The following is a 121,896-nucleotide window of genomic DNA, read 5'->3' as shown; positions in this document are numbered from 1 at the left end:
AAAACGACTCCTTTTCAGAGAATAAAACCGGGCATATACAGGGTGTTCTGATTTGTTTCTGACAAACTGGAACGGGTGATAGATCACATCATTTTAAGCAAAAAAGTTCCTATGAACATGGGTCCGGAAATGCTTCGTTTCCGAGATACAGGGTGTTGAAGTTGAAAAAATAATTCGCGTTTTCTTAAATATCTTTCGACTGATTCCAAATAATTGCATGAAAGTTGGTACATAGGGTTTTTTGAGGTGAGAAATTCAAATTTGTGGTCGATTTGGTTGTATTTTCTAGAGGGCGCCACTGGCAATCATTTCGTCTCCTTTAAACCGTAGCAACTTTTCTGTGCTACCCTGTACGTCATTCTGGGCTCGATTCCCCTGACTTTTCTAGTTAAAAAAGGTATAACTCATTTAAGTTGCTAGGGGCAACCGTTTCAGAGAAAAACGCATTTAAAGCCAAATCCATATTTTTGTAATCTCTAAAACATGTAGAAACAAATTTGTAATAATTTTAAATTAAATATTTTTTAGAAGTAACAATTTAGAACAAAACAAAATAACATAATAATTTTTAAAGAAGGTGTTCGAAATGTCCACCGTTCTGTTGAATGCACAAATGACATCTTCGAATGATTGATTGTTTTACATTCAACAATTGTTGCGGCAATAGATTTAAAATGGCTATACACAATGACAGATTTGAAGTGTGTTAGGTTCAGATGTCATTAATTATAATTATAGTTAACTAAGTTAATAGCTCATCAACAAATACAGGAAAATGGTATTGGTTACCAAACGCCCGAACGAAGCATACAAAGAAGAAATCATCTGCAGAGAAATAGGATTTTACAGACCTTCGAAGAAAATAAAAACTCAGTATTCGTAAAGCATCCCAACAACGCAATATTTCAGGAAACAGAATATTCAGAACACTTAAAAACAACAATTACATAGCATACCACTTCTACTTATTAGTGGGCAATAGAAAATCCGCATGCATTTCGCCTTAGGCATTTTCAAAATGAATTTGAATTTAATATTTGAATAGGAATAATTTCATGAAAGGATTTCGAAGCAGTCAAAACATATTAAAGAAAACGCGAATTATTTTTTCAACTTTAACACCCTGTATCTCGGAAACGAAGCATTTCCGGACCCATGTTCATAGGAACTTTTTTACTTAAAATGATGTGATCTATCACCCATTTCAGTTTGTCGGAAACAAATCAGAACACCCTGTATATAGCAAGAGATTTGAAGGAGCAATTTTGGAACTCAGCCTTCCATCGTTTTTCTATGACCACGCAATACATTTCGTCTAAACCTAAATCACAGACTCTGTTAAATCTATCTCAAGAAAATCCGTCAACTCTGAAGTTAGCTCGCTAAGCTCAACCAGGGAAGAATTGGAGATGTCGTCCATGCATCGACAGCCTGATCCGAAGTCTAGTAGGCCATCGTCACTCGATTTTCAGGTGGCCGTGCTCATAGTGTTGGGCGTTGTGACCACCCATCTCTGTGCCTTGTACTTGGCTAGGTAGGGGCGGGGTAGGTTCTTGCCGTTGGTGAGTGGCATCTTGGACGACTTGGAGCTGTTGCATATTGACCACCTGGAGAAGGACCGGAGTGTGGTTGTCTGGATACCAGAGGAATTGCTTCCGGTACGACCTGAAAAGAGATGAATATTTGGTAAGGTTGCTTTTTTTGTTAACCCTTCAGGGAAAATATGATAGCCAGTATGGGGCCAATGTAGATGCACCAGAGTCTTATGAATATCCTAATAAACGTTGTCAACTACACAGGTAGGGAATCCAATCCCGCACCAAAATATCAATCCCGCAAATCAGCGGGATAAGAATTATCAATCCCGCCGATCCGCAAGAATTCGGGATTGTTAACAATATATAACGGGTGTTTTTTTTTCGAGGTACATAACTTTAAGTAGGCATTACTGTTCAAAATGGCGACCGATTTAATAGCTGTCAAGTGATTTATTCTCAGTTTGGTTTGGAAATTTATCATGAATAGACTCACGCCTGAACAACGCTTGCAAATAGTGCAATTTTATTTCGAAAATAATGGTTCTGTGCGGAATACCTATCGCGCACTATGTCCATTTTATTTTATTTAGCGATGAAGCGCACTTCTGGTTGAATGGCTACGTCAACAAACAGAACTGCCGTATTTGGAGTGAAGCTAATTCTCAAGTGTATGTCCAAAAGCCGTTACATCCCGAAAAACTGACTGTTTGGTGCGCTTTATGGGCTGGTGGAATCATTGGTCCGTAGTTCTTCAAAAACGATGATGGCCAGAACGTTACAGTCAATGGTGATCGGTATAGAGCCATGATTACTAACTTTTTCATTCCTGAATTGAACAACCATGATGTCCAGGAGCTGTGGTTCCAACAAGACGGCGCAACATGTCACACTGCTCGTGCCACAATCGATTTATTGAAAGATACGTTTGGTGACCGCCTAATTTCACGTTTTGGACCTGTGAATTGGCCTCCAAGATCTTGTGATTTAACACCGCTAGACTACTTTCTGTGGGGCTATGTAAAGTCATTGGTCTATGCGGATAAGCCACAAACCCTTGACCATTTGGAAGACAACATTCGCCGTATTATTGCCGATATACGGCCACAAATGTTGGAAAAAGTAATCGAAAATTGGACGTCCAGATTGGACTACATCCGAGCCAGCCGTGGCGGTCAAATGCCAGAAATTATATTTAACACGTAATGCCACAAGATTATCTTGCGGATAAATAAAATTTATGTCAATCGAATAATCCATCGTTGTTTTTGCAATTTAAAGTTCTATAGCTCTAAAACAGACTTCAAACATGTTCTTAAAAAGGTCTTATGCTATTAAAAACATACTACCTATTGTATGAGTGTTTATTTCAGGACAACAGCTGTTAAGTTTTACCGCGGGTAAACTAGTGTTGCATCTTCGTCCGCAACTTATGAGTGGTTTATTGCTTTCTGGGACGTTTTAAAAGACGTTTGCGCTTTTATTGCGTAATACACAATTTTAATATTGGATTTCGCAGATCCCCCAATTTTGATCTCGCAGAATTTCAAAGGGATCCCGCATTTGCGGAATTGGATTCCCTACGTCAAAAACAAAGTAGGAAGTAGACGATGATAGTGTTGTTTTTCGACTTTGTGAAGTACCTATTGATTTGATCACTCTCTCAATGAGGGTAATAAAGTATTCTGTTTACATTAGACCGCCATGTTATTATACAGGCGGTTCAAAAAGGCGGATTGTAGATTTTCATTCCAGGAAATGTTGGCAAATTCAGCGGAGCGGAACAACCTCATGTTGTTTTTACGAATCAAGGATGAATTATGAAAAGACGGCTAGCAAACTGGGCCGAATTGCGGACCCTCAAATAGAGGCGCCTGGAACGATCGATTCACTGTTTCGCCCCTAACGCCGGCCCTGTCAACGCTTATTCCCATTAATCATTGTTGAAATATGGGTAGTCAACAACAAAAACCATTGAAAGCGAACAAGAATTGTAAGCGGACAAAGTACTTGATTTCATTTTATCGAACGAAACAAACTTCGTGGAAACTCCTAATCAAATATTCTTGTTGAGCGTTTTCCGCTATGAATTAATTTTCTTTTTATACTAGAAGCAAACTTCCATCCGAAAGAATGTTTAGCTTGACTACTTAGTCAAGCTAAAGACAGCGTACTTACGCTGTCTCGAATTTCCATTTTCTTATTGATACCTCTGTAAACAGCTCTGACTGAAAATTAATGCCGGACTCTCACAGTTGGTTTCAAATTTATGCAGGAATGAATTGCTAACTTTGGAGCTGATATGAAATGATAATAAAAAGTATTTCGTTTTGCTTTTAACGGAGATATCTCAATGAATATAGAATGAATGGACGCAATATTCAATGAAAACAAACTTTATATTTGCATCGAATTTTGTAAAGAAATATCTCTTTTTAGCTGCGCAGATTGATTTGGAGAATCTGTTTCAACTGTCGAAAATATTTTTGCAGATAAACGTTTATTATTTTTTCTATCGCTGATGTTGAAATGACCGAAATTCTCCCAAATTCGAGGCTTTATTGTGAAAAACTGGTTTTACATTTATGATTCAAAGTATTGTTCATCGCTGGCCACCACTTTCTCCCATTTTTCTGGCAGCGTACAAATCCTGCGTTGAAAAAACTGATTGCATTTTGAAGCGATCCACGAATCGATCTCATTTTTTTCTTCTCCATAAGACCGGAAGTGCTGGTCACCCAGGCCGTGTGCCATTGATCGAAACAAGTGATAGTCCAAGGAAGCAACGTCTGGAAAATACGGCGGGTGGGATAGGACTTCCCATTTCAAAGTTTCGAAGTATGTCTTGGCCACTTTCGCAACATGGGGTCGAGCATTGTCTTGTCGTAAAATCACTTTATCTTGTCTCTCGTTGTATTTGTCATTCAATGCATGGCCCAAACGCATTATTTGCGTTCGTTAACAATCGCCTGTGATTGTTTCAGTCGGTTTTAACAACTCATAATGCACAACGCCGAGCTGGTCCCACCAAATACTGAGCATGACCTTGGAACCGTGAATATTTGGTTTGGGCATACGTGGAAGTATGACCGGTATATCCCCATGATTTTATGCACTTGGGATCAACGTAATGAACCCATTTTTCGTCTCCAGTCACAATGCGATGCAGAAACCCCTTCCATCTTTGCCTTGCAAGCAGATGTTCACAAGCAAACAAACTCCCTTCGACATCTCTCAGCTTCAACTCGTACGGTAACCGAATGCTTTGTTTCTGAATCATTCCATTTTTTTTTAATTCTTGGTGAACTTTTGGGAGCTTACATATAAACAGTCTCCTTTTTGCAGGTAAAATTATAGGACATTTATATATTTTTTTGATTGTTTCGTTATTTTGTTTTGTATATTATCTGCAAATAAAGTTTATTATTATTATTATTATTATATTCTGCTCTCTTTATTTCTGATAATATGCCCGAGATATTCGAGTCAATGAGACCTCCAGAGAGCTTTTCTATTCTCCCACTCCCATTGTTGAGCCACTGCCTTATATTGGTATTTCCAAGACGACAGAAGGGACACAATAGCCCATTAGGTCGCAGTGAAAGGCAACCTCCTAAATCTTAATCAAATGCAATGAAAATAAAATTCTATTTTTAAATACTCATCAAAGGTGCCGCATTCATATTCTGAATATGCTAGTTCTCCTGATGTGATTTCCCTGTCAGTATTCCATTTTTATTACTAGCAATTACAATTTACCATAGTTTGTCCACATTCTGCGCGTAACTACCAACTGTTGTTCGGTTTTAGGGCGGCTCCATTGATTTTCAGATTTCCGTCTTCTATTCAAAAGAAATATACGAGTGGTAATGACGAGAAAATATGTGAAATTTGCAAGGTTGTCTTTTTCTACATTTTTGTAGAAGAGTTGAAGAAATATTTTTTTTTATAATTTACCGAAAATTTTCCGCCTCTAGGCCATGGCTTACGTTGGCCTAATCGGTAATAGGACACTGCCAATAGAAATGAACTATATTATGTGTTAAGTTGGCCAATTTACGTTATTTCAACAGAGTAAAATCTTAATAATCACATATATCGTTCTTAATTTAATTCAAAACTTTCCTGATGCTGATATCCTTAAGGGGGGACTACATTAATCAATTCTTCCCATGCAGAAGTGCACCAATGGAATAACTAACAGCAACATCTATATTTCGCCCTCAAATGAACACGTCTGTAGAGAGGTAAATTCTTGATTTTACCTCTCAAATTCGAAGCTGCTTAGAAGCTTTAGCGTAAGCAAGTTGTTCAACTGTCTCTGGGAATATGGCACTGTTGATAAACGGAATATTTTGTTAGTGTGTAGGGGTGCCTTAATTGTGCACGCACGAGCTGATGCCGTTTAACATTATTCATGATTATAATCTGAACGCAAATATGAGATATGGATACGTGAGATTGATGATTCCAGCGCAGAATGATGTTATTTGTAGCTACGCTATGTCGCTTCGCTACGTTGGTATTCTAATTAATATGTGTCGGCATTCAGAAAGGTCATTGGATGTGTTTTACTCTCGATACTTGTTGATTTGTCTCGGAAATTTCACGCAAAGTAACCAATGGAATGGAAACATTTCTGATCGTTGCGACAGCAAACTATGGACTGGAAATGCTTCACTAATAATAATGGAGATATTCCTATAATTTGAATTAGGAAACTTCGTATATAAATTTCTATAATAAATTTGTTTTTGCTGCTTTCGATAGGGGGCGCTAAGTCAGAAGTTCATTGTTTTATTCATTTTACTCCGAAATTTCACATGTAATGAGAGGATTTTCTTAACAGAAACAGAAGTTCCATCAAATTTTCATGAAAAAACCTAAAGGTCGCAAAGCGATAGTTTCAGGCGTTCTGGAGTTATGGCCGAAAGAAGATATTCTTCAACTGATGCACTGAAAAACCAAATTGTGTCTTTAGGTTCTGACAGAAATAGAAATCCTATCAAATTTGTATGAAAAATCCATAAGGTCGCAAAGCAATAGCTTCAGGCGTTCTGGAGTTATGGCCGAAAGAAGGTAGACACAATTTAGTTTTTCAGTGCATCAGTTGAAGAATATCTTTTTTCGGCCATAACTTCAGAACGCCTGAAACTATCGCTTTGCGACCTTCAGGTTTTTTCATGCAAATTTGATGGAATTTCTGTTTCTGTTAAGAGAATCCTATCATTACATTTGAAATTTCGGAGTAAAATGAACAAAACAATGAACTTCTGACTTAGCGCCCCCTTTCGAAAGCAGCAAAAACAAATTTATCATGAGTATATTTTGTCCTCGATCAACAAGATATTATATTTCAGACGAGATCTGATTTGCTCAAAAATGTTAAGCCAAACTGATGTTATAGGCATTTCAATCAGTCAGATTTCTCCCTTTCACCTACCCTTATTTGATGTCGTAAAATCGAAAGTGACAATTCAAAAAGATAGAGAATTTTCCAAGGAACCCAGTGATAATTTTTTTTCTTCCACTTCATATGAAACAATTTCGAGTAAAATTCATTTTTCTACTCGAAGATAGCTATTGCGTCCCCTAGCTGTAGAGGTATGATCTTTAAAATAATTTCCAGTGTGTTTTTTTGTACACTTTATTAGTGAAAATTTTTACCGCAAGTCTCTACGATGAGTGGATCCTGAGATGTAGCCGCTTACCTCGCTTATTTGCCCACGTTGTACATGCTTATATTCTCCAATAAACGATTGTTAATTGTGTTAATTGTGAGCTCTCTCTTCATCTAAATTTCGAAGAGCACGCCAAAACAAACGTTGTTCTCCACACAATTATAGTCACTAGTGTAAATGTTCTAAACCATTTAAAATCTTCACCATTGGTATTGATCTCAGCAAAAGAGAAGAGAATATTAGGTTCGTGATCTCTGGTGTCATCAAATAGCGATTTATTCTATTCGAGAGCTCGTTAGTGTGGCTGCAATCAGAGAATACATACCTCCCCCATTGGCGGCGCTATAATTCGTCCTGGACGTCAGACAGTGTTTTAGAAGTAATCTGGGAAGTTCTCTGTTGAAAGCCAAGTAGATCCAGGGGTTGAAACAGCTATTCAGACTGTATAGCAGGGTCAGGATGACGAATGACACCCCTGCAACAAAGTTGGTGTGATAAAAGAAGGAGTTTACTTCAGTGTTGTATTAATGTTAAAGAGTTGAATATTTATGCAGTGCTTTTTCGATGGAGATGTCGACTTGGGGTGCTTTATGGCTTTGGCAGGAAAGATGGGGTTCTTGTTCTGTTTTAATTTCGTTTATTCGGAAAGCTTTGAATATGAAATGAAAAGAGAATCGTACAGACCTTCGGAATTGAGTAATTATGTTAAAAAAAAAACGCTCTTACTCGGTGTTAGGAGCGCCTATTGGAGAGTATTATAACGGGTGTTTTTTTTCGAGGTATATAACTTTAAGTTGGCATTACTGTTCAAGATGGCGACCGATTTAACTGCTGTCAGGTTATTTATTCTCAGTTTGGTTTGGCAATTCATAATGAATAAACTTACGCCTGACCAATGCTTGCAAATAGTGCAATTTCATTTCGAAAATAATGGTTCTGTGCGGAATACGTATCGCGCACTACGTCCATTTTATTTTGTTTATCGATGAAGCGCACTTCTGGTTGAATGGCTATGTCAACAAACAAAACTGCCGCATTTGGAGTGAAGCTAATCCCCAAGTGTATGTCGAAACACCGTAACATCCAGAAAAACTGACTGTTTGGTGCGCTTTATGGGCTGGTGGAATCATTGGTCCGTACTTCTTCAAGAACGATGATGGCCAGAACGTTACAGTCAATGGTGATCGGTATAGTGCCATGATTACTAACTTTTTCATTCCTGAATTGAACAACCATGATGTCCAGGAGCTGTGGTTCCAACAAGACGGCGCAACATGTCACACAGCTCGTGCCACAATCGATTTATTGAAAGACACGTTTGGTGACCGCCTAATTTCACGTTTTGAATCTGTGAATTGGCCTCCAAGATCTTGTGATTTAACACCGCTAGGCTACTTTCTGTGGGGCTATATAAAGTCATTGGTCTATGCGGATAAGCCACAAACCCTTGAGCATTTGGAAGACAACATTCACCGTGTTATTGCCGATATACGGCCACAAATGTTGGAAAAAGTCATCGAAAATTGGACGTCCAGATTGGACTACATCCGAGCCAGCCGTGGCGGTCATATGCCAGAAATCATATTTAAAATGTAATGCCAAAAGATTATCTTGCGGATAAATAAAATTCATATCAATCGAATAATCCATCGTTGTTTTATTGCAATTTAAAGTTCTAGACCTCTTTTGTTTATTCAGATAAAATTTAAATATTCAGACGAAACGTAAGCCCAGTCCAATTTGGTCAACTGATTTCGATCTCATTTCCTCGACTCTTTATTTTATTGGAAATAGTAACTTGAAAACCCACCTCTCTGCACAAAAAAAAAACAATCTGCAGAGTGCCAGTATATCTCTGAACCAGTTGAATTTCCTGGTCGCATTTTTCCGTTTCCTAAGTTCCTAGATGACTCTCGCACATTTATTGACCATGATTTCTGCGTACATGCAAAATTTTTTTACATAATTTAATTTTTTTTCTTGGGATCAGGCATATTTTAGTTGGGTTTTTAATTGAATTTCTCAATTTAGCTCTCTCAGTTAATTGATTCTGCATTTATAATTCTTCAGATCATTGGGTAGTTTATTTCTCTTCACGATAACACAATTTAATTTTTTATTCTTCTATGGATAGTTGATTTATGGACAAATAATAAATAGTATTCGATATTGAGATTTCAACAACACTCGATTTCAATTGTAGGTATAAATGTAAATGAAAACCGGCATTCATACTAAACAAGGTACCTGTGCTAAGTTATTTGAATATCTAATTTTTGAGAATAACAGTCCTGATTATTACACTCTACCTACAGAATTTTTTTTGAATAATTTAAAATTCTTCTCCATAAAAATTTCTTATTTAGACTACAGTTAATTTTGGCTATTTATTCGTTTGAATTAGTCAGTTCAAATGAATAAAAACTATTTGGCATCCCTTCTTATATTGTGCAATTATAAGACCTAATACCTTTCGACTGAAGTAAAGTTGCAAGCACACTTTTGACCTAATGTTTTTGATAAATGGGTCATTTCCGTACCTATGTCATGACCTTTATCGGGGTGTTTATTTCGTATGTAAAGGATGTCCCAACTTCGATGCGCACTGAAAGCATCTCGAGAACTTTAAATGACCCCAGTTTTTTCGCATGCGAATAAATAAATTTATATGATACAATAGATAATAGAAAACAATTACCATTTAACAGATAAAGAGGAGAGTTGGTGTTTCTTAAATAGGAGACCTATATTTTTTAGCGCCGTTTTTTACCCCAGATTTTTCGAAAAGCATCGGTTTTTCAAAAATATTACTCGTTTTAGGAATATTGAGTTTGTTACTTGATTTTTTGATGGGACAAACATGTCCTACATAACAATGTAGGATCCAGTTATTGTTCCCTGTAAATAATTGAAATGGTCAACCGGATGCTTGGAGACCTATTAGTTTCTTCAAGTGTCGAGGGCGTGACACTTTCAATGAATTTACAGGAAACGAATTGTTATTGTACATATAATGTAAAAAGAATGTGTTATTCTTCGAGGTGTCGAAGATATGTCAAGAGTTGTAAATCTTGAAGAGATATACTGGGGGGGTGTGAAAGTTCGAAGACAATACGGTCGTACCAGATGTGTCACATCTGTGCATCAGGTTCTAGTCCTTCGAGAATATTCGATTTCCAGGAATCCGCGAAGATCTTTGTGGGCGGTACGGCAAAGCTCTTATTGGACTAGGGGATGGTACTTTCCCTAAGGGTGTGGTCAAGCCAAAAGAAGGGAGGTCGATATTCGAGACAGGGTAGTTCCAATTGGCAGAGAGATAGTTCAAGTTAAAACGAAGACGAGTAAAGTTCGGTCTAAGTCGAAGTAAGAGTAAGTTCTGTCAGTTGAAACTTAAGACGTAGGACGAAAATATGGTTCGCGGACTAGATTGAGAAGAGTCGCGAACAAATCAAAGACGAGACGACCGAAAACTTGAAGTACGACAAAGACGTGATAATCGAAGACGTTTGGAGTAATTAAAACTAGAGTTAAAGACGAAATTCAGTACCGTAGTGAGAAAACTTGTAATTAGGACGTTATTAGGATCTTCTTAATACTGAGTTTGTACTGTATAATTGTGGCTTTGTAAATAGATGTAAATAAATAAATGAATAATAATAAGAAATAATTCAAAAGAGTTTAATTATTATAAATCCAAACAAAGTCACGGAGAAAAAGACGAAAGGCCAGGTAATCGAATCATACCTCTAGACGATCGATTAACCAAGCCAACATGTTATATATAATTATTTTTCATATTCATGAAGGTACATAAACTAATTGTTCATAGAAGAATAAAAAATTAAATTATGTTGCCAATGTATCGGGGGGACAAATAAACTACCCAATGATGTAAAGAATTATAAATGCAGAAATATAATGCTAAATTGAGAAATTAAATGAAAACCCAACTGAAATAAGCCTGATCTCAAGAAAAACAAATTAAATAATCATTTTGAACATAAATATAACAATATAGGTGTATATGCAAAAATTTTTTTGCATGTACGCAGAAATCATGGTTGATAATAATAGCCACAAAGGGAACGGAAAAACGCTCCCCGGTCCAGGCCACTATCAAAGCAGGCCCTGACATCCGAAACATCCCACGCATTGACGCTGTCGTCGCTCAGGCAGTAAAATCGAAAATAAAGACGATACGGACGTCTTGCCGGGATTTCCCGAATTTTAATCGAATTTTCCATGTGGAAAACTGACGGGTTTACGCGTCGTATCTCAAACTGCAAATGGACAGGGGTGGGGATGGTATACGTAAGCGATGATGCGTTAATGTTTTATGTGGGGGGCCAATAGGGAAGCATTCAATATTCATTGCGGTACGTTTTATATCCGATTGGGGGCGTTTGTGGAACAGGTTGGGGTTGCTTGAGATTGATATCCTTCGGGATTTGAGGGGGATGAAGATTGAAAAAATAGGAAAACACTAACGTGACTTCCGGAGCTTTTGAGCGCTCCTCCATTCATGCATCTTCAAGTAGCTTGACATTTTAACTAAAGGGTGTTTTTTTTAGAGCTATAGAACTTCAAATTGCAATGACTCGAGGTCTGGTGAAGTCCATACATATCAAGAACTGCCTATTCAGGAAATTGAAAGCTCAACCCGATAATACTGAGTTAAAATTACAGTATAAAGGCTATAGAAATAAACTGACAAACTTGATAAAAAAAACTAAATATGAGTACTATCAAAATCAAATTAAAGAAAATTCATCAGACACAAAGAAATTATGGAAAATAGTGCAAGAAGTCACCAAGACAAAGAAAAGAAGCCGTGAAATAACTGTGGTGACCAGTGAGGATGGTGGGGTCCTGACCGATAAGAAGCAGATAGCTGATGAGTTTAACTCGGTGTACTCGCGGATGGGAAAGAAGATGGCCGACAATATAAAGAGGGACCCAAATTATGCACCGCAAAGACCAAGTACATGTGGATCGTTTGTTTTGCTACCAACCGATGAGAACGAGGTATGTGATCTAATCAGAGCACTGAAATCTGGAAAAACCGCAGGTGTGGACGAGATTCAGGTGGACACCCTAAAGGTCCTGTCACCATTTATTCAGAAACCCTTGACTTGTATTATAAATTTGTGCTTGGAGAAAGGTGTATGGCCGAGAGCCTTCAAGGAGGCTATAGTTGTGCCTATATACAAGGGGGGTAATGATAGAGAGGTGACAAACTATAGACCAATCACTATAATAACACATCTTGCAAAAATAATGGAAAAGGTTCTCCAAAAAAGATTAGCAGCTTTTGTGAACAAATACAATATTTTGTCCGACAAACAGTTTGGTTTCAGGGAGGGGGTGTCCACGGAGGATGCTCTGATGGCTCTGACTTCGATGGTTTCCAAGGCTTTGGATGAGGGCAGGCCCAGTCTGTGTATGTTTGTTGATCTGTCCAAAGCGTTCGATACCGTTAGCCATGAATTACTGCTGCGGACGTTGAAGGATGTCGGTGTGAGAGGCGGTCCCTTGGAATTGTTCAGGAGCTACCTAGCTGGTAGAACCCAGTCTGTGAGGGTCGGCGGCGAGATGAGCGATGGGAGGTCAGTCGAGTTCGGGATCCCCCAGGGCACAGTCCTGGGCCCAATACTATTCAATATCTACGTCAATGGAATGTTTGCAGTGCGTTGTGGAGGGGAGATTCTGGGATTTGCTGATGATACTGCAGTTTTTTATGAGGCAAATACTTGGGAAGAGCTCAAGACCGTTGTGGAATCGGGTATGCCACTGTTGAAGAATTGGCTTGAGCATCACCTATTAACCGTTAACCTGAGGAAGACATCCTACCTGCCATTCAGTTGTAATAAATCTAGGACTCCTACATTCGACTCCATTGAGGTTCATACGATGGGGGAGCAGCATACTATACTACCAGAGAAAAAAGTTAAATATTTGGGTGTTATGATGGATTCTAACCTGAAATGGAGTGAACATATAAAATTTGTTTGTAAAAAATTGAGGACGATTCTTTATGTGTTCAAATATCTGAAGAGCATACTTTCATTCCGTCAGGCGAAGGTCCTATATCATACCCTGGTCGAGAGCCATTTGAGATATGCTGTTTCTGTTTGGGGTGGCGCATTGAAGACACACATTCGTCCACTTGAGGTTTTGCAGAGAAGATTTCTGAGGATTATGCTTTCCCGGGATTTGCTGTACCCGTCTGATGGCTTGTACTTGGAGGCGAGTGTTTTCGATGTCCGCCAACTTTACTATTTCAATGTCACCATAAAGTACCACTGTGGCGAAAAATTCTCATTCTTGCCCTCTCACTCTTATGGAACTCGGAGAAGACTATTCGCCCTGCCGAGAGTGCAGAAGAGTGTTGGACAGCGCTCATTCATGTACATTGCCCCGAGGCTGTACAATTCTATCCCTCGGGAGATTCAGCTTGTCACTGGGTTGCCACGGTTCCGGAAGCAGTTGAGGTCTTTTATTATGGGTCTGAATCGTGAAGCGGTTGCTGATCTGGTTCAAATGCGGAGCTGAGGTGTGACCAGGTGTGTGCGTGTGTGTAATCGAAAAAATCGGTTATTCTCGACGATGCTGCGGTTTTGGTGGACTGTGAACTGCTTTTGATGGTTGTGGGTCTTGTTGTTCCGGATTGTCATTGTTGTTATTAATTTTGGACTGATTACTTGCCATGCTTAATACATGTATCTATATTTTATATACTATATTTTATTTCCTTTTTCATTATCTCGAAACAAGTGTTTCTACACTTATCGAGACACTAATGTTTGTTCTTTGATATTGTTTGTGTATTGTTCATACTGTGGATTTCTGAATAAACATGATTATTATTATTATTATAATTAAACAATGATGGATTATTCGATTGCCATGAATTTTATTTATCCGCAAGATAATCTTGTGGCATTACATTTTAAATATGATTTCTGGCATATGACCGCCACGGCTGGCTCGGATGTAGTCCTATTTTCGATGACTGCATCGTATTGTGACTGGAGACGAAAGAAGGATTCATTACAATTATCCCAAGCACAGAAAATCAATGCACACCAAACAGTCAGTTTTTCTGGATGTAACGGTGTTTAGACATACACTTGAGGATTAGCTTCACTCCAAATGCGGCAGTTTTGTTTGTTGACGTAGCCATTCAACCAGAAGTGCGCTTCATCGATAAACAAAATAAAATGGACTTAGTGCGCGATACGTATTCCGCACAGAACCATTATTTTCGAAATAAAATTGCACTATTTGCAAGCGTTGTTCAGGCATGAGTCTATTCATGATGAATTGCCAAACCAAACTGAGAATAAATCACTTGACAGCTGTTAAATCGGTCGCCATCTTGAACAGTAATGCCAACTTAAAGTTATATACCTCGAAAAACACCCGTTACTTGCCTTACACATTGATATGGATCTCCTCAATATAAATTTGGAATAAATAAAAATGGCTGACTGGTAATGAATGATGAAAAGAAAAAGAAATACTATTTCCAAGTGTGTAAATATCTTACCTATCTGGTTAATGTTTCGGCAAAATGCCATCCACATAACCATTGTCAAACAGAAAATTTCTACACTATTACGTAGGAATCAAAATCGAAAGTTACCCAAGGAGAATGCACTCCATCGGAGGAGAGTAGCGATATACCGGTTTCACCCTTGTTAGGGATTATCAGTACCGCATAACTCAACCCAAGATGACGAACAAACGTGTCTACTTTTTCGAGGTACCCGTGGAGGAAGTAGTTAGGTTTTTGTCCGCTGGGTGACGCATCACAGTAATCATACTGCTTTGCGTTCAATAAGGTGCCTGCTATTTCTTCGTGTGAAATATCACACAACAGAAAATCCCATCAAATTTGTATGAAAAAACCAAAAGGTCGCAAAGCGATAGCTTCAGGCGTTCTGGAGTCATGGCCGAAAAAATATAATATATTCTTCAACTGATGCACTAACAACCAAATTGTGTCTTCTTTCGGCCATAACTCCAGATCGTCTGAGGCTATCGCTTTACGACCTTCTGGGTTTTTCATACAAATTTGATGGAATTTCTGTTTCTGTCAGAACCTAAAGACACAATATGGTTTTCAGTGCATCAGTTGAAGAATATCTTCTTTCGGCCATAACTCCAGAACGCCTGAAACTATCGGTTTGCGACCTACAGGTTTTTTATGTGAATTGGATGGTACTTCTGTTTCTGTTAAGAAAATCCTATCATTACATTTGAAATTTTGGAGTAAAATGAACAAAACAATGAACTTCTGACTTAGCACCCCCTATCGAAAGCAGCAAAAACAAATTTACCATGAGTATATTTTGTCCTCAATCAATAAGATATTATCCTCAGACGAGATCTAATTTGCTCAAAAATGTTGAGCCAAACTGAAGTTACAGGCATTTCAATCAGTCAGATTTCTCCCTTTCCCCTACCCTTATTTGATGTCGTAAAATCGAAAGTGACAATTCACAAAGATAGAGAATTTTCCAAGGTTTACAGTGATGATATTTTTTCTTCAATTCTATATGAAACATTTTCGGGTAAAATTAATTTTTCTACTCGACGATAGCTATCACGCGCCTAGCGGTAGAGGTATGAACTTCAAAATAATTTTCAGTGTGTTTTCTTGTACACTTTAGTGATAAAATTTTTTACCGCAAGTCTCTACGATGAGTGGATCCTGAGATTTAGCCGCTCACCTCGCTTATTTGCCCACCCTGTATGTACATCCCAAATCTCAAACGCCAGCGCACATTGCCAGCCACGTGAAAGAAGTAGGTAACAGTCGAAAGTGGAGTTTTTCGGATTAATTTCGTTGTTACTGGGATCCATCCAAAAACCGAATCGCTTGCATATTCAGCCTCACTGAATAATGAAGCATCTAGCTAGGATGAAATTCTATTGTTGCTTCCAGCTGTGGAAAAAAGCTTCGCAATCGTCTGAAACGATGATTGGATGAGCAGGAAGGGCAGAATTGAATGTTGGATACCGTTTCTCGTGGAAAGTGAGAACCAGAACAGGAAATTAGGTGTATTCGAGATGAATTTCTACCCACGTCGGTCGATTTGTTTGAAAAATGAATGAAGCTCACAAACTTATAAATCCAGTGAATATTTAATTAGGTGAATTGAGAATTTATTTATTTAATTTGAACAAAATTCTGCAACGCTGCAGTCCATGTTACGCTACTGGAATTTTCGAAGACGCGGTGATTTGCCAGTTGATCGTGTACCATCGGTCAGAGCGGATGCGCGGATCTAGAGAGAATCTTCTGAAAGATTTTCAATAGTTGTCAAGACTTCAGCAAGGATACGTACCTAAGATTTAGATTTTAGTCATTATAAATTTAATTTGAGATTTTGAGTCTAATTTATCGGCGAGAATTGTGTCGATATTCTCGGTAAGTGTAAACATAAATATTTGTATTCAACAAGTAATAATCTCACCAGAAAGAATTAATTTAATTTGAAACAGTAGTTTTTTTTTAGAGTCATTCATCTTGTCGAAAAGTATTTCATGTTTGGTAGGATTCTTTTTGTCTCAAACAATTTCAACAAAACTCCTTCTCGGGTTTATTTTATGATATTTATGATTTCTTTATAATTTCTTGTTAAGAAATCCGGGAAGGAGTTGTAAATTCAGTTAAAATATTCTTATATCGTTGTTTATTTTCTCAAAGACCCTCCCGTGGAATTGGAACAACAGAAACCTTTCTTCGGATTGAAAAATATCAAGAAGTACTTCCTTGAGATACAGAATTTGGAATAGTACGTATGTTAAACCACTTTAGTTCCTGAATCTGAAAGAATACCTGGCATTATCACATCAACTTCGTTGAATGGGGATTGGAGTACTATAGCTTCCTGATAAGATCTGGTGTTCAGAAGGCTGAGAATAATTTACAGAAGAGGTTCCATCCTAATAGCAGAGTAACTCATTTAAAACCGATTTGTGTTAAGTTTTTATTTCATTATTTGTTTAGAGTGACAAGGATTGATCTTTGTATATTTTAATTTTATTAAATTTTTTGAAACCTGGGTAGGAGTTTTGTTACCAAATAAGCCAAACCACCCCTAGAAATTAGTCTTTAGAGTCTCATGGGCAATTGTAACATCCAGTATATAATCAAGGAAATGAAAAAGTTAGTAATCATGGCTCCATACCGATCACCATTGACTGTAACGTTCTGGCCATCATCGTTTTTGAAGAAGTACGGACCAATGATTCCACCAGCCCATAAAGCGCACCAAACAGTCAGTTTTTCTGAATGTAACGGTGTTTCGACATGCACTTGAGGATTAGCTTCACTCCAAATGCGGCAGTTTTGTTTGTAGACGTAGCAATTCAACCAGAAGTGCGCTTCATCGCTAAACAAAATAAATTGGACGTAGTGCGCGATACGTATTCCGCACAGAACCATTATTTTCGAAATAAAATTGCACTATTTGCAAGCGTTGTTCAGGCGTGAGTCTATTCATGATGAATTGCCAAACCAAACTGAGAATAAATCACTTAACAGCTGTTAAATCGGTCGCCATCTCTTGAACAGTAATGCCAACTTAAAGTTATATACCTCGAAAAAAACATCCTTTATAATAGAATGAACAGATTTGCTACAGAATTAGAGAAAAAAATGATATTAAACAGTCATGGAGTCCAATATGTCCTCACACAAAATTACATATTGTGTCATGTTAAACGAAAACAACCTTTCCTTCGTGATACTATCCTATCTATCGAAAGAATCTCGTCTATCTGTCAATAAATTTATTTTTAACTACGTCGTGTCCTTGAACTTCCCCAAACAGCCACCGCCGAAATTCCTGACCATAAATATGGCGCCATCTGCTTCCTCCATATGCTATTCGTTCAGGAGGTATAAAACTATAAACTTTGCTCCCTCAGCATAATAAAAGACGGGGTAGATCAGGATTCCTTCAACCCTTCAAATGACCCCGCAACAGTATCGTTAATTTGAGAGGGATGTATTATTCATGGCTTTCCAGATCAAGCCCCTTGGGGAGCGGAAGTGAATGAACCAAATTCGATCGAATTCCTAAAGAAGAAATTGAATAATTGTCACTGTTCCCTCTCAGGTGGATGGTAGTCCCTTCCTTAATTCAAGGAATTCACACAAATTGCTGAAATTTATCAGGAATCCACCTCTTCCAACATAATGAGATCTGGAATGCTAATCTCTGAAGCAGAATAACTCCCGTTTCTGGATAAATTACAGGCAATGTTATATTAAGATTATTATTATATAGCTCGGAGAAAGCTGGTAGGTATAATACGTTATTGAATGAGTTCTGGAACTGGCGCACAGATGGCACTACCAGTTCTATAATACTTTCTTCTTCCTCGTTATATATTGAAGGTTAAATGGCATTTGTTGTTATTTGGGGAATTGATAAGAACTTATGTGAACCGATAGATGTCTAAAATACGGGTGTGTACAGTGTTTAGATTTTTTTTGAGATAATTTTGGCGACTTAGCTTAGGGTGGGTCCCTTTTTCATCTTCTTCCTTGAGATGGCGCTATACAAAGAATTAACCTACAGTGACTTAATAAAACACTATGGCGACAATTCGTTTAAATTGAGCCTAAAAATGGCGAACCATATGGCTTAACCATAAAACTCAAGAATACAATTGACTGAACTGAACTGACACTTTGTAGAAATTGACATTATTGGGCCTGATAGTATTTGATTGTATATAGAAAAAATTTATTCAACTGAAGAATACTACACTGACTTGGGGCCTTATATTTTGAATAAATCCCAAAAATCAGGTAAACAGAGAATGTAAATAAAAAGCCGCCATTTTTAGGCTCAGACAATCAAAAACGAGACAACGCGTGTCGTCACTGTGGTTCGTTAAGTCACTGTAAATGAACCATTGCACAGCATAATTTCAAAATTTTCATTTATTCTGTCAGAAGTAGTTTATTGTTGATTTAACCTCGAAAGATAAAACCATCAACAGTGAAGGTGACTATGTTGACGAATAAAACCGTACATTTGAAAAAAATTTTTTTACTGATTAGGCCCGGGATTTATGGAGTTAAATGTAAGATTATTGCAGCATGTTGAGCTTAATTTATCATTATTTGCCTTAATTTCTCTCCAGATAATGACAATATTTTCGTGTTAAACGAGAATCCGGAAATTCCTTCGATCCACGGAATTTCGACTCATATTCCGACATTTGAGCATCCTATTTATTTTTACGATCGTCTACTGCTGACCCTATATAACCTCATTTATTATGATCCGATACTTTCACGTCTTTCAGTTAACATGCTAAACTTCAAATTAAAGGATTCTGACCATCAGGCGCAATTTGGATTAACATAGTAACTTGAATTTCAACCTCTAATTTATTGACCTACCTTCTTTGAAGGGGTTATCAGGATCCCAAGAAGCCCAAAGCAGGGCTACTATGAAGGGTGAACTGCAAACTATGTACATTACTATAACCGCTATGGTTTGCTTTATGGTGTTGATTTTGGCCCTTGAAATGAGAGGCAATCTCCTATTCTTCCCGTTGTTTTGGTAGGTCTGTGAATTTCTGGGCCTCAAGTTGGATTCAGAACTGAGCCAGATGGTCCTGCAGATTGCTGTGTAGGTGAAAATGAGGATGATGAGGGGTACGATGAATATCGAGATGCTGTACCTAGAAAAAAAAAATTAAATCAGATTTACAGATCAATTTAACGATTGAATAGTGTGCATATGGACTATGGGTTTTGCCTTGCTGTGGTTTCATCAATTTCACATATTCATGTAGGATCCAGTTATTGTTCCCTGTAAATAATTGAGATGGTCCACAGGATGCTTGGAGACCTATTAGTTTCTTCAAGTGTCGAGGGGAATTTACAGGGAACGAATTGCTTTTGTATATAACTTAGAAAGGAAGTGTTAATTCTTCGAAATGTCGGGTCGATTACTCGATTCTAAATCTTAGGAGATTTACTGGGGTTAGGAAAGATCGGAAACAAGACGGTTGTACCAGATGTGTCACATCTGTGTATCAGGTTCTAGTCCTTCGAGAATATTCGATTCCCAGGAATCCTCGAAGAGGATTGTGGGCGGTATGGCAAAACTCTTATTGAACCAGGGGAGGTACTTGGTACTTACCCCAATATCGGGGTGATGCTAAGGGTGTGGCCAAGTCGGAAGAAAGGAAGTCGATATTCAGAGGAGGTCAGTAAGTTGCGGTCGGTAGACAGTTGAAGTCAAGTTTGAGACGAGTAGAGTTCGGTCGGTCAACTTAAGACGTACGACGTAAAGACGGTTCGCGGACTAGATTGAGACGACTCGCGAACGAGTTAAAGACGAGACGGCCGAAACTAGAATTAAAGACGAAGACGAAACATATCGAAGACGTTCTGTAATTAACACTCAAGTAAGATGAAATTCAGTACCGTACAAACTGTGTTTGTACTGTAAGTGTGGCTTTGTGAATATATGTAAATGATTAAAAAGAGTTAAATTATTGCAAACCCGAACAAAGTCACGGGGAAAAAGACGAAAGACCAGGTAATCGAATCATACATCTAGACGATCGATTAACCAAGCCTACATTCATGTGTTTACATCTGTGACTATACTGTTTTGTTCAAATAAGTTTCCATAAATTTACGATTACAAATTGTAATTATTTTCCCAATTATTTATTTTAAATTCTGCAATTTATTTTAGGATCTCTAAAGCCCCGGGAAGTGCCCCTCTATTTTACAGACCGAGATACTTGCTCTTTACGTATGCGCTCAGGAGTGTCTCAAACCTCGAGCGAGCGCATGTCTATAACACCACGGACAGCAAGACCACGCTGAGATCCCTGGAATCGTACTGTTGACTCTACTATGGGTACCAGGGCACTGTGGTGTTGAAGGAAAAGCCGATGAACTTGCAACGTCAAGGTTAACACCTGTTAGACCTGAGCCTTTCTGTGAGCTAGGAAAAGACCAATATTAGGTTGCGGTCTAGCAATGGGAGTTAAATAACTAGATAACCCACTGGATTAACACTCCTGGACTTATTCAGGCCAAGAAATTCGTGACGATTTCACCTACCTACGTCAAAAAGCTCTTGAAGCTGTCACGAGCCGAGCTTCGGGTGATGGTGGGACTTCTGACGGGGCACTGTCGGTGCAAACATCTTTTGTACCGTATGGAAAAGTCAGCGGATGTGATTTGCAGGCTCTGTGGATCAGAAGCAGAAATAGCCGAACACATGGTATGCAAGTGTCCAGAGATGGCTGGCCTAAGAACCATTCATATGGGGAAGCCGGTCCTGGATACCCGAGAGGTAACGGCCAAGACCCCTTAAGGAGGTTGTCAGTTTTATTACAGTCATTGACGTCCTTCTTAAGTTTCCATGAATGAGTAGAGTAGAGAACAAAAGATCTACATGGTCGCAGTTCCCGGAAGGCTTACCGAGCCCGGTTCAAATAATAATAATAATAATTCTGCATGTGCTTCGAAAGACATAAAATGAACATAAATATTGAAGACCCTGGGAATTTTGTATTTTTTTCACAGAAACCTTCTTGTTTCTAATGTTATTCTTGTTGGTTTGCTTTTATTACTTCTGTAGGTGCTGAAATCGAGAATGTAGTTTTTTTAACATTCGATATGATATTGCTTTTTTGTAACTAACCCATCGTCAGATGTACAAGAAATGTGTCGATTGAAATAAGTATCATATTTCCTCCTATATAGTTTCACCTTCATCCTAGCAAGCCGTACGATAAAAAACTTCCCGTTGAAAATGGAATGAGCACACACTGGAATTTTATTACATCGAAGTTATATTACCTGGAAGAATTTTATATCGCTACTAGGATCGAATAGTTTCAGAAGGTTCACGAGATGTTCCTAGAAACTGGCAAACAGCAGCTGCATCCTCAAGATAACTGGATGTTGAGCTGGATAACTGAGACTGAGGGTTCTTCGACCCTTCCTGATGGAATATAAATTATGTGCCAAATTGATGAGCTTGGAGTCGTATTCTGAAAGGCTGGGGGGCCAGATTTAATGAGGATTGAATGGACTAAATTACATGTTTATAGTTTGTTGGTGTTCTGAAAAAGGTAATCACTCCAAATGAGATTGAATGGTGTATAATTTCACAAATTTTAATTATCGAATTGATTTCCTTTTTAATTCAATGGATTTTCTTACAAATGAAAACAAAGATATACATTGAACTCTCGTTAACTCGAAACACCACGGGACCAAGATTTTTCGTCGAGTTACGTATAGTTCGACATAGGCGTAGTTCGAGTTATTCAGGTCATTCTTGGTTAAATTCGACTTACAGAGGTAGTGAAATATGTATAGAGGTAAACCAATGAAAATTTAAGTTATAGAGGTAATGAATAGTGATATTTTCTCCCTATAGTAGGAGTAGATCGTATACATATTTGATGAATTCACTGAAAAATGAATTTATATTATCAAAAATACTTATTGTCTAGCGGCAATTGGTTTGAATGTTACACCCTGTAGTTTGTTACATTTTTAGATTGATAAAAATGAGCTGTTTCTAAACATGTTTGGTAACGGGTGTTTTTTTCGAAGTATATAACTTTAAGTTGGCATTACTGTTCAAGATGGCGACCGATTTAACAGCTGTCAAGTGATTTATTCTCAGTTTGGTTTGGCAATTCATCATGAATAGACTCACGCTTGAACAACGCTTGCAAATAGTGCAATTTTATTTCGAAAATAATGCTTCTGTGCGGAATACGTATCGCGCACTACGTCCGTTTTAGTTTGTTTAGAGATGAAGCGCACTTCTGGTTGGATGGCTACGTCAACAAACAAAACTGCCGCATTTGGTGTGAAGCTAATCCTCAAGTGTATGTCGAAACACTGTTACATCCAGAAAAACTGACTGTTTGGTGCGCTTTATGGGCTGGTGGAATCATTGGTCCGCACTTCTTCAAAAACGATGATGGCCAGAACGTTACAGTCAATGGTGATCGGTATAGAGCCATGATTACTAACTTTTTCATTCCTGAATTGAACAACCATGATGTCCAAAGGCTGTGGTTCTAACCAGACGACGCAACATGTCACACAGCTCGTGCCACAATCGATTTATTGAAAGACACGTTTGGTGACCGCCAAATTTCACGTTTTGGACCTGTGAATTGGCCTCCAAGATCTTGTGATTTAACACTTTCACAAACTCTTGACCATTTGGAAGACAACATTCGCCGTGTTATTGCCGATATACGGCCACAAATGTTGGAAAAAGTCATCGAAAATTGGACGTCCAGATTGGACTACATCCGAGCCAGCCGTGGCGGTCATATGCCAGAAATCATATTTAAAATGTAATGCCATGTCAAAATTCATGTCAATCGAATAATCCATCGTTATTCTATTGCTATTCAAAATTCTATAGCTCTAAAAAAACACCCTTTACTTGGGGTATAGCAGACAGAATATGAAAGAAGTTATTTCTCATCGGTTTAAAAAAAAAACATAGTCGTCTAGTTTTTTGAGAAATGTCATTATTTGTTCATTGCCGCTAGACAATAAGTATTTTTGATAACATTGCTAATTTAACTTATAAAGAATGTTACGCGTTACTCTATGAGCACACAAAAAACTACTGTATTTTTGTCCACCCTGTACCAATTGGAATCGACATGTGTTACATTTTTGGAATCAGCTCAGCTAGAGTAATCGAAAAATTCTGACAAAATGGGGGTGTTCCATTTAAAAAAAATGACGGTGACGTCTTACTCGAAAGTAATTCACCCTGTATATTAGATTATCATTTTAGAATACGGTAAATTAAAATAAAAAATCGATGTGTTTCAGGATTATTCCTTAAAATGGTCTGTTTAACTGAAAATGAATTGTTGTTTACGGACACAGTGTATAACGGTATTATCGGGGAACGGGCGCTCAAAAATAATTCAAACTGAAAGGTATTCAATCCACCTCGACCTCTTTTTTGTTCAGAAATATAAATAATTGAAACAATTTTGCAGAAAATTCATTTGCAGTTTCTCAGATTCCACTCGAGCTCACATCTAATTTATAATTCTGATTTATCAGGACAGAGGGATAAACTAACCCAGGATTCAACTCGACACGGCACCATAATTAATTGTGTAGTCTTAACGGCTGGAGTCCCATTAATCATCCTGATATTCAAGCAATTCTCAAGCACCTTATTGCCACATTGTCCTTTTCCTCTTATCATCGATTCAGGCAGGTGGTTCTTATAGATAGCCTGTTGATGTTTGAACGTTTTTCATTGCTGTAGATCAACCAGCGATCATTTGCTTCGTATTCACAGTTTTTTCCTGAAATTCGAGGCTTTATTTTCAAAAACTGATTATACATTCATGTTTCCATCCGCTGGCCACTACTTTCTCCCATATTTTTGGTAGTGTATGAATCATCTTCTGAAGCGATCCATGTATCGATCCAAATTTTCACTTTTCTCATAAGACCGGTAAGCCAGGCCGTATGCCATTGATTGAAATAAGTGATAGTCCGAGGGAACAACGTCTGGAGAAAACGGCGGGTGCGGTTGAACTTTCCATTTCAACGTTTCCGAATATGTCTCGACCCCTTTCGCAACATTGGGTCGAGCGTTGTAATGCTGTAAAATCACTTTATCTTGTCTCTCGTTGTATTGCGGTCATTTGTCTTTCAATGCTCGGCTCAAACACATTCATTGCGTTCGATAACAATTGTCTGGGATTGTTCCGTCGGTTTTAACAACTCATAATACACTACGCCGAGCTGGTCCCACCAACTACTGAGCATGACCTTGGAACCGTAAATATTCGGTTTGGCCGTCGACGTGGAAGCATAGCTGGGATATCCCCATGATTTTCTGCGCTTGGGATTATCAAAATGAACCTTCTTTTCGTCTCCAGTCACAATGCGATGCAAAAATCCCTTTCGTCTTTGCTTTGCAAGCAGCTGCTCATAAGCAAACAAACGCCGTTCAATATATCTTGGCTTCAACTCGTAGAGCACCCAATTTCCTTGTTTTTGAATCATTCCCATGACTTTCAGGCGTTTTGAAATGGCTCGTTGCTTCTCCACCAATGATCTTAATTCTTGTTGCGTTTGACACGAGTCTTCATCAAGTAATGTCTTCAATTCTGAATCTTCGAAAATTTTTCCTCTTCCACCGCCATGCTGGTCTTCGACGTCAAAATCACCGTCTTTGAAGCGTTGAAACCACTAGCGGTGCGTTCATTCAATAATATCGGCCTCACCATAGGTATTTAAGAGCATCCGATAAGCCTCAGTCGAGATTTCTTCATATTAAAGCAGAAAATTAAAACCTCTCGCAAAGAGAATTTGGCTCGTAAGCTGGCATCTTTAATCGAGAATAACATTATGATGTAGACACAAATCGACTGATATTTTGATGGCGTTATGTTCACAAATACCTTAGCTCATTGTATGATCTATTTTTTTAGACGATCACTTACCGTTACAGACATCTTTTGCAAAACGGCGGAAGCAAAGTTGTATACCTATATATTTATCTCAGCAATGGCATGAAGTCACGTATGGCGAATCGCAGACGCCAACTCTATCCTACTTCTACTTTTTTGACCTTGAATATTATATAGGGATATAAGCCTTTTTTTTAATAGGCGTGCGTTGCAGATGCTTGAAAATATTTTCGAGGAATGAATAATTTGAAAGCCTTCAACATTACAATTTTTACTACTTGAGTTTCAATCCGATCACCGATTGAAAAAAGTGCCATTTCAAACAATTCTCTTCTTTATTCGAATATTCATATCAAAATTCTCTTACATTCTGAGTTCAAGAACCCCAAGAACCCGGAAAATAGGGACACCCCTAATAACGATATTAGGAGACCGGCCCCTCCACCAATTTGCAACACTCAATATGTTTAGGGTTGCAAATTGGCGGAAGTGCCGGTTATCACCAGGTTCGGTTTTCAATATTCAGGATTCAGTTAACGACCGTGATTTCCATAGAGACTAACTTCCAAATTCCTTTACATGTGATATCCCTTCAGAGATTGGAAAATTCATTTACTCGAGTTGACATCGGATCTGCTAGAATTCCGTTCGAATGCTGCATCGGATAGTGCTATTTTTCAACTGTCGAGTGTTAAGGTCCTGCAATGTTTTTTAATCAGAAGTTTTCAAGAGAGCTGGTTGGAAAAGGTAAGTCCGATAAATAATATAGGAGGTAATACATCACACGCCTACTGGGACGAAACACTAGGGATGATATAAGCTTGTATTAGGTGGAATTTATATGAAATCGAGTGGGTAGTGTTGTGAATAATTCTGGTATTTAGGTATGACATTTTTTGAGCTTCAATTTTGATAGTGATTGATGAATAACCATGAAACAGTAGTAACTTTGAAGAGCTGATGCTCCGTCGTAACATCCCCAATATTTTTGATAACGGAAATGAATATATTATTATACAGGGTGGCCATTTGAAAACGAAACAGACGAGATTACAGACGAAATAAAGTTTTTCGATAAAAATGCTCGGACAGGTCGATTTCTGTTTCGAGGGGGACAACTTAAGATGTAAGTTACGGACGCATAGCGCTTCAACCCTTGCTGATACAACCCCCACCCCCAATTTTTGAATAGGGAAGATGGGGTGAGTGATACCTCAATTTAAAGGTATTTTTATACTGATTTCAGCACAGTAATTGTTTTTTCATTTTAAGCATTAGTTCTCGAAATATTCATGCGTTAGTTAGTTAGGAAGGAAGCCACAGTCATGGTTGTTTTGAAGCTCAAAATGTCGATTTTTCACAAAACACTACAAGTGCCATGAAAACACTACTTCATTTTCAAATACTTAGTTAAGAATATTTCGAGAACTAATGCATAAAATGAAAAAACAATTACTGTGCTGAAATCAGTATAAAAATACCTTTCAAATGAGGTATCACTCACCCCATCTTCCCTATTCAAAATTTGGGGGTGAGGGTTGTAGTAGCAAGGGTTGAAGCGCTATGCGTCCGTAACCTACATCTTAAGTTGTCCCCCTCGAAACAGAAATCGACCTGCCCGAGCATTTCTATCGAAAAACTTTATTTCGTCTGTAATCTCGTCTGTTTCGTTTTCAAATGGCCACCCTGTATATTATAGACCACTGATTCGGGGACACCGAATATGAAATGAAGCTTTTCTATTTGTACTTACCATGTAACATAAGCTCTTTCTCCCCAACTGTAGCTAAATGTTGCCCAACAGTCATACTCTCCTTCTGATAGTTCTTGGTACGAAAATATGAATACCTAGAAAAAAAATCATTACTGAACTCGTATTTCGTATAAATTATTGGGTGGTTCATATAAAACTTAGTATATTATTCAAAAATTTCTAGAGATGATTAAATGAAATGAAACCAAATAATTTCCATAGGATTAAATTCTAGAATAGGAATTCCAGTAGGAATACGATAATCTTCTGAATTATGAAATTTTCAGAAAAATCGGTTATTCTATGATTCAATTGTTTTTGTTTTTCCACTCCGTTTATGTGTTAGTTGCTCAGGTGGCATTTGTTAATTTTTCTGTTCAATGTTGAGATGATTTCTGGTTCATTCATTTCTCAGGCATTGAAATGAAAAGGAGGATTAAGTCCATTAACGAACTTAACCCAAAACGTCTTATTACAATTTCAAATCATTAAATCTTTTTTTTCTAAGTTTTATTTTTTGCTGACCTTCACCACAGAATACTACATTGAAACTACTCTGGACTATGCACTAGATGACGTTAGGTAGATAAGATATTTGACTTAAATCAGGGCATTCTAACTATGGTAATTGAAGCCTTGTTTTTCATGCAAAAATAATGGATTTCTTTCTACTACACCTTATATATGAACCGTAAATAAACATCGTATGAATTTGTACAACAATGCAAATGTAACAGAAGTCCATTGCAATTGAATGTGTGTTCCTTTCCATATAACGAGTGTTTTTTCTCGAGGTATATAACTTTAAATTAGCATTTCTGTTCAAGATGGCGATCCATTCAACAGCTGTCAAGTGATTTATTTTCAGTTTGGTTTGGCAATTTATAATGAATAGATTCACACCTGAACAATGCTTGCAAATAGTGCAATTCCATTTCGAAAATAATGGTTCTGTGCGGAATACGTATCGCGCACTACGTCCATTTTATTTTGTTTAGCGATGAAGCGCACTTCTGGTTGAATGGCTACGTCAACAAACAAAACTGCCACATTTGGAGTGAAGCTAATCCTCAAGTGTAAGTCGAAACACCGTTACATCCAGAAAAACTGACTGTTTGGTGCGCTTTATGGGCTGGTGGAATCATTGGTCCGTACTTCTTCAAAAACGATGATGGCCAGAACGTTACAGTCAATGGTGATCGGTATAGAGCCATGATTACTAACTTTTTCATTCCTGAATTGAACAACCATGATGTCCAGGAGCTGTGGTGCCAACAAGACGGCGCAACATGTCACACACCTCGTGCCACAATCGATTTATTGAAAGACACGTTTAGTGACTGCCTAATTTCACGTTTTGGACATGTGAATTGGCCTCCAAGATCTTGTGATTTAACACCGCTAGACTACTTTCTGTGGGGCTATGTAAAGTCATTGGTCTATGCGGATAAGCCACAAACCCTTGACCATTTGGAAGACAACATTCGCCGTGTTATTGCCGATATACGGCCACAATTGTTGGAAAAAGTCATCGAAAATTGGACGTCCAGATTGGACTACATCCGAGCCAGCCGTGGCGGTCATATGCCAGAAATCGTATTTAAAATGTAATGCCACAAGATTATCTTGCGGATAAATAAAATTCATGTCAATCGAATAATCCATCGTTGTTTTATTGCAATTTTAAGTTCTATAGCTCTAAAAAAAACACCATTTACATTTATTTTCGAGATTAATTGTGCCAAATAAACAAGAGCAGAAAGTCTAGCTGTACAACGTCTACCGGCTCCTCTAGTAAAAATATACCAAAATAATCTCATTCAGAATGTGATATATTCAAATTTGTACCCGAATAATTCCCCATCATTCGTCAAACCCCAAATTGCCCGACATTATCTTTAATTCATTCTGTTCCTCCCATTTTCTTCGAATTCGCCCCAACTGCTGATTCGTATTTTGGAATAATTTCTCCTAATGACACCAATTGAAGCCATACTGTAGCAACAGCAACCCCGTGCCATCTACAAGAACCAGACGCTCCACGTCTTCGACGTTTTTAATAAAACACTTTAAAATTCCAACACGTCTCCCCCAGCTCTCGCAGTGCAGTCGATTCGATTAGTTTTGTATCTGGGGAGATAAACGACCTAATCCAATTATGTTTTTGTATCGTGTAAACGGGGCGCAGTTAAGCAAGCGCAAGATAGTTTAATTAGAAGATTGAAACGGTTGTTGGAGTGACAAGGACTGAATTTATAGTATTTATTTTTCGTGAGGGACAAGGATTGATGGTGTTGAGCTATGTGACTTGATCTGTTAATTTGTCGTGAGTGAAATATGCAGTTTAATTGCATACGTAGTGAGTAGAATTGATCTTTGGAACAATTAGGAAATCACGGACGAGAGGTTAGGATCTTTAGAGTCCCTGTTGATGCGGAGAACACTGTACATCCAAGGGTGTAAATGGCACATGGATGAGCAATATCTCAAAAGCTTCTGATTTCAAGTCAGTGCTTTTTGATATTTTTTTAGATTCTCTGTTGAATTTCCTATGGTTTTGATGACGCTATTGACCCAAAACTTTGTCAATTTATTTGAGGAAAAAGCGCTTAAAAATTAGAGCACTGACTTAGGAGTTTTTGAGCACTCGCACGTTAAAGCTCCTATTGTTGCTTTAGAGACCAACAGTACCATCAGTAGAGAACCGTATACCTAACTAAATATACAGAGTGGCCATTTGAAAACGAAACAGACGAGATTACAGACGAAATAAAGATTTTCGATAGAAATGCTCGGACAGGTCGATTTCTGTTTCGAGGGGGACAACTTAAGATGTAGGTAACGGACGCATAGCGCTTCAACCCTTGCTGCTACAACCCCCACCCCCAATTTTTGAATAGGGAAGATGGGGTGAGTGATACCTCAAATTAAAGGTATTTTTATACTGATTTCAGGACAGTAATTGTTTTTTCATTTTATGCATTAGTTCTCGAAATATTCATGCGTTAGTTAGTTAGGAAGGAAGCCACAGTCATGGTTGTTTTGAAGCTCAAAATGTCGATTTTTCACAAAACACTACAAGTGCCATGAAAACACTACTTCATTTTCAAATACTTAGTTAAGAATATTTCGAGAACTAATGCATAAAATGAAAAAACAATTACTGTGCTGAAATCAGTATAAAAATACCTTTCAAATGAGGTATCACTCACCCCATCTTCCCTATTCAAAATTTGGGGGTGAGGGTTGTAGTAGCAAGGGTTGAAGCACTATGCGTCCGTAACCTACATCTTAAGTTGTCCCCCTCGAAACAGAAATCGACCTGTCCGAGCATTTCTATCGAAAAACTTTATTTCGTCTGTAATCTCGTCTGTTTCGTTTTCAAATGGCCACCCTGTATATGAGATTTAATTCACAGATTGCTCCATCATTTCAATACATCATACCGGGATGGGATTCTGCGTACATATTAAGAATATAATTTCAAGTTCCGTGCAAAATTTCGTGTGAATAGCAATACCAGAACCATCAGAAAAAAAGATTAATATCAGTGATAACAGATCCCACTGAGTTGAGAATTTGCCAGTGAATATAAACTAACACTCTCAAACTTCATGTGAAATTTGGTGTTGATTACGTCATCATAATCTCAAGAATACAAGTAAAATATCGAGTGAAAATGATGGAATCACTGGGATGAGATCAGGAGCTTTTGAGCGTTCGTTCATTCATGCGTCAATTTCACCCATATCGCATATACAGGGTGGCCACTTTTTCAATGGGATTGTATTGGTAACTTTTAAACCATAAGAGTTAGAAGGTCGGTCAAATGGAGAAAAAGTTGCATGCATAGAAGCATTATCAAGCAGTTCAAACAAATCGAGATTATCAGGGTCGGTTTTCGAGATATCATAAGAAAATTAAATTATGTCATTTTGATTTTTCTTTTTTTCCCACTTCATTTCAAATATTATCAAAAAATGTTACAGGAATTTTTTATTCGACAGTAAATTATCCTCAATTTGACGTAATCAGATTTCGTATCCAACGTTTCGTACTCTCTGGGCCACCCTCAACCTCATTTTTTTCAATACGGACCTGCATATTTTATGACATTTTTCGAAATAACTTTTAACGCTGAATTCAACGATATATCATACAATGTCATTCAAAGTTGATTTTCAGGTGATTTTGACCCTCATCCAAATTTAATGGTGTGTATGTAAAAAAAACAAGTCTATTAACGATATCAATGTTCTGACCCAAATTCAATCGAACCCAAAAAAAAAATCGAGAACTGGGGCCAGTGAATGGAATTTTTCAAAAACTGCTGTTGATAAAATAGTCAAGAGACGCCTATACAATGATTTTAAATTTGAATACCAAGCCTTGCAAAAATTATATCGTAATGATCTCAAAATAAAGTTCGATTCTGTAATTTGTTTCAACGGAACAAATGACAAATACAACAAAAGTGATACCTCGCGAGAAAATTGAGAATGTTTTGGAAGGTATTCAAGGAGACCAAACAAGCAAATGTATAAGAAGTATGGGTTCCAGAACCGTAAAGTGCATTTTACAAAAAGGTGGACATTTCGAACACTTACTCCATTAATTTTCATTTACTTTCGAATAATCATTTGATTTTTCATTCACCAACTGAAACTTTCGTTAAATTATTATGAATTGAAATATTTAAATGATTATTATAAAAGAAGAACCAAGAAACCAGTATACTGGTTTCTTGTTTTGATTCTAATATGATCCTATTAGTTCAAGATGGGTAAGTTGGTTTTCTTATCGAAATTTATTGCATATTGCATGTTGTTAGTTGAACTAAATGAAGGTTATACAGATCCGACCCAAAGAAAATTGGATAAGGGTCAAAATCACCTGAAAATCTACTTTGAATGCCATTGTATGATATATCGTTGAATTCAGCGTTAAAAGTTATTTCGAAAAATGTCATAAAATATGCAGGTCCGTATTGAAAAAAATGAGGTTGAGGGTGGCCCAGAGAGTACGAAACGTTGGATACGAAATCTGATTACGTCAAATTGAGGATAATTTACTGTCAAATAAAAAATTCCTATAACATTTTTTGATGATATTTGAAATGAAGTGGGAAAAAAAGAAAAATCAAAATGACATAATTTAATTTTCTTATTATATCTCGAAAACCGGCCCTGATAATCTCGATTTGTTTGAACTGCTTGATAATGCTTCTATGCATGCAACTTTTTCTCCATTTGACCGACCTTCTAACTCTTATGGTTTAAAAGTTACCAATACAATCCCATTGAAAAAGTGGCCACCCTGTATAGTTAGATACAGTTATGTAGTCTTCAAGAGTGAACTTGGTCCGTAAATGTACCAGTGCTTAAAAGCTCCCAAATTGACTTTGATGCTCTTCTCATTTTTTCATCGATTATAAGGTGTACAGGGTGGGCAAATAAGCGAGGTAAGCGGCTATATCTCAGGATCCACTCATCGTAGAGACTTGCGGTAAGAAATTTTACCACTAAAGTAAACAAAATAAAACACTGGAAATTGTTTTGAAGTTCATACCTCCACCGCTAGGGGACGTAATAGCTATCGTCGAGTAGAAAAATGCATTTTACTCAAAAAATTTTCATATTAAGTTGGAAAAAAAATATCATCACTGTAAACCTTGGAAAATTCTCTATCTGTTTGAATTGTCACTTTCGATTTTGCGACATCAAATAAGGGTGGGGGAAAGATAGAAATCTGACTGATTGAAATGTCTGTAACTTCAGTTTGGCTCAACATTTTTGAGCAAATTAGATCTTATTCGACAGACAACATCTTGTTGATTAAGGAAAAAATATACTCATGATGAATTTGATTCAGTTGCTTCCGATAGGGAGCGCTGAGTCAGAAGTTCATTGTTTTGTTCATTTTTCTCTGAAATTTCAAATGTAATGATAGGATTTTCTTAACAGAAACAAAAATCTCATTGAAATTGCATGAAAAAACCTCAAGGTCGCAAAGCGATAATTTCAGGCGTTCTGAAGTTATGGCCGAAAGAAGATATTCTTCAACTGATGCACTGCGAAAAACCAAATTGAGTCTTCAAGTTCTAACAGAATCAGAAATCCCATCAAATTTCTATGAAAAAACCAAAAGGTCGCAAAGCGATAGCTTCAGGGGTTCTCTAGTTATGGACGAAAAAAGATATTCTTCAACTGATGCACTGAAAAACTAAATTGTGTCTTCTTTCGGCCATAACTCCAGAACGCCTGAAGCTATCGCTTTGCGACCTTTTGGTTTTTTCATATAAATTTGATGGGATTTCTGTTTCTGTTAGAATAATGGGAGTAATGGCCAGCGATGGACAATACTTTGAATCATACATGTATAACCAATTTTTTTACAATAAAGCCTAGAATTTCAGAAAAAAACGGCGGAAGCAAAGTTATACGCCTATGCTCATCTGCTTTAAACTCGAAGATTTCAATCCCATTTAGATCGAAATCCTAATATAATTACCTCTTCATTTGTTAATCCCAAAAGCAGTCACTTACTCCGAAACTTCCACAATATCAATTACCTATCTTACCGTTGAAGTTCATCAAGCAAGCATGTTCAATTAGTTCTGGAAGCTCGAGTTTACAGACAATTGGTCACGAGAAGGACTTTTCTCATCTGACGCGGTTGCCGAGTGCCTTCAAGTAAACGATTCGCCATTTGAAATCCGGACTTTATTGGATCAGTTCCGTTTCAACGAGCTGTTCGAGAACTTGTTTGTTGGAACGCTGGAAGCATTGTTCACGAGTTTAGTCGACTGTTCATCATACAATCGCTGTTTTTGATTGTTGTTTAGATTACGGTTTGAAGCTTGACGGAATGTTGAAGTTTTGAGTGATGACGGCCTTCCAGATGATGTGATTTGATGTCTTTGGAATTTTTTCGTTGAAATCGAATTTTATCGAATAATTTCATTTTTTCATCTTTAAGGACAAAAATATTCCTCCACACTTAAAACGCAAAACCTACGACAGCTGTATATTACCAGTGACAACATATGGTCTAGAAACTATGGCAATAACGAAAAAAGTGGCAGAACAACTGAGTGTAACTCAAAGGGCCATGGAAAGGATTATGCTGGGTATAACCTTGAGGGACAGAATTCCGAACACCGAAATACGAAAAAAGACCAGAGTAACTGACATCATGAGTAGAATAGCGAAACTTAAGTGTCAGTGGGTGACACATGTAACAAGGCAGAGTGTGGAGAGATGGTCACAAAAAGTGACGTTTTGGAGACCTCGAGAAAAAACTGGAAGAGGTCTATGTCCGACACTGGATGAAAGAGGGCTGAAGAAGAAGATTTTATTTTTCTACTTCAGTATCGTAATGAGTTCATTACAGTACTAAAAACAGTGCTGTAATGAACTCATTACAGCATTGTTTTCAGTTATAATTTTCGTTTTGTGCTTGCCTACACCGACTTCCGATCCTTAAAGATTGTCAATATAATATAATTTGGATATAGTGAAATGATTTCCAACATTCTCCGCAATTTCTCTTATCTCTGGTGGTGTTGAATCGATTTCGTCAAACATACTTTAAGAATTTAATTGGTAATTATAAATTATTTCAAAATTCGAAACATACGATTCAAATTCCGTCTGACAATTTCGTAAGTCACACCAACTGCCAAGATACAATACAAAAGTCACTAGGACGTATAATCTGAATTGTTCGTTGAATTTCGATAATATTTCACTAAACTTGACTGAAATAGAGCAAATATCGTCTAATACTCGTTGCAGAAGGCAATTCCAACACTCATGCGTTCGAAAACTCGCATTTGTGTTGCAATAGGAGCCCATTCTGCAGTTTATTTTAGAGTATACCATTATGGTTTTATTCATATTATCATATTTTATAGTTTTATTTATAACTAGTGAGTAAAAACGCACTTGAAAAGAAGACTACTGCTTCAGGGACTACCGCAGGTGAAGAAAGCTTTTCTAAGAAAATTATTCAAAAATTTTCGACCTTGACTTAATAATCCATTCTTATTCTAGTCTAATTTCTTATAGGCATTTGGGATGGGCAAAATAGGAGGTTGTTTTTTTCTCAATTTAATCTATTAGATTGAAGGTGATTTCTGTTAATTCTTGTATTTCAATGAAATGGTTCACTTTTTTCAATGTTTTTCAAGAATGGAAGGATAACAGTGGAGTCTAATCTATTCGTGTCTATTTTTGAGTTATAATTTCTGAGGTTTTTTTTTTTTGGAATTATCTTATCTATATCGTCAGTTCAAGGTTGTTCAATAATTTTTGCGGTTTCTTAAGAAAAACACAATTTTTATGGTTTGAAATACACTTTATCATTCAGTGTAGTCCCTCTGAACATCAATACATTTGTTCCAATGAGATTCCAATTTATGAATTTCATCCCTGACGTGAGTACCAGGATGGCTTGCAAAATTCGCTTTTACAGATGTTATGACATCATCATTTGATGAAAAACGCTTTCCATGCAAACATTTTTTTAGGCTTGGAAACAAATTCTGGTAAATACACCGGAAAATCAGGATCACATCATTCATTAGCCTCTTGTTTTGATTAAAATCTCATCCATAGAGATGAATCGACGTACAAAATCCACTTCATAATTTCGAAAACGCTCTAAATGTTACTGGGAAAGTCGCATTCGAATGTGTTTTTGCTCCCTTGTTAGCATATACAGCACGCATTTCATATACAGCTTTCTGAAACCCAATACATTTCAAAATATGCTCAGGATATATTGCATTTTTTCAATGATTTCTGGTGTTGTTTCTGTTTTGGGACTTCCTTGATGTGAATCGTCTTCAAAGCATGCACGCTTAAATTCAGCAACCTATCTTTCTACTATACTAATTGAAGGCGAAGAGTTTTTATACACTTTTTACATTCGTTCATGAATTTTCTTTGCTCTTAAACCTTCCAAAAATGAAAATCACTGCACGCTACTTAATTTTTCCATTGTAAAAAATACTGTGACACGTCGATAATAAATGGCTTATAATCAAAGAATGAATTGGCATAGGCTAGTAGCACCGCCGTCTCTAATCGAACATCAAAACTTATTGAATAGCCCAAGTATTTTTCAGTGCAACTAGTGATTCTATGTCTCTGAAAAAATTGTATAACATTTGGTGAGAATTTGTGCTCTTTTTCAAGTAAACTCAGTCCCTTGCTCAAAATTTTAGGGAGTAAAAATATTTAAAGTATAAAACTTGTTTTAGTTTCATTTCAATCAATTTTGTTTGCATGCATAGAGTAATAAACATAGATGGTTAGATTACGTTGTCGGATTGTGATGTAGTTTCAAATCCACAATTTTACTATATCATTATAAATATATGTTCTATTAAATGAAATATATTTATTTGAGTGATTTCCGATTAAATATGCAAATTTGAATATTTGGAATCCGAAATTTTTCCTAATTGTCGAATTTATATTAAACAGAATATTTAATATCTTCTGTATCTACCTGCTAAAATCCAAGGTTTGGCAACTTTTGATCTCCAATTGTCATCGCTTGTTTCACGTCATTTGGCGCGCTTTAAGTTTGTTCTCTGAATTTCTGATGTATTTAGGTATTCATTTGAATATATTTTAAGTTGATATGAAACATTAATTCACTAAGGGACATAGGAAGTGCGTTCTTTGAGGAGAAACTCGCTAATTTAGTGGAATATCGTATGACTGATATGTTTTCATTTCCGCGCACCTTATGTCAAATTTGATAGTTCAATTTGGGGACAAAATATGCTTCTCTCATTCGTCAAAATCAATTTAATAATAATAATAAGATATAAGATATATGTAATATATTACAAAAAGCTGTTTCTTTTAGGTACTGCAAGGACGGTGAGAAAATTCCTAGGAAGCGAAGGACAGGTCCAAGGATCACGTGTAAGAGGACCAGAAGTTCCACTAGAACCAGGGGGACCACAAGGACCGGACACAACCGAGCTCTGCCCTTCTGATATTTTAAATATCTGGGATTGAGTGAATGTTCCTCTTAGCGAGGAGTGAGAAGCCGACGGCGAGGAGAAATCCTACGCGTATAGGCAGAAGTCGGAATAAGAGAGTTTATTCAGAACATAGATACATAAATAAATTATATAATACTGTAGAGTTAAGTTTGAAATATTAACTGTATTATGTCTTTAACCTTAACTACCCTGACAATTTCAAATATCTCGACATAACATTGTCGAAAGTTATCGAAATTATTGATAGAAAAATGAGTTCGACTTCGTTTTTTGAAAGAATTCTTTACAGTGAATTTGCAAACAGTTCCTTTGCCTCCTAGAATATTTGACCTTAAAACCTCCAATCATCAAAACAAAAGCTTTAAATACCAGTTGGCGTGGAACGTACAACCTATTTGCATGAACCACCGAATCAACATATTCCAGGATGATAAGGGTATAGATTAATCAGTCTAATAACAAACACAAACACGTCGGTTCGATGACATACTCCAAAACCTATTTGTTGAGCTGTTCAACCCATGCAGATAAACCGGAAGTGATTGGTTTTGGGACAAGCATTTTCCAGTTGCGATCTGCGCCGATAGAATCTACGCAAATGGGAAATTCCGCACTGCCACTTTTCCAGCCAACGAATTCTCTGGTTCGATTCTATGCACTTCCGGGAGACGTATTAACTTATTGATGGCTTGGATGCCGGAATTACGATATCGATTTAGTCTTTTGTAAGATTTGTTAAAATAGGAGTTGGTTCTGATGCACTGGATGGAGAAAATCGAATGGGTAGATGCTGTTGCAGCTGCAGAATAGGTTTTTCAGAAGGAACGATAGGTTTGTGAAATTTCATTGCAGCCATGTTGCTTGAGAATTTTAGATATCTTTCATTTCCCTAGTAAGCATGGGAAACATTCATAATTTAAACTGCTGCCTCATATAATCTCAACAAGACAATATCGAATCTTTTTTGGTGAGGAATTTGTGCTACAATTATTAACATAACATAATGGTGGAAAGAACTGTATTTTATTTTTTTGCTGTCGTTTTGCTATTTTTATTTAATAGCTGTAAACAGCTATTCTAGAGATAACTCACAGTTTATTTTTTCTGAGTTTAATTTGAAATTGTACTTATTGTACTGAATATTTGAATAAACTCATTTATTATTATTATTATTATTATTATCTATTACGACATCAAGAAATTAAGTCGATCAACTAAATAATGCCTTTCATGAATTCTTTTTAAATTTTTCTCAGTACTCAGTGCCTATTCATAAATGAGCACTAATTTTGCTAATAAATGGTGTTTTTTTTTGAGCTATAGAACTTTCCATAAAACAACGATGGATTATTCGATTGACATGAATTTTATTTATCTGCAATCCGCATAATCTTGTGGCATTACATTTTAAATATGATTTCTGGCATATGACCGCCACGGCTGGCTCGGATGTAGTCCAATCTGGACGTCCAATTTTCGATGACTTTTTCCAACATTTGTTGCCGTATATCGGCAATAACACGGCGAATGTTGTCTTCCAAATGGTCAAGGGTTTGTGGCTTATCCACATAGACCAATGACTTTACATAGCCCCACAGAAAGTAGTCTAGCGGTGTTAAATCACAAGAACTTTGAGGCCAATTCACAGGTCCAAAACGTGAAATTAGGCGGTCACCAAACGTGTCTTTCAATAAATCGATTGTGGCACGAGCTGTGTGACATGTTGCGCCGTCTTGTTGGAACCACAGCTCCTGGACATCATGGTTGTTCAATTCAGAAATGAAAAATTTAGTAATCATGGCTCTATACCGATCACCATTGACTGTAACGTTCTGGCCATCATCGTTTTTGAAGAAGTACGGACCAATGATTCCACCAGCCCATAAAGCGCACTAAACAGACAGTTTTTCTGGATGTAACGGTGTTTCGACATACACTTGAGGATTAGCTTCACTCCAAATGCGGCAGTTTTGTTTGTTGACGTAGCCATTCAACCAGAAGTGCGCTTCATCGCTAAACAAAATAAAATGGACGTAGTGCGCGATACGTATTCCGCACAGAACCATTATTTTCGAAATAAAATTTCTCTATTTGCAAGCGTTGTTCAAGCGTGAGTCTATACATGATTAATTGCCAAACCACACTGAGAATAAATCACTTGACAGCTGTTAAATCGGAGCCATTTTGAACAGTAATGCCAACTTAAAGTTATATACCTCGAAAAAGAAACACCCTATATATTTCGTCAACTTCAGTAATTATTGTTTCTGAATTATAAATTACATAATGTTTGTATTCAACACATCAAGCACCAAGGAACACAATATTGTCAACTGGGTATGTACATTTCCGATATCAATCTGTCTTATTTCCATAACGACAAGAACGATTTTTCTACGCCATGAAGCGTCGACGTAAACTACTTATTCGCAGACATGGATGCATTCTCGTATTATCCAGCCATATCTCAAATCGTCACTGGCTCATTTGTTAGACGAGCAATCTATACGAGAGTAGAATCGCTCAAGTATGAGCTTTTCAATTTCCAGCCATCATAATGATTTTTTCCATTTCCGATGTAATCTGACATAAGCGAAAAAACGGATCGATCTCTAATCGGGAGATTTGTGGATATGGAGTTTTAATGGATGGATTTTTGGATGATAGGCTGGGAAATCTATACTAACTCATTTCGAATGATTTTTCTTATCAATATTGGATGTAGTCGTTTTTCACTTGATGTATAATCATTTTAAACCGGGAATAAAATTACAGTTATTAATATAAATGAATTTATATGAATTAAAAACATGTGGAGCAGTTAAATTAGATAGACTTTTCTTACATAAATTTCCTAGAATTAACATGAAGAAATTGAAAGCACACATACACTGTGTCCGTAAAGTATGGAACAAATTCATTTTTAACTAAACAGACCATTTTAAGAAATAATCCTGAAACACGTCGATTTTTTATTTTAATTCACCGTATTTTGAAATAATAATCTTATATACAGGGTGAATTACTTTCTTTAAATGGGACAACCCCATTTTGTCTCAATTTTCCGATTACTCTAGCTGAGCTGATTCCAAAAATGTATCACATGTTGATTCCAATTGGTACAGGGTGCACAAAAATAATAAATTGAATCTAAGCAATAATTAAAACATTCACGAATACCAAAAATATTGTGGTATTAAACTGTTATTGTACACCAATAAATTACTAAACAAATAAAGACATTTCACAAAAAACTAGACGACTATTTTGGTTTTTTTAATTGATAAGAAATAATTCCTTTCATATTCTGTCTGCTAGACCAAACATGTTCGGAAACATTTTTATTAATCTAAAAATATAACAAACTACAGGTTATTACATTCAAACCAATTGCTGCTAGACAATAAGTATTTTTGATAATATTGTTAATTTAGCAAATAAAGAATGTTATGCATTACTTTAAGAGCACACACAAAACTATAGTATTTTTGTCCACCCTGTACCAATTGGAATTAACATGTGGTACATTTTTGGAATCAGCTCAGCTAGAGTAATTGGAAAATTGGAACAAAATGGGGGTGTTCCATTCAAAAAAGAAATGACGGTGACGTCATTTATGTATATTAGATTATTATTTTAAAATACGGTAAATTAAAATAATAATAATAATAAATTAAAAAATCGACGTGTTTCAGGATTATTTCTGAAAATGGTCTGTTTAGCTAAAAATGAATTTGTTCCATACTTTACAGACACAGTGTATATGATGTTTATCAAAGGTGCTTCAAAGGATGCATTTGAGCGCCTTACTCAATGCATAAAATGTTTCCTTTATAACTGATATTTAAGTTATTATTCGATATTTCATTGTGAATGAATGATTCTTTTTTAATTTGACGTGGATACTTTTAACTCAAACAAACCTTCAGCTGAATTCTTGAAGAACTTCAATAAATGCCAGGAAAATTTTGTACTTTCATGGATACACGTCTATTTCTTAAAAAGTAGTAGGTATACTCATTCCAAGTATTCATTAAAAAAAACACATAAATATTCAAGATAATCACTGACTCAGTATCGGATGAGAGTAAATCCTCTATCTCTGCACACCTTCATCTCTATCTGCATCCTAATCATGATGTAGTTTCATTTACACAATCGTGAGAGCCTTTTGCAGATTAAGAATTATCATTATAAATTATTATATTTTTCATTGCTTTGAAAAATCCGGTTACATTATGTATGTAGTGAATGATCATGCTGATGAAGGAATACTATCCTGAAAAATTGAACGTAAGGCATGGTATTTTGGGAGATAATACTTGCATATGCTACTAAATGTCGATATACCATCTGTGCGAAACTTGAATGATGATTACGATGGAATTTGGTTTCAGCAAATAGAATAGATCCTCTACACAAAATGCACGTTCAATCCTAAACTAAAAATTTTTTGATCGCGATGATGACCGGATATAGCTCTACTCAACTTTTTCGGTGAGTACATATTTTAATCATTGTTTACAATGCTTGAAGGTGAAGATCTGCCCGTATCTGTTATCACTGAAATATTCCTTCTGAGATTCTTCTTCAATTTTTTTTGTTTTTTATGAAGTGATCGACATAAAATTTTGCATGAAGAAAATTGTTATATAGGTACATATCCTTGGCTTACTGCCAAAACCAGTTAAGTAACATTTTGTTAATGTTGTATAAATAAGGTTTGAAAGCTTCTGCCTTCAATAAAATAACTTCATGAAAGAAAACCTTTCAGTGAGTGAAAAAATTGCATTGATTGTGATACTGTGAACATAATACCAGAAATCAGGAAAATTTGGTAACGAAAATGCACTCAATACAAAAATGATAAAAAATGTACTCATCTTGTTTTGGCAGTAAACCGACGATATAATCATGGCAATTTTGAGTAAATTTTTTATGGAATTCTACAGTCAGATGCAAATTTTCATCTGGATTGAGTTTGCAGCTTCGAAATTAACATAAACACAATTTCGGACTGCCCAATTGACGGAGACTTAGAGATTGTCTATTAACGAACTCAACCTTTCCTAAAAATTCCTGGTTTCTAGTTTATTCCGGTTGAAAGTTATCGTGTTTACGATTGGACGGACAGCCGGCACCAAATAATACCAACCGTCGACCGCTTAAAAATTTAAACACAAAAATTGATGACTTTGGTTCGACCTCTACTTCCCATCATACGTTTCCCGCACTGCGTGCGCGAAGCGGTAACTTCCCCCACCCGATCCCCGTGCGGTAATAAACACTTCTCGCACGATAACAAGAAATGCATGTTTCAAGATGCCGTATCGGCAATACGGCCGTATATCTGGACCGCTAACAATTTCCGGTCGATTCCTGAGCCTCTTAGCTTCAAATTTGTAACGCAATTCGGAACCGCTTGTTAAGGGGTAAATCCGGGGGAACATCCGCGGGGAATCCGATATGTTCTTCGGTTGGGATACAAGAGTTTTATGGCTGTAGGAAACCGTGAACGTCCGTGACGCGAAGATCCCCCAAATTATAAGCTTCCTCAAGCGATAAATTATGTATCGATCGGGGAGGTTATGAGAAAATAAGGAGTTAAGGGATGGATTGTCGGGTATCGCGAATGTTAGAGATAGTTTGACTTAAATCCTCCTCAATTTTTTTCTGGATTAATAATTTATGAGAATTATAGGGGAGACTGGGAGGGTTAACACATTTTTCACAAACTTATTAATAAAAAATTTGTGTTTAACATTAACTAATCCATTTATGTCAGAGTCAATATCATGGGTCTCTGCTGACTTGGGAGTGCCGTAACACCATAAAGCAACTGGCTAGAGGAAATAAGGTGACTCTACTATGGGTACCAGGGCACTGTGGGGTTGAAGGAAATGAAAGAGCGAATGAACTTGCAAAAAGTGCATCAAGTTTATGACCTGCTGGACCTGAGCCTTTCTGTGGGATAGGAAAAGACCAATACAAAGCTGCGGTCCAGCTATGGGAGTTGAACAGTAGGACAATCCACTGGACTGACACTCCTAGACTTGCTCAGGCAAAGAAATTCGTGAAGATTTCACCTACCTACGCCAAAAAGCTCCTGAAGCTGTCGCGAGCAGAGCTTCGGGTGATGGTGGGACTGCTGACGGGGCACTGTCGGTACAAACATCATTTGTACCGTATGGGAAAGTTAGCAGACGAGATTTGCAGGCTCTGTGGATCGGAAGTAGAAACGGCTGAACACTTGTTATGCAAGTGTCCAGAGCTGGCTGGCCTAAGAACCATTCACATGGGTAAGCCGGTCCTGGATACCAGAGAGGTAACGGCCAAGGGCCCTAAGGAGGTTGTCAATTTTATCAACGTCGTTGACGACCTCCCTGGGTTTCTATGAATGAGTAGTGTAGTGAACAAAAGATCTGCATGGTCGCAGTTTCCGGAAGGCTCACCGAAGCAAAACGACCCCAGTTCAAATAATAATAATAATAATGTCAGAGTGAAATTTTAGGACTTTGCTTAAACGTTAAGCAGTATTTAATTACTGTAAATGGAAATGTCAACGTTGATTATGAGTTCTTGAAATGTTCAGTGCAAAGAGTCTCAAACCTCCCTATACATGGGAGGCTTGATACACTAAAAGGGAGGTTTGATACAATAAAGAATTAGGTACAAGCAATAATCAATCTTTTATCATCATAACACTACCTAATTCCTACATAATTCGCAAGTAAACATTTTTATTTTACTTCTGACACTTGCACAGGCTGAATGGCACTCCATTTTTTGATGAAGATGACGATCCAGCTTGCATCTACTGCAATTCATTATTTTCGGCGTTCATCAGAAAATGGATCTTTCTCATTTTGCTCCCCAGGATTCAAGTCATCAAACACACTTTTTTTTTTGGTTTTACATTTTAAAACTTTTTTTTTGAGGTGAGATTTACTGTATCAAACCTCCCTAGAACACAACTTTGGAAAATATAGTACGTGAACATTATGATATTCGATTGAAGATCTGTTCTACTGGCATCTATGTTCTAAATGAAATGCGCATCAAGAATACAGTAATGAATTTCTTTAGCTTTTGTTGATAAAGAGAGAAAGCCTTACGTTTGTTATGCAAATTCTTACATCGAATATGTAAAAAACACACTTTGAGCTTAAAAATTCATGTTCGTAACGCGATTGTTGCTAGATTCCAACTGATACTATTTTCACACTCAAAGAGGCACTGCACGCTATTACACCTTCTTCGAAGAACCGAGGCGGGAAACTTGAACGTGTATCAAACCTCCCCTTGTATCAACCCTCCCCAGTCTCCCCTACGTTACGTAGCAATGCCAGTGACATACTCCTTTTTATGTCGTTAGAACCAAGCATCAAAAGGTGCGTGTAAAAATTTCGGAACATGAGATGAGCCTGAAATAAGATATTGAAGATTAGGTGATGATACATTCATTACTCTTCTTCTTTTCCTCTTTCAATAGAACCAGGTCTTGTACAATTTTGTACATGTGGCCCTCTTCTGGGACCCCGCTGAGATCCATGGAATCGTACTGCCAGGGGGCTCTGTTGACCTGAATGTGCCGTAATACCCTAAGACAACTAGGCAGAGGCAATAATGTGACACTACTACGGGTACCAGAGCACTGTGATAATGGAGGAAATGGAAAAACCGATGAACTTGCAAAAAGTGCAACAAGGTTAACACCTGCTGGACCTGAGCTAAGAAAATACCAATATAAGGCTGCGGTTCAGCAATGGGAGTTGAATAACAGGATAACCCAGTGGACTTACTCAGGCCAAGAAATTAGTGATGATTTCACCTACCTAAGCCAAAAAGCTCTTGAAGTTGTCACGAGCTGAGCTTCGGGTGATGGTGGGACTGCTGACGGGGCACTGTCGGTACAAACATCATTTGTACCGTATGGGAAAGACAGCAGATGAGATTTGCTGGCTCTGTGGATCAGAAGCAGAAACAGCTGAATTCATATGGGGAAGACGGTCCCGGATACCCGTGAGGTAACGGCCAAGGCCCCTAAGGAGGTTGTCAGTTTTATCAACGTCATTAGATTAGATTTAATTAAGGAGGTTACGTTTCACTGCGACCTTATGGTCTATTGTGCCCCTATAAGAGCTATTCTCTCCATAATGTGATCTACAGCTTGCCTTCCAGTTCCAGACTCCTGAAGAACTCCAATATCTGGGATGGCTTCAAGGAGACTAATTCCTAATTTCTATAAGTTTCGTGTCCAAGGCAGGTTTTGCGTTGGCTAGCGATGGCGAGGCATTCCGTCACCAGGAGATCTGCTCTCCACAGAATCTGCACTAGTCATTTTCTGTTAGACCCATTCTCAAAAGGTGTTTCCTAAGGCGGCAATGCCCTGTGAGGAATCCAGTGAGGAGGTGTAGCATCTTCTCACTAAGATCCAGATATTTCTTGGATCTTGTAGAGTCAAACTTTCGAAGAAATTTTTTGGAGTAATCCAGACCAGGAAGATTCCGCCAGAGTTTTTCTCTTTCGTTTACCTCCTTTCCTGAAACTCTTTCATGTAGGTGCATTTGTCTACACCACAGAAAGGTTCCGGGCCGATGAAAGGAGTTTGTGCTCCTTTTCTGGCAAGTATGTTGGCCTCCTCATTCCCTCTGATTCCCGATTGGCCAGGAATCCAGACAAAAAACCACATTGACGACCTCCTTGGGTTTCCATGAATGAGTAGGGTAGAGAACAAAAGATCTACATGGTCGCAGTTCCCGGAAGGCTTACCGAGCCTCAACGACCCCAGTTCAAATAATAATAATAATATGTTTTCTCCAAAAGAGCAATTTTCGAATGAATGGCGAGCATTCAAAAACTACTGAGTACACGTCTGTGCTTTCGTCATTGGAAAAAAGTTCACATCCGTCACTGTTCAGTGCAGTAACATCAAATGTCCATTTATAATAGAAAAAAAATCCATAACTAGCACGGTTGATCGCAATTTCGTTCAATGTTGGATTTCTATTCGTTTCGCGGTGAAAAAAAAAGCCTAATTTGAATTCTATGCGGGTTCTCGTGGCGGCGGGAAAGACAGGATTAATTAGAATTAGGCAGGATCTCTGCCAGGAAGTTCTTTCCTTAATCAACTAGTATTCACCGGAAGTGACAAGAGGTTTAATTATTAGGACAGACGGAATCCGACTCGGTTATTTTTTCGGATTGGAGTTGATTAATTAGAGGGCTGGGACAACAGGGAAATATTTTTCCACTTAAAAAATTTTTTTTATTCTCTTGAGTTATGGAGATTGGAAAGATGGATTTTAAGTGGAGATCGAAAGCATTTTTCGGTCTATACAGGGTAAGAACTATTTAGAAGGGCACAACATATCGGAAACTGTCAGAGATACAGGGTGGCTTAAATTACGTTATCTAGAGATGAGTGTGTTGGTGTTAACAGATCCAAAATATCTCCAATGGTTCTCGAGATATCTCGAAAAAACTAAAAATCGAGATTTTATTTTTTCTGTATAACTCATTTGTTTCTGGAGATAACTTCACGAAATCCGGTTTGCATTCATTATCCAATATAGAGATTCTGATGGTGTCATCAGAGTTTTATTGTTTTTTATTGTTTCAGTTTTTTCTTATGGACGCCATATTGGATCTTCTTATAAGGTGATAAAGAAAAGAACTAAGAATTCAACACTAAAGGGTGTTTTTTTTAGAGCTATAGAACTTTATTTTGCAATAAAACAATGATGGATTATGCGAGTAACATGAATTTTATTTATCCGCAAGATATTCTAGTGGCATTACATTTTAAATATAATTTCTGGCATATGACCACCACGGCTGGCTCGAATGTAGTCCAATCTGGACGTCCAATTAACGATGACTTTTTCCAATATTTGTGGCCGTATATCGGCAATAACACGGCGAATGTTGTCTTCCAAATGGTCAAGGGTTTGTGGCTCTTCCGCATAGACCAATGACTTTACATAGCCCCACAGAAAGTAGTCTAGCGGTGTTAAATCACAAGATCTTGGAGGCCAATTCACAGGTCCAAAACGTGAAACTAGGCGGTCACCAAACGTGTTTTTCAATCGATTGTGGCACGAGCTGTGTGACATGTTGCGCCGTCTTGTTGGAACCACAGCTCCTGGACATCATGGTTGTTCAATTCAGGAATGAAACAGTTAGTAATCATGGCTCTATACCGATCACCATTGACTGTTACGTTCTGGCCATCATCGTTTTTGAGCCCATAAAGCGCACCAAACAGTCAGTTTTTCTGGATGTAACGGTGTTTCTACATACACTTGAGGATTAGATTCACTCCAAATGCGGCAGTTTTGTTTGTTGACGTAGCCATTCAACCAGAAGTGCGCTTCATCGCTAAACAAAATAAAATGGACGTAGTGCGCAATACGTGTTCCGCACAGAACCATTATTTTCGAAATAAAATTGCACTATTTGCAAGCGTTGTTCAGGCGTGAGTCTATTCATGATGAATTGCCAAACCAAACTGAGAATGAATCATTTGACAGCTGTTAAATCAGTCGCCATCTTGAAAAGTAATGCCAACAAAAGTTATATATCTCGAAAAAAAACACCTGTTACAAAAATATCGAGTCCAGCTACGCAAATTCGAACTTCCTTTCCATTTTTTTGTTGAAGTATTGGACTGGTTCTAGAACTGTCAAATAACTTGTTAATTGTTAAGTTTACAGTTAGTATCTGAAACTACCACTTAAGTTTTCTAATTTATGTAGAAAAATTCTTGCAGACATGTAGAGCCTTATAAGGAGATTTAATATGGCGTCCATAAGAAAAAATTGACTATCGCGTCTCTGAAGCAATGGAAAACAGAAAAAAATCTGACGACACCATTATAATTTCTATAATAGATAATGGGCCCTATTCTGTAACTCAAATAGAAGTGAACGAATTGGATTGTAATCGGAGAAATCGGGATGTTTCACTTTTATCGCGTCCAAATTTGGTATTCTATATCCAATTCTCCTTCTAACGCCAAATCTAATTCGTAATCGATATCCATAGTAATTTCACTTGAGTTGAAGTATACAAATTCGAAATGATTCTGGTGCATTTCTAGAGATGAGCGATATTTCACGAACTGTGATTTAATCACTGATATCAGACTGTCACAGGCAGTCACGGTTCCGAAAAACGAATACAGAGCGTGATGGGATCACTGTTTGAACATTTCACAGATATTTTCAGGGCATATCAACGTCCGTGCAATCGTAAATTATGAAGCCAGCCTGCCAGCCTGATGTTTTTATTGCTTCGGAACCTTTGTCGGCACTTATTGATGCACTCTAGCAACACAAGTTCCGTGCGAACGATTGTTTCCGAAAGCCGGACAAATATAAACAGAACGTCGAAGCAGGCTAACTAATGAAAAAACTCAAATGATTCTCTTCCTCAATTGTAATATGTCGTTGGTGGAGAATGAATAGAAATAATTGTATTCTTTTCTCGAAAAATTTATCAAATATAGTTAGGAAATTCGATTATTTAGGGACTATTTTAACTACCATTTCTGAGTTTTTTGTTGTGAAATTTTTAATTTTTCTCTTATTTTTTTGTTACAGTATTAGCCCCTTAACTATTTTGATATATACAATTATAAAATGAGTGTATTTTGTTTGGAGGTTGATTACTTATCATTATTATTAAATGAATAAATAAACGTCTGAATATATGCATATGGCTTATTATTTATTATTCGATGTCCTAAAAATCATACCTTCATTTAGAGATTTCACAATTCTTTGATTAGCTCAGAAATTAATAGAAAATATCAAATATATTTAGGAAATTTAATTATTCAATAACTGGTTTTACTATATTTTTGTACATTTCTGATTGTTACTTTTTCTGTTTTTCTCTTATTTTATTTGATGCAGTATCAGCCACTTAATATTATCAATATATATTCACATGTGAATTATTTTATGTGTAGGTGTTATTTATTTTTCGATGTCCAAAATTATTCATATCCATATTCCACAAATCTGTTACCTCTAAAGAATCAACAGAAAGACAAAAGAGCTAAGGTTTGGGTGATTCATACAAATTATAATAACAAGCACGGTCCGTGCTTTGCGTTGTGAAACGTAAACGTTCCTGTTCCTTTATGATATCAGTGAAATTAAAGCGTGACGTGATCACTGTTTAGGTATCGGATTCGGTTAGCGGCACTGGGAGTGGGATGACCCCACTCCCGATACCTGAACAGTGATCACGTCACGCTTTAATTTCACTGATATCATAAAGGAACAGGAACGTTTCACAACGTGATCTTGAAATCACGGTATCGCTCATCTCTATGCATTTCTATTCGATCCATACCATCTCTATTCGATTTGAAGTTACAGAATAGGGCTGAATGGCTACAAACCGAATTTCGGGAAGTTATCTCCAGAAACAAATGAGTTATACAGAAAAAAAGAAAATCTCGATTTTTAGTTTTTTCGAGATATCTCGAGAACCATTGGATATATTTTGGGTCTGTTAACACCAACACACTAATCCCTAAATGACGCAACTTTTTTTTTGTAATTTAAGCCACCCTGTATATCTTAGAGTTCTCGATATCCCTGTTGTTCTCCACTAAATAATTCTAACCCTGTATATCTATTGGGGATAACGATTCTCTCGGTCGTTGAGCGTTGATGCGCCAATTTTTGACCTTCATATCGATCAACTGGCAAGTTCCTGTTGTAAAATTTTGGGCTTTGTTACAAGAAACAGTAGACACTTTATAAATTTGAAAACCTTCACCATTTTATATAACTCCTATGTTTTCAGTAAGCTCAACTTTGCATCTGTAGTTTGGAATCCAAAATATGCACTATATATTACCAGGCTCGAGAGAATTCAGAATAGATTCTTAACGTTTATTTCTTTCAAGTACAATTTTCGTTTAACACCTAGAAATCCCGAAAACTATAATCTTCGTTTGATTCAATTTGGTTTCATTTCCCTAGAAAATAGAAGAAAAATCAGTGATGTCCTTTTCCTATATAAGCTCCTTAATAATATCTATAATTCCCCTGTCCTCCTTTCCTCCATAACTCTCCATGTTCCGTGCCGTCCCCTCAGAAATAGCGAATTGTTCCATATTCCCTTTCGCAAAACTAATAGCGCGATGAATTCACCTCTCTGCAGGATGATGCGATGCTGTAACTATTTAGGTGATATAGATTTATTCCATGTGAGTCAGAATTCAATCAAACAGAGACTCAAAAGGTTGTATTTGAGTCAGTGAGATTTTTTTTTGATCATTTTCATTGCTGTTTCAATATATATCATTGTTCTTTTTTTTATTATTGTCTCACAATAATTGGTTTTCCTTTTTTATTCATACTGTTTCATTATATTATATGTGTATCTATATATTTTTGTTTTGCAATTAAGTTAATCAAGCAATTAAGCACACTTTGAGATTCCAAATAGTGGATACTGTGTTGGGTGATCATCACCTGTATGTATTCCTGCTTATATAAATAAATAAATAAATAAATAAATAAATTTCACCCTTTTGGAAGATGTAATCGCCACACGAATGAACGAGCGCTCAAAAGATCCAGACTTCAAATTAGCGAGATCCCTCATGTTTAGGCTGTATATTCCGAATCTGAATTCAACCTTACAATATTCTGTGACAACTGAAACGATCCCAATATATCAATTGAGGAGTCCAAGGTCACCCGAAATGAACAGATATATCGCGTGGTGAAATAGCATGTGGTGTGTTAACACGTAAGGACAAGATTGAACACGGAAACAAATCTATTTCAGATCTGACAAGAACATAAAAACAAGGAAAAGCACTCGCCGATGGTTAAGCTTGCCAAAATCTAATCGTAGAAGTATCTTCAATGTTTCTCAGAGGAGTATCTGATTGGATTTTTTTGAACGTACGAGGATTTCGGTTGTTTTCAGTCGATATCTAATTCGGAGAACGCTTTATTGGATTACACTCGTTCGTTGTTTACAGTTTGTCTTCGGTTTCATTAAAGTACGTTAAACAAGTAATTTCAAAATGAAATCGTTGTACCTAATCTATGATAACATTGATCTGGAGAAATTAAAGAAAATAAGTTTATGCAAACTATGGATTGACAATGCTTTTTTTCTGTGATGCAAGACGTGAAAATTACCTTCAAAATTATTTGATCATAAATGTGGTATTTACTTCTTTTCATTGATATGAGAAATACCTACAACCCAACAACCCTACAACCCAATATATTAGGTGTACAATTTTGCTTGCGTCGTTTTGCGATAGATGGCTGTAGCAGTAATAGGTAGCCGAAATAAATAGATCGTAGATCAAACAATAAGCTTAGGTATTTGTGAACAGAAAGCCATCGAAATATCAGTCGATTTGTGTCTGCACCATGAAGTTATTCTCGATCAAAAATGTCAGCCTACGAGCCAAATTATCGTCATTTGCGGAAGGTTTCAATTATCTGCCTCAATATGATAAAATCTGCGTCTGAGGCTCATCGAATGCTCTCAAATACCTACATGTGGTGAGGCCACTATTAGTGAAAGAACGTGCCGAGAATAGTTTCGACGTCGAAGACCAGCATGGCGGCGTTGAAAGAGAGAAGGTTTTCAAAGATGCAGAATTGGAGACATTACTTGATCAAGACTTGTGTCAAACGCAACAATAATTGGCAGGATCATTGGAAGTGACGCAACAAGCTATTTCAAAACACCCGAAAGTCATGAGAATGATTCAGAAACAAGGAAATTGGGTGCCGTACGAATTGAAGCCGAGAGATGTTTAACGGCGTTTCTTTGCTTGTGAACAGCTGCTTACAAGGTAAAGAAGGTAGGGATTCTGCATCGCATTGTGACTGGAGACGAAAAATGAGTTTATTACAATAATCCCAAGCGCTAAAATCACGCGGATCTCCCAGTTATGCTTCCACGCCGACGGCCAAACCGAATATTCACGGTTCCAAGGTCATGCTCAGTATTTGGTGGGTACAGTTCGGATTAGTGCATTATTAGTTTTTAAAATTGACTGAAACAATCGCAGGCGATCGTAATTGAATGCAATGAATGCGTTCGAGCCGAGCATTGAAAGACAAACAGACCCAAACAACGAGAGAAAAGATGAAGATTATACAGCATAACAATGCTCGACCCCAAGTTGCGAAAGTGGTCAAAACATACTTGGAAACGTTGAAAAAAAAAGCCCAACCGCGGTAATCTCCAGACACTGCTACCTCGGACTATCACTTGTCTCGCAACTAGCTGATCAGCACTTTATAAAGAAGTAAAAAATTGGATCTATTCGTGATTCACTTCAAAAGATGATCAATTTTTTCAACGCGGGATTCGTACGGTGCCCGAAATATGAGAGAAAGTAGTAGCTAGCGATGAACAATACTTTGAATCATAAATGTAAAACCAGTCTGTTACAATAAAGTCTCGATTATCGAAAAAAAAACGGTGGAAGCAGTCTATCTAAAAAAATTGAAAAATGGTACTCTAAAACACCCTATATTGGAGAAGTATAATGCAGTCTGTTATACATCATTCAAGAATCCAATTCTGATTAAGTTCTCTTTCAAATTTTCGTATACAATGATATCACCTCCACTCAGAGAATAATTCCCTAACAAAAGAAAGATATCAATCAGTTCCTATTATGATTAACACTGAATACCCGTACGGAAACAGAATCTATGACACCTACTCGTTTCAATGTATGAATTACGACCCTGATATATCGATACACCCCCTATTACACTCTAAATGGAATATTTCCAGAGATAACCCATTTCAACTCACCTGCGGCAAGCAGAAAATCAAGCTCGTTATCCAAGCTCCATACACCATAACCTTTGACCTTCTGCTGGTCCACGAGCAATACGTTAATGGATGACATATGGCCTGGTGTCTGTCCACCGCAGTAGCCATCAGAATGTACGAACTCAAGTAAGGTCCCAAGGTCTGACTGAATTTGATGAACTTGCAGAGGATGTTTTCGCCGTAGAACCTGTAGGTTACCTCCCAGGCCAGTTGAGGCAGGACGCTGAAGATGGCTGTGATGAGGTCAGCGATGCTAAGGTGCAGGATGAAGAAGTACATGCGGGATAGTTTTTTTCTTCCGGCATATCTGAAAGAGAAGAAACTTGAGGTTATCAAGGTCAATTGCATTGAGATGAGAGATTCCAAGGGAATAATTGCTTCCTATAATATAGGAAATAGTAAACAACCTAAGCATACTGCAGACGAACTTCAGAGGATTATAGACCCTGTGTCGTATGCCCGAGACAGATACGATATGGAGGTAAATTGTAAAAAAACGAAGATATTAGTTATCAGTAAAAGATACAGCGATAATCAAAAGTTTAGTGTCAACAACGTAACGCTCACAGTGGCCGAAACCGTCACATATCTTAGCTGCACTTCGAATGAGGTCTGAGACCACTCTCGTGAAATAAGATGCCGAATCGAAAAAGCAAGGGATATATTCAATAAGATGCTTAAAGTTCTCTGCAACCTATCCCTCAATGTCCAGACTCGAATTAAGATCATGAAATGTTATGTGCTGTCGGTATTCCTATATGGGGCAGAGCATAGACCCTTACTGATGCTTCATGTAAATGCATAGACGTATTTGAAATGTGGTGCTACCGACGCATGCTCAGAGTCCCATGGATACACCACGTAACAAACGAAATAGTATATTATTCAACGAGCGGTAATGTAGGTCATAACTCACGCAGATGAAGTTTGCAGCACGAGCCGCAGGCGAGTGCTGTAATTCATCAAGTGAGTTATAACCATTACCGCAAGTTGAATTCTATACTTTATCTATGACTATTACTATAAATAGTAAAATACAAGAATAGAGAAAGAACTTTATTGACAAACTCCAAAACTTACCTATAAACGTCAAAATTATCAAAGTGACATTCCTCCACTCAATAACAATAATGGAATATTCCCTTTCGGCCAATCGAATGGAAGCACAGAAGTATAGAAGCACAGATACATCTTTTCCGATTTAATATAGTGAGTTATTATAACTCACGCTGTTTGTTAATAGATACTATTAATTGCTCAAGAGCAATTGAATAATGAATATATAATTCAATAGGAGTACATAAAAATCTTACAACGTATCGGCGGAGAATATCTCACTACTGTCAAAAGCAAAAAACTGGAGTATTTTGGACACATCATACGGCACAGAAAATAACACCTACTTCAACTTATTTTTCAGGGATATATAGAGGGGAAAAGATCATTAGAACGCAGACAAATATCGAGGCTATGAAACCTGCGAGCATGGACTGGAATGACATCGATAGAATTATTAAGAGCGGAAGTGAACAAAGTAATGTGGTCCAATGTGATAGCCAACATCCATAGAGGATAGAGGATAGGCACTTTAAGTAATTATTTTTCATTCATATAAGTAATTATTTTTCATTCATATAAGTAATTAGTTTGGAACACTAAAAAAAAGATAATATCTTTGCAACGTAGTTGATACGGAAAAGGATATACAGTCAATGTGAATGAACCATGGAACAATATTGATATTTGAGGTGCGTGGTACGTGATATGCCAAAAACAAAAATAAATTAATTCACAGCCTTTCAGGAATGACGAGGAACAAAATATCCCAATAATTTTTTTGCAGATCCTCATAAAGATTCATCAATAACTAGCAACAATGTGTTTCATGATCCCTAGAATATTTTTATATTGATTATATTTTATATGTATAAGCTGTCTCCAAAGAAGTTCATATTTGTATAGCTTACTGCTACGTTGCATGAACGAATTGAAAGGACAAAGGGATATTATTTAAATCGGTAGCCTGGCTCTTGGACATTTAAATGATTCGCCCAAGATTCTTTTGACTGGGAAAAGAGTGAAAAAGTATGAGGAGACCGGTTCAACACTAAATAAATCAAAACTCTTATGTTGCACATAATGTTATTGAAAACGTGGAACGGGTTAATTAGTCTGTTCGTGATGATCCCGACCTCTCCACCTGGAATCATGCAATTTATTTGATTTTGGCACAAAGATCTAAGGATGCACCTCTATGTGTTTCACTCCTTCAAATGATCGCAATGAAATTAGAAAAATATTCAACGGAACTCTTTCCATTAGAAAAATGACATTCCTTCAACTTCAATAATTTCAAGAGAAAAATTGAAAATATTTCTTCTCATTGCGGATTCTCATTTCCAAGGTTTTTGTTGGCATTGAAGATCCTTTGAATATTCGACAAAGGTTCACTCATAGAAACTTTTGTACCCATCTGATAATAACCTGTATATAATTTTAATCTAACAAAGTCAATTGAAGATAAAGTTATAATTTTCACCACGTCTGACGAGCTGTCACTGGTATGAGGGTATATTTTCCCAATGATAAGTCGATATAAGTTCTTGAAAATAAAATAAAGTACATTCCACGAATATTCTCCAGAATGTTCCAAGGAAATATTGAATAACAATTCAAACTTTCCTCTTTCTTGGCAATATACTCGACGATTTCAAATGGGAAAATTTGCAGGATCATTTCCACGGATACTGCCAGACTGCAGGATATCCGACTTTTTCTCCGAACAAAAACAATCTCGAAAACTATTAGCTGCAAGAATAAGAAAACTGGCAAACTCTTCTTTCCCATAAATCTGACGCCCGAGATGAATGAATTTTGTTTTGCTGACTAAAATTTATTATCTCATTCAGAGGTGAAGGCAGCGGTTTTGGCTGTTATTAATTTTCACTGAAATTTGGAGAATAACATTCATTATTTCGTTAAAAATCGACTCGACTATTGGAATGAATCAAAACATTCAAATCGGGAACTGTGAGACTACTATCTTGTGAATGAAGATTTGGCTTAACAGAAGGCATAGTGAATAATTAGACGAATTATTTTCGATAAATCCATAATAATTTGGTTGTTATATAGGGTTCAGTACTTTATCAATACTGAGAAAAATTTAAGAAGAGTTCATAGATGAATTCATTCACTATTCATCGTATTTTACACAATTTGAAAGAAGATTTTCTTTATAAAATACAGGAATACCAGTTTCAATTACTGAGCCATTCCTGGTACCAATTTCAAATTTATCTACATAGGCGTACGGCGGGTGGGGTAGGACTTCCCATTTAACGTTTCCAAGTATGTCTTGACCACTTTCGCAACAGGTTGTATTGCGGCTGTTTGTCTATCAATGCTCGGCTCAAACGCATTAGATGTGTTCGATTACGATAGCCTGTGATGGTTTCAGTCAGTTTTAACAACACGTAACACATTACGCCGAGCTGGTTTCACCAAATACTGAGCATGACCTTGGAACTGTGAATATTCGGTTTGGATGTCGACGGAAGCATGACCGGGATATTAACATGATTTTTCTGCGCTTGGGATTATCGTAGTGCACCCATTTTTTGTATCCAGTTACAATACGATGCAGAAATCTCTTCCGTCTTTGCCTTGAAAGTTGCTGTTCACAAGCAAATAAACGCCGTTTAACATCTCTTGTCTTGCGTCACTCCCAATGATCTTGCCAATTCTTGTTGCGTTTGACACTAGTCTTGGTTAATTTATGCCTCCAACTCTGCATCTTGGAAAACCCTTCTCACTTTCACCGCCATCCTGCCTTCGACGTCAAAATTATCATTCTTGAAGCGTTGAAACCTCTCTCGGCACGTTCTTTCACTAATAGCAGCCACACCATTTGAGGCAATCGATGAGCCCCAGTCGCAGAATTCTCCAGATTAAAGCAGCAAATTAAAACCTACCGCGAATGACAAGAATTTGGCTCGTAAGCTGACATGTTCAATCGAGAATAACTTTATGACGCAGAAAAAATTGACTAATATTTCGATGGCGTTAAGTTCACAAATATTGTATTACATCTATGATCTATTCATTTCGACTACTACTTACCGCTACAGCCTTTTATTGCAAAATGGCGGAAGCCAAGTTGTACATCTAATTTTTGAGTATTTCCGCTATAGAGGGCTTACATCTCTGTAAAATTCATATTCAAGATATGAATAACGAATCAAATTATCTATTGAGGAGTATCTCTTTGTATTCATCCTCTGACATACGAAGAAAAATATCTCTTTTCCATGCTAAAGTGGCTCTCCAACTAGACATTGACGAAAAATCCCCAATTCTAGGCAATAAGGCTTAAACGGATCTTTCTTCAAATCCATATCAATCCGAGACAGTTTTAAACCCCATAATGAAGACGGATAGGACACCAGTCGAAGGTAAAAAGGAGATTGAAGACCATGAAAGGACGTGATGTTACCTCATGAGCTGGCGGATGAGCAAATTAATTTAGTTTGTGGAAGTTCCCCGGGGATAACACCCTCACTTCTCGTATAAAAAATGCTTTCATTTTATCACAGGTGTAGGCCAGAATGATCGTTCGTTCGGTTCAATTAGAACACGATAAAACTTTTCGGGGCAAACTCGGATTGTGTTAGTTTCGAATTTTGTAGTGGTCGTTAAGGGTTTTTATTCCTCTTGATTTGTTCCTTTTTCGTTGTAATCCGAGAAAGGATCCAATTATTCTTTCAGTCTTTCAGAAAATTACCAGTGATAGTTGAAATGCAATCCGATTGACTACATTATGGTGAATTTACACCATATGGCAAGCTTCACCCATTACAAAAAAAGGAGTCGATATTTCGAAAATTAATTTTTTCGGCAACCGTCCGGGAAGTGCTCACTTCCCGAACGCTTTTTCTCTGAGAAAGTAGCATTTCCCGGCCTAGTCCGGAAAGTACGTACTTCCCGGACTAGGCCGGAAAAGAATCATAGAATCCATAACAACCGAGATAACGGCTGACAGTTCATATGAAATTAGTTGTCAAAAATTTGCATGTTTTTTGATCGCAATCGCAATAAAATATGGAAAGCAGCAGCGATAGTGTTATTCTACATGGTTGCCGAAAAAATATTGTACGCAACACGCCCGAAAATGGTTTTTTTGGACTCACAGACTTCCAGGACTCGCTAACGCTCGTCCTGGAATTTTGTCTATTCGTCCAAAAAAACCCTATTTTCCGGACTTGTTACGTAAATTACTATTTTCGGCAACCGTCCGGGAAGTGCTCACTTCCCGGACGCTTTTTCTCTTTGAAAGTAGCATTTCCCGGCCTAGTCCGGAAAGTACGTACTTCCCGGACTAGGCCGGAAAAGAATCACGTCGTTCGTGTCATTGGTAATATGAAAATCTTGGTAGGTATATTTTTAATAAATGCAGTTGATCATTACTATAGCAACCGAGATAACGGCTGACAGTTCAAATGAAATTAGTTGTCAAAAAACATCTTTTTTGATCGCAATCGCAATAAAATATGGAAAGCAGCGGCGAAAAAACATTGTACGCAACACGCCCGAAAATGGTTTTTTTGCACTCACAGAGGCATGGGGCATGCCTCAGATTTATTTTTAGATACCTCCTTCATAGGCGTGGAAATATTCTCGATTTCTCGTCGCGACGATGTAGATAACGCGCAAGACAAGGAAGCACGTGAGGCATGCCTCGAACCCTTTACTTCTTGGAGAGGAAGTGAGATGAAGCATGGATAGTATGGAACAGAGACCCAGTGCCGTACCGTATGATGTGAAATTGAGGATGAGATAAAACAATTAAATATTCGATTAATAGATGTAATTTCCAAAATTTATTTAGTGAGGCACTGCCTCATAGGACAAGCCGCCATTGACTCACCTCCTCCTAGCCCACAAAGCCAGCAATACAGTGGTGTTACCCACTACGGTGACTACGAAAATGACGGCAAGTGTGGCAACCTCGAACAGCGCCAGATGTTCATCCCTCCCGGTAGGTGGCTCTGTTAAGTCCGCCGTTCTCAGGGACGTCGACAGAGAATTATTCGACGCTAGGGATGCATTCATCGTGATGTTAGGATGCTGCAGCATATGTAGGACTTCGGTCGGTCACGAGCGTCTGGAAAAGAAGAGCAAGAATTAGGGGTTGAATTGAGACGTAGCACGTGCGGGGATGTGTAGTTATAATTTGTTTTTTAGGGTTGAGGGGGAAGAATATATGTGGAAGTAATATGATTTTTTCCAATACAAAAAATCAAGAAAAGTTCTAACGTGTTGCAGGGTGGTTTTCTGGTCTATTTATAATCTCGTATATAGGGTGTACCAATAAAATGGTACACACCCGTTATTTCCCATATTTGAATGATTTGTGAATATATGGTGGTGTTGAATATATCTAAAAAATAATATATATTTTTTTTTTGTTATATATGCCAGAAATCATATTTAAAATGTAATGCCACAAGATTATCTTGCGGATAAATAAAATTCATGTCAATCGAATAATCCATCGTTGTTTTATTGCAATTTGCGGTTCTATAGCTCTAAAAAAAACACCCTTTACATACTTCATAAATAAGGTACGTTTAGAATATGAGAATTATCAGGTTACCTTTGTAGATATTGAAAAATTAAACCTTAAACGTAAATCATTTGGGACTATCCTGTCACAAAATTCGAAAATTACAAGCATCATGATAAAATCCTAGAGCGTTCAGAGTGAAATTGCGGAACCAGCGCCTTCACCATTCCTAGCTCTTTCTCGGTTCATCCAAATAATATATCTACGTTAAATGGAAACTATGTGGACAAATACATTAACACGTTTCCATTATTCCCTCTCTTGTTATACAATCATTTATAAGGGAATTCACATTAAAATCGTTGAACGCGAATATCAAAATGGAAATTGAATTATTTCATGACATGTTTAATGTTTATGACTTCGGAACTAATTAGATTTGCGGTAACGAATAAAGTCATCTCTTTCTGCCATAATTATCAACGAAATTGCTGGTGCTGCTTCTATTGATCTTCCAAATGAACGCTTTAATTAGTAAAAAGGAGCCAGTAAAAATTAGGACTATACGGGATTTGATTTGGAACTTGATTGCTCCACTTGTACAAATAGGAGAGAGACAAAATCGCTTTGAAGTAAATTGGGCTTGTGTACCATTCCAAATAGAGGCAATGTGTTATTTTCAGTTCAAAAGAAGTCATCCTGCATCCAGACAGTTAATTTCGGGAATGGAATTGAATTATGTATTGCATTTTTTTTTATTCCAATCAATTTTTTACTTTGATGGTGTGGAAATATTCTTTTTTTGATGATCCATTTGTATACCGACTTTGGACCAATTATTATCTAGATAATTCATTCAATTCTACCTTCAATATAATGAAGGTTTTCATTTCGTGAAAGAAAATTTATAAACTTTATTTTATTCTTTCAAAACTGACTCTAAAATCTAAATATCTTTGAAATTCCAAGAACCTGAAATTAGATTGTCAATTTTTGGAATTCCTAGATTGAAACGTTGAAAAAAAAAAGGGTAGTTTGTATAGTTTTCAAATAAATTTCTTGAAAGCTCTTCCATTCTTTTGTTCACACATTTCATGTTCTGAAATAATAATCTCAATAGTTTAATTCCATTGAAAACAATTTTATCGACCTGAAATCTGGAATCAAAACTTAATAAACAGTAAATATTCTGTAGGAATATTAGGGATCCATATTTTATCTTCATTAAAATCATCATATAGATTTTTCCTGAAATTACTGGAATGTCTCGAAGTGGAAAAAATTCCAATATAATTTATTACTTCGGAGAGAATTTCATAATGAAGTGAACTCAGCTTGGAATGCACTTTTTTTCTTTATATACTCGAATAATAATTCTTTGAATATTTGAGAGCAAGTCAAGTATTTAATTTGTGTTGCAAAACATTGGGGTCTTATTTTTTTCGAGAATATGAGAATTTTGTTTTTTGAACTTTTTTCATCGGATTTGGAATCAGTTTTGTATGATCTTCTGAACGATAAATCTTAATATACCTTATACTGCCTGTAGATAGATGTATAAAATAAAAATTATAAAACTATTTAAAATCGTTATACGAATTTCAGATCAAACAATTCCTGATTCGGACCCTATGCTGGATATTTCATGAGACTTCTTTTGCATAGATTTTTGAATGGTCTTCCTTATACAGATCGTTCTGTTTTTCGACGTCTTAATTTTATAATTTTGAGGTGCCTGTAGAAGTTGATCAATTTCATGATCATCGTTACGCTAGAATCAGAGAAAATTCAATAACATATTAAAAAAAACACAATATTTCAGAAACAACCCATCCAACCAATTTGAGATTCTGCATGTATCCATGAATTAACAATTTCAAGCCTAAGTTGATCGTGTGTCCAGAAGCATAGAGGAAAAAAGAAGATAAAACATAAACCTCAATATCTCAGTATTGCGTTATATCAATTCAGTTGTAGACTACCGTGAGTAGAGTATGAAACTTCAATTCAGTTTACTATTGAGATTGCTGTATGGAGGTTTCAAAGAAGGAAATTTGTCATATTTTACATTTTTACTATCTGAATGAACAATTTGCAATGTATATATGGCCCATACTCCTCCTTGCTTCCCATTTAGCGACGGCCCTGAGCAGCCCGTGAATATGAACAGATCCGTATAGGTTGAAATTCAGTTTATGTCAAATAATCATGTCAATATATACAAATTAATAATGTAATGAATTACACATAATATGATTGTGTGAACAGTTCTGTGGTCACCAACGGCACAATATGTGCATTGAAGAATTAGCGCCCAAAACATTCTGACGCAAGTAAGTGTTTTTCTCGATTAATTTTTCGTGTCATGATATTTTGCGTTAAAAAAAAAAAACAAATGAACCATAGAGTTAAATTTGCAGTCTTCTTTAACGGCTTCAATTCTCATCATCATGAGAGTCAAATCTGAATATCCTGTAAACAGCATGTTTCCATACAAACGAAATCCAATAGGATTCCTGGTAATCCAAATAAACAAATTTGTTTTCTTCCGAATAACAGATAGTAAATTCTGAGACGACTACTCTAATTTTACACTCACTACGTTTCTATTTCTGCCTCTAGTAATGAAATTGAACGACAGGAAGAGATAGGAAATGTTGGACAACATCCAGGACTGGTGCGAACATCTTGACGAAATTTTCAAGATCATTTTTCAACCTTTGGAATTAACAGCATGTGTTTCTCAAGTTGATTAAGATGTAGCATAAACGTTCCACCTAATAGACATGTCTACGATATTTGTTGTCAATGCTATCATAATAGTCGAAATTACTGCCCACGATGTCTAAATTTATATTTTGTACGAATTTTGTTTTACTTCATTCGATGGAATGTACCACGTGTTGATGGAGTTTGATGCAATTATTCTGGTTGAACTGCTCGAAAGTAAGCAAAACGGAAAAAAATTATTTAGTTACTTGGCACTGCTTGCTGTTATATTATGATGTGTACAAATATAATTATATTGCTTTATCTCAGACAGTAATGCTTCGATCCAGTTGCCAACAAAATACTGAAATTTTACCGTGTGTGTAGTATGAACTTTCAAACCATGATCTCACTAGGTACTGATATGATTATCTATCAGTTATTTTGAAAATCTTAAGAATTGGGCTGGGTTCAAGTCACTCAAAATAGCTGATAGATATCTATCTATTGGCTATCTATCTATAGATATCATATCTATTGGCGCCCATCGTGGGGCGCCAAGGGATATGAAAATCTATCAGTTATTTTGAAAATTTTAAGAATTGGTCTGGGTTCTAGTCACTCAAAATAACTGATCATATCAATTGGCGCCCACCGTGGGGTGCCAATTGATATGATTATGTATCAGTTATTTTGAAAATTTAAAGAAGTGGGCTGTGTTCTAGTCACTCGAAATAATTTTTGAGTATTCAAATTTAGAATTATATAATATTTTTCTGCACAAACACAAGAATAACTTAACTCAACTAACTGCTTGATTGTGTTCACAATGCAATGCGTACTTTCATAAGGATATTTCAGGGATGCTCATCGTTTTCAGAGATTGTAGATTTCTGCTTCAATATATTCCATTCAGTATTCTGAACACAAGTTGGGAGTTTATACTTTCTGGTTTCTTAATTTTCCAAATACGTGCCACCGAAGTTCAGTAAACGAAGAAATTGAAAAAAAAAATAGATTCCGGAAGTAACTCGGTCATCTCTAATTATTTCTCAACTCACGCCATACAATCAACACACTTTTCAGAAATCATCTCTCTAACTATCATGGTTCAAATTTTGTGTTGGAACTTTTCTGTCGCGGTCGAGCCGGGAATTCTGTTTGAATTTTCCATGGCTCTGGAAACGCAATCAATATGAAATTTAATACAGGGCTTGAAATTGCCATTCTAGATGATCCAGAAGCAACTTGGAAAGTTAGTTGGTCGAAAGTTATTTTGTATATGGCTGGACGGACAGAATCGAATTTTTCGATGAATTCGTCATCAATGGGCCAAACATTACGATGAGCATATTGAATCAAGTTTAATCGTACCCAGAATTGTCAAGATAACAATAGAATTCCCGGCTCGACCGCGACAGAAAAGTTCCAACACAAAATTTGAACCATGATAGTTAGAGAGATGATTTCTGAAAAGTGTGTTGATTGTATGGCGTTTGTTGAGAAATAATTAGAGATGACCAAGATAAGATACTTTGTTGCCAAGATATCTGAAGATACTTGAATATCTAGAGACTCCTTTTCATATACTTGATAAGATACTTTTAATTACATAGGCGTATTACTTTGCTTCCGTCGTTTTTTGCGAAATTCTATAGGCTTTATTGTAAACTGGTTGAACATCATAAAGTATTGTCCATCGATGGCCACTACTTTCTTCCACCTTTCGGGCAGTGTACAAATCCCGCGTTGAAAAAACTAGTCATCATCTGAAGCGATACTTCTTCATGAGACTGAAAGTGTTGGTCAGTCAAGCTGTGTGCCATTTATCGGAACAAGTGATAGTCCGAGGGAGCAATGACTGGAGAATACGACAGGTGGGATAGAACTTCCCATTGCAACGTTTACAAGTATGTCTTGATCACTTTCGCAGCATGGGGTCGAGCATTGCCACTTTATCATGTCTTTCATATTTCATTTATTACCCTCAAAAACATACAGGGAAAGTCATACATGGGATTATCGTAATGAACCCATTTTTCGTGTCCAGTCAGAATGTGATGCAGAAATTCATTTCGTCTTTGCCATGCAAGAAACAATTTCCTTGTTTCTGAATCATTCGCTTGACTTTCAGGTGTGTTGAAATGGCTTGTTGCGTCAAAACCGATGATCCTGTCAATTCTTGTTGCATTTGACACGAGTCTCGATCAAATGCCCCCATTCTGCATATTCGAAAGCCTTCTCTCTTACACCGTCATGCTGATCTTCGACGTCAAAATCACCGTTCTTGAAGCGACCTCACCGTTGGTATTTGAGATCATTCGATGAGCCTCGGCCGCAGATTTATTCATATTGAAGCAGAAAATTAAAACCTCTCGTAAATGACGAGAATTTGTCTTATAAGCTGACATGTTTAATCAAGAATAACTTTATGATGCAGACACAAATCGACTAATATTTCGATAGCGTTATGTATACAAATACCTTAGCTTATTGGATGACATCTACAATCTATTTATTTCGACTACCACTTACATCTACAGCCATCTATTGCAAAAATGCCGAAGCAAAGTTGTTCACCTAATAGATTTTGTTATTAAAGAAGAAATCAAGAATTCTACCAACACTAGATCGAATTTGGTCATTGAAAAAATGAAAAAAGTATCTGAAATGTAGTACCTACCTTAGATATCTGAGATACTTCTTCTAATAGCTCTTATTGAAGAATAATGATATTTTTTCTTATTATTTCAAGAATATTCATCAAGGTCAAATGAGTTGTATGAAAAACATTCTCCATAACAAAGTGAGAAAGTGAATCTGAAACTTTGTGCCACACTTCTGGCTTCATAACGTAGGTAATCTCCATCTTGTGGTTCTTCTGATGCAAATAGCCGTGTTGGTCTTTATTATTTAAATTGGGGTCGGATCCCCAGAGAGCAATTTTTGCTGTTTCCAGCATCAACTTTGTCTCTTTGTGAAATTCAAATCTAATCCGACTTTATTATTTACCAACTCTTGAAGTCAGTTTGTATAACTCGTTAAGAAAAATAATTAAGTTCGCGATGAAGTTTTTTACCCGCGTTGTTTATAGTCAATCATTTTCGTCCATTCAACAATTTTATGAATAGACATAAATTCCCTGTGCCGCCACCGAAAAGACCAATTAAAATTGTGAGGATTCGTTTCGATTTCAGAATGCGGTAGGAATAACGGTTATTTTTTTTTTAATTTGTATGCAAATGAATTGTTTGATTGATGTACTCAACCTTGACTATTTTTTTTGTAGATGTTGCTACATTTATGAGAATTTCTATTAATTACCTATTCAATGCAACAATGAAATGATTTTAGTTCGTTTTAACCTTTTTTCTTATTAGTACCACGCTTCAATAGATGCGTGTCAACAATTCATGATGAATCGTTGAGTTCTGATCGAGATATTGAAGGTTCAGTAACGTTACATTTGTTGCTGTCTGAAAAGTTTCGTGTATTGATAAACACTGTTTTTTATTAAAAAAAACTGCATCCGAAGCAATAGCTGGATAAGTTTTATTCAGACTGTACTCTATCTACAACGATGGTTAAAAAAGGCTACTGGAAAAAACTCGGCTCTAAAGAAGAAGTGATTACCTAGTTTGAAGCCTATTCCGAAACAATAGATTGGTTCATTTCCAGATAGTAAATTGTCTTAATTAACTCCTGCGAAAATCACGTGTTAATTTTCTTTTTTAATTCACTTTACTCAGAGGGGCAGCAAATTGTTTTTGGCCTACGGGAGGAAATAAGTCTAATCCGGCCCTGTCTATTGGTGTACAACTTTGCTTCAGCCATTTTGCAATAGATGGCTGTAGCGGTAAGTAGTAGTTGAAATGAATAGATCGCCTCGAAATATTAGTCGATTACATATGTCAGCTTACGAGCCAAATTCTCTTCATTTGCGGGAGGTTTTAATTTTCTGCTTCAATATGAAGAAATCTGCGACTGAGGCTCATCGAATGCTCTCAAATACCTATGGTGATGCCGCTATTAGTGGAAGAACTGTGTTTTGACGTCGAAGACTAGTATGGCGGTGGAAGAGAGAAATTTTTCGAAGATGCAGAATTAGATGCATCACTTGCTCAAGACTTATGTCAAAAGCAAACAGAGTTGGCAGGATCATTGAGAATGATGCGAAAAGACATTTCAAAACGCCTGAAAGTAATTGGAATGATTCAGGAAGAAGGAAATTGGATGCCGTACGAGTTGAAGGTGAGATTTGAGCCGTTTGAGCCGAGTAATAAAAGACAAACGGCCGTAATATAACGAGAGACATGATAAAGTGATTTTACAGCATGGCAATGCTCGACCCCATGTTGTGAAAGTGGTGAAAAACTTCTTGGCAACGTAGGAATGGGAAGACCTACCACAACCGCCGTATACTCTAGACGTTGCTCTCTCGGACTATCACTTGTCTGATCAATGGCACACGGCCTGGCTGACCAGCACTTCCGGTCTTATGGAAGAGTAAAAAATTGGATCGCTTCAAAAAATGACCAGTTTTTTCAACGCGGGCTTCGTACGCTAGCGAATGATGGGAGAAAGTACTGGCCAGCGATGGACAATACTTTGAATCATGAATGTTTTTTACAATAGAGTCTCGAGATTCGAAAAAAAAGGCGGAAGCAAAGTTGTACGTTTATGTATTTGTAGAAATACAACGCTTCACTTACTTTTTGGAACATTTTCTCTAGAGAAAATGTTTAAAAAAGTAAGTCGAATACCCCTAAATGTAACTCCTCCACCGCTTATGGGGATTGATTCTCTAATATTCCTTGGGAATAATATTTTAATTATTCCTTAGTGGTATAATCATTAATTCTTTCCAGGATGAGAATTCAATTACTCAATTTAAATTCAGAAAGTGGAAGGACTAATGAGCAGGACTTCAATTTGTATGCACGAGCTACAGATAATTTCAAAGTTATTAATTAATTCTTGAAATTTAGATCTCAATTTTGAAGTAATATTCCTGATTTGAATCCATATCAGTTTGAAGTGTCTTTGATCAGTTTCGATATTATGTATATAAAAAACAAAATTTATTTATGCGTGGACGTTTCAGTATTCAGCATTTTTAAGAATTGTGAACACGCTGAAAAATTCACAGAACCTTTAATATATCCCCGACTGGATATTTTGTTTTTATGCTACGAATATTCGAAGAGTTTATATACTTTCTCCCGAAATGTTATTGCTGTCTTATTGTTCATGTTTGAATTTCCAGTTGGAGAATCACAAAAAAAACCAATACAGTTCTTTATTTGAGTTCAATGTTTCGTGTATTCCATTCTAGATTAGGATAACATGCTGGCTTTTTATATTAAGTCTATCCAGGACCGGCGTGAGTAATTTTGGCGCCTGAAGCGGAGTATTTTTCGGGACTTCTGCTGAAAAAGCATCAATAACAAACGAAAAAGAACAGCACCTACTCCGATTATGAACCTGCAATTGTGCGTGAAGAAAATTGTAATATAGCGAATGAAGAATAATAAGATGTTTCAAAATATAATATTACACCAAGTCTTTCGAAGGTTTTCGAATAAAATAAAACAGCAAAATAAAACGAATCCATATGCATGAGTCAAAAATATCGAAATACAATAGTAGGTATAAATCGTAAGCATAACATCCAAAATAGTGTGTTCAGTATTGTTCCTTAAACAAATTAGGATTAGAAACATGTTTTCCGCTGAAAACATTTCGCATTTATCAGTAACAAGTTTCGAATGCAAAATCCTAGGAATTTTCCTAATAGGTATGTTGAATCTGTAAACATCGGTTTCCAAATATTTCGGAAGCGAAGGTGATGTTGTTTTAGTATTTGTGAAATACATATTGATTTTCTATCACTTTCAATGGGGGTAATAGGGAATTCTGTTTATATTGGTTGCTTTGTGTTATTCATTATACAGGCAGCTCAGTAAAGGCGGTTTGGAGATTTTAATTGCAGGGAATGTTGACATCAAAAGCAGCGGAACGGTACAACCTTATATTGTTTTTAAGAATTATAGATGGAATATGGAAGGGGACCAGCAAATTGGGCCGAATTACTGCCCCTCAAATAAAGGGTGTTTTCTTTTGAGATATATAACTTTAAGTTGGCATTACTGTTCGAGATGGCGAGCTGTCAAGTGATTCATTCTCAGTTTGGTTTGGCAATTCATCATGAATAGACTCACGCCTGAACAACGCTTGCAAATAGTGCAATTTTATTTCGAAAATAATTATTCTGTGCGGAATAAATATCGCGCACTACGTCCATTAGTCGACAAAATCGTCCATCAGAGCAGTTAATTCGATTAACCATGGAACGTTTTCGCACCACGTTTACTCTTATTGATAACTCGCATCCCCAGAGACGCCTTACGGTGCATACAGAAGAAGCTATTGCTGCTGTAGAGCGTAGCATTGAGGAAGACCCGAATGAGTCTATCCGCCATCGAGCACAGGAATTGGATTTGTGTCCATCCACCTTATGGAAGATTTTGCGGAAGGATCTTGGTTTGCGTGCTTATAAAATTCAACTCGTGCAAGAATGGAAGCAAAACGATCATCAAGTAATGCGTAGATTCGTCGAATGGGCCCAAAATGAGATTGCCGTTGTTCCCGATTCTCATAAGCGAATTTTGTTTAGCGATGAAGCGCACTACAGGTTGAATAGCTACGTCAGCAAACAAAACGACGGCATTTGGAGTGAAGCTAATCCTCCTGTGTATGTCGAAACACCGTTACATCCAGAAAAACTGACTGTTTGATGCGTTTTATGGATAAGCCACAAACCTTTGACCATTTGGAGGGCAACATTCGCCATGTTATTGCCGTTATACGGCCACAAATGTTGGAAAAAGTAATCGAAGATTGGACGTCCAGATTGGACTACATCCGAGCCAGCCGTGGCGGTCATATGCCAGAAATCATATTTAAAATGTTATGCCACAAGATTATCTTGCGGATAAATAAAATTCATGTCAATCGAATAATAATCCATCGTTGTTTTATTGCAATTATATAGCTCTAAAAAAACACCCTTCAGAAGCGTCCATAAACTTCTCATCATCAAAAATCTCCAAGTATTAATATGATACGTTGTGAAATATTATTTTCTCGTTTTAAATAAAGTTGGGAAAGATACCAACTGGATGCAATGAGAAATGCGATATACGAAATTTGTTTGGAACTTCGCTTTGGATGACTCGTTTCAGTTTCAAATAACGGTGCTGGCTTTGGGGTTTCCTGTAGTATTTGCATACCTTGTGTATTCAAATTTTCTCTTTTGCAATTTCGTTTGGGGTAGGTGAATAAACTGTTGTGGGTTCAAGTGGACTACGAGATGAGAGGATAACACTTGGTAGAATATTCATCTTTTAATGGTCAAACTTCAGCAATGTATAATACATGCAATTTCCATGCAAGATATGGATATAACAAATTGCCTTGGTCGCATAATGAAGAAACAGGGAATTAAATTCAAGTAAATACAGGGTGGTTCCCTATTACGGTAAGAAACTTCTAGTTACGAATATACAGGGTGAATCACCGTAATGATCTATTAGGAGTTTATGGAAAACTGATCACAATTTTGTGCTGGAAATTTGTATGTTGGGGTTTGAGACAATGATTTTTCTCCCAAAAATATTTTCAGATGTCTACAACTCCCGGTTACACAGGAAACAGACTACTACTTCCTTAATCAAAATGACACACCCAGTATATTATTGCATCATTATTGATGATAATTTCAGCTATATGTCATACCTTTGGTAAAAACTCAACGGTTCATGAGTTGATGGGAATCTTATGAAAAAAATGGTGACGACGAGGACTCACATTCTTTTGAATATTTCTGCAGAAAATTTTTTTTTTTTAAAAATCATTTTTTACGGAACTCTGGTTGAAATATTTTGCAAAAAAAACTCTTATGTGAAGTTTGCATCATCTGTCCCCTAATTTGAACACGAGCGATATTGAAATTTCATTTGGTTCTGATAAACATCCTCCCTCTTTGTTTACTCCTGAATATTATTTTCCTGTCATAAATCTGAAGAGTATAAACGATATGAACCACATCCATTGTGTAGATAATTGAAGGATTCAAGGTTGAATACTCATTTAATTGTTATCTGTACGGACGAATCAACAAAGCTAGCGTGGAAAACACTGCAATCTCTAAACTCTAACGAGTTGCTTAATGAATTTCAGAGGGTAAACTTGGTAATCATGGGTAAGACATTACCTGAAGCATCAGCGTTAAGTTGATAGGAACAATATTCCACATATCAGCTATAATAATTCTCTTGTTGAGTTAGAAGTTCATTGTGTATCTGGTACTGAAAGCGATACTTTTCTGGACAGTGTAAATTGTCTAACAAAAGTTGTATGGGGAATTTGCCTCAACTCGTACCTATTACGAGGTTCACATTAAATATATTTTCTTTATAGCGAACAATATTATCATAAGTTTAGGAAATATAACGATTCGGCATCTTATTGCTTATGAAATTTTTTTCTTTGATAATTGAACAGTTCAAGGCCGGCGAGAGTTATTTGAAGAATATAGAAATATTTCGATATAAGTACCTATAATAACGTCAATGTTTTTGAATAAAATAAAACTGCAAATCAGAACAAATACATATACATAAGTAAAAATATCGAAATATTGTATCGTTATAAAAAATCCAACTTCTAGAGGGTGTTTTTTTTTAGAGCTATAGAACTTTAAATTGCAATAAAACAACGATGGATTATTCAATTGCCATGAATTTTATTTATCCGTAAGATAATCTTGTGACATTACATTTTGAATATGATTTCTGGCATACGACCGCCACGGCTGGCTCGGATGTAGTCCAATCTGGACGTCCAATTTTCGATGACTTTTTCCAACATTTGTGGCCGTATATCGGCAATAACACGGCGAATGTTGTCTTTTGAATGGTCAAGGGTTTGTGGCTCATCCGCATTGACTAATGACTTGACATAGCACAGAAAGTAGTCTAGCGGTGTTAAATCACAAGATCTTGGAGGCCAATTCACAGGTCCAAAACGTGAAATTAGGCGGTCACCAAACGTGTCTTTCAATAAATCGATTGTGGCACGAGCTGTGTGATATGTTGCGCCGTCTTGTTGGAACCACAGCTCCTGGACATCATGGTTGTTCAATTCAGGAATGAAAAGGTTAGTAATCATGGCTCTATACCGATCACCATTGACGGTAACGTTCTGACCATCATCGTTTTTGAAGAAGTACGCACCAATGATTCTATCAGCCCAGAAAGCGCACCAAACAGTCAGTTTTTCTGGATGTAACGGTGTTTCGACATACACTTGAGGATTAGCTTCACTCCAAATGCGGCAGTTTTGTTTGTTGACGTAGCCATTCAACCAGAAGTGCGCTTCATCGCTAAACAAAATTCGCTTATGAAAATCGGGAACAACGGCAATCTCATTTTGGGCCCATTCGACGAATCTACGCCTTACTTGATGATTGTTTGGCTTCAATTCTTGCACGAGTTGGATTTTGTAAGCACGCAAACCAAGATCCTTCCGCAAAATCTTCTATGAAGTGGATGAACACAGATCCAATTCTTGTGCTTGATGGCGGATAGACTCATTCGGGTTTTCCTCAGCTTTACAGCTCTACAGCAGCAATAGCTTCATCTGTACGTACCGTACGGCGTCTCTGGGGATGCGAGTTATCAATAAGAGTAAACGTGGTGCGAAAACGTTCCATGGTTAATCGAATTAACTGCTCTGATGGACGATTTTGTCGACGATAAAATGGACGTAGTGCGCGATACGTATTTCGCGCAGAACCATTATTTTCGAAATGAAATTGCACTGTTTGCAAGCGTTGTTCAGGCGTTAGTCTATTCATGATGAATTGCCAAACCAAACTGAGAATAAATCACTTGACAGCTGTCAAATCGGTCGCCATCTTGAACAGTAATGCCAACTTAAAGTTATATACCTCGAAAAAAAAGAGTTGATTTTCTGTTAGTTTGAGTAGCGCTTAGCTTGAACCATATTCTTCCCAGATTCGAAGTATTTAAACAATTTCAAATTTTTAGGGAAACAAAATAATATATTCAGACGCTTAATCTATCCTGAAATTTCAAGTCTCTAGCACCTCCCTTTCGAAAATTGACTTGGATGGATGAACATTGATTGAATTTAACTTCGAATTCTTCATTAATGTTAATTAAGTTACCTTCTATTCTTCAAAACTGACATTTTCCTATTTCGGCAGTCTCGTTGTGCTAAGTTTTCATGTTTGTACAATTGTATCATTTGGAAAGATAGGTAACTATCGCTTCGCTTTTATTTGCGTGAAATAGCACATTATCATTTAAAGTACTGAGTTTTCCCGTACATGATAGATGTTCATCAATCCAAAATGAGTAGTTTCAACGTATAATGCTGAAAAAACTCTGTAAAAACACGTCTCAAAGTCTCCTCGATGTTTGCAATTACAAAATTATAGCACTCTGCTCGGCATTTTTGTGTTTATAATTGACCCATGTGGCTAAGCCTTAGAATTTCATTAATGAGGTATCATTACAATTTATTCCTGCGGATTATTGAAGGTATGTGAATTTGTTGAATTGGGTATTGAATTTATATCCAAAAATGGTTGACTAATGTCTGCCTGCTAATTTTTTTTTGTATTATTCAGAGTATAACATGAGTGGTTGGCTATAGCTTATTGGTGAATGCACGTCATCTAGGCCTCTAAGAAAAGTAGCTAAGACTTTGATTTCGGAGATACAGGGTGATTCATGGAAATTGGCTTTGGTTTCTGATATCCATAACTTGAAAATAAGCAGTCCGATTTCATTTAAATTTTGAGGCTTTGTTCACTCCATACAACCTTTCGAGATATGTAAATCAATAGGTTCAAATTTCCTCATAGATTCAATTCTCAATTTTTATTTTTGGTGTAAACCAAATAGACTCACAATTCACAAAATCCGAGATTGTTACGTCATATTGTATTGAATTTAATATCAGTTTCGAAAGAATTCACTGTTTGATCATGAATATTTCTAATCAATATTTTACGAAGCGTGTTACAACACTCAGCAGATGCTAAGGGTTTTAGAACGAAGGAAAGTTGAAAAGAAAGCCATAAACTTCGAAATCTTAGCTGATAAAATCAAATATTATCACTAGAGGAATGATAATAGGCCCGTCTTTCAAAAATGTTACATTAAACATTAATTCTTTTGTTTGGTACTATTTTGAAGAAAGGGTGCCATTCGAAGTGAAAATTGAATTCATTACACTGAATTATGTATTTTTTTTCATGGCAATAACGAAATTCCTCTAAAACGTATCAAAAAAATTCGGAAACTAAAGTGATAAAACTCAATAATCTGAGTACCTACTGCCTGGAAATATCGAATATACCTGAAACGTTTTGAAAGCAGGTGTGTGAACAAATGAACAAAATTCACACAAATTCACTCTGCTGATTATCAAGTTATGGATATCAGAAATTTAGGCACATTTTTAATGAATCACCCTGTATCTCCGAAATAGTTTTAGGATACCTTCACAACAAGCTACTTTTCTGAAAGACCTAGATGACCTGCATTAGGCACTAGGCCACTAGCCTAGCAACTATGAAGGGGTTGGCCATAGCCAACCACTCATATTACACCCTGTATATGTCTGAGAAAAAAACTAACGAGAGACACTGTAGTTTTCTTTCCTCGAAAAAGTTAGACGATTCATTATTGGAAATACCATACCAAAAAAAGTGCCTGATATCCTGACCTTTCATCAAAAACGTAGTAATCAAATTTTGTTGACTTCCTTTTTTTCTACTGTATTAAAGAACGAACGAGGTTGTCGGCTATTTCCATAATTAGATTAGTGAAACAAAATTATGAGGGATGCTTGATAGCTTGTTCCAATTTTAATCAACCGTCAAGTATTTGAAATGAAGTTTCAACGAGAGCATTCAGTTAATTTCCATTACGTACTACATCGCCTCGTCAGTGTCCGTAAATTTGAATCGGTATTCTATTGAATACTTTTCCATAATTTCTGTTCATGACTTGAATCAACAAAAAATCCTTTTTCGAACAATAGAAGAACGATTGTAAAATACTGGATGCGAACAATGAAAAATTCAATTTAGAAGGTCCAATTTCCTTTCCAAATTTTCCTAGAAAATGATGCAAGGTTCATACAAATTTTATAGCTTGAAAAAAGGCTAAATTTTGAAGTTAGTTACGATTATGATAAATCTCAAAAGCAGAGATTTGTAGTGTTTTCCTATTATCTATTTCATGAAATATATAATAATAATAATAATATTTATTTGAACATAATAATAATACATTTAATTACATTATCAAAAACAAATCTAAGAGCCTACAATAACATAGGCAACACACCTGTGATTTTGCAAATTCAATTCGGAATAAGTAACCTCTCAAATTCTTCAGAATATACATTTTCCTATTGTTCTTTCTCTCCCCTGGTGGGGGAGTGTGTAGTGACTCTGCATGTCCGAAAGGTGGCGCTGCTGGCTTCGCGCCACTCTCTAGTGAAACATCGGTGGGTATATCAAGAATCTCCGAATTTGTAGAGAGTCACCTCTCCACGATGTTTTGAGATGGATAACGAAGTGTCTTGCGCAGATATAGCAGGATAAAGAGAGGGCGCAACTACGTTATTTGGCTCTAGAAATTTTCGCCAAACTATTAATCAGAAAGAAATAATGAACCATTCTACAATTTCCAGCAAGGTAAAATCATGATATTTTTGAAGGACACGAATTCTTCTTCTTCCAAAAATCCCAAAGGTTTCCGTTGATAAATATTATAGAGGGATATTTATTAGTTCACTGACAACTTTGCCATATGACAGGTCATGTGATTTTAACAGGAAAACATTGTCGAACTATTTCTCCGATTTAAATTATTCAAGGAAATGAATAGCTTCAGAAGTTTCATTTACCCTTGATGCTATGCTAACTTTTTTGTTATTCATAAATCATATCAATAGGAATAGAACTTTTGAAGCTATTTATTTCCTTAAATAATTGAAAGAGGACATATGTTCCCATAAATTTTTTTTTTGTTTTTGTTAAAATACATGTAATTTCATATGGCAAAGTTTGTCGGTGAGCTAATAAATCAGCCTGTATTATATTGAGCCATTAAACTTTACTAGCTTACTCATTGCCTGAGATTAGGGTATGATAAGTAGAGTGCTCGATTTTCATGCATGTTCTCCTTATAATTATAAGTTCATTATTTTTTTTTGCAGGAATTACTGCTTCGCAAGGTTGAAATACTCGAACACGTAGAGGATTTGACCAAACCAATAATTTGATTGAGTGTGAATGTCACGAATTACAAGTGTATTCCATCTTCGTTTTTATTTTTTTTTTGTGTAACGATAGTGGGAGAATTAGCTTTTTGAATTTAATGGATTCCGTCCTTATTTAATGGAAATTCATCAGATATGAGATACAACAAAGTAATTTTCACAACATTTTAATGTTTCGTCAGCACTGTGACTTCTTTAGGTTACATTTCGACAGTGTTGGCAAAACTATTGACGCCTTTGAGTACATGTAGGTGACTATGTTGAAAAGTAAATAAAAATTACCAAGAAAAAATATGTGCTACTGGTTAGGCCAGAGATATATTGAGTGAAGTCTTGATGTGACACCAGATCGATAAGTGACATATTTTATCTCTTCCTATTCAATTTCATAACAGCTCTTTTGTTTTGATCGTTTATTAATGAAACATGTTTTCCTATTAGGTGTCGGATTAAAGTTCATAGTATTCTGACAACCACAAGCATAATCTTATGAGATGAGCTGATCTAGAAGTAATCTCCATGAAGATTGAATGTAAATTGAGTTTGTTTTTTGAGGCAAGTTTTATGTTGATCACGGAAAGTTGCTCGAAACTATTTTGTTCAATCTTTGAGGCCTTTGAATAATATTTATTTGGAAAATTATTCAGATGTGATCACTGGTGAGATTTTTAGATTACTAGATTTCATTCATGTTCGCATTAAAATTTGAGTATCATACCAATAATGAACTATCAAATTTGACATGAAGCGCGCGGAAATGAAAACATATTAGTGATACGATATTTCACTCAATTCGCGTATTTCTCAACAAAGAACGCACTTCTTATGTCCCATAGTGGATCAACGTTTAATATTAACTGAAAATATATTGAAATAAATACCTAAATATATCAGAAATTTGAAAAACAAACTTCAAGCACGCCAAACGACGTGAAACAACGGATGACACAAGGAGAGCAAAAGTTGCCAAACCTTGGATTTCAGCAGGTAGATACAGAAAGTAATAAATATTCTGTTTATTATAGGTTCGACAATTAGGAAAAACATCGAATTCCGAATAATTAAATTTATATATTTAATCGGGAATCACTTAAATAAATATATTTCATTCAATATAATATACATCAATAACGATATAGTAAAAATGTGGATTTGAAAATCACAATCCGACAACGTAATCTAACCATGTTGGGGACATGTGAAAATTGCGTACACTCCCTCTATCTATGTTTATTACTCTATGGTGTCAACAGATGATAATTGTCAACCTTAAGTAACTGCGGAAATTGAAAAGATCTCACAAAATCTTGACAGCTTGAAATCAAGACGACGCAAAATTCTAGTGTGTAAGAGCACCCCTGAACTGAATAATTCATAATTATAAGAGAGAGATTGAATGCCAGTGTTTGAAAATGAATATTGAATATTTGAATTGCTCGTATCTTCGAGTGGATGGGGTCTGCATTCAAAAAACACCCTTATTTTCACATATGAAATGCACGCAGAAACGAGTGTCTCATAAAAGGAAAATGGATAAAAAGTTATGTGAATTTAAGAATAATTGTTGAAATTATATCAGCAAGTATGATATATTCATTTTCCTACAATGGATAATATTCAAGTGAAATAAAAATGAATGAAAATTCATATCAACGAAGATAATAAACCTTATTTCTTTCCAAGAGCATCGCAACATCACATGCATTTTACATTGCTCGAACAAAACCCATACATCAAGAGGGCACTTTTTTCATTAATTTTTTTTACACCGTGTTCTTTTTTTTCAATTCCAGATACAAATCCAATTCACCTGATACCGAAATAATAGACACCTTGTAGACTGTAATCGATGCAAAAAAAAGTTAATCTCAGGTTGAACAGTCCGGTTTGGAGGCTGAATAAATCATGATATCTTGTCGGAGTCTTTGTGTTATGATAAGGACACCGATATCAAACAGAAGTTGTGTGCCTGAGTTCTATGCTAATTTGGAATCCTTCGAGCGGTAGAACGGCGTGTAGAAATCATAAATAAGGCAAAATAGGTATCCTGGAAACAGCCTCTCAGAATACATATGTATATTTAGGATTGCAATTGATTAATCTACATTTAGAGATCACGGAAGTAATTAGGTTAATCTATAATCCGTACGTAGATTGAAAATTTTATGGTAGTTTCTCGAATGATTGTTTTCGTTGGAAATGACTATATATATATCTGTTATTTCCTAGTCATTTATTTTGTCCTGTCCGACGAAAAAATTGTCGTAAACATCCATTAGTGGACATGCATGAGATAAAGAAGAAGATGGAGCGACTAAAAATCAGATAAATCAGTTCAGGGAAAAACCACAATCTGTGATGTTGGCTGACCTGGAAACTATGACAGTTTATTTGAACATTATTCAACCCAGTTGGTGTTCAGTTTCAAATTCAATAATGGAGAACTTTCAACTTATGAGGATTCGAGAGAGGAATTGTGTTATAAATAAAGTTTGCGAAATTGTTTACCACAGTTTATCAATTATATGAAGTGTCTCAAAACAAAAATTGAATCTAGAAAAGCAACTTCAAAAATAAGCTGTTTATTTGTTATAATAATATACTAGTATTTTCTTTTCGTAACATCCCATATTGCTATATAACTCACTTATTAAAAATAATTTCGTCAAAATGTCTACCCTCTCGTTTACTACACTCATTCAATCTAAGGCTAGCTGCGGGTGACCAATGAATGCCATATCTTCTAGAGATTATTTTGTCTGGAAAAATTTCACGAACTCGTGGCAGAGATACATTGAATTTGTGTGGAGTTACTCCATCCTGTTGAACCTATGGTATATGTACAACTTTGCTTTCGCCGTTTTGTAAAAGATGGTTGTACCCGTAAGTGCTAGTCGAAATAAGTGGATCGTAGATGTCATACAATAAGCTAAGTTTTTAGTAAACATAACGCCATCGAAATATTATTCGATTTGTGTGCATCATAAACTCATTCTCGATTAAACATGTCAGCTGACGAGCCACATTCTCCTTATTTGTGGAAGGTTTCAATTTTCTGCATTCATATGAAGAAATTCACGGCTAAGGCTCATCGATGGTTCTCAAATACCTATGGTGAGGCCGCTATTAGTGAAAGAACGTGCCAAGAGTAGCTTCAACGTTTCAAGTACGATGATTTTGACGTCGAAGAGCAGCATGTCGGTGAAAGAGAAAAGGTTTTCGAAGATGCGGAATTGGAGGCATTACTTGATCATGACTCGTGTCAAACGCAACAAGAACTGACGTGGTCATTGGGAGTGACACGACAAACCATTTCAAAATGGCTGAAAGTCGTGGGAATGATTAGAAAAGAAGGAAATTGGGTGCCGTACGAGTTGAAGCCGAGATATGTTGAACGGCGTTTGTTTGTTCCTGAACAGCTGTTTGCAAGGTGAAAAACGAAAGGGATTTCTGCATCGCATTGTGACTGGAGACGAAAAATGGGTTCATTACGATAATCCCAAGTTCAGGAAATCATGGGTATATCCCGGCCATGCTTCCACTTCAACGATCAAAGCGAATATTCACGGTTCCAAGGTCATGCTAAGTATTTGGTGGGACCAGCTCGGCGTAGTGTATTAAGAGTTGTTAAAATCGGCTTAAACAATCACAGGCGATCGTTATTAAACGCAAGTAATACGTTCGCCGAGCATTGAGAGACAAACGGCCGCAATACAAAGAGAGACATGATAAATTGATTTTACAGCATAGAAATGCTTGACCCCATGTTGCGAAAGTGGTCAAGACACACTAGGTAACGTTGAAATGGGATGTATTACCCCACTCGCCGTAGGTTGCTCTCTCGGAATATCATTTATTTCGATCAATGGCACACGGCCTGGCTGACTAACACTTCTAGTCTCATGAAGTAAGTAAAAAATTGGATCTATTCGAGGATCGCTTCAAAAGATGACCAGTTTTTTCAACGCTGGATTTGGATGCTTCCCGAAAGATGAACAATACTTTGAATCATAAATGTATGACCAGCTTTTCACAATAAAGCCTCAAATTCCGGAAAAAAACGGCGGAAGCAAAGATGCACGCCTATGTATTTTTGTAAAATTCGCGTACGCACAACGCGAGATCCGCTCCCGAGAAACGATCCATAGCAACTGAATTCCCTAAAACTAAGCTAGCGATTGGTATATCTTCTGGGTAGTAGTAATAAACTATTGTGTGAAATTTCCAACGCCTACTCAAAACGAAAATCTTTTCACGATGTATTTCACGACCTTCCTCCTCATTTCAAATTTGTAGAGATAGGTTTGAATAATTGAAATGTTTTAATGACGTTTCTCATCACAAAAGACTTACGGATCCCCCTAGAACATAATTGGCCTGTCTAAATGATTCTCCGAAACTTTCGAACCCTTCTCAATGTGACGCACTGTATGACAACCGATTATAAACCTTCAGATTCTACGGCACTAACGGAATCACGTGCCATCCCAACCACAAGCACTCCTGCCTCCTTAATTTATAGCAACAATAATAAGGTAAACCCTTGAAATCGATTTTAGGGAAGCAGGTCATCCGATACGATCGCAAATGGAGATGGTTATGTTAAACACTCACTGCAAAAACGAATACGATTAGTGAAAAAATTAGATTGAAATACGAACAATGGGTTTAGGGCATTGTACCTCTTTTTATGAAAAAATTCAAGCATTTTAACTCTTGAATTTGAAGTACAAACTGAACACTTTCTTGAAAATATGCTAATTTTTTTGAAGATCAATTGAAATGAACCACAATGAACTGAATGTATGAAAATTCTCATAAATATTTTCAGAAGAAAGATACTTTTGTATCTTCAGGTTGAGTAAAAATATCAGATGCATCTCTATCCGCATCTACCATTATTATTATTATTATTTCAACTGAGCTCGTTGTGGTTCGGTAAGCCTTCCTGGAACTGCGACCATGTAGATCATTTGTTCTCTACCCTACTCATTCGTGGAATACCCAAGGAGGTCGTCAATGACATTGATAGAACTGACAACCTCCTCAGGGGCCTTGGGAGTTACTCTCAGGTATCCAGGACCGGCTTTCCCATATGAATGGTTCTTAGGCCAGCCAGCTCTGGACACTTGCATACCTTGTGATCAGCTGTTTCTGATTCTGATCCACAGAGCCTGCAGATCTCATCTGCTGACTTTCCCATGCGGTACAAATGATGTTTGTGCCAACAGTGCCTCGTCAGTAGTCCCACCATCACCCGAAGCTCAGCTCGTGACAGCTTCAAGAGCTTTCTGGCATAGGAAGGTGAAATTACCACGAATTTCTTGGCCTGAGTAAGTCCAGGAGTATTTGTCCACTGGGTTTTCTTGTTATTCAACTCCCATTGCTGGACCATTGCCTTATATTGGTCTTTTCCTAGGCCACAGAAAGGCTCAGGTCCAGCAGGTGTTAACCTTGATGCACTATTTGCAAGTTCATTGGCTTTTTCGTTTTCTTCAACATCGAAGTGCCCTGGTGCCCATAGTAGAGTCACTTTATTGCATCTGGCCAGTTACTTTATGGCGTTACGGCACTCCCAGGTCAACAGAGACTCCTGGCAGTATGATTCCAGGAATCTCAGCGTGGTCTAGCTGTCAGTGGTGATGTAGACATGCGCCCCCTTGAGGTTCATTTTAAGCCACTCCTGAGCGCATTCGTAAACATCCAGTATCTCGGTCTGTAAAATAGAGGGCTCAATTCCCAGGGCTTTAGAGATCTTCAGTTTAGGTCCAGCATCTACCATGGTAATGAAAATAGTGAGATATCATTTTTCGATAAGTTGAAGAAATATTGCGTTGAAATTTGCGAAAAGCTCTTGTATATAATGAAGAATTGTTAACTATGGTTTACGACTGTGAAACAGTTAGTTACTCTCAACCTTCCACCTACATTTCAGAAGATTTAATTGATATAATTCCTCCAACACTCTATATATATTATTAGTAATTTTATCTACAAGAAAGAGTTTAAGGAGAAGCAAAAAACTGAAAGAGAAACACTCTGATGGAATTTTCATAGTTCGGATCATTCAATCGAAACTTCAACATTGCAAGATCCAAGAAGTATCTGAATCTTAGCAAGAATATACTTCACCTCCTCACTGGATTCCTCACAGTGCATTGTCGCCTCAGGAAACACCTCATGAGGATGAGTCTAGCAGAAAATAGGGAGTGTGGGGAGGAAGAAGAAACTCCAGATCAACTGCGGACGGAATGCCTCGCCATCACTATCCAATGCAAAATCTGCTTTGGACAAGAAATTTGTAGAAGTGAGGAATTAGCCTCCTTGGAGCCATCCCAGATACCGGAGGTCATTATAATTCTGTAATTGAAAGGCGAGCAGCTCTGATGGGGGTTAAAATAGACCATTAGATCACAGTGAAATGGAATCCTCCTTGATTAAATCTTGAATTTAACGCCTATATGTTCTTACAAGACATAGGAAATTCTGAAGTTACAGATTCATACAACATAGACAGAACTCATTTACTATTTACAGAAACTACAGGAAAACTTGAATAAACGAATGAGAAGCTAATATCTAGTAGAACTAGTGAATAATTGTCCAAGAATTGAAAAAAAAAACAACTTGGTAGGATCAGACTATAGCAAAAAATCCACTGAGACAATACGAACTTGCCCGTATCAAGATTCAAAATTCTGCATGAAAACTCTCATTCAAACCTTCATATCAATCTTCCGGAGGTGACAACGTTCAACGATGTTGAACGCAAATAAAAATTCTGTGGACTAGAGGTGGTAACTTCAACCCAAAATTCAAATCAGAGTTCCTCATCATCAAAAGTTCTTGTTTGGACGTTTGCGGCCATAAAACTCAATTCCACGGAGCACAGTACCGAACATCTCTGCCACAAAAGGAATAATTGAATTTCTAGAGCCAGTTCTGACACGAATTCGTGAGTAATTATCACATGCAGATAATGAGGGCTTTGGGACCAGTACTTTTGCAGTCGACGCTCCACACCAAATTGAGATATTACAACGCTGCTGCAACTGCAATGTTAATTTCTAGGCTAGAGTGGAAAAGTTATGGAAGAGATAATTTACAACGTTGTTGAAAGTTCGAGACATCATATCTAGACTCTGCACACTGTAACTGAAAATTGAATTGTTTTAATGGATCGAAAGTAGGTTTTCGGTCTTTGGAGCATCGGTCTATTACATTGACTCAGAGTGTATTTTCGCAGTAGTGCTTGAAGATACAGGATGTAATTTTCGAGTTACTCAACTTCGTAGAAACGAACAAGGGTTGCCGAGAGTTTACTTTAAAAGCAACAACGCTTTCGACTGTGTAGACTTGATGGGATTGGGTTGATTTGATTCTCACTCGATGGAAATTCGTTTTTGAACCGAAATAAGGATGAACTCATGTAATGGTATGGTTCAACGTTTACTGTTGATATTTATTATTGAATATTGATGGAATATCTTAAAATATCATCTGTTGAGTATTTAAATTAAGTTCTCACTTGTTGGAATTTATTTTGAATCGAAATGAAAATAAATAATAATAATGGGCATGATTCAGAGGTTCCTTTAACTTCATGTTTTTTATCATGTTCATAAAATTGATGCACAGCTTAATGTTTCTATGAGAATTATTAGTGGGACTATTAGATCTACTCCTTTAGTTTGGTTACCGGTGCTATCACATATAGTTCCACCTCATATTCGTAGACAGGTTGCAGTCAAGAAATCTTGGGATAAATTTCATTTCTATCCGAACTCATTTCCTATTTTATCCTATTTCCCAGATTCTAGAACTGCTAGATTGAAATCACGCAAACCTTTATGGACTAACACCTTCCTTGAATTCAATGAAAGCGACAAGGAAATTTGGCGTTCGGGATGGACTTCTTCTAACGTTTTCAACAAAAGTCTTATTGTTGATCCCTCAGAAAAAGTTCTAGGTTTCAATCTTCCTAGGAAAATTTGGTGTATTTTGAATAGACTTAGAAATGGTCATGGTCGTTGTAATAGTACCCTCTTCAAATGGCGTTCTATTGATAGCCCACTATGTGAGTGTGGTGTAGAAGAGACCATTGACCACTTGGTGAATGATTGTCCGATTTATAAATTTCATGATGGTTTCCAAGCTATCCATTCAGTTTCAGATTCTTTTTTAGAATGGGTAGTTAACTTCAAATCGATATAATGAAAACTAATATTTAGTACTCCTTTCTGCTTCTTTTCTTTTTGTTTTAGGATCCAATTGGAAATTATAGAGTCGTCAACCGAAAAGAGAGGATAAAGGAAATTTTGTTTTGGTTGAAGAGGAAGTCCTTCAATATAAATTATGTCAGCTTATTCTGTAAACGATTACACAAACCAGTCACTACACCGATACGGGGAGACAGAGTTTTTGCTGAGGTTTTTATCTGTTCTCTTGTATCATACGTTGAAATGTATGATGCCCCGTTACATTTCCTCTGCTAATACTGAGATTCATCGACACATATGCTTGATTGTTTGAAATTAATATTTTGTATTGCTCTTTCTCAAAAGTAAATATATATATATATATATATATATATATATATATATATATATATATATATATTCTTTTGAGAAAGAGCAATACAAAATATTAATTTCAAACAATCAAGCATATGTGTCGATGAATCTCAGTATTAGCAGAGGAAATGTAACGGGGCATCATACATTTCAACGTATGATACAAGAGAACAGATAAAAACACTAAGAATGATTTTCGGAGGGAACCAAAGAGCATATGTGAAATAGGATTTCGATTCGATAAGACTACTGGCATTACTTTGAATTAATGTGACCTCTATCATAGACTAAATGTGCATGCTTCATTTTTAACCTGCACATTCAGCAGCTGATCGGATCATTAAGTGCTGATACTACCCTTTACAGGTTGGATTAAGTTAGGGAGCATTATATTTTCCAACATCTTTTTAGCCTAGGGATTCATCAAGCCAAGTAGCTTGACATTTCAACCAACTACTTGACTTGAAAATCAAGCTCGTGAAAAATTACATACTTAAGCTTGACTTGACTTGATTTTAGATATTCATTTCTTGATTTGATATCAAGCTACTTGATATTAGTTGAGCTTGATATGCACGCGTCGCACGGCATATATTTCTGCAATCTCGTGCGCGCTTATACTAAATGAGAGGATTCCTCGAGCTCCGAGAGACTGAAGCATTCGCCAGTGTGACTTTATTAGTAGTTTTCTCACATTTTTATGAAATCTTTTAGTAGATTTTGATAGTTTCAGAAATATCTTTCCAAACTTGGTCAAGGATTTTTTATCAACAACAGCATCCTCAGCTTCTGTTGAAAGACAATTTTCCAGAGCTGCTCTTACAGTTACAAAAACCCGCAATAGGTTAGGCGACAAATTTATAAGATGCCTAATGTGTCTTGGATCCTGGATGGAGAAATATGAAATCAAACAAAGCATGGACGTTTCTCAATATTAAGAAACTTTATTTTTTTATTATTTTTTATTTTGTTATGGTTTATTGTGATTCAATTTATGTTTCTATTTCAAGGAAGTTGATCTTTTTTTCAGTTCTTTTATACAATAATAATATTTAATAAATAAAAGTGTTTTTTGCAAGGTTCCTTCTCATTTCATCATTTTTTTATTGATGTGACACTACACAATAAAACTGCTTACCATCAAGTAACTTGATATGGTACTTGATAAATAAATACTTCACTTGACTTGAGATTGAAAAACTACTACTTGACTTGAGCTTGACTTGTTGTTCGATATTAAATAGCATTTTCGCGGGTTGTTTTTGAATTGACGGAGTACGAGGATTTGAGAGGAATTATCTCCATATTGAAATCCTTTCTCAGATCTTGACTTTCCCATCCCCTTCACAATTTTAGCACACTTGGTTTACCGCATCCACAACGGACGTTACGCACTGTCATTTTTAATGGTTTTTCGCTAATCCTTAATAAGAAAAAAATCGCAGTTTCGCACAAAAACTCAATTAGTTTTTAAGTTCGTTAACAGCTACGTGAGAGGACACCTCATAGTTAAGTGAAGAAGATTGTTTAGTTTAAGTTTGAAAGGTGGAAAGTCAGAGAATCGACGGAGACCAGGTGAGTCCCTTTCCTGTTAGAATTTTCCTCCTTATTGCTGACTGTTCCAGGTAGTATTTCCTCTCAAATCTCAGAAATAAAGCGAATTTCATTCTTTTTGTATCGGATAATCAAGTCAAGCTCAAGCCAAGTAGCTCGAAAATCAAGTCATACCGCAAATGCCTCTTTTAGCCTGAAAGAGGACATTCTCAAATACTCTGAAAAATCTACAAGAATGAATTCTATTTTGTGGAATAAACATTTTTCATTAAAATATCACATTTCAGTATACAGTTTGAATAGCTTATTCATAATTTAGTTATTGAAATTTTTTATCTCCGTTACATTCTAACCATAGGTTGAATTTGGTTACTGAAGGTTCCTATTAATTATGAATGAGAATTAGAATTACTATTTCCTAATTCCACTGAGGGTCTTAGCTAATGGCCATCTCAATGATTTATAGTTTCACCATGAATTAATACCTATATAAATTTATGACATAAGAACATTGTCCCAATGCACACTTGGAACAAGTTGAGCGTTTACGCAGAAATGTGAACATACAGGATTGGCCAATAGCCTGGGTCAAAAGGGCATCGTTTAGGATTTACAGGGCGTTAAAGTTCATTTGTTGAACCAAAAATAATTAGTTATAATAAAGGTTTCAGACATTCCCACAAAAATTGCTCGAAACTTCGTCCTGATTTTTAAGCGTCTAACTATCGAGTTAACCCCGTAGAATTGTTCTAAATTTCAAGCGATGCCTTCTTTCCATGAAATTTACTCTGTCATTCATTTCATCACAGTATACCAGTTGTTTTATGACCACCAAAGATAAAATCCGGAGACGACGGATCAGGTGAGTGAGGTGGCCATGGAATCGATACACACAGATCAGATTATATATCGATAACTCAACGAGAGGTAAAATTAATGATTTTTTGTATTTTTAAATGGAGCGAATAAAATTATTATTATTATATTCGAAATGAACTTCAAAACAGAATATTTTTCGTGTTTGAATTGAAAGAATCACAGTCTTATCGTGATTGATATCCAAATACAGGGTGTTCTGATTTGTTTCCGACAAACTGAAACGGGTGATACATCACATCATTTTAAGCAAAAAAGTTCCTATGAACATGGGTCCGGAAATGCTTCGTTTCCGAGATACAGGGTGTTGAAGTTGAAGAAATAATTCGCATTTTCTTAAATATCTTTCGACTGATTCCAAATTATTGCATGAAAGTTGGTACATAGGGTTTTTTGAGGTGAGAAATTCAAATTTGTGGTCGATTTGGTTGTATTTTCTAGAGGGCGCCACTGGCAATCATTTCGTCCCTTTCAAACCGTAGCAACTTTTCTGTGCTACCCTGTACGTCATTCTGGACTAAAAAATCGATTCCCCTGACTTTTCTAGTTAAAAAAGGTATAACTCATTCAAGTTGCTAGGGGCAACCGTTTCAGAGAAAAACGCATTTAAAGCCAAATCCATATTTTTGTAATCTCTAAAACATGTAGAAACAAATTTGTAATAATTTTAAATTAAATATTTTTTAGAAGTAACAATTTAGAACAAAACAAAATAACATAATAATTTTTAAAGAAGGTGTTCGAAATGTCCACCGTTCTGTTGAATGCACAAATGACATTTTCGAATGATTGATTGTTTTACATTCAACAATTGTTGCGGCAATAGATTTAAAATGGCTATACACAATGACAGATTTAAAGTGTGTTAGGTTCAGATGTCATTAATTATAATTATAGTTAACTAAGTTAATAGCTTATCAACAAATACAGGAAAATGGTATTGGTTACCAAAGGCCCGAACGAAGCATACAAAGAAGAAATCATCTACAGAGAAATAGAATTTTATAGACCTTCGAAGAAAATAAAAACTCAGTATTCGTAAAGCATCCCAACAACGCAATATTTCAGGAAACAGAATATTCAGAACACTTAAAAACAACAATTATCTACATAGCATACCACTTCTACTTATTAGTGGGCAATAGAAAATCCGCATGCATTTCGCCTTAGAAATTTTCAAAATGAATTTAAATTTAATATTTGAATAGGAATAATTTCATGAAAGGATTTCGAAGCAGTCAAAACATATTAAAGAAAACGCGAATGATTTTTTCAACTTTAACACCATGTATCTCGGAAACGAAGCATTTCCGGACCCATGTTCATAGGAACTTTTTTGCTTAAAATGATGTGATCTATCACCTATTTCAGTTTGTCGGAAACAAATCAGAACACCCTGTATATCCACTCAAAATACGTCGCATTTCTATTTGTTGACATCTCCTATGTTAATTCTGCCTATCGTCAATAAACAACATTGTTCTTCGATAGCACTGAATTCCACAAATTGAGAAGGTTCATAGAAAAAAGTAATGGAAGTAGATATTACTCGGAACTTTTTCATGTAGTACAATTAAGGATTTGAATATTCACATTCTTGAGTTGAAGTCAAGGTTGAATAATTTCTATATCGAAAAAAAAATGAATTTCATTTGTTCGCTTCATTGTATACATTTTTGTGGCTATTGTTACCTGATATATTGAATTGATGAAACTTCCGATAGTCGAAATGTATATTTCTGCTTCAATATACTCAATTGAGTCCAAATAAGGAGTTAAAATTTCCAAGAAAGCTTCATGATATAAAATTTAGAATGACGTAATATTTCCAACAGTGTTATTTATGACTTACTCATTTGGAATTATGTATTTTCCTTAGGAAAAAAAAATCATATTGAAAGATTGAACGCATGGTTAGAAGATTTGATTCTCCTTCTTTCTTATATGGAATTGTATAGGGATACTAAATCATGGAAAATTATATTTTGGGTCAAAACTGTTTAGGATGAAATTGGTCTCTTCATTGAAATTTACCACCCTGTATATCCCAAACTAAGGCACTCCGGCGATTGGAACCTCTTGATACGACTCCTCTATGATGACCTCCATTCATGGTATCTGTTTGTCGCATTCTTCCCGGGACACCCTGTATAAGTATTATATTCATAGACGCATCCTTTTTTAAATCTCTTCATTTTCAATTGATCAATATTGAAAGGCGTGAATGCATATTTCACTTCATTAGATTAATCCTGAATAGAATTGATTGACACTGATCGAGGTCGTGGTCAATATTTTCATGAATAAATGAATATCTTAGCTATCATCGTAAACGAGGAACGAAAAACCAAACCACACACGAATCAATCTATCCAGTAAATAAATCAACTTCAACCTATATTGGCAATAATTCAGAACCACCATTTATACACATTCCAAGCATCAAATAATAGATTATATGTTTCGTAGATTCACGTGATAGACCAAATTGTTTCTAACCAATCAGCTTCTGTCTGATTTGAAAAGTTTGACGGAGGAAATGACTTTGATTATTCTTCCTTATGAATATCAACAGTTTGAATGTCATGGTGTGTTCTGGAATATTAAACCAATTATGCGAATTTTTAAGGACGAATTTTTATGCGTTTTTTTTCGCATGGGTTCAAGAGATGGTTTAAAAACCAGTCCATGGAAGATGATACTAAAATTTGATATACGAGATGTTCGGCTCTTGTTGAGAACACAGCCAGGTAGATTGGGGAGCCTGTTCTTGTAAGATTAGGATGAGAAAACGTTATATGGCCCCAATGTTTATTACTCTTAATCGCTTTTTTTCTGGTATAATCAGGATCTTCAGTTCAATGTCGGACGCGTCCTTTGTCTTAGTCACGTGGAAATAAAAACTGATTTAATTGTATATTATTTTCGAATATCCGCTTGAATTTTTAGCTTATCATTTCCGATTGAACTTTTTGAAAAAAATGAGTGAAGTATTGACTCGTTTTCATGTTGATGTTTCACGAAATTGTCGAACCGTCATTTTTATCTATATTGACATTATAAAGAGGTAATTTTTGTCTTAATGTTTGTTTATGTTCGTTGTGAATGGGATCAATAACTACTGAATCAATATCAAAAATTCACCTGTAGAAAGGTACACTATCGCTATTGGATGAAACTTGGCCTATGTTACTACATAGGCCAAGTTTTATTCCGATAGTCGGTGAAAAAAGTGCTATCGAAATTCCTTCCTCGTGTGTGTTGGAGTTTTAGTTGATTATGCGTGAGTACAATGTTCTACAAAAATGATTGTTACGAGTAAATCTAAGAACATTAATAAGTTACAATTTGGCATTTTGAATAAAACAAATAAGCGAAGTTAAAAGGTGATTTTCGAGTATAATTATGAGACAAGCGTTTGAATCCTCACTAATAAAATTTACGTAATCGTAGAGGTATTTCCATAAAAATGAACATATAAAATGAGCATACTTTGAGAGATAATGTAAAATGAAGACTTTACTAGAACCATTGTCTATTATTAAGAATGAAGTGGACGTGGCGTGACCGCTGGTTAATGTGTAAATACCGAGCTATGCTATGAGATTCTCATTTAGGCCTTCATTTTTGTATGCAAATAGAATTTGGAGTAATACATCGAACACCAATTACACAAAAAAACTACAAGAAATACAGAACGAATTTGTGATTTTTTTTAACAAGAATCCAGACCATAGACTGATCCATACTTATGCCATCGTCCAAATGGTCTACAGTACGACGAATAGTGAATCGAATTATTGAATAATGCCCTCCTTGGTTTCTTCTTGAATTCTTGTCAGTATTCACAAGTGAGCACTTATTTTGTAAAAACAATTTCTAAACGTGCATCGTTCCAATATTAAATGATGTTATCTAAACTGCATACAAATGACAGCAGAAATATCAAAAATAATGCTTTTATGGTTTTAGCTATCAAAAAATAATCAATGTAACAGTACGACAGCCAAAATGCCACATTATTCAAGTTTTGAACCACCTGCACGACATACCTATAGAAAATCTAAATTCTTCAGAAGATTTTGATATGCTCGTTGGTTGAAACCAAAGAAAATTGTTTTCTACGAAAAATATTCGATTTGAATTCTCCCCAATATTTATTTTGAGTTACGTAAATATTTTGTAGACCCCAACTTGAAATGCCAGAGGAAATAAATATTTGATCAGATATCCTTCTTGTTATTTCAAGGCTTTTTCTTGTTTACTACGAGAATATATTTTTTTCAAGGGTAAGATTTATACGTATATTTAATCTGAGCTTATAAAAATAGAACGAACAACTTTTCCCATCCGAATAAAAAATTCACAACATCTACGTCGGTGGTATGCCACGAATACTTTGTCCATAAATCATTAACACATTCTTAAAAATTCATACGAATAAATTGTAAAGTTTCTGACCCAGAGCCAAATGGATTTCAAGGGCCAATATTTCTGAAGATCACTCGAAATATCTGATCAAATGTCGGTTTTCTATGTTCCTAATTGAATTCCTCCATTTTATCTTCCTCATTGATCTGGGGAATCACCTTCAGAGGTGTTGATTTCAACAAAACTGGTTCCTAACCTTTATCATATCTAATTGCATTCTGAATTTTATGGGAATTTTACTCGGAATTTTACGGTTAATTTGATGATGGCATAGATTGAGAATTTTGTTGTACCATCATATTACTAGCTCTTGGGGCTTTCGGCTGTTTTGGTTAGGGTTTTTGCGAGAATTTTCGAAGAGATATTATACCAAAATGATAGTTAGATATGTTCAGGGAACGAGTGTTGAGATGGGTGCTTCGAAAATTTTCTATTATAACGTTAATCCATTGGTTTTGTAGGATGGAAAAGTCAAGTGCTCAAAACAATTGTACATTTCGCCGAAATTGAATCAATGGAATTTCATATGCACAAAAAATCCAGTGGATAATTTATGGGAATTTATAATTCTGGAAATTTTCGTCATTGTTTTCAACTGAATAATTGACTCAATTTTAGATTCATTCAGATCCAAAAAACGCAGACAGCTATGTCATTGAAAACAAAATAAGTTTTTGCTGGTGCTATGCATCATTGAGCAGGATCAGCATCTGTATAGGTGATCACATTTCATGTGTTTATAATCAAATGCTATTGTACTTGTAAAAATTGTAGCAAGCCACTTATTACTAGCATTCTATAGTTTTCCTAGTTTCAATTCTACAATTTTGAGTGTAAGTTTTCGACGGATATGCATATATATGTTTCTTGTCTACTGAAGGCATATAAGCTTTGAAAATTCAGTCAATTCTAAAAAATACCATGTTTCATGTTTGTCTTTATTCCCCTAAGTCCCTATAATAGTCTTCAAATTCTAAATTTTGATGAAATTTGATTTGAACATTTTGTCGTGAAATTTCATCTTTTCTGTTGAGAGGATGTTGACGAAATTTCGTATGAATGTTCGGATTAAACTGTAAATACCACCATAGAAATGCAAGCTCTTCACAATTACGGTGAGATTTGCATAATATAAAAAAAACGTGAAATTTCAGGGACCACAAAATTTCAGTTCAATTTCGATGATATTCCGTATTCAGATTGATACATAAGTGAACCTTTTCGTAAATACAGTACCTACTCATTGCACATTTGTAAATTGGAAATTCACGAAACTCTAATATATCTGATTTTGATGAAATTTGGCTGAGGTGAGTAGTCCTGTAGTCATTTCAGCTATTTTGAATAAATGATGCTTGTTCAGGCTGAAGGGCCTCAGGTCGATGGCAGTCAATACACTTTTCTCTCTGATGCTTGTTATGCATGCCCAACTTAGATTAATTCGGGAGATAATAGTGTTTCAAGAAATAATATAACAAACATACCTGAGACTGCTGACATTTTAGAAACGAAGCATAAAATTTTCCTTTCAAATTTCACGTTGGATTTAGATGCAAGAAAATAATTTCAACCGAGATAAGAACTTTGAAGGAGCTTCTACCATTTTTCATTTTCATACAGACTATACAACCCATTATGTAATGTTATAACCGTGTAATATAAATACCAAGAAACCAGAAAAATAATATAATTGAGAGTGTCGACAATGTTGTCCCTACAATAAACAGGGACTCTAAACAGGTTCAACATCTTCGTTTAAGTCTCAGTAAATCCTCCAATAAAATTTCGTCCTTCTGATTCTGCATTCGAAGAAGTGTTCTAAACTAATTGACTTTCCATCAATCAACACTAATCGATTTAATTGCTACTGGCTATCAACGTTGCACTCATAATGGTAGATAGCTATATCGCGTATTCAAATGAACATAATTCCATTGATAAAGTTGACATTCATTACACAGCGATGAATTCATTTAAATACCTATTTGGAGACATTTATTATTGTATGTTGTCAGGGTACAGTGCATCATTTGCATATATTTCTCTTTGCTTTCAATACGATTAAGGTTGAATTGGGTTTCTATTATAATTTTTTTCAATATGAGAATTGACTGTTATTGATTATGATCTTTTAGTCTACTAGGAAACGTAAAGGGTGTTTTTTTTAGGGCTACAGAATTTTAAATTGCAATAAAACAACGATGGATTATTCGATTGACATGAATTTTATTTATCCGCAAGATAATCTTGTGGCATTACATTTTAAATATGATTTCTGGCATATGACCGCCACGGCTGGCTCGGATGTAGTCCAATCTGGACGTCCAATTTTCGATTACTTTTTCCAACATTTGTGGCCGTATGTCGGCAATAACACGGCGAATGTTGTCTTCCAAATGGTCAAGGGTTTGTGGCTTATCCGCATAGACCAGTGACTTTACATAGCCCCACAGAAAGTAGTCTAGCGGTGTTAAATCACAAGATCTTGGAGGCCAATTCACAGGTCCAAAACGTGAAATTAGGCGGTCACCAAACGTGTCTTTCAATAAATCGATTGTGGCACGAGCTGTGTGACATGTTGCGCCGTCTTGTTGGAACCACAGCTCCTTTACAACATGTTTGTTCAATTCAGGAAAGAAAAAGTTAGTAATCATGGCTCAGATTTTCTGGATGTCACGGTGTATCGACATACACTTGAGGATTAGCTTCACTCTAAATGCGACAGTTTTGTTTGTTGACGTAGCCATTCAACCAGAAGTGCGCTTCATCGCTAAACAAAATGAAATCGACGTATTGCACGATACGTATTCCGCACAGAACCATTATTTTCGAAATAAAATTGCACTATTTGCAAGCGTTGTTCAGGCGTGAGTCTATTCATGATGAATTGCCAAACCAAAAAATGTGAATAAATCACTTGACAGCTGTTGAATCGGTCGCAATCTTGAACAGTAATGCCAACTTAAAGTTATATACCTCGAAAAAAACACCCGTTACTTGATCTCTAAATAAATTGCTTTCAATTCAACAATTAACAAATTGCAACTCAAAGTTGGAAACTTCATATGTGACAAAAAGTGAGTTGTTTGACATTGACATTCATGACATTTGACATTGAAATTCATGACAGATAGAATATAACTCTAAATCTTCAAAAATTTCCATCAAATTCAAGAGATGACTAATCCATAATGATTCCATTGACCCAAAAATGACCAGACTCTAGCGTGGTTTCCCCAGATTAATGTGGCACTTACATATTTCATCGAACGAATTCCAGTTTTCGAGTTCTATTCAGGGCCGAATACCAATCAACTATTCCATTTGGAAATTGGAAAACGAAAATTGATAAAAATGCAAATTTAATTCAACGGTTATGCCGGTGCATGCAGAAATACAGATTTATGGATAGTTTAGAACCATTGACCCAACCACAAATTCGGTACTCGCTTTCACAGCATTATGTATAATTGGCTCTCTATTCATCTCGGATGAAGCTATTTCATTATGATTTGGTTTTGCATATTCATTATGGTGGTTGTTCATAAACTAATAGATGAAACATGATTTGGGAGAAAAATTTAATTCAATTTGTTTTTGAAGGTTCTAGTCGATTACACATAAAGTAAAATGTTAATTTGAAAGTTCTGTACTTTTATTGAATTTATATCGTAGCGGGTGTTATTTTTCGAGGTATATAACTTTAAGTTGGCATTACTGTTCAAGATGTGGACCGATTTAACAGCTGTTAAGTGATTTATTCTCAGTTTGGTTTGGCAATTCATCATGAATAGACTCACGCATGAACAACGCTTGCAAAAAGTGCAATTTTATTTCGAAAATAATGGTTCTGTGCGGAATATGTATCACGAACTACATCCATTTTATTTTGTTTAGCGATGAAGCGCACTTCTGGTTGGATAGCTACGTCAACAAACAAAACTGCCGCATTTGGAGTGAAGCTGATCCTCAAGTGTATGTCGAAACACCGTTACATCCAGAAAAACGGGCTGTTGGCCAGAACGTTACAGTCGATGGTGATCGGTATAGAGCCATGATGACTAACTTTTTCATTCCTGAATTGAACAACCATGATGTCCAAGAGCTGTGGGTCCAACAAGACGGCGCATCATGTCACACAGCTCGTGCCACAATCGATTTATTGAAAGACACGTTTGGTGACCGCCTAATTCCACGTTTGGGACCTGAGAATTGGCCTCCAAGATCTTGTGATTTAACACCGCTAGACTACTTTCTGTGGGGCTATGTGAAGTCATTGGTCTATGCGGATAAGCCACAAACCCTTGACCATTTGGAAGACAACATTCGCCGTGTTATTACCGATATACGGCCACAAATGTTGTAAAAAGTCATCGAAAATTGGACGTCCAGATTGGACTACATCCGAGCCAGCCGTGGCGGTCATATGTCAGAAATCATATTTAAAATGTAATGGCACAAGATTATCTTGCGGATAAATAAAATTCATGTCAATCGAATAATCCATCGTTGTTTCATTGCAATTTGAAGTTTTATAGCTCTAAACAAAACACCCTTTATGAATATTCAGAATTGGAGTCTGAAAGAAGGGGTGTAGAAGAGAAAGCCTCTACTGCATGGCAGTTGATTGTTTCAACTATGCCAATTGCTATACTAGATTGTGAATGGTTTCGTAATTTTCTCAAGATATATTCTTTGAAAAATCAAAAATGTTGAGGTAATAATTAGTGTATTACAACAAGAGTTGCAAGAAGCATTACGCACGACTAGAAAAAGTTAGTTCTAGAAGTGCGTTATTGTCTTACAACTCGAGTTGTGTACAATACTTTTTCTACGACCGCATTCATTTCGATAAAAACTCATGTAAATAAAAAAACTGGTGCAAATCGCGACACAATTACGAAACGTCAAAAGGTTATCGGCTACGCGGGCTGTTATTAGTTTCCATGGCATTTTTTGTATCTGCCTAAGTATATATGGAAATTAATGTGGTCGCAGAAAAAGTATAGTACACAACTTGAGTTGTAAGACAATAACGCACTTCTAGAATTAAAAACTCGCCGCTTCGCGGCTCGTACGTAGCCTTTTTTAGTCGTGCGTAATATGCTTCTTTCACTCCCCTAGAGAAAGTGACGAAATTTGTACATCTCGCCAACTATGTAACTGCAACGTGAAACTTTGCAGTAAACAGAAAGCTCGATCAACAACCAATACGGTAGCAACAGGAAAGTAAATCGTACGGCGAATAACCAATAAGATAAATCATTTAATAGTTGCCACGGAAACGAATCGATAACAGCCTGCGTAGCCGATAACATTTTGAAGTTTCTTAATTATCTTCAATTTCACACCAATTTTTGGATTTGCCTATTACTATCATTATTTGAAATGGGGTCGTTATGGCTCGGTAAGCCTTCCGGCAACTGCGACCATGTAGATCTTTTGTTCTCTACTCTACACATTAATGGGTACCCAAGGAGTTCGTCAATGGCCTTGATAAAACTAACGACCTCCCTAGGGGCCTTGGTCGTTACCTCTCGGGTATCCAGGACCAGCTTCCCCATAAATATGTTTCTTAGGCCAGCCAGTTCTGGACACTTGCATAGCTTGTGATCAGCTGTTTCTGCTTCTGATCCACGGAGCCTGCAAATCTCATCTGCTGACTTTCCCATGCGGTACAAATGATGTTTGTACCGATAGTGCCCCGTCAGCAGTCTCATCATCACCCGAAGATCGGCTCGTGACAGCTTCAAGAGCTTTTTTGACGTAGGTAGGTAAAATCTTCACGAATTTCTTGACCAAGAGTGTTTGTCCAGAGAGTTATTCTGTTATTCACCTTCCATTGCTGGACCGCTGCCTCATATTGGTCTGTTCCTAGCCCACAGAAAGACTCAGGTTCAGCAGGTATTGAGCGGCTTTTTATATCCTTCAACACCACAGTGCCTTGGTACTCATAGTAGAGTCATTTTATTGCCTCTGGCAGTTACCTAATGGTGTTAAGGCTCTCCCAGGTCAACAGAGACTCCTGGCAGTACGATACCAGGGATCTCAGCGTGGTCTAGCTGTCCGTGGTGATGTAGACATGCGTTACCTTGAGGTTCATTTTAAGACACTACTGAGCGCATACGTAAACAGCCAGTACCTCGGTCTGTAAAATTAAGGGCTCACTTCACAGGGCTTTAGAGATCTTCAGTTTATGTCCATATAACCCAATGCCAGTACCTCTCTTTGATTTTGATCCATCGGTGAACCATATGGATGACTTTTCGTCTAAACGATTCACGGAACTTATTGCACTAGGACGATCAGTTATGAACGTTTCAGAGGGCCTTTCAAAATCGAAGATGAATGGCATAACATCCGATGGTTTTGCCAAAAGGTTTGAATCTAACTGATTCAATATCCTCATATAGATTTGCCTATGTCTTCATAGGAAATATTGCTGTCGTAAAAAAGTATAGCACACAACTCGAGTAGTAATACAATTACGCACTCCTAAAATTACTAGAATTAACTTTCTAGTCGTGCGAAATATGCTTCTTACCATGTGTTATTCATTGAACCGGCGGTTTAGTGAAGACGGTTTGGAGATTTTCATTGCAGGGAATGTTGATAAACGCAGCAAAGCGGACCACCCTCGTGATGTTTTTAAGAATCAAGACTATATTTTTTCAGAAATATGAAAGGGCGGCCACAAACTGGGCTAAATTGCCGCCCATCGAAAAGAGGCGCCTGAAACATTAGCTTCACTGTTTCACTCCTAACGCCAACCCTGCTTCTTACTTCTCATGTTATGTAATAAACATTTTTTTGTTCATTAAATTGCTACTATTATTGCTATAAAAATCTTCCACTAAAGGTTATGGGCACAGCAGTAGGGATTTAATGTTATAAAAAAACTTTTTTCAAGCGTCGAGGACTTGTGTCAGTTCCACATATTTTTCTTTGTGAAAAGGAAAAATGGAAGCGACTGTCATCAAGCACTGAGCAGCACAGTTTTCTGCCATCCACTTTACAAAAGTTTGATATTCTTCGTCTTGGAAGTTTGGCAACCCTTTTGGAAATAAGTTTTCTACTGCCTAGTTTGCTTTTTCCGAAATTTTACAATTCACTTTCATTTCTTGATTGCGATAGTTCCCCGAATTCGTTATTCTCGAAAATGGTATCTACAATGCGATTTTAAATTATTGACCACCAAGTCTGGAACAGCCTGTATAAAAATTTCAAACCATCGACTTATATAATTAATTCCATACAATTCCACGAAATAAAGAACGTCAATTTCTTCGAATCTATTCACATCAATCGATTTTCAATTGACTCCTCACTTTTGGTACGTTCCAATAACAGCATCAAATAATTGGCATGTTCGGTACCAATTGTGGAAAATTCCTAGTATTTCAGCACGAAAATCGATCTCGAAACATTAAGCCAATGATTTATCGCACATTTGGGGTACTGGTAATTGATACTCTTGACTTTAGGAAAAATTCCTGACACCAGTTATAGTAATGGTGAACCGTCACTGTAATCATATGGTATGGCTCAAACTGCAAGTCGATAAATCGAAAACCGTGTTAGGCGACACCTGTGCAATGTTGCTTTTTTTTGGAACATGAATAATTAATTATAATCTTGCAGAACGACCATTTTCTTCAATGTTTGGTATGACCGAACTTTGAACCACTTCGAAGGAAAATTCTGAAAGCTACTCTAAGAAATTTTACAACAATAATCTTGACAGGTCATTAGGGTGACGGAAACCAATTTGATAAATAGCCAATATTTAGTTTACGTAAGTTCAATTTCAAATCAGCGGAAAACAGCTGAATAAACTTGCATATTAAAAGAAAAACAATTTCCAATGGTGTAATAATATCATACTATATAGATTTATCTATCTGGTTAATGTATCAGCATAATGCCATCAACATAACCATTATCAGACAGAAGATCTCCACGCTATTACGTAGGAATCATAATCAAAAGTAACCCAAGGAGAATGCATGTCATCGAGGGAGAATAGCGATACCGCTTTCGCCCTTATTAGGGATCATCAGTACCGCATAACTCTACCCAAGATCTTGTTTCTTTTTCGAGATTTTTCACTGATTCCACTTAAAATAATCCCTCGGTATATACACTGTGTCCGTAAAATATGGAACAAATTTATTTTTAGCTAAACAGATCATTTTAAGAAATAATCTTGCAACACGTCGATTTTTTATTTTGATTTACTGTATTTTAAAATATTAATCTAATATACACGGTGAATTACTTTCGAGTAATGACGTCACCGTCATTTTTTTTTAATGAAACACCCCCATTTTGTCTCAATTTTTCGATTACTTTAGCAGAGTTGATTCCAAAAATGTATCACATGTTGATTCCAATTGGTACAGGGTGGATAAAAATACAATAGTTTTGTGTGTGCTCATAAAGTAACGCGTAACATTCTTTATTAGTTAAATTAACAATATTATCAAAAATACTTATTGTCTAGCGGTAATTGATTTGAATGTAACACCCTGTAGTTTGTTACATTTTAGATTAATAGAAATGAGCTGTTCCCAAACATGTTTGGTACTTGTGGTCTAGGAGACAGAATATGAAATAAATTATTCCTTATCAATTTACAAAAACATAGTCGACTAGTTTTTTGTGAAATGTCATCATTTGTTTGTTGCCGCTAGACAATGAGTATTTTTGATAATATAGTTAATTCAACTGATAAAGAATGTTACGCGTCACTTTATGAGCACACACAAGACTATTGTAATTCTGTCCACCCTGTACCAATTGGAATCAAGATGTGATACATTTTTGGAATCAGCTCAGCTAGAGTAATCCAAAAATTGAAACAAAATGGAGTTGTTTGATTCAGAAAAAAATGACGGTGACGTCATTACTCGAAAGTAATTCACCCTGTATAGTAGATTATTATTTTAAAATACGGTAAATAAGAATAACAAATCGACGTGTTTCAGGATTATTTCTTGAAAAGGTGTGTTTAGCTGAAAATAAATTTGTTCCATACTTTATGGACACAGTGTATAACAAATCGGAGTATGATAGAAGAATGAAAAACATGATAAGTGACGAAAAAAACGTTTCAGTGTTGAATTTTTTTTTCAGTCTAGCCGAAAATCCACGGAGTGAGATATTTCGCAGAAAAATTCCAAGCGTATACCTAATATATTTCATCTTCTTTTTCAATATTTCAGTCATCACCGTATACAAAAAAAAACCGGCTCGCATTCCATCTCTCTTATGAAAACGACGGAATTCAATTTGCAAATGGTTGCAAAAAACTACATGAAGAGAGCACGTTCGCTAGGTCAATGCTCATCTGCCGGGATCTTATTACGTTCAATTCCACATCCGCTTTTACTACTTGTGCCTGGCCTGTTAACAACCTCCAATGCGTGAAATACTCCGACTGACGACATTTCGGTGGTTGTAGCCAGGTTGTGGGAGATACATTTGCGGAATTACCAGACAAGCGGATTTTTGCAATTGACCCAGATAAAAAAAATCCAAGCGATGAACGTAGCTAAACGCTGCTCTTTTCCTTATGAAGAGAAGTTGATAAATTGTAAGGTTTCAGAAGTGTTTTCTCTGAATGAATCAAAGCTTTATAACTAATCGATTGTTAATCTCTCGGATTCAACAACATAACTCCGCTAGGTATTCTATGAAATGAGGTGTGCTTCAGGGCTCTGTCTTAGGACCTCTTTCATTCATTATATTCATTAATGACATGCCCGACTATATCAAGACATTTTTTTTCGTTTTCTTGTAATACTAAGACAGTGATATTTACATTTAATTCGTCAATAGTATCATTGGGAGGAAGTTGTACCAACCACACTCTTATTCACATAATCTTTAAAAGCATTCAACTAAAGTATCGACAACCATGTTGTCATCTTCAGAAATGTAAACTTATTGACTGAATTCGCAAAAAAATGTCTCAAGTGTTCTATTGAGTATTTCTTCGAATAATTCCCATTTTGATGAAGGTACTATCGGTTGTTTTTTTTCGAGGTATATAACTTTAAGTTGGCATTTCTGTTCAAGATGGTGACCGATTCAACAGCTGTTAACTGATTTACTCTCAGTTTGGTTTGGCAATTCATCATGAATAGACTCACGCTTGAACATTGCTTGCAAATAGTGAAATTCCATTTCGAAAATAATGGTTCTTTGCGGAATACGTATCGCGCACTACGTCCTTTAGCGATGAAGCGCACTTCTGGTTGAATGGCTACGTCAACAAACAAAACTGCCGTATTTGGAGTGAAATTAATCCTCAAGTGTATGTCGAAACACCGTTTCATCCAGAAAAACTGACTGTTTGGTGCGCTTTATGGGCTGGTGGAATCATTCGTCCGTACGTCTTCAAAACGATGATGGCCAGAACGTTACAGTCAATGGTGATCGGTATAGAGCCATGATTACTAGCTTTTTCATTCCTGAATCGAACAATCATGATGTCCAGGAGCTGTGGTTTCAACAAGACGGCGCAACATATCACACAGCTCGTGCCACAATTGATTTATTGGAAGACACGTTTGGTGACCGCTTAATTTCACGTTTTGGACCTGTGAATTGGCCTCCAAGATCTTGTGATTTAACACCGCTAGACTACTTTCTGTGGGGCTATGTAATGTCATTGGTCTATGTGGATAAGCCACAAACCCTTGACCATTTGGAAGACAACATTCGCCGTGTTATTGCCGATATACGACCACAAATGTTGGAAAAAGTCATCGAAAATTGGACGTCCAGATGGGACTACATCCGAGCGAGCCGTGGCGGTCATATGCCAGAAATCATATTTAAAATGCAATGCCACTAGATTATCTTTCGGATAAATAAAATTCATGTCAATCGAATAATCCATATGTGGTTTTATTGCAATTTAAAGTTCTATAGCTCTATAAAAAACACCCTTTATGTATAAACTACTCAAATTGAAAGTGTTCTATTGAATAATTATTCCAACAATTTTTATTTTGATAAAGGTACCGTCCACATGTTGGCTTGACTGAGATGCAAAAAGCTCTTGAATATGAGTCAAAGATTTATTTTTGGCCGAGAATTCGATACAAAAATTATTTTCAGGGAATTGAGCACCTACTCCTTTTTTTCAATCCGATAAATATTTCGATCATACTTTTTATATCTATGTGTGTCTGTTATCTGCGAAGGAAACGAAAAAGTCAACATAGTCCATAATTAAAAAAATACCAGTAAAAATTTTCAATACGGGATTTTATGACAGCTCAGTTGAGTGTGATATTCCTCAAGGAAATATTGATTGATTCAGATACATTTTTCTTCTCGTTCAAATAGTTATCAAAACTTCGAGGAATGTATTTTTTTCTTTGAAAATCCTGGTTCACGGACTGTATTTATTTCTGATGGAGTCATAGGAAAATATAAAACACCAGATAATTGGTCTTTTACTCCCATAAAGACATTTTGAAAAAGTTGTTCTTATTGTAATTTCAGTTTTATTGATATTTTTATTATTTTTTAAATGAATTTTTAGAATACTTTCATCTCAATATTTTCATTCCAGGCGATCTTTGTATTTGTCTTAAGTTTTATACCCACATACGACAAACAAACATCACCTTAGTTGAAATAAAGCAAGCCAAAATTTCTATAGGGCATATTTCAAAATTTCTTATGAGTTAATAATTCTTTCGTTTTCGAACTCGAGTCTTGCTAAACTCAATACGCTTCAATTCGAAATATCTGGTTAGGTCAGCTTTTATAATCCTGTGACATACCAAAAAACTTTTTTTTCGGCAACCGTCCGGGAAGTGCTCACTTCAAAAATTTGCATGTTTTTTTATCGCAATCGCAATAAAATATGGAAAGCAGCATAGCGATAGTGTTATTTTACATGGTTGCCGAAAAAATATTGTACGCAACACGCCCGAAAATGTTTTTTTGGACTCACAGACTTCCAGGACTCGCTTACGCTCGTCCTGGAATTCTGTCTATTCGTCCAAAAAAACCCTATTTTCCGGACTTGTTACGTAAATTACTATTTTCTTGTGAAAACTAATAAAGATGCGACTGTAATATTTCAACCTGAGCATGTTTCAATAATAATATTGCTGCAGCCGTCAAAAATCCAAGTTGAAGCAATTAATCTTCTGATTGTTATGGTTCTATATTTTTCATCTCATCACAATAATATGTGTAAATTTCGAACGATTTTTCATCTCAATCATTATTGATATTTAATGATGCAAACACTTATAGTTCACATTTCGATTTAATTATTTCTCAACTAATTAATATTTATTTTTTACTCTTGATTAATTGGTAGTAACTAAGTCAATGATACTTCTATTAATTACCATATTTCCTCAGGTGTTGAATTTAAATTTTCATTTTGATCCCATCAACTCAACAACACACCATCAAGCTAAAAACGAATTTCGAACTCACGCTGACATTCCTCTACATCAAATTTTTATTCCAATTCGATTTCTTCAAGTTCCTGATACCAATTATATATGTTCTTGGCATACCCAAAACAACATCATTAAATTCACCAATAATTACGTTCGTATACTTCCGTTCGATGTTACTTACAATTTTTGATCTGGATTAGGGAACTCAGGAATATTCGTAAAAACAAGAAGAACCCAATTTCAGGGTATTCTCAAACCAATTACATGAGGCAGAAGATTTCTCAAATCAACCGAAAACGCAATGACCTGAATGAATCCAATATACAAACAGAATTAAGTCTTGTCAAGGCAACCAAGTAGGAACTGAATACACAGAATACTAGAATGTATACAGGAGGCCGAGTAATCTTGAACTTGAAGACCTGGTTATTAACGTTTGAATTGTTACAGAAATGTGGTCTCTTTGTTGGATATTTGAACAGTCTGCTCATTCTTTTGTTGAATTTGAACGATGAGGTTTGTTCTGGGATAAAGGGTAGAATACATTTCCAGCAGAAGATGTTCTGTAGGTAAATCTATGAATAGATATTGGAATAAAAGAGAATGCATTATTTTTGAATTACTCGATTGAATTCAGTCCACTAAGTATGAATAAGAGCACGTTCACATGACAAGCGCTCAACGCGCGTTGAATGAGCTCTGGATAATTGGATACCGTTCACATGGTACGCGCTTGCCAAGCGCTGAACGCGCGTTGCCGCAACCGTATTCAGTTTGAATTCTACATTTTGGTTTGACTCTTGATTCAGTATCAGATATAGATGAAAATTAAACTTTTTTGAGTTTTGATAGGTAATTATAGATCGAATAGTTTCTATTATTCATCAATTAAAACTGAAGAACTGGCTTTTTACTGAGCCTTATTTGAAAAGCAATTGAAAACATGTATTTCAGTAACAAAACATTCATTTTATGAAAATAGAACTAGAGTAATTTTTTCTAGTTACATAGTAGCATATCTTTCAAGACAGAGAAATTCCAGCATCCGTTGGCAACTTCGTCGACTTTCTTTGTATCGTAGTGTTCAACTACTGAATTAAAACCTATAAGGTGGTGGAAAAAACCCCTGGATTCCTAGGGAAGTCAATGATTTTTTTCACAGTTTATTCTCATCGCTAAAAGAAATCTACATTCCAAATATGGTTATGCTCCGAAGCGTACCTACTTCCGGAGATACGAATTTTCGAAGATTAAGGGTTGAAAAAACTACCCCTGGATTCCTAGGGAAGTCAATGATTTTTTTCACAGTTTATTCACATCGCTAAAAGAAATCTACATTCCAAATATGGTTATGCTCCGACGCGTACTTCCGGAGATACGAATTTTCGAAGATTAAGGGTTGAAAAAACTACCCCTGGATACCAAAGGAAGTCAATAATTATTCCACAGTTTATACCATCGCTTATACTAATCTACATGCTAAATATGGTTATGCTCCGACGAGTATTTCCGGAGATACGAATTTTTCCCATTAGACAAATGATAATTTGAATAAAAACGTTGCTGAAATATCCCGATGTCTATAGAAAATCAATAATTCCTCCAACGGATACTCTGAATACTACTCCTTGAGTTCTATGTGAATATACACTACTTGTCATGTCGCATATCACAGGACAATTCTCAATTTCATCTCTGAATAATTCCATTTCGAAATATTTATGACCGAACGGATCGAACGAAAATACGTAAATACGTCTCTGGCATCTATCAGCTCGTGCAAGCGCGCTCATCTGAACGGTTACATTAGAAACCTATGATCTCAAAGTGCGAGCCAACGCGTACTTACTACGATCAAGCGCTGGAACAGCGCTCAACGCGCGCTCCATAAAAGCGCGCGTTGGCATGTGTACGCTTCGAAGAAAATTCATGTACTTGTAAACGTTGTCAAAACGCTCGTTGAGCGCTTGTCATGTGAAGACTGAAATGGTACAAATTGATTCAAATACAGTGTCAATTATGATAGCTATGGTCCATTTAGTAATTATTGTGGTTACAAAATTTCAATAAAAAATGATGTGGTTTTATCGAAGAAAAACCAGTATATATTAAACCATTTTGTATCCAATATTTTCAAAATTACGAAGGGGTGTCCAGTCATGATTTCATGAATGAGAATTGGTTAGATAACCAACACTAGTGAAATAACAAGAAATATACTTAAGTGTGAATTTGTCTAGTCAAAATTTGAAGTCAACTACCTCAGTCTGTAGGAATAATTTTTTCAACTTTATTTTTCATATTATTATATTCTCTACAAAAATAATTATTTTTTTAGCTCAGTTCGAAAATAATTCAAATACTACAGTGAAAATTTCCACACTTGTATACTATAAGACTATGAGGGGAAATATTTGAATATTCCACATTGTAAAAATAACAAACTTAAGGTGAAGTATAACCCTTTTCCGCTATTCTTGTGAAGAATCACCCTGTCCCATAATTTTAAACAGAAATATTGCGTAGAAACACGAACAGAAAGACTTGAAGTGGATGATAAAATTCAATTAATGTACGAGTATGACCAGTTAGCGTGAACATGTTTTTTTTACAAATTCAAAAACGTGGGAATGAAAATGTGGATTTCATTCGACTGCATATGACATTCAATTCTGTTGTCCAGTTTTGTAGATTGAAATGATAACCATCAATTAACAGTTTTTTACATGAGATTCAACTATGGAATGAAACAGGTTCTGAGTAATTATAAAAATGAGTTCTCTGCACAATATATTTCTTTCAGGGATAACTTTTATATTCATTATTTTGATACTTCCACTTACCCTCTCGAAAAGTCTGAAGATGTAGGATATGAAGATGTAGTGGTCTATGCCTTAATGCCAATACATATTGTCTCAGCAAGATCTGGAAGTAAATATAAAGAATATATCTTCAGAAATATTTTTACAATGTTCTTTCTTAGAAGCTTCTTATTTGAATTTTATTCTAATTAATGAATCAATGGCTATATTCAGAGTGGTGTAATGATGCAACAATATTCGATACAAGATTTCTTCAAAATTCAGTTTTTTCCGGGAAAACACTCAAAACACACTGTATTTACATGAGGGATTTTTTTTTACATACACGAAGGAGAAACAATACCCTTCAAGAAATTTAACGCTGGATATGACACAAGAAATGTTCAGAAATGCGTAAAGCAGATTCCGATTCTATTGTACTTGACAACTTCTTAATTTAAAATTCCATATGGATATTACGGTCGTGAGTGCTAATCTTAAGGGAATATAAGCCGAAAAAAGATTGGAATCAGGAACTCGCCAATAATACTTTGTTCCAAGCTGGTAATTTTTCAAGATCAGATTATGCCCAAGCACAGGGTTTACATTGTAGTCGTTTCATAATCGATCCAACGTAATTCTAGTAAATTATACCGTTTAATCTCAACAAATAGGTTTGAAATACTGCATGATTCTGAGCAATATGATAACATGCGAATTCAACACATCTGCAGTGAGTTTCTGCACTAATTTTACCACACTATTCGGTTAATTTGAAATTGCTAAATTATACATGGAAGTTAAGTGATTATTAGAAATTATGTTGATCAATATGAAGTGGTAACTTGTATGAGTTATACGAATTCGAAATGAAATATCAATGAAAAATGCCACGTGGTGGTAATTCCTCTCAACTGGTATTATTTTCAAAGTAATAAGATACATCTATGTACCCAAACGTAACCGATCCTGTTGAATGGTAAAGGGTATCACAAACGACACTTTTTATTTCAATTTGTATGATCTAGGACATGCTTTTTATCCCCTGTATGCTGAACTGCTTCAAGGGGTCCTTTCAATATTGAGGGAATTGGACGTCCTCCTCCCACATTTCAGCAATATCCGATACGACATTGATTCAGGGGGTGGTGTACAACGAAACTTCTCTATTTCCAGGAAATAATCTAAAGGATTATATCGGCGAATCCTGACGGAAGCTGGAACTGATATACCTGCAGCTCACAAAAGTGCAAAATGAAGAGAAAAAAAGATTTTCTACGACGATAACGATAGAGGTATTCGTAAAAACCCCTTTTCCCCACGAATCGATTCAGAATTCTATAGCCAAAGGGTACCAGAGAGACCAGAACGTGAGTGGGTAGATTTCGTTTTTGTTCCATTTCAAGATCTATCTTTACAAGGGAAGCATTATTTGAACCTGAACGTTAACAAAGATCCATTGTTTGGATATAATTGGTCCGAAACTAAGGACAAAGGACACATCTATGTTTATTCTCTATTATCATACGATTAATCGATTTTCACTTCAATATTTCCACTTTCATTGTATACATTTTCAATGATAAAAATCCTTAGGTGAATAACACATGATACCATGTAATGAAGTTCAAATTCATATGAGCGAGAAAAAAAAGGTACTACTCAAAAAAAGTAAGAGATCAAACTGACCAAAAATCATTGAATTGATTGATTATAGTGATAGAATGCACATGCACATTACTCATTATTTGAATTTGTCTGGTACTAAAATTTTTACACAGAAAATATCGATTTCATAAATAATTCCAGTGCATATATATTTCGAACATACCTACGTGTACCCCTTTCTCTCAAAGCGATGTTGTGAAGAAACTGTTCATATGACCGCAACATACAATTTTCAAGAAATGAAAATTTTTTATTTCCATCAATAGTATACTTTTGCGTCAATGGACTAGTTTAGTGATGTTGATAATACTATATTTGACACGATAGAATTAAAATATAGAGCAAAACAGATAAATCAGCGAAAAAATTTTGAAAATTCATCAATAAATGACTGAGAAATAGATTATATAAATTTACGTATTTTAGCGCGGAACGTCTTTGGTCTCCGACTCGTCTGTGACGTCACGCCACTTGCCTGTGATCACTACACCATAAATTACGTTTACTTAGCCGCGCCAAGGCTTTCGCGCCGTTTGTAGTTGTACATTGTAGTTTTAACTCGAGTTTTGTTTTTATGTCACCATAATGGAAAAAGGCTTCGTGAAAGGACAAAGTTATTTTTACTGAATAACTTATTTCAAACCAACTTACACCTTAGTATTTTTATTATCAGAAATAGACAGCTAGTACTGATAGGTACTTACATCAAAATGATCTTCACACACATATGAAGTAGTTTTAGGTCCAATTAAGTCCTCTGATTCATGTCATTTGGTACATGAAAAAACAATTTATTGGGGTTTTTAATTGTCGTGCTTGCACACATAGGCAGAATACAATATTTGTAGGATTTTTTTTTCAGCCATCGTGTAACGAACAAAACACGACACGAACGGCACAAGTGATTGTACACCAATGAATTCGTAAAAACTCTGCGAATACCAGTCGCCTCGTGTAAGTGGCGTGACGTCACACACTAGACTATGAAATTATTTTTCCAAGTGCAACTTCAAAGTCCCATAACTTTTTCATTTCTAGAAATTTCTAGAGAGATTCTTCCACATTTCTGTTTCATTTTACTTAAATTTTTAGAATTAATCCTTAACAAAAAAATGAAAACTAGTCCATTGAATATATTAAAAAGGGAAATTTGAAGAATTGGGACTTTGCAGTTATGAACACATGTGGAAGGCAAAATGCGGTTGTTTGTATAATAAGATGTCGTATATTATGAACATGGACTCGATATGGCCAATCTGAGAAAATACTCTGAAAAATCATAAGTATATCACTTTTAAAAACATTGTGCCATATCCTGACCATCCGGAGATCTTCAGAAACCTTAGAGCCTATAAGATTGTAAAACGTTTTGTGTAGGTTTTGTTACTCTGTCTTTTCAGTGAAAATGATTATAGCAACAATTCCTTAATATTTTGCTTGGATTTCTTAATTTTCATTAATATCTGTCCTTCGATCAACTCATAATTTTGACTCTTTCTATTGCTTCTACTGTGAAATAACAATGTTGAGGGATATAATATAATAATTTCAAAAATCGACGCTGAATGTTAAAATATCGTGGTGATATCCACTTCAATTGTTGAGCAGTATATTAATCCTATCCAAATAATTACTCGCAGTTGTTACATTAGATATCATTTTAATGTTTGTTGGTAAATGGCAATAGTCCAGACAACATAGTCAATATCTCTGTTTGTAGATATCGATTGGATTGGTTTTGTTTATTCCATATCGTTTGACCAATTATTTAGAAGCTTAAACAATAAATGTTTCTTATGTGGAACCATATTCCAGTCAGTTCCCTTTCGGTGAATTCATTCTGAATGTTTTTCTCTTTTCCATATTGGAAAATTTGAATTTTGAATGCTATTAACTTACCTAGAGAAGTATATAATGGAACTAATGTTATATTCAACTTAATTTTATATCAAATATTATCATGTGTATCGAATTTCAGCTATGAAATTCTGAAACTTCTAGATTCAAAGACTTCATGTTTCAAACTATTACTGTGATAAATTCGAGGATAACTTCTATATCAATCTGCTAGAAGACTACTCTATGAAGCCACATTGAAAGTAACAGAAGAAATGAGCTTTCGGATATGAGATGTTTGAAAGATGAGCCAAGATTATACCTATATTATATCATCGAACAAATTAATCTTATCACAAATAATATCTCCAGAAACGAAAAGATTTTTCTGTTCTGAAGAAGATTTCAAATTGTAAAGACCTCGAATTTAAGTGGAGAAGTTTCTCATTGTCGTCATAATCACAGCGATAATACCTTAATACTCCAAGACTAACATAACTAAGATTTGGGCAGTATGAGATGAAAAGCCGATTCAGAGGAGGGATTCCTCTCCTAAGCTACAGAATAATAAGTGCATTAACAATATGGCTATATTTACATAAATAATTAATAATCAAAGGAAGGAGAAGAGCACTTGATCTTCCCAATTTTTGTTAAAGTAATAGAGCGGAGTTCTCACGGAGATACATTCGAATGTTCCATTAGAGTTTTTCAAGAAGTTGATGATGCTAGATCAAATAAATGCGAATTGCAGCTGCCTTATGGCTATAGCTCAAAATGAGACGAGTTATCATTCATAAATACCCTCAAAGGAAGTTCGTGAAACTTGCAAATAACTTGTTTGACATGCCGCAATGTTCAAAGAGAAACGAAGAAGTATATTTCAAAAAATAGCGCGTTATAAATTTCGGTATATTTATTTGGTATGTTGGTGTATCTGTAGGGAAATGAAAGCTGAAATGTATTCCATGACATTGGCCTTGCAAGATAAGAAATTGCCGCGTTTTGTTGTGTTTCCTATTCGTTGCAAGTTTTTTAGCGCGTTCCTTTTATGGTTTTAATTAAATTGCACTCATGTTCGTGAATTGGTGATTCGAATCGAAAAAATAAAACACATGGAGCAATATCTGGGTAATACGGTTCTCACACAAAACAGTATTCACTGAATAAAAATCTAGCGAATGCAGTTTCCAATTAAAAATTTAACAACAAACGCAATTGATTGACCAAAGGCCAATTGGCCATCGATGGTATTAGTCCTGCAGCCAGTTAAAAATTTAAATGTCAACTGATATGGCGTTATAATAACCAGAATAAGGCACCTACCCACCTATTAAATAAATATTTAAATACGTTGATATTTAAACAGTGTATTTTTGCGCGTTTATTTCAGTTCAGCACAATGTTTGTTCAATTGCAATCTTGAACAGAAAATAATTTTAAGCATTCGAGTTGGACTTTTTTAGGTCAATATCAATTATTTTCGTTTGTGCTACCGTAAACACAAGAACAAAAAAATTAGAATTGAAATGAGGATACTATCGAGGAGATATGATGTTTTCCGGAAATTGTTACAATTTTACTCAATACTTTGTCGATTGAAACAGTCTTAGAAACCTGAGAATTTATCGCCAACATTGAAGGTCCTGCAATATTATCAGTAGGTATACACGTCAGGATGGGTAATCCTTCAGAGGTAATGGGTCTGTAATAATATATGTTAGGTTGCAGAATATAGATTGACATTACTATGTTGGCTGTCGATCATAAAACAGGTTGGCGTTACAATTGGCCCATAAAGGCTATTCTGCATTTGAAAGGAGGTGATGATTATAATGGCATGAAAATGCAAATTTAATTATGGGAGTCCCTTGAATTTAAATTTGTGATGATGACATGCGTTTATCAATTGTGCCAACGAAACAAATGTCGGATTTGTGAGAGTACAATGTGCCCATTAATGAGAAAGAAATAAAAATGGTTTTAATGGCAACACTGTGGTCAGTTTTTGATATATGTCATTTTATTTTAAAATTAATAAGAGTTTGTTATTGTTGTTACCTACTTCTGAATAAACTTTTCTTTCTTTCTTTCTTGTGGTCAGTATATTCTGCAATTCAATCATTTCCCAATGTTTCGGAAATGTTCTTGCTATCATTTCAAAATTTGTCTACAATGCGATGAAAATTGATGAGCTCTGATTTCGATGAAACAATTTAACAATTCCTAAATGTTGTTTCATGGCAATTACAGCAGAATTTGATGATAGCAAACATGCAGAAATCCAAGAGGGCTCGACTTTTCGGAAGTAAGCAGTTTTATCTCAAACTATTTCCAGAGTGAGTGGACACAGAATAGAATAGAATAGAATAGCCTCTATTTGGGATAATGCATAACATCATAACAGAAATGGAGCAAGTAATTTTGGCTCCTGAAGCAAAATTTTTTTTGGCGCCCCTGCTGAAAAAGCATCAGTAACAACATGACCTTCCTCATAACAGCACTTGCTCTGATGATAGATACATAGATGATGATAGAACTTTCTTCTTCGATGAAGAATTTTGCATAAAGAAAATTAAATTCTAGCGAATGACGAAAAATGAAATGTTTGCATATATAGTACACACACTGTTTCCAAGTTTTTTGGATATTATAAACCAGCAAAACGGAACAAATACAATACATAAGACGACGCTGACGAATAATGAGTAAGTACTATATCTGATTTTCTCATCCACATGACACTTCGTACGGTACGATCAAAGAATGATTACACCACAAGATATAAAGGGTGGTAGGGCATGCAAAGTTTCAGTATTGCTTCGAAAACTAATTGAGATTAAAAACATGTGTTCCGTTGAAAACATTTGGAATTTAACCGTAACTAGTTTCGAATGCACAATCTTAGGAATTTTTTGTATGTTGAATGTGTAAACATCAGCTTTCAAATAATTCGAAAGCGAAGGTAGTGTTGTTTTTCGTATTTTTGAAAAACATAATGATTTAATCCCTCTTTCAATGAGGGTTATCGGGAGTTCTGTTTATGTTGCATGAGCTGCCATGTATTAGGTATTTATTATTTATCTACAGGTGACTCAGTTAGGCTGTTGGAAATTTTTATTACAAGGAATGTTGACAAACGTAGCGGAGCGGAACAACCCTATGCTGTTTTCAAGAATCAAGGGTAAAATATGGAAAGGCAGTCAGAAAGTTGGACCGAATTGCCGCCTCTCAAAATATGAGCGCCTGAAATGATCACCTCACTCTTTTAGGCCTAATGCTGGGCTGGTCCTGAGTGGACATACCAATATGTGTGTACATCTAAAATCCAAAAAGGGTGATCACTAGTTTTAATTGAACATCTTTCAAAAGTGAGTAAGTTACCAGTGTAACCAGGCAGAAGTACGCTGCTTGGTATATAAAGCCAAATGACCTACGGCAGAATCACCACGCACCGTTATGGAAGTAGAGGGTGAATAAGGCAGGGACCACTGAGTTGCGATATTGACAATATATGATATTGGTTGAGAACTCCCCGTCTAAACATTATTTCTAGATGTATGGCATACATAAATGTAGTGACATTTTTCCATTATGATATGTCGAAATTGCATTTATCCTTTGTGATACAAGCAAAGTAATATATCTTTTCATCTCGCATGTGGGAGGATGCCTCGGGGGGTTGCATTTCTCGCAAAATCGACAGACATTATCTGCAACAGAGGTTAATCCCCAAAGGTTATTGTTTCCTACAACCAAAGTACTGTTTTGTTTGCGTAGAATTGTTTTGTTCTGGATGAGCGACATCACCGGCTGTAGAAAACGCAATATAAGCTTTCTGCCTGGCTGATATTCAGAGTGAGGCTAATGTCTTTTGCATTTTATTTGACTTCAGACCTCTGAAATTGCGGAACTCATTTTGTATCGCTGTTCTTTGTGCTCAGCCGTTCTGATGTGTGATGCTGCTTTCGCAGGTTCTTTATGATGTCGATTCACTGTGAACGTTTTTTGTGTCCTTACATAAATTGAATTGTAGAAATGTTGGCGGAAGGATGTAAGATTCTTTTTTTATGTTCCTATGTTGTTGAATTCATTCGTCTATCTGGATTCGGTCGAGATTTCGATTGAAATCGTAAATTTTGATATAAAGGATGCGTTACCAGATGTGTTCTTCCATTGAAAATGTTATTGATCTTCCAGTGTTCTCCATCATTTTGGACATTGTATGGAGCTTCAAACCTTATGATGATAAAAGGCAAAGACAAATATTTCGAAAGAAGAATTTTTGAATGAAATTATTTTCTTCGTCTAATTAATTTGAATTTTAGATAGAATACATCAATTAAATCATACGGAAAAAAAAATAACAGAAAGTATTCTCGAAGTGGAGGAAAAATGTGGTAAAGCAACCAATTCCATGAAAATATTTCTCGAATAAAGATTTGGTTGGCAGAAGAATGTTCTCGAGCGCACTTCTCCGAACCGCTTGGTCTCATTTACACACAATGTCTGTTATTTTCAAATTTTAAGCTTGGAATGGTCTCACACGATTATTTTTCGTCAAATTCGAATGTCAGTCTGCATGGACGTACGCATATATGATAACTTTTCAACGGAAGGATCTTGGACAAAATCCAATTGAGGGTTCCGTGAATATGGCCGTTCGAAATTTTGTTTTCCAGTTTATACGTAAGCTGCTGGCTCCATCCAGATGAAAATTTCGACGTAGAATGGTCATTTAGTGGAAAACCTAGTAAGTAAATATTTCCGTGATTACAGATCAGATAGGATAGGTATATACAGGATGTACCTAAACTGGTGGTACAAACAAAAATTACGCTTTGTTTTCGAATACAGGGTGTTCTTGTAGTTCTACTTTTGTGATATTATAGTAGTTTATTCAATTTTCATTAAGTTTCGAAAAATATAAGGTAAATAAGTACCAACATTCATATTTAGTTTGTTGATCACAACTTACCAACTGGATCTACAAAATAATTCGAATTTTCCTGTGGATTACTAGATAATTGTTTGAAATTTTTTTCTTGAAATCAGTAACAAATACGACAAAACTACACGAAACCAAAAAGTGTAGTACTGGACCAAAATTTATTTTTACATCTTCCTTAACTTCTAGTGTCCCGCCAAAAAAGGTTCTGAAGAAACGGTCACTGTTCCAGAAAAAATATCACACTGTAGACTTGCATTTAACATCAGCAAATCACATGATTTAAATTCCAAATTGAAATATCTATGCCAAATTTAAGTTGAATATTTTATGAAAGAAAGGTGATATGAAAAAAACCACAACACCCTGTATCTCGAAAACAAAGTGTTTTCGGGGCAATGCTTAAAGGAATGTTTTTTCTTGAAGTGACCCAAGGAATCTGTCATTTTCATTTGTAAGTTCAATTTGTGAACATCCTTTATATGTTCGCCAAGGTTACAATTGGCGCATAAAGAAAGAAGCGTTCAAGAGCTTTATTTCACGCCAGTGCTCTTCTTTTCATTTGGATTTTGGTTACAACTCTCTCCAAATACATAGTGAAATGGAGAAATTACAATTGGAAGAATTTAAAGTTTTGAAAAAAAACAAAAAACTGCTTTGAATGTTAATGAATAAAAGCGAGACAAAGTGATTATTATTTGACTTACACGAAAAAACTATCCTCAAAATCAGCACATTCCCTCACATGAGTCAATCGAACAACCAAAAACAAACTCCAAAAAAACTTCCACCACACTCAAATCTATCAAAACCTCAAAGTCGCGCTCTGCAACTTCTCAAAAACTTCGGAATTGCTAGATTTCACGCACGAAAAAATCGGAAAATCCCTTGATTTCATACATTTCCGATTTTCACTTTGCGGAAAACGCCTTCTGTCTCCTCGATAGGCGGAAAACGGGCGGAAAATTGCGATCTATCGGAACTATTCGCGCCTCTGTCCGCTCTCGAGGATGATTCGACTGTTGAATCGGAGAAGCGCGGCTTGCCAGTCGCGACTGTCGCGGGACCGGCAAACTCTAGCCGATGTCAACCCGTTTGCGGATGAGTTCCGTACATGCGTGGAGGGAAAATTCGAAAGGAGGACTTGCGCAGTTTTTGGAAATAATTGACTTAACTTTGGTTGGCCGATCAAGCCATTGGAGGTACTGTAAGATCACCAGTATAGACAAATTGAAGTCCGATCACCAGTATAGACAATTTGAAGTTTTGATCACCAGTATAGACATTTTGAAGTCCGATCACCAGTATAGACAATTTGAAGTCTGATCACCAGTATAGACAATTTGAAGTCCGATCACTAGTATAGACTATTTGAGACTGAAAGTCCAATTAACTGAAAAAGGTTTCAGCAGTATCCCTGAAACAAGGAATGATGCTTATATCCAGATAACCAACAAGTTAGTTGAAATGAAAAACCTGGTGTTTGAAGGAATTCTTCACGAATAAATCAGAAAATTCAGATCAAGAAAGGCGTGTATACAAGACCAGTTGTTAAACTGTATATCCTTCTGACCACTCGAAATGAAAACTTAAGCTTTTCAAGGAGTGAAGGTTTCATGACGGTTTGATTACTTGAATGATTTCAAGAAAAAAACTGGTGCCAAAGAGGGTCCGCTAACGCTTCGACTTCGAATGCTTTTACATGGTGATCACTACGGTACGAAACTTCAGAGTGTGATTCTTAAGGTCGTTTTAAAAATAAAGGTCCTTAGAATATACTTGGGCGTACAACGTCGTTTTTTCCGAAAGCGTATGAATTCCGCGTTGAAAATCTGGTCATCTTTTGTAGCGATACACGAATCGATTCATTTTTTTACTTCTTCATATAATAAGCATGCTTTTCTGCGCTTGAGATTATCGTAATGAACCCATGTTTAGCCTCCAGTCACAATGCGATGCAGAAATTCCTTTCGTCTTTGCCTTGCAAGCAGCCGTTCACAAGCAAACAATCGCCGTTCAACATCTCTCGGCTTCAACTCGCACCCAATTTCCTTGTTTCTGAATCATTTCCATGACATTCAGCTCTTTGCATCACTCCCAATGATCCTGTCAATTCTTGTTGCGTTTGACACGAGTCTTGATTAAGTATTGTCTCCAATTCTGCATCTCTTTCACCGCCATGCTGGTCTTCGACATCAAAATCACCGTTCTTGGAGCGTTGAAACCACTCTCGGCACGTTATTTCACTAATAGTGGCCTCACCAATAGGTATTTGAGAGCATTCGATGAGCGTCGGTCACAAATTTCTTCATATTGAAGCAGAAAATTAAAACCTCCTCGTAAGTTGACATGTTTAATCGAGAATACTTTTATGATGCAGACACAAATCGACCAATATTGCTATGGCATGTTGTTTACAAATACCTAAGCTTATTGTATGACATCTAGTCATCTACGATTTATTTATTCGACTACCACTTACCGTTGCAGTCATCTATTGCTAAACGGCGGAAGCAAAGCTGTACACCACTACTTCAAAATTTTTCGCTATATCTTAGTTTCTGTTCGGAATATTCGAAAAATTTTCGGAAGTTTTTTTCAGTAATTTTTATGATTTATAGGATACTTATAACAGATCATACAATTTAATTATTGTTTCAGATATATAAGGAACAAGAGTTGGCGTTCTCTAAATAGTCAACCTTGGTACGATCATTTGTACTGATATAATTGTCACAAAAAGTTGGACTACATGAATCCATGTATCTCGACAACAAAGCGTTTACCTGCCCATGTTCATAGGACTTTTTTTTCAAATTCATTCAAGGAATCTCCTATTGACACCTCAAATTTAGGAAGAGTTATATTAATTTTTAATCAACATTGAATATTAGCTGAATGCGAGAGTTTTAGGAATCCCTTATCCCCCTGAATAACAAGTCATTACATAGCCACTCCAATTTTCAGTGAAATTCGGAGGTTTTGGTCTGCAGATTAGGCGAATTTCCACGACAAAAATTATGCCCCTTGCCACGCGCCTGGTATTATGGAAATTTACCGAATTATGACGTCACGGTCTGGAAAAAATAACTGTGTGTGGGTGACATTTTTCGGAATTGATGAATTTTTTTATATTTTGGAATGGATTATTTTAGGGGTTTTTCGTTTGTGTAATAAAACGCTTGTTTATGACCATGACTGAAGGGGTTGTGGAGTTTTTTGTTCAGAATCTATTTGGGATCATAAACTCCATATTCTTGAGTAATTATTAGATATTTATAAGCATGCTAAGGATGTAAAAGACCACTTAATCTGTCTGGAACATAACCAGTTTAGTTTAGTACATTTAATTCAATGGTTTTTAGTTAATCTTTTAGATTAGTTTCGTTTTGATGGGTTTATTCAGTTGAATTAGTTGATATTTAATTTTGAATGTTCATCATCTTATTGCTTTTTCAGTTCCACCTCGGCTTCCAATCAATTGTTGCTAGATAAAAATATTTTTCGAATTGATTTTTCATTATTATAATCCGGTTGTTAATTTTTTTTGATTTAATTTTTCAATATTATTTCCGGCATATGTCCGCCGTGGCTAGGAGTTACATAGTACATTCTACAGTTCAATTTTTCACTACTTTTTTTAATTTATTATTTTTATTACTTAACATAGTATCATTGCAACAACGTGGGGGTCCCTTGACAGGACCACTTCTGGAAATAAAGTTGCCACCAAATTGATTTTGCAATAAATTCTTAGTTGAACGAGCTGTATGGCAAGTTGCGGCGTCTTGTTGGAACCAAATGTCGTTAATATTCTGCTGATTAATTCACAGAAACAAATAATCAATCAGCATGGCTGGATAGCGTTAAACATTTACCGTAAAACCGATGCTCCTTCCTCATTTCGAAAAAATAAGAACCAATGATGCCACCAGCGTGTAAACCACACCAAACAGACAATTTTAATGGATGTGATGCTCCATATAGGTATCTACTTCAATCTCACTCAATGACGAAGCCCTTTTCAAGAAATAAGCTCCATCACCAAACACAATTCTTCGGTACCAACGCTCATCTTCAACCAGTTTCAAATTAGCCCAATCAGCAAAAATGCGATGTTGAAGATTGCATTTTATAGTCACGTAAGCGAAGACCCTCATGTATATTATTCCCTGTTGTCAAAGGACAAAGACCAACAAGTTGAGAACGGCGACGTATCGACGTTTCTTCGTCTTGTTGATGGTTTTGAATCGAGAAGGGTAAAATTAGTGCGGAAACGATCAATAACTGAAAGAATTGTTTGCTCTCTATGCCGATTATGTTAACCATAAAATGGACGAAGTGCTCTATGAATTTAATGAACAGATTTATTTTTTGTAAAGTAAATTTCCACAACTTGGAAGCGTCGTTCTGGCGTCAAACGTTCCATCAACAGTGTTTGACATTCTCAAATCTTAACTGTCTAATCATAGACAACAACAATCGAAACTAGCACGCAGCTAAAAAAACACCTGTTATTTGTGTGAATTGCAGTGTTGCACATTTTTTATATTATCTCATCATAACAACCTACTGGTTTCAATGAAGAATATTATATCCAAAGTCATTCTTTCCATGAATCTTTCAATAGGAAAGATAGAGTCTATAAATATTCTCATGTAATGAAGATCATTTCAATTAGCACAAGTGTATACCTAGACAATCATAAAAAAGGTGATCCATCTTACCGTGCATCGAGATGACATTGAAATATAATTTTCTGGAGTTCCTGTCTGGCTCAATACACCTTCTATAAATCATCTCATGAAATGTAGAGATGACGTGCTAACAGATCAATTTCTTCCACATTACTCCCTCTCTTGAACCAGGTAATTTGCTTAACGACATGATGTGAATGACCTCTGAATCAAAAAAAAGTATTATTAGATGATCGATACGATTATGCAAATAAATATTCCGGTAAAACTTTTTTAATATCTGTAATTATCTGGAAATGAAGATTTTTCACAATATACAATCAATAAGGTTCTACAAAATTTCTAGAAGATTCAATTTTGAGAGTTTGCTGAGTTGTTTATTATAATAATAAATAAGTTTATTGAAGCAGAAAGAATATAACAAAAAACAGTTTCTATTCTTAATGTTATTTCATATACTCAGTGCTTTTTTCACTTTTTCATTGTATCATAAAATAGTTGTTTTGTTTCTATTTAACAAAATTGTCGTGATTTCAACAGTTAGTTTATTGAGTTGCGGTAGAAAACAATCGCTGAAAGAGTTCAGAGATAATTTCCATTTCAATTTTCTACTTTTCGAACAATACATATGTCGATCAAATGACATCTCTAGAAATTGCACAGAAGTTTGTCAAATTTTCAGAGATATCATTTTCTATAGCTCTCTAACTTCACACTTTTCACCATCAGATGCCACCACCAGCTGAGTTATTGATTTTCAGAACGTTCACGATTATAACAACCATTTTAGTTCACAGGACCTCTACCTTGTAGTTCTTCCCCTACACTGTAGAGTTCTCCACCTGTTCTATATTCAGAATTTCAAATCACCACTGAACATTTTTCAAAAATCATAAGTTTTATCTATTGCCTATTTACTCTATGCAAAATACTGTTTCAGTGCAGGTTTTTGAAATTTATCAAATAATATAATAGGTATTATTTATATACAGGGTGGCCATTTGAAAACGAAACAGACGAGATTACAGACGAAATAAAGTTTTTCGATAGAAATGCTCGGACAGGTCGATTTCTGTTTCGAGGGAAACAACTTAAGATGTAGGTTACGGACGCATAGCGCTTCAACCCTTGCTACTACAACCCTCACCCCCAAATTTTGAATAGGGAAGATGGGGTGAGTGATACCTCATTTGAAAGGTATTTTTATACTGATTTCAGCACAGTAATTGTTTTTCATTTTATGCATTAGTTCTCGAAATATTCTTAACTAAATATTTGAAAATGAAATGGTGTTTTTATGGCACTTGTAGTGTTTTGTGAGAAATCGACATTTTGAACTTCAAAACAACCATGACTGTGGCTTCCTTCCTAACTAACTAACGTATGAATATTTCGAGAACTAATGCATAAAATGAAAAAACAATTACTGTGCTGAAATCAGTATAAAAATACCTTTAAATTGAGGTATCACTCACCCCATCTTCCCTATTCAAAAATTGGGGGTGGGGGTTGTAGCAGCAAGGGTTGAAGCGCTATGAGTCCGTAACCTACATCTTAAGTTGTCCCCTTCGAAACAGAAATCAACCTGTCCGAGCATTTCTATCGAAAAACTTTATTTCGTCTGTAATCTCGTCTGATTCGTTTTCAAATGGCCACCCTGTATGTATCATTTACATTGAAGGACATAATTCTGATCGAATTTGACTAATATTTTGCTCAAAAAGGTGTTGTGTACAATTCGCTACTTATAGAAATGAATATATCGATAAGAGAATAAGATTTTGATTATATATTTTTTGGGCTGTCATAAGAAAATGATGATTGGGTCGGAATAGGTTGAAAGTTAAAGTCGCAACTGAATTAATTTCAAATTTCAAAAGAAGAGTTCGTGGAATTCAGTAGAAAAAAATATTTAGCAGGTGTCGAAAACATTCCAGCAGCATCCTAGAAATTTTTAGCAGGAACAGGAAAATTTACAGCAGGAACTAAGTAGGAGTCATGATAAATTCCGCAGGAGCCAGATCATCCCAGCAGGAACAAAATAATTCAGCAGGAGTTAAAAAATCAGCAGGAGTTGGAACAACTTCGAA

At 36.1% G+C, this 121,896-nt stretch overlaps 1 protein-coding gene across 1 annotated transcript; it reads right to left on the bottom strand.

Moving 5' to 3' along the window:
• Positions 1–1,220: 1,220 nt before the first annotated feature.
• Positions 1,221–106,772, bottom strand: LOC123688934 (mesotocin receptor-like). The gene is made up of 7 exons (XM_045627690.1): positions 106,700–106,772; positions 59,252–59,488; positions 53,305–53,632; positions 27,456–27,550; positions 19,647–19,930; positions 7,542–7,691; positions 1,221–1,665 (listed from the first exon to the last, which is right to left on the bottom strand). Exons 2-7 carry the CDS (start codon positions 59,458–59,460, stop codon positions 1,469–1,471), a joined length of 1,263 nt encoding a protein of 420 aa, XP_045483646.1. The 5' UTR covers positions 59,461–59,488; positions 106,700–106,772; the 3' UTR covers positions 1,221–1,468.
• Positions 106,773–121,896: the final 15,124 nt, after the last annotated feature.

The sequence above is a fragment of the Harmonia axyridis genome, chromosome 1 (genome assembly GCF_914767665.1).
Source record: "Harmonia axyridis chromosome 1, icHarAxyr1.1, whole genome shotgun sequence".
NCBI classification, from domain to species: Eukaryota; Metazoa; Arthropoda; class Insecta; order Coleoptera; family Coccinellidae; genus Harmonia; species Harmonia axyridis.
This window is presented reverse-complemented; position numbering and strand designations above follow the sequence as displayed.

What these genes read in the sequence shown, in the direction of transcription:
- LOC123688934 (XM_045627690.1), bottom strand. Translation starts at nt 59,460, where the DNA reads ATGCTGCAGCATCCTAACATCACGATGAATGCATCCCTAGCGTCGAAT. An exon ending in GCTTTGTGGGCTAGGAGGAG is followed by an intron (nt 53,633 to 59,251) that starts GTGAGTCAATGG and finishes CTTCTCTTTCAG; the next exon opens with ATATGCCGGAAGAAAAAAAC. An exon ending in TGATAACCCCTTCAAAGAAG is followed by an intron (nt 7,692 to 19,646) that starts GTAGGTCAATAA and finishes ACTTTGTTGCAG; the next exon opens with GGGTGTCATTCGTCATCCTG.